This window comes from Vulpes lagopus, chromosome 14, assembly GCF_018345385.1.
Source record: "Vulpes lagopus strain Blue_001 chromosome 14, ASM1834538v1, whole genome shotgun sequence".
Taxonomy (NCBI): Eukaryota; Metazoa; Chordata; class Mammalia; order Carnivora; family Canidae; genus Vulpes; species Vulpes lagopus.
Window position 1 is genome coordinate 36037102 of NC_054837.1, and position 125801 is coordinate 36162902.

The following is a 125801-nucleotide window of genomic DNA, read 5'->3' on the forward strand; positions in this document are numbered from 1 at the left end:
ACCCTGCCAACCTGCTCCAGGCTACCCTACAAGAATGGGGGCGCCTTGGAAATCACAGATGGCGCCGCTATTTCTGCGCCTGGGAGACCCCAGGAGGGACAGCAGGAGGACATATCGGGAGCCCCCACTGGGAGGGAGGACTGGGTGGTTCGGCTTGCAGAGGCTCGGCCTCTGTCTGGGTGAGCAAGGCCAGCCTGGAGGCCCTGTCATCAGATGGCCCAGGCCTTCCACTCAGAATTATGGTGCAGCTGGTGTCAGGCTGCTGCTGGCATAGGGGTGCAGCCAGTATGGGGGTACTGGTAGTTTCAGGGAGCAGCTGGTGTCAGGTGCACCTGGTGTTGGGTATAGCTGGGCACCAGGTCTGATGGGGGACGGGGACAGGACTATCCAGCTTTGCCCCCAGGTAGATGCACCCCATCTGCCCTGTAACATTCAGTGCAATCATAAAACGCCGTCCTGCCCAGGGACAGCATTCTTGAGCCCCTGGGACGGCCCTGTGGGGCCTGTGCTGCTTCTCCACTCTGGCCCTGGAGCAAGAAAGCTGTGCCGGACAATATATGAACAGATGGGTGTGGCTGTGTGCCAATAAAACTTTATTTATAAAAACAGGCACAGGGCCGTGGGTCATCATTTGCTGACCCCTGCCTCAGAGCAATAAGGGGAAGTGCCTGGCCCTGGGTGAGATGCTACAACAGGGGCCCCGATCCCGGACGACCCAGCAGGTGGGACTCCTGTGGATGAGACAAGCCCTGTGCCCTCTGATCCACTCCGTGCCAGATGGAAGCAGCACAATCTCCTAGTCTCAGCGCTCCCGGGGCGCCGTGCGGACCGCTGCAGCTGCAGCTGCTGTGCTTCCCTCTCCCCAGCCTTGGAGAGGGCTTGGCTCTGCTCTCCCGGGTTTTGCCTTAGATGACCAGAAGACGGAAGAGGGCACAGTTCTGCCTGGAGGGGACGGGAGCTTGGCAGCCCTCTGAGATCTCGGGGGTTACTTTGACGAGGGGGAATGTACAGGGGCGTCAGCACATGCAGAGAGTGGGCCGTCCCAGTGGCCTGGACAGGAAATACCGGAGAAAAGGCACGTGATTTGGAGCTGGAGTTGGCTTCAGGGTCTGTGCTCCTGGTGGGGTGGCTGGTCCTGGGCATCTGCCTCCAAGTGCACGGGGAGGTCCCCGCTGTCCCAGAGACATGGCCTGTTGGCAGCTGAGCTGAGGTCCCGGCCAGGGGTGGCGCAGAGCACATCCAGGGCCCTTTGGGTCCCAGTGGCGCGGTAGGAGGGAAGGGGCCTGAGTCCTGGCACCCGGCCCAGCAGGTGGACCCGCTGCCTTCCCCAGGTCCTTAAGGTATACATCAGGGGAGGGGTGCAGGGTGGGGCTGGGGTCAGTGCCGCCCATGCTTGATCCAATTTCTAATGGTCCACTTCTGCCCTGAGCACCTCTGCACCACCAGCCGAAGCCCGAAGTTGGCGTCCTTGGACATCTCCACCTCCAGGCACCTGCCAGTGTCTCGGCTCACGATGGGGCCACTCTGTGGGGAGGGGAACCGGGTTGGCATGGACACCTTGGGGTCCCTGAGAGCATCTCGGGAGTGGGGGTGATGACACACCCCATGCAGGTCACAGCTTGGCCACCGGAGACTCAGGGAACTATCTGTCCCCCATCCCTTGTCCCTGCCTGGTCCTCTGTCCTCGGGCATCTTTACCCTACCAGCCACGTCACCAGCCTGCCTTGCTCCTGGAGTCTAAGGAGGGACTTAGCAAAATGGAGACAGGGCCCCGAGATGGAGGGCTCCCCCACGTGCCTCCTGCCTTTATCGTATCTGACTTGCCCATCGGTCACCCCTGCAGCTTCTCTGGTCCTCCAGACATCAAGGACTCTGGCCCAGCCTGAGGACCCCAGGTTTATACTATATCTCCTCCATTTTTTCCAAACAGGTGCTTCTTACCATCCCAACCCCAAACCTGGTGTCCTGGGGACCTCTGACCCTTACGGACTCTGCCTCAAAGCAGGACAGCTCACCCCTGCAGCCTCTCCTGTAACTGGAAGCCCTCAGACCCCAACGTCGAGGGCAGGGCCACCTGACAGTGTTCATTTGTCATGGGTCCACCCCATGGGAGTGATGGCAGAGGGCATGCAGGGCTGAGGTTGGGGGACAGAGACAGGGATGTCTCCTGGAAGACACCTGCAGCCCCTGCTGGGGAAGGGGATGGTCAGGGAAGGCTGGGAGTGGCTCCCCAGGGTACAAAGACCATGGTGGCAGGTTTCCCAGGACCCTCACAATGCAGTGCCATGGGTGGAGAGTTCTAGAGGAGCAGATCAGACACTCTGATCCTCGACCCCAGATCCTGGCAATGTGACGTCAGGGTCTGAGCACACATGACGGCTGACATGAGGTCACAGTGGAGCAGGTAGCACCCGTCCCATGCCAGTGTCCTCAACAGGGGAGAGATTTGGATACACAGAGGCCAGATGGCAGGTGGAAGAAGGAGGAGGGAGGGGGCCTGGAGAGGCTGGAGTGGCAGGAAGGACCCCCCAGGGCCCATGTGGGAGCACCGCCCTGTACATGCCTGGTTGGGGTTCCAGCTCCACGATGGGGGAGAGTGTGCCTGTCTGGTGATTCGCTGGCAGCCTCGGAACACAGCGGGGATGTAGGATGCAACTGGGTTTTAGGGAGAGGGGTAGGGTACTGCTCAGGCATGTAGGGTGCTTGGCAGGGCTGAGGGAGACAGGGGTTCCGGGTGAGGTCACGGGAGGACACATGGGAGTTCCTCACCGCGGAGGGTGAATGGAGGTGAAGGCGACCTCGGGGCTCCCAGAGAAGAGTGTGCGGCATTTGGATGGACGCAGAGCAGGGCGAGCTGAGGGTGGGCAGAGGGCAGGGGGCTGTGGACAGGGCCCCGCGGAGGAAGGCCCCCTGGATGGCAGTGGGGGCAGGAACCTGCTCACAGGAGGCCCAGGGCCACGGGGCTGGGAGAAGCTGGAAGGCCCTTCCCTGGGCGCCGGCGGCCCGCTGGGGATGCTGCGCGGTTCTCACCCGGTGCCATCCTAGCCAGTGGCTGCTCTTGGGCAGGGGCCTGTGTCGGAGTGGCCGATGGGGGCACGGAGGCCACCTGTGACTCACCTGCCCTAGTGTTTGTTCTCGGGGCGGGAACTTCTAACCCAGTGTCATCGTCCCAGCGGCCCCAGGGCCCGGGGGGTGATTCCCGCAGAGCCTGGCCAGCAGCGGCGGCGGGGCGTCTGGGTAGGGGCCCTGCCCTGTCTGTCCCTTCCATCTGACCGCGCCCCGGGGGGCCAGAGGACGCAGGGGTGTGAGGGCACTGCAGTGCTTGACCAGCCCAGTGGGCCCCGTCCCTGGGCAAGCAGCCTAACCTCTGAGAGGGGTCAGCCCCTCCTGCCCTCACAGCTCCCACCCCAGGGGCCAGCCCAGGGGCCCTGGGGGGCTCGGCCACCCGCTGACCTGGGTGAAGTCCCACAGCCGCTGCGCAGGCCGGGCCACATCCTCGCACTTCTTCAGGGCGGGCGTGCGGCTCCTGCCCTCATCCACCAGGCACTTGGAGTCCGGCAGGAAAGCAGTGGAGCCCAGCGGCCCCAGCTGCAGCAGGCCCTCTGTGCTGTACCGCACCAGCTGCCGCGGGGGCGGGAACAGGTGTCAGGGAGGGCGGAGGGCGAGGCAGCGCCACCCCCAGCAGCCCACTCCCCGCGACTAGCCCTGGGGCGGCGGGGAGGGCCTGGTGTGCCCGGAGAGCGCACCTGGGGGGCCCTTCAGATAGCCCGTTCCGGCCCTGCTCCCGCCCTAAGATCCCCCAGCAGGACTGCCTCGCTGCCTCCCAGAACTTTGCTCTGAGGAGGAGACTGTCACACATGCCCTCAGGGCCCCCATCTGCCCTCAAACAACCCTGAGCTGAACATTTCCACGGGGAAGGCGACCCCGAGTTCATGCATGCCTCGATCCTACTTCACATGTGCTCCTGGCAGAAGCCAGTCCTAGAGATCCTTGCCATTCCCAGCTGTGGCCTTGGGCAAGTCATGCCACTTCCTCGGCCTGGGGTCCCTTGTGCAGGAGTTTCTGACAGCGCCTGCCCAGCAGGGCTGCTGTGAAAGTCCATGGACGCAGTACGGAAGCAGGCAGCAGCGGCTCCACTAACCAGCAGGTGTCCCTGTACCTCAGCCCTCTCCCTGCAGGCGCGGGTTTGCACACACCTGGATGCACTGCTGCTGTGTTTTCCAGCACGATCCATGGAACATAGGCAGCTCCCACCCTACATGCTCCGTGGCAGTGACTCTGAGCTCTCCTATTAAGGGTGGGGATCTGTGACCTCCTCTGGGTCTTTCTGGGGAGCATGTGAACATCACGGTGTGCTGCTGCCCGACCTCTGAAGTGGGCGCCCCTGGCTGTCCTGGGGTGCTTGCCCTCAGAACCGGGCGGCCTGGGGAGAGGTCCCACGGGAGGGTCTGCGGCCCTCCTGAGCAGACAGCGCAGCTCGCCGGCCGGGTGAGCCCCAGCTTGGAAGCGGGTCCTCGGTCCTGCTGGGCGGCCTGGGCTGGCGTGGCACCAGCACGTGTGTGAGCCACATCAGGAGCAGTCTTTCGGGCTACGTGGTCTGTGGCATCTGTCTCGTGCCCAGGACGTGGAGACAACTCAGTCCCCCGATCACCTCCTGCAGTTCTTTGTTTGGTGCGTACACATCCTCCCCTTGGGCGCCAGCCAGAGAATCGACCCCGGTGTCTGATGAGCCCGGGAGACTGGATGTCCTCTCTGAGGCCACGTCAGACTCCTGGCGGGTGAATCTGTCTTTTGTCTCAATGTGGAAGCAGCTGGGAGAGGCCCAGTGGGGTCCTGGGACGAGGCTGTGTGGGGGCACAGTGAGGGGAAAACCACACTCTGCTCCAGCGTGACAGGCCCGGCCCTCATGCCTGCCACACTCCACCGCTTCTCCATGACCGGGGCTGGCGCAGGTCACTGCAGGTTTCCAGCGCACGGACATCCGAGTGCTACTCAGACGCAGAGAGCTCGTGGAGGGGAGCCGATGTCATTTGGGGAAATCACTCTGGGGCTCAATTTAAATAAAGCTGACGTCATTCTGGAGCATCACCTTTATCAGCAGAAGATTTACCGGGACCAGAGTCATCAGGCTCCACGCCGGGGCCTGCACTTCAGCATCACCCTGAGCTCTGAACACACACCTGCCCCTACGTCATCTGGTTCTGTGGGCCTGGAGCCTGGACGTCAGTGGAGACATTTCCAAAGCCACCTCCCGCGCCCAGCAATGATTGAAGATCACTGGGGGGAGCTTGTAAGAACGAGCGGGAACCATCATCCCTCCAGGTTCTGTCCACACTATGGCAAACGCTCTCCCACACAATCCACTCTGGTCCACACGAGAGCCCTGAGAGGGACCATCACAGCCCCATCGGATGGATGCAGACCGAGGCAAGCCATTTGCCCAAGTGCTTGGCACTGCAAGCCCTGCCCTGAGTCTACCTGGGGCAGGGGGGATCTCCCGAGGGTCCCCACGCTGCCCCTGAGAGCTTGGACTTAGCCTGCCGCGCCCTACCTGGGAGGACATCCCGTGGCACGGATAGAGGATTGCGCGGTCATCGTCTTCTGCTCCCTGGTCCAGGCAGTAGCCGCTGGCTTTGCTGTTTCTCACCTATGACCAGAAACCGAAGGAGAAACCTCACAGTGAGGGTGGGGGCTCCCGGAGACCAGGGCAAGGCCACCCCGTCCCCACTCAGGGCAGAGGGGCCTGCTGGGTGGCCAGCACCTTGGGAGCATGAGCTGCAGGAACGGACAGGCCAGTCAGGACTGTCGCCCTGGACACTCCTTCTCCCAGCCTCACAGCGGGCGCTAGCCAGGCCGGAGTGCACATGTTCCTTCCACATGGGGTCCTGGGCTCCCCAGAAACAGCTGGAGCCCCGAGGGGAGGGGGCGCCTTCCCCAGCAGCACCGACCAGGGTGATGGGCCGGGGGAGGGGAGGGTACATAGCGCCCTTCTCACTGGCTTGGGAGAGACCCGAGGGTGTGGTTGTGCCCGCAGTGGCTGGTGCAGACACGGGCATGTCATGCGGTCAACGAGTCTGAGCCCACATACGTGTCGTTTGCACTTGGACAATGCACTGTGGTCCTGTGAGTGTGTCACTGTGTCCGTGCCAGTGGTTTTGGAGCCCCTGCTCACCTGACAGTTTGTCTTCAGGACGGGACCCATGAGTCTGTGTGCACATGAGCAAAACTGCGTGCAAATGTGTACTTCCGCGTCTGTGTGCACCTGCACATACACGAGGGCAGGCTCTAACGTATTCACGGGGGCCCACGTTCATGCGGATGAATAGATGTGCACATGCGCGCGTGGCCGTGTTTGTGCACGTACGTGTGTCACTGTGTGCTTCCGGATGCGGGCACTTGGCTGTGAGCCTGGGCATGTCTTCTGCTCCGCACCCTGTATGTGTGCATGTGGCTGTCTGTGCCCGTGAGCACTCGTGTGCCTGTGGGTGAGGGTGTGGCCTGGGGGGCCCTCCCAGTGGAGGCGGTACCTCTCCGTACGTGAGGGTGTCGTTGTAGGTCCTCATCTCCGGGTACACGTTCTCCAGGTACCACTTAAAGCTGCGGCATTTCAGGCGCTGCCGTAGGGCCAGCCGTTCAGACACGTCCCCAAAGTCCACCCCTGGGTTCTGCAAGGTGGGAAGTGAGGCAGGAAGGGAGCTGGCATTGCTGAGTCCCCAGGGCCAGGTCTCTACCTGTGATGGGGGACCCCCAAGACCTGGGGGCAGCCCCACCCCTTCTCTTCCCCCAGAACCCCTGGAGGTCTGGGCGGCAGCTCCCGATGGGAGGGGCCTGCTTCTCCAACCTGGACAGAGGGCCCCTGGCTGTGGGCTGGCTGGGAGGTCACCTCTGAGCCCTGGGAATACACTGCCTGACTAGAGTGCTGTTTAGCCGGCATCTCTGCAGACAGTCTACACTGCGGGGTGATGTACGGGAGCTTTGGGCCATGGTAGGGTATCAGCTTGGTCACTGCTCCCACAGCCCAATGGGAGGCTGGCCATGTGTGTGTGGACGAGCCCTAGAAAAAACTGAGGCTTGCTGGACGGCCCTGGTCAGCAACATTCTGTGCACCGCACCCCAGGGCATCGCTGTGAGAGGGCTGTCTGTCCAGCTCCTGGGAGTCTGTACTTCTTACTGCAAGAACCATCACCCTGAGCACAACAGCTTCCCTGAGTTCTGGGTCCTTCTAGCCAAACGCTGAACCGCAGGGTAGCCTTGGGGTCCTGGCTGCGGCAACGGGCACTAAGCTTTTGCGGGTGTGAGCAGGTTTGAGCCGGTGCCCTCCTCTGGCTCCACTCTGGGCTGCAGACAGCTGGCCAAGCCCGTGGCTGGGGCTGCCCTCGGGGTGCCCCTGCTCCCTCATCCATGTCGTGGGCACAGCTGCAGAGATAGCCCAGGGCCTTCACATCAGGATCCGGTGAGTCGTGGGAGTGGAGGCCCCCGAGGCCCCGAGAATTAGATATGGGAGGGCATCTGCTGGCTCTGGCTCGGAACAGATGGCCCCTCATGCCCGCGGCCTGCAGGCCCCATGGGAACAGCACCTGGGTTCCCTTCTGACAAGTAATGGGGACGTTCCCTGCATCTGTTCCCTCGGTGGGAAATGAGGCTCTCAAGAGGCACTGAGCCCTCCGTCCATCTCTGATAAGCGTGTTTCCGTCGGGTTCCTCCTCTTGCTGGAAACTGCCATGTGGGGAACTGGAGGGGAAGTGGGTCGGCCCGCAGTGGTCCCTCCTCCCTCCCAGGGGTCGTGTGAGCCGGCGGCCCCGCCTAGCACCGGGGCAGCATTACCCAAGGGCCAGGCACGGCCCGCTGCTGGGTGGCGTGCTGGCTCGGGCGGGTGCGGAGAGAAACTCACGTAACAGACACAGTGTGTTTCTGTGACTTGTGTCACGTGTTTGAAGCTCTGTGTGTGGACAGGGACGTGTGTCCGGGGTCACATGTGTGTGCAGGGTCGTGACACAAGATGTGGCTCTTACTGTGGGCTGATGGGTGTGGGGGACCTTGGGCCTCACACGCTCCCATGGCCGGGGAAGCAGCACGAGTGCAGGGGTGCCCAGCAGCCTGGATGTCACCCCACGTAAGGGGTGGCCTCTCTCAGCACCTGCCCTCAATCACTGTCACAGAGGCAGGGGAACAGGTCTCCTAAGCGTCTAAGAAAAGCCAGAATATGGGCTATTTATGGGAAATTAGCTGATTACAAAGTAAAAAATCACAAACAGTGGCCCCTAACTAGACATGTGTCAAAAGCACCTGGACCGGAAGCAGGCGTCCGTGGGGGGGGGGGTGGCCTCCCACACCCTGGATGTGGAGATTTGGCCCCAGGGAGGAGGAAGCCCCGGCGCCCATGTCACCGCCGATGGACCTGGAGAACACAGAGCTCGGCGGAAGAGCCAGACACAGTGGGGGAGACGCTGTAGGGTGCATTTGTAGGAAGTGCCCAGGATGGGCACATTGGAAGACACGGATCAGGCCGGGGGCCGTGGGCGCGGGCACACGGGGGCTAGCAGCTCCCGGGCAGAGCGATTCTGACTGGGGGGGGATGTTTTTGGAACGAGGTCACTGCCTAGTCCACGGTTGCAGGACTCTGGGTGTGCTCAGCGCCCCGAACTGCGTGCTCGAGAGAGGCTGAAGTGCTAGATTGGGTATCACGTGTGTTCAGCCACAGCAAAACAGAAACAGGAGCCACGTAGCTGTGCTGGCTGGCAGGCGGGGAGCTGGAGTGGCCCGCAGCCCCGGAACCGACGTGGGGCCGGTTTGTGGGTGTTTCTAGGTGGGTGGGTGGACCCCTGGGTGGGTGAGCCCCGGGTGCCGGAGATCGGGGAGGAGCCGACGCTCACATGCAGCCGCCAGCAGCTCCCTTTACCATGGAAATCATCCCCCACAAAGCGTGGGGCCCCTCAGCGGGACCGGCATCCGGGGAGCCTCTCCCAGGTGGGCCCCTTGGGGTGGGTGCGCCTGCACCCCGGCCCGGCTCGCCCACCCCCGCGCCTCCACGCAGCTTACGGTCATGGGGATGTTCCAGGCCATGTACACGTGGGACTTGAAGCTGTCCATCCACACCTCGGCCGCCCGCAGGGCGTTGCGCTTGGCGTAGTAGTCGATGTCATTGTTGTAGGGCTTCTTGGAACGCTCGATGTGAGCCACGCGCGAGCAGGGCAGCACCTCCATGCTGCCGCCGCACTGCCACACCTTTGGGGACACCGGACAGCCACTGGGTCCCCCAGCCCTTCCCGGCGTAGCCCACACCCCTGCTTGCAGGCCCCAGGACACGCCTTCCAGAGGGCGCCACACCGTGGGCTTTCCCCAGGAGGAGCATCGGTGGCCTTGGGCCAAGTGCTCTGGGGCCTGGGCACACGGTGCCTTCCTTCTGGGTTTCCTGCCAGATTTCATCCCCCTGCCCCCCACTGCCCGAGTGCCTGCTCTGGGTGGGGCGCGGGGGGCGCCTGGCCCAGGGCTCACATACCAGCAGCCGCCCCCCAGCCCCGGGAACAGACCCACAAACTAATTTGAAAAGAGGACGCCAACCCGTCCACACACCTGCGATCTAGCACTTACTTCGCAAATGCAGCTCCGAGCACCCCAAACACACACTCCTGGCTAAAGGGAACGTCTTATAGCTGCTTCCTTGAAAATAGCATCCCCCGAAGTAGCTGACCATCCCCACAGACCCCACCCACGGGAGAAAAGTGGTTTGCACCACGACGCCCTGATGCGTGCTGGGTCTGTCTCGTCTCCACGCAGCCCGACCATCCTGACATCCCTGCTCCTCCCTTGCCCGACTCTGCCCCCAGAAAGCAGAGAGGAGGGCAGATCTCACAGCTGACGACTGACACCACCCCTGGCTGGAGGTCACATCTGGGCAAGTTGGACCTGCTGCGCGTGGGGGAGGCAGTGGGTTCCTTATGATCTGAGCTCTTGGCCACCAGTCTCCTGCTGCCTGGTGCCCTGCCCACCCCGGACCACCCCTCTGCATCCCCCGCACAGGGCCCAGGGGGCAGCTCCTTTGAGACGATGGCACAGATCCTGCCCCGGGACCAGGGGTCCCACTGAAGTTTGCTTCTCTGTGCTGAGCGGTGAGCAGCCGACACTCTGCGTGGCTCCTGGGGGAGGGGTCGCCGGGTGCCAGGAGGACGCGGGGCTCCTGTGCAGCGAGCCTGGGGACTTCCGCCACTTCCACTCACAGGCCTCCCACCAAACCCAGCCACCGGCCCAGCTGCTGGAACTGGGAACGCAGGTGGAAACGTGTGAACCAGGAATCTTCCCGAAGGCAAACATGGACGTGCAATAGTGGGAGCCCTGCAGGCCTGCAGAGACATTGCCTTGCTGCTCCTCACGCCTCCTGCGGCCACCACACCACCACACTGTGTCTCCGGAGGGCCCAGCAGGCCTCTGCTGCCGTCACTGTGCTCCCAGGGCTCCCCACCCTCTCCCTCTGCCCCCCCATGCCCCCAGGGCCTGGGCACCTGCTCTTCCCTCTGGGGGAGCACCCCCTGCCTCTGTGCCAGGCCGCCCACAAGCCTCTGCTCAGATGCCACTCGTCCCCACCGTCCCCTCTGAAGCTGCAGCCCCTCAGCCCCTCGGCCTCCTGGCTCCCCTGGTCCGTTCCTCCCGACATGTGAGCTCCAGGACGACTGCCCTCCCCTCCCTTCGCCCCCACTGCGGCACTCAGAGCAGCCTGTGTGCAGTCCCCGTGCCTGGTAAGCAGTTGTTCGGTGAATGAATGGATTCCCTGTGACGAATGTGTTAGCCACTAGCCCTGCTGCCCCGCGGGACTTTGCACAGGGATGGGCATGTTCTGGATCTGGGTGGCCAGTATGGTAGCCACAGCCACGCACGGCCACTGCACCCTTGAAGTGTGGCTGGCCAGGCGAAGGAGCCAGCATCTTCATTTTATTAGATGTCAATTAATTTGGAATTGATTTATGCAGCCACGTGTGGCTAGCACAGCCCTGAGACAGGATGGCTGGAAAGGCCTTGCGGGATCTGGCTCAGGGGCGTCAAGCTTTAGTCGTGTGGGGACGGCTGGACACAGACCCTCGTGTGGGGCCTTGTGGTGAGTTCAGGGCCCCTTCAGGCCCCCATCCCTTTCTTGGGTAAAACTGTCCTCAGAGGGAAGGCAGGGTCCCATGGCAGGGGTGTCGTGTGGCAGGTGGAAGCCAACTGTCCTGAAGTAGCGCCCCTGCCCCTGAGCTAGGACAGAGTGAGCTGGGCCCGGGGCTTGTGGGCATCACCGCACAGGCAACTTCTGTGCTCAACAGGGGCACAAGGGACGAGGGGCTCAACGGGGGCATTGCCACATGGAGGTGATGACGCCATGGCTCCAGACCCTGACTCAAGTCACATCACAGACCCCATGTGCCCCCACACTGTACCCCGTGCTAGAGGTGGCCTGAAGATCATCCTGGCCAATGAGATGAAAGCAGAAGTCTCAGGGTGAGGCTTCGGGGAAAGCTAGGGTTTAAGGACATAGGGTCCAGAAGCATGGCAGTCATCCTGCGGCCGTAAGGCCACACACCCAAGGCTTCAGGTCTATACACTAAGGATGGTGGATAGAAGGGTAGAGCCTGTCAGCCCTGTGCTTTGCTAGAGGCCCAGATCCCCATCTGTCCCAGCCTGCCTTGGGGGTTCTCTGTTGCTACATTCCTAACCGAGGAAGCCAGACTAGGAGGTGGTACTGGGAGGTGCACTGGGGGTGAACTTGACTCTTACTACTGAGGCACCAAGAGGTCACGAGACAGGTCCATGGTCACACAGTGGCTTCATGGGGTGGGAGCCGGCACTACGCATGACCCCCGAAGCTGCCTCTCCACCCAGAGCCGAGGGGGTGCCACGGAGCAGAGTCACGGGGGCTGAGCACGACTGTCACACCCACCCCAGGCTCAACCACTAATGACCTCAGTCAGCGTGGTTAACTGGCCCTCAGACAGAAACAGCCAATTCGGAGGGAGGACCAGGTGTCGGGTCTGCAGGCAGCTCTGCAGAGGGAAGGAGCTCAGGGGGCCCCGCAGATCGGAGCCCCTCGGACGTTGGAGCTGGTGTCTAAGCTGGGGTTCCAGCGGGGGTTCCTGAGGGTCCTCTGCCCTTGTGGGCGGGCCCTGCTTCTGCAGAAACCGGAATTTGTGACTGGTCTGCACAGGAGCCAGCAAGCGGCTCATCCACCGCACGGAGGTCAGGCTGTCCTCGTCGCCGCTGTGCACTGTGAGCCCACGGGGAGCCCTGCGGGAGTGTGGCTATCACGGCTGGCTGCGCCCGGCGCTCCCATGACACCCGACCGAAGCAAGGTGCCCTGTCTCCCACTAGCTTCTCCATCTCTCCACGCATCGCCATAACCCAAGTGACACTTTCCTGCAGCGCCGCACTATTTAAAGGCCAGAGTTTCCCGCGTCTGAATGTGAGAGGGCAGATGACCCCAGCTGCCTGGCTTTGCCCTCCTCTGCATAGTGCTGGGAGGAGAACGTGCCCTCCATCATTTTTATGGAGATGCTTTCCGGACTCTGACTTCATTTAATTCGTAGCTCAGCATGACACCCGCCCCTCGTGGCCCTGAGCTTCTCAGCGAGCCCTGTTGGTCCTCACTTGCCCTGAGCTGATGGGTGAAGGGATACCTGAGCCCAAGTGCACACAGTGGGGCTTCTGGAGAGCTCCTGGTGGAGAGGCTGGCACAGGAGCCCACAAACTTTACTCTTCATCAGAATCTTTGGGAGTAGTTTAGAATCCTGCGGTCCAGGCCTCATGCTCATCCGACTACATCATGCACACACACACCCAGGTGCACTTACACACACTTCACCCCGCCCCGGCCCTCCTGTGTCTGTGACAGCCCTGACTGGGGTCGCGGTTCCGTGGAGCAGCTGTCCTGCCCCATGATGCGGACACTCAGGAGGCCACCAGGGCCCCTACACTCTGCAGGCAGCACGAAGCCCAGGCCCCCAGCGCACGGGCCTCCTAGAGTAGAGCTGGCCCTGATGCATCAGCACAGGGCCAGGCCCAAGTTAGGAGGCCAGGGCCTCCAGCAGAGACCCCCGACTCTCAAGGCCTCTGGAGTTGGCTCCACGAAGCATCACTGTGGCCTTAGGGAACAGGGGAAGAGTAGGAGTCCAGATCCTGCTGCCCTTATTCACAGTGGACTCTGCAGACCTCACCACTGCTCTGGGGAGACCTGGTTGGACATGGTGGCCGCAGGTCAGCTTTGCCCTAACTGAACTCCTGAGCATGCTGCAGAAGGGGGCCCGCAGGAGGACCAGTCAGGTCAAAGCTGCAGAGGGGCACACAGATGGGGTCCTGGCCCTCCTCCATCAGAATCTGCTTTGTAGCAATGTTTGAGAAGCACCTGGTGGAGAGCAATGGGGAGAGGATGCTGCCAGGCCTGGCTCCCACTTATTCCCAGCCCCGATGGCTTGGGCTTCCATCAGATGCCTGCCCCCAAACCAGGCTGGCCCAGCAGCCCTTGAGTGCAAGTGGGGAGAAGCCAGTGCCTGTGATTCCACTGCCTGCAGAGGGTCAGGGCTGGGCCTGGGTATTAACCTCGTCTTCTAATTTTCTATATTTGATGCTGTGACGTCTGGGGCCTCGTTGACCCTGAAGGGACTGTCCCTCCCCGGACTGGGCAATTCCCAGGGGCAGTAAGAAACCCGCTGAGGGGCTCTTTCTGCGTGCAAACCACCCAACCCCAGAAAGCCTCTGGCCTGGCCTCGTCCACCTGCAGCCTTCTGACCCTCCTGCTGCCTCCCCAAGTGCCCTGTGTGGCCTGGTGAGAAATACGCTTTTCTCAGTGGCAGCCGAGTCCTGACCTGCTGAGCAACAACACGGCTGGCAGCTGCCTGGGGACTCAGAATCCCTCAGTGGCTGCCTCCCAGAGCAGGGCGCACGCACAGCCTCACGGCTGCCTCAGAGAGGCCTGATCCTGCTAGTATCCTATGTTGGCTGTGGTGGACAGAGCTTCTGGCTTCTGGGCAAAATCAGAGTGTGCTCCTTGAGAGTGAGGAAGTCGACAGCCAGGAGCTTCTAGTGGTGTGAATGAGATGGTCTGTGGCATCCCTGCCCTCTGGTCCAGCCCACAGAAAGCTCACTTGGGAGGAAGTGCTGCACAGAGGTCCTGGGGTTTGCAGACCCGATGCGGCGTGGGCCTGGTGCCTTCCCAGCCATTGTGGCAGAATAGAAGTAATTAGGTTTTGTCCTTGACCAGCCCAGGATCTTCAACTCCTTCTCACAGGATTTGCAGATGACACAGCAGGGGCTTTCAGGGACAAAAATAATTCCTTGCTCTAGACTGCATCATGATTGGCATCGAAATTAAGGCTGGTGTAGTGCGTTTCCATGTGCTCAGGTGTGAGTTCAGGGAGGAAGGGTTTTCTGAGCATGGCCCTTCAGCTCCTGGTGACGCTGTTTCTTCAGTAGCTGCCCTGGCTGACAGTGTGCCATTAAGTCCTCCTAAGGAGACATCCTTCCCCACATCCTTCCCCCACCTGTCCATCCATCATCCATTCATTCACTCACCCACCCATCCATCTATGCACTCATCCATCCACCCATTCATCCACCCATCCATCCACTCATCCATTCATTTACCACCCTCCCACCCACCCATCCATCTGCCCGTCCACCCTTCTACCCATCCACCCACTTACCATCCTCCTATCCATCCATCCATCCATCCATCCATCCACCTACATTAATCCAAACAACCAGCCCCAACTATCCAGGGGCCGTGCAGAGCTGTACTATTGAGATGAGGCTATGACATGGAGAGGTGAACAAGCTCAGCCTCCTAGCCCAGGCCTCCAGACCAAAGGCCAGAAGCCCGGAGGTCCAGATCAAGGCTGGCAGGGCCCAGGCATCCAGCCACACAGGACATCTAACCTGGTGCAAACCCACCAGGGGCCCAGCCACCATCTTCCTTTTGGTCGTGCAGAATTTCCACCTTCAACAAACAACCAGGGCTTCATGTTCACTCAGGAGAAACTGTGTGTATGACTTTTGGAGATTTTGCCTCTGAATCTAATTTAAAAGACTTTCAGGAATGCCTGAGTGGATCCGTGGTTGAGCGTCTGCCTTTGGCTCAGGTCACGATCCCTGGGTCTTGGGATTGAGTCCCACATTGGGGTCCCCAGAGAGAGTCTGCTTCTCCCTCTGCCTATGTCTCTGTCTCTCTCTCTCTGCATCTCTCATGAATAAATAAAATCTTAAAAAAAATCTCCAATCTGCTCAATGCCCCCTGTCCCCCCCGCTCCCCCCCCCGCCAATGCGGCCACGGGCTGATGTCCCCCTGTTGTCACACAGACCCCTTGTTCTGCAGGAGCGACACTGCACTAGGCGCAGAATTAACTGGGTTTAGCTTTGGGAAGGCAAGTCCATCTCCCAGGGCTCAGCTGGGCTCAATTCATACATTTTTGACAAGAAAACGTCTCTCCCTGGGACAATATGTGTATACACACATTTGCTCTAAAACAGCTACTTCCATGTTCCACTCCCGCTACCAGACCCACAGAAACTTCCAAGCTGGACTTTTATTCCAAGTTCCTGCCACTTGTTTCCCAGCATGCGCTGAACACCCAAGCAAACAAAAAGAAAAAAATGGTTTCCTTCATTTTGAAACTGAGTGGATCTGAAAGTGTGATCCCTGGACCAGCAGCAGCAGCCTTACCTGGGAGCACTTTAGAGATGCATGTGGTTGGCCCCTCCAGACCTGCTGAACAGACACCCGGGTGGGCCCGGGCCCAGCAGTCTGTATCTTAACAAGCCCTCCAGGGGATTCTGATGCTCGTGAGTTTGGAGGCAGCTGCGCTAAGTGCTTCTCTCCCCTTTGTCCACCCTCCAAGCACCCTGGGCACTGGGCATAGTCCTCAATCCCAGTAGCTCTGTCCTTTGGACACTACTGGAGGGTGGGGCTGCGTGTTCTTGCACTTTCTGTCCTCAAGCAGAGGTGAGGCTGTACCTCCTGGGTCATGCCCCCCGCATCTCCTGATCCAGGCCCACAGCAGCTGGACAAAGCGACAGAGGAGGTATCTAGTTAATGCCACAGGTGTGGACATCTTCTCCATCTTCCCCGAACACACAGTGGTAGGTACGTTATTTAAAAGTTTCAAGTATATTTGGAAAAGAAGAGGAAGCTCCCCACCACGCAGAAGGAGCAGACAGCTGCTGTGGGACTGGGGCTGGAGCTCTGAGGTGCAGGCACCTGACCTCACGGACAGCCAGGGACCGCGTCTGTGGCTGGGCGCTGGCTGGGTGCCCCAACCATGAGCAGAAGAGCTGCTCCCTGGGCTGCAGCTAGACAGCGGGACAGGAAGAAGAGATGCAAAGCCCATGGAACACTGGGCCCGGCGGGTCTCGGGGTGAAATCTAAGCTGCTTAGTTCCGAGCTGGGGCCTGGGGGGCCAGCATCCATGGACCAGTAAGCATGAAGATACAATTCCCATGAAAGATGGGATCTCAAACGGATGCACAGAGCACATGAGGAGAACCCAGTTCCAGAAGAATCACCCACCAACCCAAGATGGGATTTAGGAAAGAGGCCAAGGAGCACGTTCGCAGGTCCTGAGGGCTTTCGGAGATGAAGGAAGGAGGGGAAACCACTCATCAAGAAAGAGGAGAGCTTGAATCAAAGCAAGCAGTTCTAAGAACAGCCACATAATGAAGAATACCAGCGGAACATGTTGTAAATATGAAATACTCTCCTTAAGATTAAAAACCAAAGTTGAGGAAGTGGCTTGGGTAGCCGTCTGGACACAGCTGAGGAGAGAACTCACTGGGGTGTGGGGCCGAGGAGATGGCCCAGAACACGCAGCAGATCAGGGCAGAGATGGGAAGTAGGGAGGCCGGGGGGCACCTCCCACTAGGTATGCAGCTGGACGCCCAGGTGGCGGGGCCACTGCCAGGAGCCCTGGTGCTCTCCGTGTTTGTGAAAGGACATCAGCCTCTGTTGACAGCATCTACTGGGACCCGGGGGGAAGGCAGGGCAAAGAATGCGCCAGATGCGAAGGGTCGGGGGCTCAGACGGTCTCCGGGTCTCTCCTGGTGGTGTGTTGGCTGTCAGCCAGCTCAAGTGATGCACCGATGGAGCAGAAGTTGCTGAAATGTTTCCAAGGTTCGGTTGAAAGAGGGGACACAAGACAGCGGCCAAGAAAACTCTACAGCGACGATGTGGAAAGATGCAACTGCCGGCCCCACACGTCCTGCGCGGAGTGAGCCGGACAGGTGCGCGCCCCCGCCAGCGTCAGCGGAGAGGGACGGCGCTCGGCGAGGGCAGCGAGAGCCCGGGCCTCATCTCTTCAGGCCATACGAGGGAAGATCACAAGCTTCCCTGCATAGAAAGTGCGTTCCAAGGGGACTGAAGCCTTAGTGTGGGGACCGCGGGTGGTGGGAGCTATGGTCACGCAGCTTCCCAGATCCAGACCTGCCCCTCTGAGCATGCAGTGAAGACCTCGGGGAGGGAACACGCGTGCTCACATGTCCGCGGGCGAGGCCACCACGTCTGCAAAATGGCTCTGAAAGGACAAGCATCTGGGCACTGACAGAGAATTAGTGTGACTTTCATGTTGCTCCGGTTTGCTTACCTCAGTGTCTTTCTAATAAGAGGCATTTTTATGAAGGAAAGGAGAATGGTGCCCAGAAATGCCTGCGCCATACTGATGAGTAGTCACTGAGTGTTTGTCGTGTTTCAGGCCAAGAACTTCCATTTCATCCTTGCCAGCCCTGGAGTTCAGTCCTACCACCCCTCTCCGTGATAGATGGAGAAACTGAGGCTCAGAGGGGCCCAGCTGGCTAACTGGCAGAGCCCAGCTCCAAGCACAGGTCTCAAGCTGGGGGGCTCTGATGACCCTGTGCAAGAAACAGGGCCCCTCCACAAAGATGTTCACGGGAACAGAGGCTCTGCCCCCCGCCTGGAGGCCTGCTTCCTCTGGTTGGAGGCACCTGGGGGCAGGTGAGTAGACCTTGCCCCGTGGGCTGCCGGGGAGCAGGGATGCATCCTTACCTTGTCACTTGAGCTGGCTTACCACGTGCATCTAGAACAAGCCTTTCCTGAAGGCAGCAAGAACAGGACCTTACTATGGGCTCCCAGCCCTCTCCTGCACCTGCTGCTCAGAGGAAGGTTTGGGACCAGCCTGAGGTGCACCGCATACTCCTCTGACATCTAGAAGCCATGTGGGCCGTGGAGCAGCATGGGCACCCCTCCCTAGCACCCTCCCTCGGTGACTCTGCCGCTCCCCTGCTCTGGGAGGGTGAGGGAAAGCCCCCCATCCTGGGCCCGAGATGCTTGACGCCAACATCCCCCAAGGGCGTCTGAAGGCGCAGTGATGGGCCCCAGCACTAAAAGGGCTTTCCTGTAACTCTGTAAAGCGGCGGGTCTGAAAGTCTCAGAATAGAGAAGCAAACGATTTCCAGCTCGTGTTCCGCAGACGGCTCTCCCAGCCGAGATCCAAGCCGCTTGATTCTGTCTTGGCCTCTATTAACTGAACGGCGGCGATGGATTCATTTGCCCCTAATTGGCTCTCGGACTCTCCTCATTAGGGGATGAGCAGCTGGCATTTCTACAATCACAGAAATGGAACTTGGCCCCAGACCACAGAGTTACTCCTCCCAGTGGGCCTGGCTGCCTGCGCTAAGGACAGAGCAGAGACAGCTATGGCTACAAGGCTTGTCTGCACAGGAAGGCGGGAGAAAGACCGTGGGGCCGCTTGTGGTCTCTGCCATGAGGGCCACACTCCTGCCAGGCATGCTTCTGCCTCAGGGCCTTTGCATGTGCTGTCCCTCAGCTGGGAATGCCTTTCCCTCCCACAGTGCACAGCTTGCTTCCTCTGCTCCTTCACACTGGCTCAGGTATTGGCATTCCTTCCGGGTTGCCCATCCAGTGACACCTCTCCACCCCTTCCCTGTCTGTGTCTTTCTACTGGTGCTGCAGAGGGCACGCCACACACCATAGGCATTTATTGGAGGTGAGCAGAGACCTGTGTCTGCTGTGTCCCCTGCTGCACCCCCAGCACCTAGGATGTGCCCCACCCTGGGCTCCAGCATCTAGCGGGTCACAGAGTGCCTCTGCCTTCCAGATGATTCTTATACTCCTACAAATGCTTGGAACACTGACTACTCAGGGTCAGCTTCAGCAGCAAACAAGCATCGAGCGAGGCAGGTGTAGCCTTCACAGACGGCAGGGAGGGGGAAGCACCAGCAAGGGGCCACAGGGGCCCGGCCGCGGCTACACCGTGGGAGGAAGAGGCTGTGGGGCTGAGAGCCGAGCTGGAAGGGGCAGCCACAGAGGGGCCAGTGTGGCTTGGCCGTGGAAGAAGAGTTGGAGCCTTCCTGAGTGTGCAGGTGGGTGGGGAATGGGGCACGGGGTGGTGGTGCTGCGGGTCCTGTGGATCACAGGAGCGAGTCCGGGCTTAGTTCTCAGAGTGAGGAGTCTGGGGCTCTCTGGGCTTCCACATGGGACGAGGCCAGGAGGGAGGAGGGCTGCAGAGGAGCCGCCACAGGACCCCTTCACCCTGTCCATCCCCCCAGCTGTCAGCATCTCCGGGGGATAGTGACAGATGTCTGCTCTGGGGACACAAATGGAGCCTGCCTGGTCACCCTGCTGTCGCCCCTCTGTGCCTATCTCTAGCCCACGGCAGGTGGGTTTGTGGGGAGACCCTGCTCTAAACTCAGGAACTGGGCCGGGGCCCTAGGCCAGTGGCAGGTGCAAGTGAGCCGCTGCCCTGACAGCACCACCAGCATCCCCACGGCAGAGGCACCAGGGCCGGTGTGACCATGGCCTCCAGCAGTTGGCCTGCCTGCACCGCGTGCCGGGAGCGGGGGCGTGGGCCGCGTTGCTGGTCCCGTGTTCGCCCGAGTCCTCTCCTCCCTGTCCCTGCCTGCATCTTCCTCTCTCCCTTCTCATATTTATAGTTTATGTCCTCTTCCTGGAATGTTCCTGTTTCCTGGCAAGCTACCTGAAACCCAGCAGCAACAAGAGTAAAAAGGAACATGCATAATCATGCAGGGCCACGCGGGTTATGTACGTGAAGCGCACAGGACACACGTGAAGTGATACTGTATGAGCATGTCCATCCCTAGTGTCCATGCTGGCGTCTGTTCAGACATCTGAGCCGTATTTGTAACCATATCCATCCCACGTCTATGCCCAGGTCGCCTCCCTTAGCAAAGTGGCCCCCGACCCCTCCCCCAGCAGCACCAGAGCCCTCGCCCCACAGGCAGGACCTTGTGCAGCAGCCCCGAGCCCAGACCCCACTGTACACCATGGAGACCAAGGCTGGGGACACCGGGGTCCCGCCCGTGATCACCACGCAGGGGTGCTGAGCACAGTCGGGCTCCGGGGTCTCCTTTTGCTACATGTCCCTGTTCAAATGCCCCAGAGAATGCCTGTCTATGCTACCCCTGGCCTCCGACGTCCTGCTGGCCACCAGGTGAGACCCGTCCCTGTCCTTCCTCCCTCTCTGATCGCCAACACCGGCACAGGCTGCTGGCTGCTCACAGGGCACACCTCCTCTGCTGGACTGGGGTGTTCCCAGGTGCTGCCACCCCTCCATCACCTTGTGTCCTGGTGTTTCCCAGGCTCTGACCCCACGTCTGGATGCCAGAGAATTAAATAGAATTGCAAACAATTCTGAAACGCTTCAGAGAACTTGAGATGTGGTGTAAGTTTAACATAGTGGATAAACTAGAACGTTCTCAGCATTTGGGGGAATTTCTGCTGTGATGCCAGACGCTCAAAGTGCTTCAACAGGAGCATAAACACACTATATTTGTGTTGTTATAAAACGTTCAAGGGGATTTTAATCAACTCAGGGCAGAAATGGAACTGATCGTTGTTGAATAGTATTTAATCTGTTCAATCCGAGTTAATCAACATTAATCAAAGAAAAGGGAGAGGTGAGCGTTCTTACTGGATGAGATTTATACCCATAACCCCAAGAGTCCCTGGGTTTAACCAAAAAGCCTAAAGCAAATGGGTTTAGAAATGTGTGATTTCGACAAACTGTAGAAATTTTTCAGGACCAGCCTAAGCGATCCCTGTGAACAAAGGCTCCAGAGGGAAAAGCAACAACCAACCCAGGACCCCAACCGACCAGAGCACTACTTGGCTTGACTGCCGGGCCTCCAACGCCAGCCAGGACCCCAGCTCTGCCCCTGGGTGCGCTCGGGGTGCTCGGCCGCCTGGGGCTGGCTCCAGCGTGGGCCTCCGGGCAGCAGCATTCACAGCCCCGAGAACGTGCTGGAGACGCCGGCACCCAGGCTGAGCCCTGAGTGTGACTCCCTGGGGTGGAGCCCAGTGGTCTGTGTTTTAAGAAAACCTCTAGAGGATGGAGGTGCAGTGGGAGCCTGAGGACTGCGGCCTGGGAAGCCACGTCTGCCTGATCCACCCGCGGGACGTGCGTGGCCCAGACCTCTGATGGCAGAGCCTCTGTGGCAGTGTCGCAGGCCCTCCAGACTCAGTGTCGTGGCCACTTGGGAGTCTTGGCTCAAACCTTGTTTTAAAATCGGGAATCCAATACTCATGTTGGCTTCCTCTTGTTCTAATTCCAGAAACAGCTCCAGGGGGCTGCTTGGGGCCCCTCCCCTGACGAGTTCCCAAGGGACACCATCCATTTACGGCCGTCGCGCCACCCCGAGGCACTGAGGCCCAGCCCCCTGAGGGCCTCCTGTCTCTGCTGGGCCCAGAGCAAAGTTCACAGAATCAAGGCCATCAAGCTGGGGCTTCAGGGCGTCAAATGCAGTGAACCCCGAGGCTGGATGCCACGGCCTGAGAGAGAGGACCCCATTCCCAAGCCACATGAGCTGCACCATGTCAGGGCTTGGACCTGCTAGTTAGGCCAGAACCGCTGGGGGAGGCATCCACGGGCTCGGGCAGGGAGCTTCAGTCCCTGCACACGCGTGGCCCACGGGACAGTGGGAATGCGGAGGAAACACCAAGTGCTGTGTGGGCAGGGATCAGGCCGGGTCACGAGGTCACGATCCATGTACCTAAGGGCCCAGCTGACTCCCTGGAAGCAGAGCTGGTTTTTGGAAGTGACCTTGGCGCTGAGGGTCACAGGGCCCTGGAAAGGCCACCACCCGGTCCCGCCGCGAACAACAGCCTTCGAATGCGCCGTCCACTCCGAATTAAACCCAATTTTCTTTCTTTTCAGACTAAAATGAGGCTCTGAACCAAACTCTTAGAAGTGAAGCCACTTCTGCAGAGAAGAGTCACAGTTTGGGTCCGATCCCAGCAGTGAGGCGGGACTCTGGGGCTCTGGGTGATGCCGGGACTTTCCAGGCCACCTCCTCTCTACTGCAACGGGGACCTGTGCACCTTCCCAGCTGCTCAGGCCAAACTCTAGTGAGGAACTTTGATCACCCCTGAGCCCCCATCCCCGCCCCCAGCAAAGCCTATGGGTACTTCCTCAAGAACACACCCAGTCCACGCAGGAGCTCACCATCTCCTCCCCAGTCCAAGCACGTCACCTCCCAGTATCATCCCAGAAGTCCTGGCCTCTCTGCTTCTGCCCTCACTCCCTCCACCATGGAATCCCGGGAGCCAGAGGGATCCCTGAAACGTGGAAGCCAAGCCTCTGCTCAGAGCCTCCGAGGCCCCCAGCTCCCTCAGAGCAGAAGCTGGACCCTCACCTCCTCCGCCTCCCCCTCCCCACTCAGCAGGCTGCACATGTGTCTGTGCTTCTGGAGCACATCAAGCATGATCCTGCCCCAGAGCCTTTGCACCTGTCATTCCCGCTGCCTGGAGCATCGTCCCCTTCCCTTGATCACCCCCAGCTCCTGCACAGCACCTGGAGGTCTTCCTTTAAAACTGCCCCTTCCTCTGCACTCTGGCCCCCACTGCTTCCTTTCTCCCCTTGGGGTCCTCACTAAGTGACACACTTTCTCTTTCACCTCCTCCCTGGAAGCTGAGCTGCAGGAAGTCAGGATCTGTTCCATCTGTTTGGTTCCCTCCAGAGCTGGGGGCCCGGCGCTCACAGTGCACAGTGAGCGAGGCCTGGCTCCTGTGGGAAACACGGGCTCCAGGGAGGGGCTGAGAGAGTCTCACCCAGTGCTGGTGGGGGGCTTGCTCACTGAGCCTCTAAGATCTCCAAAGCCACCTGCTCAGGTGTGTCGTGCTCTGGTTTTGAGGGCTATCCAGGGTGTGTCCCTAGCCACCTAGGAGCAGTGAAGCACCTCCCCGGGTGGCCACTCGGACGTCCGCTTCAGGCGTCCAGGAGAGAAGGAGCTCGGCCACCCCAGATTTGCTACCAGGATTCTTCCAGAACTTTCCATTAGTTCTCCAAGCAGCGGGTGAGGAAGTTTGAGGCAGGAGGGGCCCCTGGGTGCAGGGGGGGATGGCGGCTGAGGCACAGCTTGGGGCCTCCCTTGGGGGTGTCCCTGACTGTCCAGCCTATGCTCTCCCCAGTGGGGCCCCCGTGACCCGTCCTGTCTGGGGGGGCCTCTGCACGAGCCCGCTGGGAGCAACCTGGGGCCTCAGGTACCCACAAGCCCATCTGCACTGCGACAAACACAGAACCATGTGCCCAGTATGCAGGACAGCTGCAGGGGTGTCCCACTGCGGACGCTTGGTTCCCCGTGCACTGGACCAGCTCCAACACCCTCCAGCGCTGGCGGGGCCACAGAGCACCCACGCACCACCGTGCTGTGCGATTTCCCACGCGGACCCCTTGCACAGCCTCACTCCAGCTGGCCCTTACCCAGCAGTGCTCAGGCTGCTGCCTCGCAGCCCCATGCAGCGCCACTTACCCTCATGCCCAGCTCAATGTTCTCACCACCGTACACCTCCATGCCTGGGTCTAGCAGCCCGATGTCCCCGAAGTACTCGCGGTCCACAACGAATGAACAGCCGATCATGGCGGGGGTCCTGGTGGGGGCAGAGACAGCCCTGAGCAGGTCACAGGTACGGTACCCTGAGCCCCGACCTGCTGGGGGTGCCGGTGGCTGGGAGAGCCCAGGACTTGGGACGCCTCAGGACTCAGGGGCCCCTCTCAGGGTCACCTTCATATCCTTCAGAGCCTGTAAAGCACTCAGCACAGGACAGGTCCAAATGCTAATTGAAGAACATCAGACCTCAAAACCAGCACTGAACTCAGGCAAATTAGTGGAGGGGATTTTAAAGAAGTCAGTTTACCTAATGAGTTATTTGGTTGCCCTGAACATCATTTCCCAAGCTTGAGTCTTTTGCCTATCTCCTTCATCATTTTGTCCCATCTGCATGCCAGGACTCAGGGCTGCACTGGGCCATTGCATAGGTTGTGCACTGCTCAACTCTATGCCCCACCCCCCGACATCAGATTCTTTCTGAACGACACACTTTGAAGCTGTAGAGTGAGCAGACTGCAGTCTGTCCTATTATTTCTATAATCATTTACACCGACACATTTAAAAGATGTCAGTGAATCTTGCCTCATCTCCAGAAATTCTGTGAAATCAAGCATCTATGTTCTAGTTACATCTTTTCTACTCTTCACTAAAGATCTATCAGTTACGGGTCCCTGGGAAGTGGTCTCGCGGAGCACCAATAATAAATTGAGGCACAATGAGACAAAGTATTGGAGAGCAAGAGAACAGCCTCACCGTGGATGGTATTGTGCATTCATTCATCCATTCATTCATTCAACAATGAATTTCACATATAGTGAGTGTCTTCCAGGCAGGAAGGATAGAAAGAGAAAGTATATCTCTAGCAAGAAGTAGGCACAGTCCAGATGCTGTAAGAAAGCAGGACTCTTAGCTTTGATGAAAGATTTTGCCCCAAATCAAAGACAGAGCGGGTCTGCTTGTCGGCTGAGGGACTGGTGTCTCCCAAGCCCTGAGACGAGCCAGCAGAGGCTGCCCAGGCCCCAAGGCCCTGGGGCCGCCCCAGCACCCAGGTGGAGGCAGAAGCCGCTCCCTCTGCTGCTGCGGCTGCTGCGGCTGCTCCTGCGACTCCTGCACAGGCGACAACCCTCTTCACTAACACGACAGCAAAGACTGGTCTCAATCACAGTTTGAGAGAAGCACTTCTGCTCAGTGAGTGGGAAGTCAAAGTAAATGCCCATCAGTTGTCCAAGAATAACAGAGGCATTAAGAAACGATTATCCTTTTATTCGTCCAAAGATTCAATTTGTTCTGTCATTACATTTTGGCCACGAATCTAACAGTAACAAAATTTTAATGCCGCCTTTGACTTTCAATAGCAAGTGTCTGACGGGTTAGGTAATAATTCACCGGCGCACAGCAGGCACTTCTCTCATTTTCTTCACAGCAACGAGAAATCTAAGGGTGATCTCTGGTGAATCAAAGTGCCAAATTTCCTGCCAAGTCTATTATAGCTGGTAATGATTTTTTTTAATTATTGCTCCAAGTTCCAAAATAAACTTAAAATAAACTCACGAGGTGGTGGAAGGAGAATCAGCTGCCACTGAGCTTATTTGCATGAGAAATTCTGCTGTGATTACACAACACAGCAAGCTGGGGATGCTTTGGCTGAGGGGTTCTCGGGTTCCGGGGAGACATCATCATGGGGCATCCTTATTCCCGGGCTATTGTGTGACATGCATGGTGCACAGCCAGGGCCCCCCACCTAGGCTCCTGCCTAGACACACAGGCACACCTGATGCACACACACACACACACACACACGATACACACTCCCAAGCCATGTAACCCTGGAGCCCCACACAAAGGGAGGGCTGGTAAAATGAGGACCCCAGATGCACCGCTCGGCCTTCAGGAGACTGACAAACACCAAGGTGAGCCAGTGTGCTTCCGGCGCCTGGAAAACCACATGCTCATGGCGTGGCCAGGCACACGCTCTGCCTGTGAGCATGGGAAGGCCCCTGGAGAACACGCAGCGCATGGTGCCCTGGGAGCACAAGGAGCCGTGGTGCACATAGTCCATGCTAAATGCAGAGACATAGTGATGGTGAGTCTCTGGAGAAACCGGTGTGGACTAGATCAGCCCTCTTGGAAAGGTGTGAAGCAACGACTGGAAGGCCAGAAGTGCGCTGTGTGCTCCAAGGGGTGGTTCAGAGCCGTGAGGAGCAGCACAGCCGTGAGGGCCGGCCCAGCTCTGAGCCCACTAGCTGTGGTCCTCCCTGCACTCCGCCTCTCCGCTGGCACCCCAGGGGCCAGACGGTGCCCCCCTCCAGTGGCTGCCATGTGGACAATAGGTGTCAGTGAACACGAACGACAGCAAGTGTCGGGAGCCTGGGAGTGTGCATTAGTATCCCGCCGACCCCGCCTGGCATTTGTCTCGGGCGTTAAGCCAGCTGCTGCACGAAGCTGTGTCACAGCACAAAGGAGGTCAGTTTGGAGGCCATCAGTGTGGAGGCTGGAGTGAACACGGATGATGGACAGGACCCCCCCATGGCTGCGGGTACCACCCAGCACCACCGGAAGCACCTCTTAGAAGGCAAGCAAAAAAGTCAGAGAGGAAGGGATCGGTGTTCTTCCACTGTGACCAGGAAGCAATTCTCTGTGTGTGCAAGTGCATCTGTGTCTGTGCACGACGTGTCTGCACACTTATGTGTGTGGGTGTGAATGCGTGCACACATGTCTATGCGTGCCCATGTCGACATGTGGTTTTGTGTGTACAGGTGTGTGCACAGCTGGATGTGTTTGTGTGTGCGGGTATGTGTGCAGGATTGCGTGGGGGGGTATACATGTGTGAATGTGTGTGTACGTGTGGCCGTGTGTACGCAGCTATGAGTGTGCATCTGTGTGCATGTGCATATGTGGGTATGTGTGTGTGCCAGTGTGTGTGTAAGTGTGTGCAGGTGTGTGTGTTCTTGGGGGGGGTATATGTGTAGGTGTGAGTGTGCATCTGTGCGGGTGTGTCTTGTGCAGGTGTGTGTATCTGCGTGTGTGTGTGTGTGTGTGTGTATGTGATCAGGCCCTCAACCCTCACTCCCCCGTGGGAGAGGCCCCTCAGCCCGACCCGAAGGTCTCCCTTCCTGGAGGCTTGTCCTGGGCCCTCGTGCTTACTGGAAGACACCCATGCCCACAAGGCCCCCACCACCCCCGGATGCACAGTGGGGCCCTGGGGACAGGAGCTCCAGCCGTGTGCACGGGCTCATGGCCATGGGATGCATGAGGTTCCGGTGCTGTGGCCTGTGCACACGCAGCCCTGCACGCTGCGCCCCGGTGCAGGAGGGGCCGCCAGCTGACATACTTTCTCCCCAGCGTCCAGGCCACATCATCCCTTCCATTCTTCCCTCTTTCTTCAGCTTCCAGGATAACGAACGGCACGGACGTTCCCTAATGTCAGTCTCCAACCATCAGCCTCTCCCAGCGTGGCTTGCGATGTGGATGCGCAGGCGAGTCCTTCCAAAGGGCAGCAGCTCTTCCCACCAGGGATGTGGGGGTAAGAGCTCTCAGAGCACGTTCCAGGAACACCCGCGTGGACCTGCAGGGACCCAGCTCTGGGTACAGGGAGCAATCTGTCCAGTCAGGGTCACTTGTATGACCACCAAGGGCACCTTCTGCAGGGAGCTGGGCACAGTGTTTCATCTGAAGGGTCTGCTAAGCAGGCTGTGGTGAGAAGGCCTGTCCAGGCAGTGCCCTGGGGGCATCCTTGTAGTAAGGACAGAGATGAGGGGCAACGGGTCAAGGGTGCCCACCGGCTGGGCTCAGCCCTTCTTCCACCCCTGGGACCTGGCCAGAGCTTCCGTGTCCCCGGGTGTGCTCCCCTTCTTTGAGTCTACACTCCGGACTGTGACTCCAGCCATTTGAGACCCCGGGGAGTAACCCCAGGGACTTGCTGAGCAAAGCCCCTGTCCCCCGGAGCGGCGAGGGCCACTGTGACACCGGGTCTCCAAGATTAGTGACAGCTCAAAGTCAGTGTCCAGCACCCCCGAGAGCCGGTCATTTCCTCTAACCACGCCCCTCTGGGCAGTTCCAAGCACTGTGGCACACAGTGGGAGCGCGTCCCTGCCAGCCGCACTGGCCCAGCCCCACAGCCCTTAGTTTCACCTGTGTCGTTCCACGGATGATGGTTCGTCCCTTCTCTCTGGGACCTTGGTCTACCTGTCCACACCTGTAGGTCCTCTGGGGCGTTTCCATCACTGTTCCCAGTGCTGCTGCTGTGGGCATCCTCATGAGTCTGCATGGATGCAGGTGTGTACATCTTCCAGGCCGATGGCAGATGGGACAGCTCGCCACGTTCGATGTGGTTTACCTTGAGGAGAAACCGCCAAAGGTCTTGGGAAGTGGTTTTGCCAGTTCGTTCTGTGCCAGGCTCCTTGGGAGCTCCGACCACCCTGTGTTCTCAGCAGCGCCCGGTGCGGCCCTCCCAGTGGCCCAGGCACCTCCGGCGGTTGCGTTCCCTCCTGGCGGAGGCTGGCATTCCCGTGACACACTAGCCGTATCCGTCTCCTCTGGCCTCCGGTCTGTGTGGAGGCCTCACCTGTGTTTTACTTGCAGTTTTGCATCAAGGTTTTCAAAAGCTCTCAGGGGGTGCTTGGAATGAGCAAAGTTTGAGACAAGACACGGCCTGGCCAGAAAATCCTGCTTCCCAGGCAGCCCAGGATGTCCAGAGGTCGCCAAAAATTTCAGGTGCTTCCCCTCAGGGTTTCTGACCTCACTGACTCCTAAAATGGAAATGCTGGGCCTGGGTTCCTCCTAAGCGGGGCCAGCAGGCACATCTTGAATGAAGGAAAATAGCTTCAAGCTGCCACTCCTTGCTTGGACTGAGCCTGGGGACCTGCAGGTCAGCTTCTGGACATGGGTGGCTCTGTGCCCCGCTTCGACTGCCAAGGACCCCAGAGCTCCTACATCTCTCAGGAGCATTGGGGCCATCTCCAAGGAAGTGGCTGCTGGGACAGCACCGGGCCTCCCGGGGGCTGCTGCGCCGGCTCCTGGGGGTCCTTGGTCTCACTGCTCAGGGCGGCCCTCTCTGCTGGCAGTGTTATTTTCCTCAAAATCAGTGAAGTGAAGGCTCTGGCCGTGCTATTCAGCCCTAGTGTCCACTAGCTTCACTGCTGGATATCCAGGCTGCTCTCTGCCAGCAGGGGTGGGTGCCTGGATGCCCCACCAGACCCTCCTGGGGGGAGAGAGCTTTCAAAGGCACAAGGACACATGGCGTCGGTCACTCCCAAGCACAGGACCTGTTTCAGCAGGACGTCGGCAGGAACATACCAGTTTGGACAGGGAGGGGGGCACTCCCAGCCCCTGAAATCTCAGGCCCCTGTGAGAGGCCCCCAGGATCAGCAGCTTTGCCTTGGGAGACGCCCCTGCGGCTGCGCACCCCTAGGGCCCAGTTACGAAGCCCAGGTTCCTAGGGCTCAGCGGACAAGGACGTGGCTGCTGAGTGTAGCTGGAGTCGGTGATGGACATGGATCAGGTGGCGGAGGATCCGGGGGTGCTGGAGACCCACACCGGTTTAGACGTGGCCCCTTCTCAGCTCCACCTTGTGAGAGTTGGGCCTTCCCATCTCCCAAAATGTGTGGGATTTGTGTATTTTTTAAAAGATTTTATTTATTCATGGGAGACATAGGCAGAGGGAGATGTCGGCTCCGCGCAGGAAGCCCGATGGGGGACTTGATCCGAGGACTCCAGGATCACACCTGAGCTGAAGGCAGACACTCAACCACTGAGCCACCCAGGAGTCCTGGGTTTGTGTATTTTTAACTTGAAAAATATCTCTGTTTTCATGTTTAGGGGCCATTTTAAATAAATACCCGCATTTGAGGACAGCTCTGAGGTCTCTGTCTGCAGCCCTGTTGGCCTCACGGTCCCGCCACACATGCCTGTGGCTCCTGTGGGGCAGCTGCCCCGTCTGGGCTCTGGGTCCCTGTCCTGCTATCTCCCTCCTGCTCTTCTCTCTCTCTCTCTCTGGTCTCCCATCCTCTGTCCACAGCTGCTTCTCTATCACTGGCTCTTCCTTTCTGCTCCTTGGCCTGCATCTCCGCCTCCCGTCCCCCCTTCACCTGTTCTCCAGTCAGGTCACACGCGTAGGCCAGACCCGCAATCCCATGCATCCCCCGCGGCCAGCGCAGTCCCTGCACCTGCCAAGCCGCCTTCCCTCCCCGCCTGGCGCCTGCCCCTGCCCCCCAGCCCGCCCCACCTCATATCCCCTGCCCCCACCGCCTCCTGCCCAGGGCTGGCTCACCTGATGGGCGCTGCCTCGTCTCCACGGTCCAGCCAGTCCTGGGGCGGAATGATGTACATGCACCACAGGCCCCAGTTGTAGCCGTGGGCCGCGCTGGCGTACTGCTGCACTTCGAACGTGTCGTACTTGATGTTGTCGATGGCCGGCAGGACGATGCGCCGGCGGTCCTCCCGGATCCGCATGAGCGCGGGCTCAGCCCTGCAGAGGGCACGGGGCCTGTGAGGAGGGGCCTGGGTGCGGGACCTCCAGCCTGTGCCCCACGGAGGGGCCTGCCCCCCACAGGCAGGGTGACACCGGGGGGCCCTGCCGGCCGGCTGCAGTGCAAGGGTGTGGGCCCTGAAGCCCTGGGCCTGCAGGGCCGCAGCTGCCCTCCTCTTCCTGGGGCACCCCCTGCGGGCCTGCTGAGCCTGCCACGGGCCTGCTTCACAGCTCGGCCACTCCCTCCTCCAAGTCCCACTCCCTACCCCTCCCGCCCTGCTCCCGTGGAAGGTACACTCACTCACAAGCACTAATTTGAGGACCCGTTATGCGCCACACCCTGGTCTTACCAACTGGAACTTAAAAAAAAAAAAAAAATCCAAGCCTCACAGAGCTTATGGCCTGTTGGAAGGATAAGACCCACACAACAGTATGCAGTGGCCCTGACAGGGAGGGGAGCAGACGTTAACATATGAGGGAAAGGATGTTAGAAGGTATCAGGTGCCCTGTAGGAAAGAGAGCAAGGTAGGGGTGAGTTGGGGTTGCAGTTTTAAATAGGGTGTTGATGGAGATTGCCCTGGGCAATGACCAGAGGAGGTGGGGCTGCTGGTGTCAGGGGGTGGGCGAGCATGTGGTCAGTGCTGCAGCCCTGGATGTGTGGCGAGAGTGGAGAAATGGGGGAGCGTATACGTGCTGAAGCCAGGGAGCAGGGGACCCAAGGACTGGCTCTTGGGCAACCTCTCTGGGCAGCAGCCTGAGTTGCAGAGTCTCTGTGGGGCGCAGAGGGGTCCTCAGGGAAGCAGGTGCAGCTTCGCCCTGGAGGTGTCCTGTCTCTGCAAGGACCTGCTACCCCCAGAAGCCGACCTGTGAGCTGGACTTCTGAGGTCATGGGCCACCCACTGCCCGGATGACCCGGGGCTAGAGCTGCAGTGATGACTGGCGGGGGTGGGGATGTCAGGTGTGGGATCAGGCAGGGCAGCCTGTGGGGGCGGGTCCTCTGGTCCCACCTGGCAACACCTGCCACGCGGCCTGTCCCTCTTCCCATCCTGCCGAGCCTCAGCCTGGTGTTTACCTGCCTTCCAGCTTCTCAAGGAGGATTAATTAATTACTGTCAGCGCAGTCCCTGTGGTGAGGAGCCCTCTCCCAACGCCTCATCTGCTAACGAGCCAGGATCCTTGTGGAGGTGGCTCTGGGAAGGGACAGCTATTTGCAGACAGATAACTGGGTTTTCAGTTGTTAAATTGAAGTTACACTGGTTTGAAATTGCATTTGAAGTGACAGACTCGTGGCTCTCCCAGACGGCTCCACATGCCCCAGGGAGCTTACGATCTGCAGAGGGAGGCAAGCTACCAAGTGTGGTTGTGCAGTGGGCAACCCACACAACACCATGGAGAGACCCTGGCAGGGACAGGTGGGGACCTCTAGGGAATGATAGAAAGTGACCCACATAGTGGGACGAGGACGGCTGCCTCTCGAGGGCAGCAGAGCGGAGAGAAATGGGGGCTGGGACAGGAAGTCAAGCAGGAGAAACTCGCTGCCCTGTCAAACACACAGGGGGACGGCACCAACCCTTGTGACACATGTGTGGTCCTGGGGTGGCTGAGAGGCTCCCAGAGAAGGGAAGGGAAGGCCCCACCTGCCTAGGAGATGCCGAGGCTCTGCTGCAGCGGGTGGAGGACATCAGAGCCTCCCGGAGCAGCAGGGAACCCGGGAACCACGCACGGCGGGGTCCAGCCCACCAGCCCTCGGTCGGCATGACCACCGCCAACCCTCCTTCCCATGGGCAGTATCCCAGGGAATGTCTCATGCTGGGCATCGCAGGGAAGGAAAAATATGCATTGGGAGACGTGATACAAACACCGTGAGTTTTAGTTTCTATTGAAATGGGGCAAGCCTGCCCCCGGAGCCCACTCTTCCCTGAGGCTCGGCGACGGTGCCATGGCCACCCCTGTTCACGGGAGACCCGCCCGCTGCACGTTTAACTCCGAGTCCTGGTCCGAGTCCAGGGGCAGAGCATCCTGGACTACGTGGGTGGCCCTAAATCCCATGAAAAGGACCTTCCTAAGGTCCTAAGGAGAGTGAGACACATGGTAGGGGGACAGGGGGCCGTGTGAGGACAGAGCGCTGTGGCCACAGCCCAGGGCTGCCATGGGATCCACAGGCTGCAGGCAACAAGGAAGGACCCTCCCCAGGTGCCTCCAGGAGCTGTGGCTTGGCAGACACTTGTGTCCCCTTCATGGACTTCGGGCCCCAGAACAGAGAGCGTAGCATCTGTTGCTCAGAGCTGTCTGGGTTGTGGCCATCGGTTCAGCAATCCGGGGACGCTGGTGTGCAGTTTCACCCCCCCCTGCCCGCAGGCCACTCTCCATGTGTAGGCTCATTTGTCCAGAGCGTCCCCTCACCAGCCAGGCCACCTCAAACCAGGCTGTCCCCTGTGGCCCCGGTTTGCAATCCCGGGAAGTATGGGTGTGACCCCAAGGACCTGGAGCCAGGTGCCCTCAGGGGCTTCCCGGACGCCACACACATGCAGTCCTGGCAACAATCCCCCATCCCGGGCTCACTTCCAACATCCCATCTGAATACCAGGAGACAGCATGCCTCGCCCTCCCCTGCCTGCACCACGTGGGCAAGCCGGACGTCCTGCCGGGCCTCGTTCTCTAACCTAGCACGTTCCCGCAGGATTGTCGCCCCTGCCCTTCCCCTGGCCACGATATTTTTCTCTCTCATTTGCACGGGGCCTTGTGCACACAGGCTAGGGCACCCCCACACATGCAGCCATAGGAAGAGTTAAGGGTACAGCCAGCACCTTCCGGGAAGCCCTGAAGCACATCCTGCTATTCAGTCAAGATGTCCTTGGGCTCCTGCTGTGAGGACATCAGTGCACCACCTGCTTAGGGACAGCGGGGCCTGGACCACCCCTGGTCCAACACCTCCTGGGGACCCAGCCCCCCTGTTGATGGTGGACAACTTGCCAGACAATTGACACCATTTTTACAGAAGGCACCCAGCCCTCCTGCTGGGGTGTGGGGTGCCTCTAGGTCATCCCACACACCTGCTCCTGAGTCACCTGCATACTTCCCGGCCCTGTTCCCCTGAAGGCGTCTCATTAGAGACCCACTTCGCCCCTGCACAGTGGACGAGAGGGCTCCACAAGACAGGAAATTGTTTCCAACAGGCGCCCAGTGGCTTGGGCTGCGAGCAGCTGACCAGGACCTGGGGGCGACACGGGCACACAGCAAGTGCAGCAAAACTATGTGTTCCCTGATCTGAGGCCACAAGGCCACACTTATTCTGTGCTATGACCTGTGGAACCGCTGGCCCATCTGATTCCCTTTGGGAGCAGGATGGGGGCACAGACCAGTCCTCACATGTAATGCCCCGAGGTCGGCGCCTTGCTAGCGGCCTTGGCCTGGTGAGCTAGGTGCCGGGAAGCCCCAGGCTCGTCTGCTGGCTGATGCAGGGAGTCCCCAGAGCCAGCCCCCCACCAGCTCTGCCCCTGGTGCCCCACTCTCACCAGCCCGTGCCGAACTCCACGTGGGCATCGAAGAATCCGACCACCGGGGCCGTGGCCACCTTCCAGCCCTGCAGCCGCGCCCGGATCAAGCCTTCCCGCCTGTTGTTGCGGACGATCTTCACCAGGCCTGGGTACCTCCTGTTAACATACTGGTCCAGGCTGGCCTTGAGCTCCACTGCAGGGGACACAGACATGCGTCAGCACAGCCATGCCCTGGGAGGGCCCCAAGGTTGCCCCAAGTTGGTGCGAGCAGGCTGGAGCACCACGTGCCCTGGGCCTGTTGAGGACGACCTGCCGTGGCCAGATGTGCTTCCAGGGGCCCGGGAGACCACGGAGTGACAAGATCTCACCCCATGAGGCTGGGTCTCCAGTGTTGGGGCAACAAACTAACCCCTACCCCACAGGACTGCGTGGACAGAGGCATGAGTCACAGACACGAGAACTCGGGACTGAGTTACTCCCGGTAAAGAGGAATGACGTCCACGGCGGATGAATGGGCACACACACGTGGTCCGTCCACACTGTGGGATACTCAGCCATGACCCCTGCTACACACCCATGAACCCTGAGGACACACACCCTCTGAACCCACTTCTCTGAGGCCCCATTAGGTGCCACATTCGCAGAGATGGAGGGTGGGATGGGGCTGTGGATGGGGCTCAGTGCTTCGTGGGGACAGACCTGCAGTTTGGGAAGATGGACAGTCCCAGAGACAGAGGGTGGGGACAGCTGCACACCAGCGTAAGTGTGCATCATGCCCCTGAGTCACACACTTATGTTTTAAATGGTCGATTTTAGGAGAATTTCAGGTCAGTAAATTATTACAAACTCGATGAAGGCACAGGTACAAACCCAGGACCTGCTTGAGGAGGCGCCCACAGGCCAAATGTGCACCCAAACAGGCAGCCACAGCAGATCAAGGCCGAGGGGGAAGAAGGTGGTTGTCTCTCCAGGCAGCTGGGCAGGGACTCCCCTCACCCTGCACTCAGGCCCAGTGGCCGCCGCCCCTGGAAGCCACCTTTCCCTGGGACCCAGGAAGGGCAGCTGGCCCTTCCCAAGAACTGCCTCCTGCCCTCATCCTGCCTTTCTAGGAAGGTGGCCACCCAGTCCTCACTCCTTTCAGGGGTTCGGTTCAGGGCTCCACAGTATACACATCCACACCGGCCCTGGGTTGGACATGGCACCTCCTGAGGGCTTTGGACAATGCCCCAGATTCCCCTCCTCCGGGGTGCAGAGGAGACGCCACAGGGACCTCAGTCTGGGGGCCGTCCCTGGCAAGTTCAGGCTCTTGGCTCTGCTCGTGCCAGGCAGGCATGGGACGTGTGCCAGGGGGGCCCACTGGGGCCCAGCTCCTCTCCAGCAGACCCTCTCCTCTGTCACTAGCAAGGAGTGAATGGTGTGAGCAGCATGTAGGGGAGCTCAGCCTGCCGGGGCTTTTCTGGATGACATCTATAAGGGATGAACAGAGCCCCCAAATGCAAATCTACCCAGTACCACAGAACAGGACCTTATTTGGAACTACAGCCTCTATGGATATAGCCGGTCAAGGATCCTGAGACGAAATCCTGCTGGATTTAGGGTGGCCCTAATCCAACAACAGGTGTGCCATACGGGGGGGCGGGCAACATGAAGACAAGGCAGAGATGGGAATGATGCACTACCGGCCAAGGCCCAAGGGTACCAGCCGTCCCCAGAGCCAGGAGAGGTGGGGAGGACTCTGGCTGGAGCCCACTGGAAGTGCGGCCAGCCCGACCCACCTCCAGGTCTCTGGCTCCCAGCTGCAGCACAGCTGTGCTCTCGAGGTGCCACACTGGCCCCTACTCACCACTGTCACTGTTGTCGTCCACCAGGATGACCTCCTTGAGCAGCCACGAGGGTGTGCGGTTGACCACACTGTGCACAGAGCGCAGGATGACGGACAGGGCCTCATTGACAAAGATGAACACCACAGAGATCTGGGGCAGGTCGGTGGCATGGGTCATCTGTCTGCACCTGTGGGAGACACAGTTGGCAGTCAGCAGGCAGCATGGGCGTCAGGCATGAGACATGCCGCTCAGCCGGCTCTGCTCTTATAAACAGAAGAGCAACAGCAGGGCCAAGGAGGATGCCCAGACTCCAAGATTCCGTCCGTCCGAAGCCGTGGGCTTGCATGCTCTGGGCCTCAGCCTACCGAGTCCGTGCTGGTTCAGGGAATGGCTGTCCAATCAGGTTGTAGCCTAGTGTGGCAACATCTATGGTGAACTGTGCACCCTGGGTGTTGCCCGAAACTGAAACCTGGGTGGCAGGTGATGGGCTATGGGGGGGCAGTGTGACAGTCAGCTGAGGGCTGCTGCCATGGATGTGAAGTCTGCAGGGACCGACTCATTGGGCTGAAGGGACCAGCGTTGGCCAAATCTAAGGACTGAGGAGTACAAGAAGGGAATGTGCAGGTTTCCTGGGAGTCTTGTTGTGGGGGCTGTGTGAAGGGGCCAGGTGAGGGGGCCGGGTGAGGGGGCCCAGGCAAGGAAGGTCTGGTTCCTAGAAGTAATTAAATGTTGCACTTTTGCTAACTAGCCTGTAGAAGGTACCGGGCTGTGGGCTGCTGATATAATAAAAATGGAGGGAATGAATTCACCAGGGGGCAAAGGGAATGAACAGGAACTTAGCAAATGTCAAAAATAAGGTGATGGAAAAGAGAGAAAACAGGAGTAATGGAAAAACAGAAATATACGTGGAAGGAGCCCAGTCAAGTACATTTGCTGCCACAATAAATATAAACACACCAAATCTCTCCTTAAGATGGCAGAGACCACTCACTCGGCCACACAGTCATTTTCACACGCTCTGCACACACTCTCGCCCACATTTTCACTCACACACTCACGTCCATGCCTCATGCTCTCACATGTTCACACTTACAACCCTGCTCTGAAGGACCATCTTCCCTCCTATGAAGTGAATGCAGTTGGGGTTTTGAACCTGAGCCATTGGTAGCTCCCCCCCAACTGCCCCAGGGCCAGGTGCTGCCCTAGAGCAGGTGGGAGATCACCAGTGAGCCTTCTTAGCTCACAGCTGGAGGGACACAGTTGTTCATCAACACCATGTGGACGTGGCCACAGGTGCACAGCCAGGGTGACTTCATCACTCAGAAAAATGCCATCTGACAAGAAGGCTACACTCCATTTTTCCTTGGAGGAGTAAGGTTGAAATGTGCCATTTTTATGAACTCTCACAATGTACAGAACAGAAAAAACAGTTGAGGACATAAACACATCTTGAGGACGACAGCAGGTGGTGGGAAGCATCGGGAATGGAAGGATTGCGTAGGCTGATGGGCTGAACTCCCTGCACCTGCTCCCACCTGTTCACTGTCCTCCCTTGTGGTCTCCCTCTTATCTGCAATTTGGAGTCTCCCTGGAATGCAAGTGCCTGAGAGCAGGCTCCTTCACTACCATAGCCCAAGGGCACAGAGCTGGGCCTGCACACATAGCTGCCTAGCACACATCTGTTAACAAAGGATGGACACTCACAGGCCCTAACACATGGGACATCCCCACTGTCTCAGCTTGCCTCATCCCAGGCATAGGGGATGCTGGGGCTGCTTTCTCTGCCTCCCCAAGGGACCTCTGAGGTAGCCACTGGGCCACATGTGGCTGTCCTAAGGACTGGCTCTGTCTCCTGAGGTGGAGGAGGTATGTGCTGGGGGCGGGAAGCCCGAGGCCCACAGGGCAGAGGAGTGTCTGCCCCCATTGTGGTGCACAGACAAGAAGCAGTGGACACGGGCAGGGTGATTTCACAGAGGAAGGGGTGGAGACAGTGGGGCCATGGGTGGGGACCCTGGGGCCATCTTTAGACCAGGCAGCCAAGGAGGAGCCGTGACCAACCCGGCAGTGAGTCCAGTCCTGCCTTGTTCAGCTCAGCTGAGTAACAAACATCACAGAGAGCTCGGCCGAGACCACAGACATGTGCTCCTCCCAGTCTGGAGGCCGGGAGGCCAGATCCAGGTGCAGGGGGCCGGCTCCTCCCGGGGCCTCCCCTAGGTATGCAGACACTCTCTTCCCACTTTCCCACTGTGTCCTCAGTGCTGGTGCCTTGTGTGTGTCTGCACCCTGCTCTACTCTCCCGAGGGATTTGGTCATATGGGACAGATCTGGGTGACCCCACTTTGCCTGTCACCTCCAAGTCACATCCTGAGGTGTTGGGGGTTTGGGCTCCTACGTATGAACTAAGGGGACACAGTTCAGCCTGGAACAGACCCAAAGGATAGGGAGGAGCCAGCCACGTGGAGAACCAGGGGACAAGGAGCCTGCAGATGGGGTGCACTGGGCATAATGAGAAACAGACTGTACTGGTGTGACAGGCTGTGCTGGCGGGACAGGATGTGGAGGGCACCATGACCCTGCCTCGGTGGACGCCCAGCACCCTCTCCAGTCTCCGCAATGTAGACATGTGTTGCCTGCTGCCTCCCCTGCAGCTCTGGCCATGAGTCTCAGGGATTCATTACGGTATGGCCCTGAATGAGGCAGCAGCTGGACACTAGAGCCCCGCTCCTCGGGCTTCTTGGCCTTTCCTAGCTGGCAGTTGGGGCAGAGGACCCTACTGGGCCCTGCGAGGTGCCTGATCTCAAGACTTTCCACGTGATGTAGAGGTTCCTGCCAGGCCACCTGTTCTCCACCCTAGGTGTCCATGGCAGCCACTCACCTTGGAGACCTGCCACCTTTATTGGATGGAAAATGCTTTCTGCAAGCTCACGCCCCTGCTGGTCCCTGACAGACACAGAGCTCCCGGGCTGCCAGGTACTCCGGGGAGAGCACAGGGCTCCCAGGCAAGCTGGGGGGTAGAACCTTCCAGACAAACTGCCCACTGTCCGCCCTGCAGGTCCATCAGACAATGTGAGCAATGAGGGGGACTGGCAGGCTTGCCTCTGTGAGCAGCGCAGGGGTGCTGTGACTTCCGGCCATTGGGCAGGACCCAGGGCCTCTTCTCTCCCTGCCCCTTCCTGGGCTGAGAAATGTTCCAGGACAGGTAGGGGAAGCACCCTCGTGTCTCCTCGGTGCTGATTGTGGGGTGCTCTGATTGGCTTACCCTTGGATCACGTCATTTCCTGAGTCCAGGAGTCAGGAAGGGTTTCAGCAGGAGCACAGCCGAGGTGGGGAAGGTGCTCAGAGGGAGGATGGGGAGGTGGACACGATGGTGCTCCCCGACACCCTGGCCCACACTGCGTGGTTCCTAAGGAGAAAGGCGGAGGGAAGATCTGCACGAGGTCTCTGCAGACACCATCCCCTCCCCAGGCCGACTCGCTGTGGTCCTGACTAAGGCTCTAGGCTCTTCAGGCAGCTATCCCTCAGGCAGACACCGGAACACCAGGTCCAGGGTCTTCTTTGGGCTGGGAGTCCATCCTGTTGGTCTCTGATGGAGGCAACCAAGAACGAGGTGCGCTGGGGGGTCATGGTCAATGTGTGAGGAGCAGGTGCACAGGGCCAGAGTCAGATGGGGTCTCTGCCCAAACGTGGGAGGGGGGAACCAACGAGAGAGCAGGAGCAGTCCCAGAGGCCGGGGCCGATGCTGTGACTGACCTGTGCCCCAGGGGCTCTGGAATGAAGCCATCTGTATGGAACACGCAGGACAGGCAGGACCCAGGTGGGAGTCCACGGGAAGCCCATGTCGATGCCACCACTCCCTGGGCCCGGAAGATGCGCCCCTAAGTTTCCAACCAACAAAGCAGGCAGGTCTCTCCAGGTGAGCTCTCACAGCCTGGACACACATGTTGCTGGGTGAGGTCAGTTCCCCGAATCACTTAAGCCCCATCTATTTAATGAGCGTAGTTCCGAGTCCCGGGTTACATGGAGGACCCTCTGTGCCGTGGCACTCACAGGATGACCTCTCCCTCTTCCCATCTCTGCCTTAGAAACCACCATCTGGAAGAGATTCTTCCCACGAAGCAGTATTGCTTCTTGAGATTCTTCTCACTCAGTTCTTCCAACAAGAGTGAGTCCCATTCGGGGACTAGAAAATTGACAGGTCACATCTATGAAAGGATCTGGTGCCATCCAGACAGTCTTCGTAAAAATGGTGCATCTCGTGTGCTCACGATGATTGTAAAACACAGGATAGATTCGTATAGAGCTTGACAAGTACTGACACTTGTGACTTTGGACGTGATGGAAACTAAGCTCCAGCTCCAGTGCCTGGGCTGGCCCCTTCCTGAGCCCAGTAATACCCATGTGTATCTGGGCACAGCCTGTAGGGACAGCCTGGTAGAGGGACACAGCAGGGGGAACCGCCTGGGGAGCGCAGGAGTGATGCACACAAAGCAGATGCCGATTTCTGCGTGAAATTTTGGAGATGTGGTTTGGGGCAGCTGGAGGCTGGGGTGTTAGCAGCCAGGCCCTGCCGCCTCATCGCTGTGCCAAGCATGGGGTCATCATCCACAAGCCGATCTGAGCCAGCAGCTCTGGTTCCATCACAGGAGGCAGGGAAGGAGGGAAAGGTCATGCCCTCCCCACCAGGCACAGGTTCCCCCTGTCCACATATGTCCCACTGGCCAGATCGTGACCTCTTGGCCACAGCCACGACCCCCTGTGAGGGATGCAGGAAATGCAGCCTTCATATGGGCTTGGGCTCACCTGAATTTGGGGTTCTATTAAGGAGGAAGAAAGGGAGAAAAGATGGGAGGGCAAGCCTAGGGACTGATGGGGTGGCACCACTGCCCAGGACCTGTCACCCATGGGAACGGTGGGCTCCATGCTTAAGGTTTCCTGAGGAGATAAGCCTCCCGCACAGCACGGGAAGACCAGGCTGGCTCGGGGCCTCCTTCACATCTTCATACGGGCATGTTCTTGCTTTAGCAGGGCCAGGCATGCCCTGCTCCCCAAGGGGGCCCCGCTCATGGTAAAGAATCGGGGACATCAATGCCACTGACAAGACCCTGTCTGCCCTCACCTGCCCCCCCAGTGCTTCCAGGGTGGCGTGCAGCTATGTTCGCCCATTGCGGCACCCCCTCAAGGCGTGGAAGCTGGACCCTTGTCACAGAGGGAGACACTGGCCCCACAAGGACCACAGGCAGGATGCTGTGGGCCTGATCACCGTCCAGGGTCTTGCGTGGGCAGCGGCAAGGGGGCGTGCAGACAGTCCTGGGCTTAGGCACCCCCGTCCACAGCCACACGGTTCCACGGGCCAATCCTGCAGGCCCCATAGGGCCGAGTGCGGCTGCCCACCTGCTGCGAGACATTTAAATTCGTGCTTCTGAGAGGACGGGGCCTTTTCCAGGCACACGTCCCAGTCAGGGTGATGCCGCCTGGCTCCCTACCCTGGGAACACGGGCAGCTCGCAAGCCGTGTTGGAACCAGCACAGCGGGTGTGCATAGCTCATCTGGCCTAACCCACATCTGCATCAAAATGACTTCTCTCCTCAGAACACGCTCCCCTCCCCCACTAGAGCACGTGTGTTAAGGCCAGGCCAGGCGGAGAGGGTCGTTGTCAGGTGAGGCTGGGCACTAACAGAGAGAGAAAAACCTGGCCCCGCTGGAGAGCAGGAACGTCACCCCCAGCTGGGCCTCTTGGCCCGCTTGTGTCGCCTCCTTCCCCCCTCCTCCGCGGACAGGCCAGGCCCCGAGAGTGGGGTTGGCAGGGCCGCACGTCACCCGAGGCAGGCGGCCCTCACACCCAGCCCTTCCACCGGAGCGCTGAGCTCCCCGTGCCGCTGAGCTTGGCTGCTTCCAGGACTGCTCGGCCCCTGCCGCGGCTGGGGGACCACGCCCCACCCGGCCCTCTGGCTCCCCACACCCCTGGCCCATCTCTTGTTCCAGCTTAAGCCAGTTTGATGGATGTTCTGCCTCTTGGGGTTGGAGGGGTCCTGATCCGGAGTGGGCGCTGGACGGAGCATGGTGCAGGGGCGCGCTCTCCTGGGCTCAGGGTGCAGCGGGAGGACCCCATCTGGCCAGGCGCTGAGCTGCTCCCTCAGCAGACGGGTCACAGAGGAGCCAGAAGGCTCAGGGAGTCTCTGCCCTCAGGAGCTTGGGGCCTCTTGGCACAGGGTTTCGTCCTAACCCTGCCCTCCGCCAGGATGCTGAGGATCCCAGCTCGGGGCCTCAGCTCCATGGGGCAGGGAGAGGAACACCCGCCAACCCATCAGCTGAATCCTCAGCCAGTCCCAGGATCTGAGGCAGGTGTCCCCACAACCCTGAGAGGCCAGAGACCGAGCAAATCAAATACCACAAGTGCCTGAGAGGAGCAGATGAGCATCCTCGCCTCTCACAGCTTACAGGCGGCAGAAGGGCAGATGGCCCAGGACACACGAGGAGGTTTCTGCGGGGCTTCCTGGGAAAGCGTCCTCTGTTCTTGAGGTGAGAGGAGATGCAGGACCATATTTGTTCTAGCCCTTCAGGACGGTGTGAGGATGTGAGGAAGCTTCAGCAGCCACGTTGTGACCATGAGGATAGACATGGCGGAGCAGAGACCTGGGGAGAGCTGGGCTCCCTGACGCCGTCAGCTGCTGCCAGTTGAAGGACTCTGGACGCTGAGGGTGGACTTCTGGTTCTGTGAGGTCGGGAATCCCATCCTCGCACAGCCACTCACAGCTGGGTGGTTGGGTTTTTCATTTGACGTGCTGTCCCTCTGTTTAGGGGGACCCCACTCATCTCTGGAGTGTCATCAGCCCATGTACCCCAAACACTGTCACACGTGGCCTGAAATAGGTGCCCTGGCCACCAGGCTTCCTGAAGAGGTCACAGCAGGTCACACCCCTGTGCTCCTCTGCCCGGACCCCCCCCCCCCCCCGCCCACAGCACCTCCCAGCCACGGAGCATGGCGAGGTGCGGCCAGGTGTGTCTGAGCAGTCATGAAGAGCAGGAAGCCTTGGTGTTTGTGTGCTGGGCCTTTGTTTTTGGAGCCCTGAGGTACCAGAGAGGCAACCCGACTGCCACATGTAGGTCCCCCCAGGTGGACAGCCGGCGGTCGGCATCCACGCGCAACAACCCACAGAGGGTGCCAGCCATGCCCCTGCCCCCGCCACTAAGCCTCCAGCTGAGTCCACAAGGTCCTGCTCAGAGAGGCCACCCCTGGCACCGCATCCGAGTTCCTGCCTCCATCCGATAACAACTGGTGTCACTGTAGCTGGCAGTGCGGGAATTTGCTAAGCAGACAGGCACTGGGCGCACAGTGGGTGCTTCCTGCGGATGCACTGGGTGCCTGCGTGTGTCCCGTCAGACGGCTGCGCTTTGTGCGACGGGGGCTCTGGCTTAGACTTCACGTCCCCGCCCAGCGCCAGAGAAGCAGGAAATCCTCAACCACAGGGATGCCTCTAAGAGGATTTATAAACCCGCAGAGGAGCAGGGGTGGTTTGAGGCTCTGGAAAGCCTATTCCAAGGTCTTGGTTAGGACGTGTGGCAGGCACGTCACGACTGGCCTCACAGGAAATGGGGCCAGGGCAGACACTAATGAAAATTTATGGGGATGCCCTCTGTGCATCAGGGGCAGGATGCAGGGGAGGAAGCGGCAGCACAACCCTCAGGGGAGCGGCGAGTTTCACCTCCTGACCACGGGACGCACATCCATCTCCTGCCAGCGCCCGGGGCCAGGGAGGCTGCCCTTCGGAAGCCACGATCGATGTCTCTGGAAACAGCTGCCTGTGGGTTCTTGGAAGTGTGTCACCCAGGGAGCGTGTCTGCTCCGTGTGACTGCTGTCTGGGGGCGGCACCTGCCTGCTATGTGTCACACACTCCCACACTCATGGGAACACAGACACGGGTACACAGACTGGGGACACAAAGGAAACACGGAACTAGACTCCCCAAGCTGAGGCCAGCCATCCGTCCAGGCAACTGGCGGCAAGATCTCCCAGAAACATGTGTATGTCCACACACGTGCACGCACACGTGCCCAGCACACACATAAGCCACACACCACACATGTGCACACGCATACACGTGCATGCACCCACAACAAACACGCATGCACATCACACAACACAGGTGCATGTGTGCACACACAATACACACGTGCACACACTAATGCCTGCATGCACATTCACTTGCACGTGCACGGGTGCACAGCTCAGACACACGAACACACAACTACACACACACACACAACACAGATGTTGTAGTTTCATTAATGTGCCCACACAGCGTAACATGTGCACACACACAGCATCTCACATAGAGACCCAGGAACACGCCTGGGGACACAGAGACAGACGGATGGCCCAGGAAGGACATGAATGGCTCATATTTATTCGAGGTGACGGCCTGAAGATCGAAGGGAGCACACATACCCCGGATTCACTGTTGCACAGACCTGCATGGGTGAAGCAGCTGCAGCTGACTTGCACTCCTGCTCCAGCCATCCCTGCCTGTCTTCACAGAGACAAGGCCACAGGCCGAGACGCAGCCCCTGTCCCTAGCCATGTATGCAGTCCACCCTCAGACCTCAGAGCAAAGGCTTGCAGAGCCGCACACAAACACCTGCATGTCAGGAACAGGGCACTGGGGTGTGCGGAGGTCCCCCTACGCCCCACCTCATTCAGACCACATGAGACAGTCACAGGGGTTGCAGGGTCACTGCTCCACACGCTGACAAGCCCGGCCGCCACCTGGCAGGCTAGAGGAGTGAGCAGGCTACAGGAGTGGCCAAGGCCTCCAGGAATCCCTGGACCATCAAGAGTGTCACTACTCTGGTGGCCTGTGACCTCCAGCCCCTCCAGTCTCTCTCTCAGATATCACTGACCCACCGGGGTCCTAACCTGCCAGGGTCCAGCTCAGTGTGGAGGTCTTCTGTTGGCTGTCTCCCTGCAGCCCTGTGGGGCCTCTGAGGGTGGACACTGGCAGGCAAAGGGGCATTGAGGCCCCAGGAGGTTTTACAGCCAGCCCTTGCCCCTGACAGGCTCCAGAGCCCCCATCCCAACAAACCCCCAGCTGCGAGGGGGCCGAGGGGCAGGCAGCCTCCGCTCTCCCCATTTGGCTGCAGCAAGGTCAAGCTACCCCTACCCAGGCTCACGGGGGTCCCCTGCCCTCCTCACAGATGCCTCCTTTCTGGGCTCAGCCTGAGGGCTCCAGGGCAGGCAAAGGGAAGGGTGTCACCTGCTAGAACTGACCACCCAGGCAGGATATCGCTTGGACTGTGGTTCTGTGATCCCTGGTGAGTAAAGAAACCAGGAGTCTTTCCCTGCAAATAAGCCCCATATCACACTGCGCGCTTTCACGATGCCACCCTGGTTCTCCCATCTCTTGTCTGAGACACTTGCCTCTTCCGACAGACCCTACACATAGCAGGCCATCAGAGGAGCCAGGCCCAGCGTGGGGTGATGGACTCCAGCTCCTCTCGCGTACCATCCACTCAGTCTGAGCTATTGGAGCCGATGGCCAAGATGTTCATGGCACAGACGGTTAATATGCACGAAGGCTCTGCAAACACGTAGCAGAGAAGACATCACTGCACACCATGGAGGCCCGGCCACCCGTTTTTATGATCCTGTTTAGCTTCGATTTGCCAGTCTCCCTCTTATCATCCCATGGGCCAGGCTTAATAATCAAGATGTTATGCGCTTTGTGGCATAATCAAAGCTGCTGCTTAATTAGAAAAGCTTCCTACCTCCAGACAAAGGGAGATCAATAATGTATCTAATGGGAGGAGGCAAGCGGGGACCTTGGTTTGGAGCAGACTGAATGGTCGGTTGGGGCAGGCGCACCTGCGCACACATGCAAACACGGACGCGTACGCACAGGTCCACATGCACACCTGAGCTTCTAGGGGCCGCCCCTGTCGGAACCCAACACAAGGCCACTTCTCATTGGATGGGGCGGCTCCACGGCCGTTTAGAGAATCAATCTAAAAGCTTAAGATGGGCTTAGACTGAACGTACATTTACGTACTCAGTTAGTCACCCGTTGATATTTGCTTAGGGCCTACTAAGCGCCAGTGCGGCTGTGAATGTGTGGCCGCAGGGAAGGCTCCACAAACACCACTAGCATCACAAGCACAAGTCAACATTCCATAGTAGCCCATCCCGGCCTTCCTCCTGCGGGCTCCACAGCCACGTGACTACCTCCAGCGAGGTCCCTATCATGGCAGCTGTGACCTGATTTCCCATCACGGCTCCTGGAAGGCCTCAGTGGATGGTTCTGGGCCTGGGACTGTGTGTGGGCCGTCGTCACCGGGGCTCCAGCAGCTGGCCCCTGGCCGGCATGTCTCTCTCCACATGCTCTCAGGCCTGTCCGTGGGGTGCTCTGACCCGGCACTTGTGGGCTTCCTCCCACCATCCCACCATGGCAGCTTCAGAACAGGCCAATTGCTTACACGACAGCTAATGGGCCAGTGCCAGCTCTGGGCCGGGCAGGGTGGATGCCCTGGGAGCTCCTTTGCTTCACTTCTCCCCTCCTCTACTGGACGACCAGCCACAAAAGCCCATGCAGCCCCGAGGGGAGGGACGGAGAGTCTACCCCTTGAGGCAGATCCGGGCCTGGTCTGCAGGCTGCACTGGGCACACACCCATCTCAAGTATGCCCCAGGGCAACGGCCAGGCACCCGCCTGCAGATCGGCACTAGGGCGTGGGTCTCCCTAGGACTCGGGGTGCATGTTCAAAGTCAAGTTGACACGAGGGCTGTCACCACATGGCTAAGCCCCAGGATGCCATGCGCCGGGGGCAGCAAGTCCAGAGAGGCCCAGGGGCCTGCAGGACAGCTATGGCTCGGAAGGGCTTCTTGCTGGTTCTCGTCTGTTATCCGAAGGCATGTGGGGTGCGGGGTCTGGGTGCGGCATAGCCTTCAGGCCTCCCAGTTTCTTCGGGGAAAGAAATGGATATAAATAATCATGTCAGAGGACGGAACCCATGTTCTCCGTCTGGGGAGGCAAAAGCCCCCCAAAGCTGTGCCTCTTCTAGTCGGTGTCTGTAGGTCAGATTTCTCTCAATCACACCAACGTGATGTCTTCTCCTGTAGCCTGAGGCTGACGGGAACTGATGGCTCCTGCCAGGGTTTACTCTGGCCCAGGAGCCTTCCTCAGGAGGGAGCCTCTGCCCTGCCAGGGAGGGGGGTGGGTCGCAGTCCTCAGAGGGAGAGCCAGAGGAGGCCGGGCCCCAGGCGAACCCCAGCACTTGGAGATGCCGGAGGGGGTGCTCCGAGGACTCGGTGTGCAGTGAGGACCGGACCGAGCTGGGAGAGCCCTTCAGGAAGAAGGAGACACAACCCAAACTGCTTAAGCAGATTTAAAAATATGCACCTGCGTGCGTGCGTGTGTGTGTGTGTGTGTGTGTGTGTGTGTGTACACACCGACTGATGACGGAACCTAGAGGACTTTCCATTCATCTACTTTACTGCATATATAGCAGCTGGATCCAGGTGCTCCTACTAGGGCACTGGAACCGGATTCCTCTCCCCCCCCCCCCCACCCCCCCCCACCCCGGCTCTGCCACACCCTGCCCTGGATTTGTCCTTGGGTTCTACAGCTGGGCTGTGGGAACTCCAAGCTTTCCCCTCATACAGGTAACATGGTGTAGCTCCCCAGGTTCCCATCACCGCAGTTTTACTTTGGCTTAACAGCCTGATCCCCGCCCCCGGACCTTGCGTACCTCTAAGACGCACTGATTGGACAGGCCCAGACCAAGTGACAGCCCTGAGCCAGTGGCTGTGGCGGGTGGACATGATGCCCTAATTGCCTTAATCCTGAGTCATGTGACCTGCCCTGCTCAGGACTGGGAAGCTTCCACGGGTTCCCATGGGGGAAGGGGGGCTGGCACCCAAAGAAAGAGAACCAGATTCCAGGAGGGAGACAACAGGCTCTACCACGCATTTTCATGTCTGTTCTACAAACGCGCGCTCTGCCGCTGGAAGTGCATACGCAGCAGGACGGCCGGGAGAGCCCTGCCCTCAGCCCAGGGCTGGCATGGTTGGCCAGTGAGAGGACCAGTGCCCTTAGCCCATGGGCTGGAGGTCATCACCTCCCCTATAACCACTGCTGTCAGATGAGGATGGAGATGCCAACAGGGACAGGCTTCCAGTGCATCGCTGGTGGCTGGAAGTCCCCCTGGGCTCACAGTGACACAGTGTGGGAGGTGGGCACCTCTGTGCACAGGAAGGGGTTAACAAAGCACGTCTGGCTGGTCCAGGGGCAGCTGGAAATTCCCACCTACTCTCCCTCTTGCCCCCTCAACCCTGCCTTATGCTGTCTCCTCCATGGTGTTATTCTGTCCTTTAACAAACCACACTGGGAGTAACACAGTGTGCCCAGTGCTGTGAGTCCCTTCAGTGGGTTACTAAGCCTGGAGGAGGTCTAGGGGGTCTCTGCAAGGCACCACGGGGCCCAGAAGCCCAGAGCCAAGAAAGGCACCACAGATCCAGCAGCCGAGTGGACCTCATTTAGGTCAATCTCCAAAGGTCAGGTACACCGGGGAGCGCTCGGAAACTGCCACGCACACTCATGCACGTGCACACACATGCACATGCGTTCACACTCGCCCATGCTCATACACACACACGCACCCTTAGCACACAAACTGGGCACATCCCAAACCTGAGCCTCTCAAGCCTGCATCCGTGACTTTGTCATACCCACACATCACCTGCATTATTCACTTAGCGTGTTTCTTCAAATTGGCCTGTATCATACCTAACCGTATTTCTCACTCAAAAAAAAAAGAATCTTTATTCCATACGACAAAAGGAAAGCCAGCATCATTTGTGCTGAATTGATGGTACCCATGAAAATAAAGCAGAGTTCTCACATGTGGCATGTGCTGAGGCCACAAGAGTGTGCGCTCCAGGTCTGCATGCAGAGAGGGGGATTGCTCTGGAAGGAATAGGAGACCAGTGTCCTCTCACCTGCAGCTCCGTGGTACCCGGGAGACAGGCCACACCCACTGCCTGTTCCCAAAGCACCAGGTGAAGGGAACCCCCAAGGCAGCCGGCGGGCTCACCCAGGAGACCACCCCAGGGCACCCCACCCCTCAGCACAGGGAGTCAGCAGTGAGTCCTACTGCCTGGCCTGGAGGGGCATCCCTGGAGGAGCTGTGCCACCACCTGCACTTGTGCCCCCCCTCCCCCGTGCCCGCACCCATGGTGCACCTGCTCAGGCTGTCTTCTCCCCCGCTGCACTCCCACACTGCTCGGGCTCCCAGGACCAGTCCCCACAGTCTCTAAAACAACTCTACTCTCCACATAGCCCTGTCCTTGTGGTTTGCTCTAGGACCGCCCTCCCCCGTGCCCTCACCCCGCTTCCAGCCAGTACTGCCCTCCACCACTGAAAGCACCTGTGGTGGCAGGATGCAGGGTCCTCGCTGCCTGCTGCTTGTGCAGATGGAGCCACTGGGAGGAGTGCAGCCAGATCCTGGCCCAGCAAACTTGCCTTTCCTTTCCAGGGCCCAGGTGCCGGCAGGAGGGACTTTATTCGAGTAATCATGTCCGCTTAACATGGCATTTTGTTCAGATTTCATCCCCACCGAGGTACCTAATGAGCTTCCAAACAGGATGCAGTGCTCACAGAGCAGGACTCGGTCCTAAGAGGCCACAGGGCAAGGCCACAGCCAGCGGTAGATTGGGGATGGGAGGCGCGGGGGTTTGTTTCCAGGCAGACAGCTTTAGATGGGGGCGTGGGGGCGTGGGAGGAGGCAAGCCCCAGGGTCCCAGCGTGCTTCCCTGGGCTCCTCACGTTGAGTGGCGGCTAGGCACAGCCCAGTCTCCTGGAGCGGCTCTTGCCGGCGTGGACAGGATTCCCGTGACCCACCGCAAGCATGGACACCAGAGGGCAGGGTGGTCTCAGGTGTGGCAGACACCTGTCTGTGTACCTGCCTGCGCTCCAGGAGCCCACAGCACATGGGCCATGGTAGTGCCTTCGGGGCCGGCGCATACTCACTTTTTTGGCCTGTAGTCCGGGATGGTCCTGTCCAGGGAGATGCGACCGCTGAGCTGTGCATTGTACCCGTATTCCTCGTACTTGCTCTCTGTCTCCAGGCTGTCCCCGCGCAGGGTGGCCGCCATGCCGCCCTGGCCCAGGCCCCCTGGTCCCTCCACCAGGCCGATGGGCTTGGCGAGGCCTGGAGGGGAAACGGGAAAGGAGGACGGTCAGGCAGGCCTACCCAGCCTGCCCCCGCCTCTGTGGGCAGCCACTTTCTTTCAGGCCCAACTCTGGGAATTCAAGGAAAGTCTATTAATTAAAATTTGTTTTCAGTAAGTTAATCTTAAAAATGCAACATAGTTGCCCACGTGCTCACCGACCCTTGATGTTGTGGGAATTTCTGATGTCATGGCACACACAGTGGGACACTACCTGAGGTGGGGCCCCAGAGCCCCGACACAGAGGACATAGTGGTGCTGCAGGGTCCTGCGCCCAAGGGCAGAGAGGGACGGAGGTCACCTGGAGACCAGGCAGGAGAGGTGGCCTCTGGGGGGCGGGCAATGGGGCCACCAGGGATGTGGGCACATGGGCTGCCAGGGAGGGCCGGGCCTGGGGCTTTTTCTTCTGGAACATTCTTCCAAGTAGTCATTTGTGACAGAGAAGAATGCAGCTCGGACAGAGGGAGTGGGCACCTGGGCAGGGTCACCGTGGGGACGGTACCCTGACTCTCTCTGAGACAGGTGACCCTGGGGCATGTTGGCTCTGGGCGGGGCACCCCAGGGCACTGTAGGTCAAGCCACAGAAAGGCGGGATGGGGCCCAGGAGGGGACCCGGAGGGCTGCCCGTAGTAGTGGGTGAGCAAGCCTCAGCCTAAGTGCCTGCCACCGGAGTCACAGCACAGGGCATGCAGGCAGGGCTCTTCTCTGTGCCACCCGCCCCCTCAGGGAATAAAAGCAGGAGGCCATGCACTGAGGGGTGCAAACCATGACCCTGCAGCAGCTGCCACCCTCCCACCCACACGTCCCCCCCCCCCCCCCAGGACATCATCCCCAGAAGCCCCCTGGGCCCTCCAGCCTCGCAGAGCTGTGTCTTGCCCCAGGTTCTGCAGGCACCTTCCCACTGCCTGCACTGCTGCCCGGCTTACAGCCCTGCGGGAGGGGAGCCCCGGGTGCCTGGACCTCAGAGCTTTCTGGAAGGTTCCATCTTGAACCGGCAGACCTATGTTGGTGTTTATGTCAGATCAGAGGATACGCATTGTATGTAAAATTGAAAAGCTACATGATACATAAATCACTTCTGCTTCTTACTTTAATATAGCAAAAATACATCTAATCATGTTATTTTTAAATGTCTGTGCTATGCTGCATTTTCCACTTTGAAAAACCTGTAAATAGCTGTCTTTCAAAGGCAGATGTGTCCCCAAACCTGAGGGGACAGCAAGGTTGCTAATGATGGCCGGGGGGGGCTCCCCAGGGGGCTCTGCTGCCCAGGGTAGGGGTGGGGGGGTGTGCCCAGAGGGGGTTGGGGCCCTGGGGGTGGAGGACCCAGGGGGCAGGGGGTTGTCCTGGGACCAGACAGGTGGGTTCTGGAGGGGGTGGGGCCTGAGAGTGGGGGAGGCGGGGGGCTGAGGGCCTGGTGGGGGGACCCCGCAGGGGGGTGGGTCAGGAAGGGGGGAGACTCCTGGGCAGCAGGAGAGGGAGGGTCCCAGGCTATGTGGGGTCAGGCCCTGAGACCCACTGGGCTGCTCCACATCAATTTTTCGCTTGTCAAAGTGAGACACACTCATGTCAGAAATTCCAAACCCTGCAGAAACCTCTGACAAGGAAGCGTTGGCGTGTCCTGTGCAAGCCCCGCTCTGCCAGGGCATCCCCCTCTGGTTGGAGCCAGTTCGCAGTGTCCCTGCACCCACTGTCATTTCGGGGTCTGCCTCTGGCTCTGTGATGAGGGCGCTCCCCTGGCGAGTCCTGGGGGCCTGAGGCTTCCCTGGCCGCCCGCCCCGCCCGCTCCCTCCGCTCTTCCCAGTGTGCGTCTATTCCCAGGTTTCCTTTGTGACCTCAGAGGGACACTGGCTCTATTTCTGGAAGTGTCACTTTAAACAGCCTCCGTGCACTCCCTAGCGGATTAAAGGAAAAGTCGGGATTCTACCGGGACTTTTGTTCGACAGCACGCGTGCCATTTAGAGCCTCTATTTTGTCATACAGCCGTGGGAACGTACACGCAGGCTAGAGGTCTGCTGCACAATGTTGTGCCTAGTTAGCAACACTTAAAATTTCGTCACGAAGGGAGGTGGCACGGTGTTCTTACAACAAAAAATTCAAAAATAACATATTGAACTGCCCCCCAAAGGACAGAAATAGCTATGTCACTGCCTCTACATTGTCAAAGTCACTTAGAACAGCCCATTTTGCCCTACAGTCGCAACCCAGCTTCCCACAGCTGGTCTGGGGGTTGGCTCGAAAATGAGCAGCGAGCCCACCTTCACCAACCCCTGCACCTGGACACGTCGCTGGCTGTGGGGTGACCACTGGGGAGCCACGGAAGCCCCGCGGCCCAGCCTGACCGCACTCACACCCCTCCATGGAATGTCAAGGCAGCCTCACCTGCTCTTCCAGACACTATTAACTTCCCCAAATTACATGCACTTTGGTTGGCTCTAGGCTTGGATCTTTTTTTTTTTTAAACCATTTTTTTTAATTTTATTTATTTATGATAGTCACACAGAGAGAGAGAGAGGCAGAGACATAGGCAGAGGGAGAAACAGGCTCCATGCACCAAGAGCCCGACGTGGGATTCGATCCCAGGGTCTCCAGGATCGCGCCCTGGGCCAAAGGCAGGCGCCAAACCGCTGCGCCACCCAGGGATCTCTCTAGGCTTGGATCTTGACCTGCTGTACCCTCCGGGGTAAAGAGGTAAGGATGATACGTAACAATATTCCTGGAGCTCAGCCTTTAGACACAGGACCACAGCCAGCAGTCCCCATTTCCCCGGGCCCCGGATAAGAGCCGTTTGCTTGGAGGAGCCAGCCCATTCCAAGGGGAAGGATGGCAGGAAGCCTGTGACACAGGACAGTGCACGACGCCAGCATTCCCCCAAATCCGTGAAATTTGCCCAAGGGTGTTTCCTCGTTTTGGGTGCTTTTACAGAAAGTGAAAGACAGATGTCCTCGCCAGGAGGGAGCCCCCTAAATACGGCTGTGGAGTGAGGCACCGGAGGACAAGACCCTGGGAGACCCAAGTGTTCCCAGGGCTCCACTGGCGTTGGTGGACCCTGGGAGCCGGAGGCTGAGGACTGGGCTGACACCTGGTCCCGATGGAGCCTTGCAGCTGGTCCTGAGTGTCCGGGGGCCAGGCCTTAACCCCAGACTGCGGGTTTCTGGGAGATGGAGTCACAGGGCCCCTCATCAGCTCTTAGAGACGTTCCATAGATTCTCCTTGGTGGTAATCGTGTTATAAAGTCCCCGAGTGTAGGATCAGGGAACACATGGGGTTGGGTTCCCGTGAGGTCCCAGTCCCACATTTTCACCAACTGCCCAGTATGTAACCTGGTTAACACCGCCTCGCTGAACACATTCTGCTGACTTGTTAGCCCACAGCATGTAGCTCAGGAGCCACGGAAACTCTCGTGGCACCAGCGGTTCTCCCCATGCCCCAACCCTGAGTCCTTCCACTGCAGGCCCTGGGCGGTCAACACAGCGAAATCACCCACAAAAGCACGACCACGTGAAAAAGAGGTGTGGACAGACCTGGAACGGAACACTTGCTCACAGTGGGAATGCTGAGGCCCGGCCGCACCTCGTCCACCCCAGGCCAGTCTCCGACTTCCTGCTGCACCGCCTGCACCCTTCAACCACCCCAAAGACCAGCAAGTGCTGATTTGGGTACAAAGAAACCCAGTAAGCAGGCAGATGGGCCAATGCAGAATCCCTGACCTGAATGAAGGATAGCAACCGTGGAACGTGGGCAGCGTCTGGGCTCAGCAGCCGCACCCTGGGACCCCACACCTGGGCCTTGGAGACAGGGCTCCATAGAGGAACAGCATCCCACAGATGGCAGTTCTCAAATTCGGGCCAGCATCCTGAGGCCTGGTTGGAACAGGCTTTAGGGGCCCACATGGAACATCAGGTTCACAGGTACCGGGTAGATGGAATGCTGGCGTCCCCAGGAAGTTTCCAGGGGTGCTGATGCTGCCTGGGGGACCCCACCTTGGCATGGAGCAGGGGCTCTGGGCTTTCTGTGGGCGCCAGCCCTGTGCAGCCCGTCCCCGCAGGGCCTTTGTTTGGAACCCACCTCTGGTCCCAGGTAAGGTTCTGGGCTGGCCACTTCTGGGCCTTGCCCTGTGCCCTCTGACCCTGCCCACTTGGTGTTCCCTGACCTCTGAGCGGCTGCAGCGGCCCTGAGAGACTGGCCCTGGCGGGAACGGCAGGGGGAGTGGTCAGAGCCATCAGCTCTATTACAGCTCCACCAATTAAAAACCCATGGACCTGATTTAGTTTTTACGGGGTCGTGCACATTAGTGGGGTCATTTCGGGGTCTTCTAGGACTCATCGTCCCTCTTCCCACTGTTGGTTCATGTTCTCTCACATAGGGTTCCTTCTAAAGAGGCAGGATTGCTTGATCCCTGGGTAATGAGGGCAAATGGAACCGGAAGAAACTTAGAGAGATTGAAGGTGGCCTGGCCGTTCCTGGGCGTCCAAGGCCTGAGCTCCAGGGAACCCATGCCAAGGCCCCTGGGGTCGACGCTGACACCCACAGAACTGGCTTCTTGCCCTCATATGTCCTGAAGTCCTGGCTTCTCCAGCGGGGCCTGGTGCCAGGGTGCAGGTGTGGGTTGGTGTCTCTGTTCCTGCCGCTGCCCTCAGGGGCTCATCCCATCAGTCAGGCCACCAAACAGGAGATAGGCCGGCTCTGTGGCCTTGTGCATGGAACCGTGGTTAGCTCTGTTCTTGGCCCTGGGGACCTGTGGGGGTGGCCTTATTTGGAAATGGGGTCTCTGCAGAGGTAACTTCGTAAAGACATCCTGAATTGGGGTGAGTCCTAACCCCATGATTGGGGTCCTTTTAGGAAGAGACAGATGCACACAAGAGAAGATGGCCGTGTGACAGCCCAGAGACTTGGCCACAGGCCTGGGAACAGGCAGGGATGGAGGCACCGGAAGCTGGATGAGGCCAGAAGCAGCCCCCCACACCGCCCCTCGCCTCGGCCTCTAGAGGGAAGAGGTCGTGCCGCACTGGGTGTCAGGCCTCCAGACTGTGAAAGAACGAATGTCTGTGGTTTGGGCATTGAAGCATGAGCTTTGTCAGGGCAGCCCTGAGACGCCAGGAGGCAGGCCCACTGCCACACGCCACTCAGACCTGCAGCCAGCAGATTCCGACCACTGGACACACAGATGGGAGATGCCCCTCGGAGAAGGCGCTCACCCCCCTGCAGGCTGCACAGGTGGGTGCGCATCACAAAGGTCCCCGCCTCCAGAGTGTGAGGGAGAGGCGGCTTCTCCTGTTTGAAACTTTGCACTTCCTCCTCCACGAGAATCAGAGCGCCAGGCTCTTGCTTCCACCCTTGAATGAGAAATGATTTTGAGAACAATGGGAAGTTTGCGTGCATTGGCTCTACCTTTGAAATGTCCGGAAGACTTCTCCGGTGATTAAACAGAAGCCACACCTCCTGCTTGCTACCCCGGGACTTCCGGGGACCACAGGCTGGTTGTGGCAGCTGACGTCATTACAGGTCATTACAGGTCATTACACCGGCACTGGCCCGTGGCCGGTGGGGCCTGCTCTGCTCCTCGTTTCAGAGGGACCCCTGAGGCTCACAGAGGGTGAGGCTGTATGGCCTCCTACCGACACATCCAAAGAATTTTAGAGGGAACCAGTAAAGGTCACCAATATTACATCTTGAGGGGCACCTGGGTGGCTCAGTCAGTTGAGCGGCTGCCTTTGGCTCAGGTCATGATCCCGGGGTCCTGGGATCGAGTCCCTCATCAGGCTCCCTGCTCGGCGGGGAGTCTGCTTCTCCCTCAGCCCCTCCCCCTGCTTGTGCATTTATGCACTTGTGCTCTCTCCCTGTGTCAAATAAATAAAAATTTTTTTTAGAAAATTTACACTTTGGGGGATCCCTGGGTGGCTCAGCGGTTTGGCGCCGCCTTCAGCCCAGGGCATGATCCTGGAGATCCGGGATCGAGTCCCACGTCGGGCTCCCTACATGGAGCCTGCTTCTCCCTCTGCCTGTGTCTCTGCCTCTCTCTCTGTTGTCTCTCATGAATAAATAAATAAAATCTTTAAAAAAAGAAAAAAAAAAGAAAATTTACACTCTGACATCAAGGACATTAATTACAACTACTTATTACTATTAGTACCATTTTATGCTGCACTACAGCAAAGGTAGGAAGGGGATGGACAGGGGCTGGGCAAGGTGTTTTACTGGAAGCACCTGGCTTACGAGCACTAGGCTCCGTGTTCGTCATGCACCTCAGTAGCAGGTCCAGGTGCTCTTGGGGTGTGGAGGCCGAGAAGATTAGGCCGCTCCACTTTAAGTCCAGCGTTAGCACACGTCCAGCCATCCCAGGCCCCTGGGAATAAGAGCTGCACTTTACCTTACTTCAGTTACAGGAAGAAAACAGCTTCCAGCTCAAGGCCTAGAAAGCCCCTATTAGCATGAGAACAGAGCCCAGGCCAGTGGCAGGAAGGCCCATATCAGAATGAGAACAGGACTTGAGGAATTGCTCCAGCCCTTCTGGAGGTCCCGAGACCAGCCCTTAAAACTAAGCCGAAACCCACCTCGGGGTCCAAGTCCCTGCTCCGCTGTGTCGGGTGCACTTGGACCCAAGCCCGAGCTTGTAAATCAACCCTCGTGTGTCTGCATCGGTGTCGGCTCCTTGGTGGTTTCTCAGATTCGTGATCTTGGGCACAACAGGGGAAGCCCTGGGACAATGCTTCAGGTGACCACAGGAGGCTCTTTTGGACACTTGCTCATGGACTGATGCACCTCGTGGGCACTGCCCCTCCGGCAGGTAGAGGGGCTCCCCGTTTATGGGGCCGCCTCTCCCCACCCCTTGGACTCCTCAGTCAGGCTGGAGACGGGGGCGGTGCTGCAAATACAGCCAGCGTGGCACAGGAGAGGCCAGCTGGCCGTGGAGAATGAGTTTGGCCACATCACGGCACCCAGACTGGCTGGGGGCATCCGGAGAACCCCTGTTTACATCCCAGAGGGGAGCCTCATGTCTCTCAAAAACTGAGATTCCAGCAAGCATTCTGGAACCTTCTTCAGCGGAACAGGCATCCCATGAACCTGTCTGCATCCTCCAGTGCCACAGCCCCCAGGTCTGCATCACCCTGGACGTGGTGTTGCCCTGGGAGGCGGTCAGGAGGGTGTGCCCACCCATACTTGGTCCTCCAGCTGGAGAAGTCTGTGTTTTGCTTTTAGTTTCCACTTGAAATTATTGTTCGAAATATCTCCCATGTTATTATACATAAGACTGAATTATAATTAATAATTATCTTTAAAGCACCATGTAATATCTTACGGAATAGATATATAAATATTTCCTCAGCAGATCTTGTGTGTGTTTATTCTTATTTGCTGGCTCCTTTGGCTCTGGCTCTCCCAGGGGCCAGCCCCTCCCGCACTCAGTGAGCTTGTCACCGGGCAGCACGGTGTCCCCACACGGGGTTCCAGCGGATATTTCATCCCGCCAGATACAGTGGTGGTCAACAGTGGGCATGTGCCCATGTGGGTTAAATCACCAGCAGAGAGCACCCTCCTCTGGTACCGGGAGCTCCCAGAACAAGGGGCTTGAGGGCCAGCTTTGTGGCCTTCTCTGCCTCTCCCCCCCGCTTAGCTGTGCTCCATCCTGGTGCAGGCGGACTGAGCCTGGCTGGCTCAAGTAGTGCAGCCCCCGGAGGAGGCTGGGCACATGGTGGCACTGCCAGGAGTCCAGAGGGCCCCAGGTCTGGGTAGAGGCGGTGGGCCTCCAGCTACAGAAAGCCAGTGGTCAAGGTCAGGGCACCTACGGCTTCTAGAACATTCTCTGGTCTGGAGCTCTTGCTTAGTGAGGTGGGTTTGGTTTCAGAGGCAGGGACCTGACTTCTGGAGGAGAAGCAGCTTTCCTCTGAACACACGCCTGCGGTTGTTGGAGAGGAGCGTATCCTTCTGCAAAACGCTTCCTGAAGCCCACAGCCATTCGTTTCTACGGATAATCATTTGAAGCTCCTTTCAATAACCCAAGGGAACACACTTTCTAATTATGAGAGATAATTTGGATGCCACCGCAGTGAGGAGGTGACTGAGTCTGAGACCCTGAGAGCTCCTGCTCACCCGTGGGAATCATGGGGGGCCCAGCGGTAGAGGCGGCCTGCCAGGGAGGACTCGGGTGTTGGTGCCATTGCCCAGACACCGTCTCTTGATTTATGGACGACAGAGGCACCTCTGTTGTGGGGCTAGAGGCGGGGGCTGCCACACTCCAGACCTAACCCCCCTAAGATACCAGATCTTGTAGACCTCTAGACTTGTCTTCTAGAAGAGACGGCAGCGAGACAGATTCACCTCTGAGTATCGGCAACTCATTTCATGTTTTCAAAAGAAAAATAGCATTAAGTTAACAGAGGGTCTGCATCTCAGCATGGGTGTGATGGGCTCCAGAGGCCACACGATGGTTCCCAAAGATGCCCCCGTAAACCGGCTTTGCCGATGGGATCACTGTCAGGACCCTGAGATGCGGACAGTGTCCTGGGTCGTCCAAGAGCGACTTCTACGCACTGTCAGATGCCCTTAAAGCAGAGAGGCTGTGGGGGGCCTGACGCACATGGTAGAGGGGACCATGAGTTCTGAAGGCAGAGCCCAGACGCAGAGGGACGCCTGCATTCCCTGGGGGCGGGAAGGGGCAGGAAGGAGCCTCCAGAGAGCCTCCAGAGAGCCCAGTCCTGCCCATGCCTTGCTGTTAGCCCAGGGACCTCCAGAACTGTGAGAGGATAAATCTGGGTTGTTTTAAGCCCATCCACATGCGATGACTTGTCCTGGCAGCCTTAGCACAGGGAGGGGACCCAGGCAGAGTGCACACAGGCAGTGCTGTATCCCCCGGGGATGCCAAGGCCTGGTGCTGCCTTTTGGAGCTGTGTGTGTGATCGCTGCACCACACTGCCTGGCCCTGAGGCTCCTCACAGCTCCCCTACCGGCTTCTCCAAACCCGGGTGCCAGCACAAGGCAGGGAGGCAGCAGGCCCCCGTGCACCCGCGGCAGAGGAACTCTGGGCAGGCACACAACGGCCACATTTGAGGCTGACAGGGTAGGTCTGCAGCATCCCTGGACCCGCCGAGGGGTGGCCTGCGACCACGGTTTCTACAAACCACCTGGACATCTCAGGGAAGAGCAGCCGGCATGGAGGGACCGGGGGACTTGGGGCTTAGAGCATGTTTCAGGGCACCCCTCCGAGAGCTCCCAGCTCCTTTGGAAGGATCCAGCCGCCCGACTGCATGCGTGTGCTTCAGCACAGGGCCTGCCTCCTACGCAGGCCTGGGGCGTTGGACGCCTGCCCTAAGCTGATTTTGCATGGTCCCCTGGAGGTTGAGAGGTTGTGCCCCTGGTTTAGATGGATGGGGAGGGTGGGGATTTGAATAGTAGCCCCAAAAGCTGGAACCTACGAGCACGGCCTTATGGGAAATAGGGTCTTTGCAGGAAGGACTTTGAGATGAGAACATCTGGGATTAGAGTGGGTCCTAAATCCAATGACAAGTGTCCCGGACCACCTGAGGGGCTCAGCAGGTGAGTGTCAGCCCTCGGCTCAGGTCATGATGCCAGAGTCCTGGGGTGGAGTCCCACATCACTTCTCCCTCTGCCTCTGCCCTCCTCCCCCTGCTCGTGCTCTCTCTCATTCTCTCTCTCAAATAAATAATAAAATCTTTTAAAAAGTGACAAGTGTCCTGGTAATTTAGAGGGGCTCAGAGAGACCCACAGAGAGGAGAAGCCACATGATGACAGAGACAGAGATGCAGGCAGGTGTGCACGAGCCAAGGAATGCCAAGGACTGCCAGGAGCCACTAGAAGCTGGAGAGACGCCTGGAACAGATACGGCCCCAGAGCCTCCAGGAGGAATCAACCTGCCAACGCTGGTCTCGGGCTTCTGGCCTCCAGACAGTTAGAGGATAGATTCCTGTTGCCTAAGGCCATCCGGTTTGTGGTCACTTGTTATAGCAGCCGCAGGACACTCCTCCAAGGGGAGGGGATAAAGAGGAAGGGGGAAGAGGAGGGTGTGGGAAGGGGAAAGGTGGGAAGGGGAGGGGAAGAGGGGAGGTTCCAGGGAGAGGGACTGGGCAGACACTCTGGTCACTGGGCCAGCCTCTATTCTCTCCATCTGTTTTATTACTAGAACCACAGTCTGTTTGGGGTAGAAATGAGTTCGGTTAACGTGCTCTCCTCCCTGGGCTGACCTTGCAGCCAGGGGTGGCATGTGACCAAAATCTGCTCAGTAAGATTTAAGTGGAATTTCTGGGAAGTGTCTAAAAGGCACAGACTCAGCTGGTATATGTGGGTTTTTTGCCTTTTTCCTGCGGTTCTTCCCCCTTTCTCCTGCCTGAAATGAGGACTCAATGCCCAGGGCTGGAGCATCCACTGTGTGACTATGAGGCTGAAGGCCACCCAGTAGGCAGGGAGGGGCTAGAACCAAATGGGGTTGGGCCCTTGAGGATGGCCTTGGGCCCTGTGGGTCCTGCTTCCCTGCAGTCAGGCAGTGGGCATCAGGGCTGCTTGGGACCCTGAATCTTCTCTTCCAGAGACGCTGGGCAGTGGGCAATGCCACAGAGGAGCCAGCTGCCTCCCCGCAAGGAGGCCTGGGCTGGTCATCCCGAGGCCCCTTCCAGCCCCCCTCCCCAGAAGATTCACTTCACACCTGCCAATCCACACCTTCCAGACAGGGTACCTGGCACATGTGGTGGGTGCCTGCAAGAGTTTTCAGCTCGAGCGGAAGTGTGGCTTTCAAGCTCTCAGCTTCTTTGAGTCACAGATTCCATCTGTCACAGTGACTTCAGCCAACGTTCCAGGAGGAGTCAGCCCCAATGCAGCGGCTGCTGGGTCACAGGCTAATCTGAGAGGAAGACGCAGAGCGAGGGCCTCCAGAGGAGGAGGCAGGGAGGCTGGCCCCACCAGCAAGGCTGGGCCCAAATGCCCTCCGCATCTGGGTCCTCCAGCCGACAGACCAGCCACCCTGGAATCCACTAAGAATCTTAGATTTGAAACAACACCACCAATTGCTAAAAAAGCAGTAAATATCTAAGAAGATGGGAAGAAATTACAAGGACAGACGTGAAGAAAAATGGGAATCAGTGAGATGAGCTTTTGCAGAGCAGGGAAGGGATGTTGTCTTGAATATCATGAACTTCACGTTTTGGGTGGGGGAAGAAGTCAGAGGGACAGATGGCCCCCTCTGGGGGAGCATGCAGCCTTGGGCAGAGTGAGAGGGGGCAGCTCACAGCCCCAGGAGCCTGGAAGGTAGGCGCAGAAATCCTGTCCGCTGAGGCACCAACAAGGCCGAGGACTGTGTTCCCTGATGGCAACCACAGGTGCCACACATGCCAGGGCCCTGGCACAGGCGCGGAGAGGACGGGCTACCCCTTTCCCCCCTGCTTCCCTCATGGTCAGTCCCACTCTGAGTCGCCCAGGAGGTGGGACTCCGAGGTTTGCAGAGGACAGACCGCCTGTCACCTGCCAGCCAGGGCTCCCACCTTGCCCCCCTGCACCCTCAACCTTGGAAGCCCCCTTCCCCAGGGAGGGCAGGGTGCAAAAAGCAGCGAGCAGAGCATCAACCAGCTCCCAGCCCCTCTCTTTCTTCGCCCTATAAAAATGTAGGCCAATCTAACACACCTGCTATTAATTTTGATGATTACCAGGTGGAAGTAAAAGCGGCAGGCCCCGCTTAGCTCTGTGGGAGATGGTCCCTCCGTGCCCCTGCCTCAGGTCCTGCGTCCCCACTCTCCCCACATGCAGTGGCAAACTCCACTTCAGACAGGTCTGTTAAGGATCTCTGGGGGCCCGGACTAGTGTCATGTTGTCAGTCGCCAAAGACAACCGCCCTTCTGGAACTGTGAAGTTATGAATATTTTGCAGGACATGGCAATACCTGTAAGATATATTCTCACTGCGACCAGTCAAGTGTTTGATAAATCTTCATACATAATGTGAATATTTATGGGGACAAAGCATGCAAAATAAGGAGTGACTGGAAATATCTGGCAAAATGGATTTCCTGGCTCTCGCTCTCACCTTGTAAGCGTGTGAGGGTGTGGAGTGTCCTGTGGCCTGCTCCATCCTGACCTCCCCAGACCTGAGCTCAGGGGGCAGCAACACATCCTTCATGGTTCCAAGGCAAACACTTGGGTCCCTTCGGCTTGGGTGCCAGAGCCAAGCTGCCACAACTCAAACCCCACTTTCACCCATGTACTGACTGTGGGCAAAATACTCAAGCTTCGTGTGCCTCAGTTTCCCCATCTGAGTTAAGGTGACAGTGCTCCCTTAGGGGACCCACACTCCCCCCCAGGGGCTCCCCTGTATTCCTCAGGGTCCCCTCCAGCCACAGGGCCTTCACTGGTTGGCAACATCCTGGGCCAGGGGGGACAGTCCAGGGCCTGTCTGGGGGTGGGGGCAGAGTAAAGAATACCCGATCCAAGCTGGCCCTCACTGAGTGCCAGGCAGGTCCCTACCTCCTGGGTCCTTCTGACCCCAAAGGCCCCAGGTCAGGGATAGAGAGGCCGGGGTTGGGGGCCTGCCCTTCCAATGCCTGGCAGGACTCTCGGGAGAGAGGAGATGGGGAAGGTCGAGAATCTGGCCACACGATTCCTGCAAGGCTAGAACACCTAACACCTATGCTGTCTTTTCTCCTCATCTGTGTTCTACAGCCCTGGGAGGGAGAACACGCCCCACACCCCTGTTCTCAGGGGGCAGCTAGGGCTTCTTGCACCTGGTAGCAGTGCCTATGGCTCCATGTCTCTGCCCCCAGCAGGGACTCCTTTCTGTTAGGGCCTCACTGGACACGAGGCTATCAGACCTACACTTGGCTGCACATAGGTGCATTTAGACCCAACTTGCCTTCCTGCCCTTCTGTCCTCCTTTAGCCATTCAGGATATTTGCTTCCCTTTCTCAATGTTTGGCTTTTCTCACTATGCAGGATCTCCTCCCATAGCCATCCATACATCCACCCACCCCCTCATCCATCCAACCACCCACCCATCCATCCATCATCCATCCCCTCACTCATCCATCCATCCATCCACCCACCCACCCACCCACTCATCCAAGCATCTAGCCACCCAACCACTCATCCATCTATTCATCCACACACTCACTCATCCACCCACTCACTCATCCATCCATTCATCCATTCATCCACCCATCTACCTGTCCATCCATCCATCCATCCATCCCTCCATTTAGCTACCTGTATTCATCCATCCATCCATCCATCCATCCACCCACTGATCTACTCATCCATCACCCACCCACCCACTCATCCAAGTATCTAACCACCCAACCATCATCCCTCCGTCAACCACTCACCCGTCTACCTTCCCACTCATCTACTCATCCATCCATCATCTATCCACCCATCCACCCATCCATCTACCCATCCATCCACCCACACACTCATCCATCCACTCAAACATCCTTCCACCTATCCAGTGAACAAATACTTATTAAGAATGTGTTATGTGCCAGGCATCATGCTACCCATCTGTTCAAATACTGCCCAATTTCAACTATTTTTCTTCCTTTGCTCATATTTCTGAGGACCAGCTATGTGTCAGGCACTTGGCTAAGCACTTTGTATGCATTATCTTTTTTTTTTTTAAGATTTTATTTATTTATTTGAGAGACAGGGAGCATGAGCAGGGGTGAGGGGCAAGGGGGAGGGAGAAGCAGACTCCTGCTGAACAGGGAACCTGACTTGGGGCTCAATTGCAGGACCCTGAGATCATGACCTGAGTAGAAGGCAGACACTTACCCACCTGAGCCACCCAGGTGCCCCATTCGCATGCATCATCTTATGTAATCTCCTCAAAATTCAGAAGGATAATCATTCTTCCTATTTCACTGACATGGAAACCAAGGCTCAGAGAGAGGAAGTGACTTGCTCAAGGCCACCCAGTTGGAGGTTGGACCCAGATCCATGTAACTCCTTATGTAGCTCCAACGCCTCCCCTTCCATGAAGTCCCCCTGGCCATCCCCATCAACATGGTCCCCCCTCTTGTGCTCCTCTGAATTTCTGCATCTCTAGTACTTGGCTGTAGACTCTTGGAGGAAGGCACCATGCTCTGAGCACCCTATTATGCTCCACAACAGACAGCTTTCTGTGAAAGAAGTGTGAATGGATTAAGCCACTCCCTGATGCCCTTCCCCGACTTCCTGAGGAAGCCTGGGCACCTTGCATTTCTCAGCAGGGTGGGCTGCGTCAGGAAAGGAACTATGGGCTTGGTCAGGTGGGGTCGGCTGGAAGATAGATGCACTGGGGTGAATAGGCTGAGCCATGTCAGCCACTCATCCTACTGAGTGGAGACCACAGGCTGGGCAGTGCTCCAAGGCCTTTGCACGTTCCCCTTGCTCAATTCTGGCAGCAACACCATGAGACAAATGTGACCGGAACCCACCTCACAGGCGAAGAAGCTCCAAGCAAGAAGAAACCTGACCTTGCCGTAAGGGGTGGGGTGGTGCCCACCGTCCACTGGCAGCCCACGTTCTAACCACAGCACTCTCCTCCTGCCAATTAAGATAAGCTCGTTTGCTTCCCTGTCCACTGCTAAGTGCTCAAGCACCCAGAATATTAACAGGCATTTTCCACAATCTGCTCGAAATGCTGTGAAAATAGTCCCTGCATACGGCAGCCTGTTTCTCAGAAATAAAATCAAAGCTTGCTGGTTTCAGACAGGGGCTACACACAGAGCTGATCTGACCAAACTATTCTGCTAAAAATAAAAATAGTCCCTTTTCTTGCTGGAAGAGGCAGGAGCTATCATACCTGCCGCTGATCTAAGCTAATGTTCTCACCGGTCTCCAGGGAGGTGCACAGGGCAGGGACCCCAGAGCCAGACATGCCTGGATTCCAATCCCACCTCTGGCAATGCCTGACCTGCCTTGGCCCAGTGATGGGAGGACCATCGCCTTCCCAGGTTGCCACAGGGGTGTCGTGGCAGGGCCCCGGGCACTCAAGTGGCACCTCCATCCAGTGCTGTCACCACCAGGTGTGCGGGAAAACACCTAGGACAGCTGTGCCCCCGACAGCCCAGGGTGGGCCATGAGCAAGCCCGTTCCTGGGGTCTCACTCGGAGACATGGCAGTTGGGAGGAGGCCAGCGTGGGGAGGGAGCAGCCTTCCTCCTGAGAAGGTTCCCTAGGAGATGCACCCCAAGAGCCTGCTGTATGTTTCCCCAGCCTCCCACCTGTCCCCCCCAGCAAACACCAGGATGGAACCACCTGGGGGGTTGAGGAGGGAGCCAAGCTATGGGGCTGGGGCCAAGGTGGATCCAACTGCACCCCGCTCCCTGCAGACCTTCTCCCAGGCCTGCTCCCACCGCAAGCCCCCCGCACCTGGCCCCTACAAAGTGAACACTGACCACCTACGTCCATCACGCAGAAGGGGGCTGTCCTCCCGGTGCCTGGGGTCCCCCTCGCCTGACACGCACTTTCCCAGGCCCCCTGTCGGAGCCAAAGCCAGAACACAACCTAACACATGCTTCCTTCTTAAACCTCCATCTCGGGCTATAGCCGGGCTTTAGAAGGGGGGTGCTGTGAGCCTCCATTCTCAGCTGGTGGCCTCGCTTCCGGCCTTCCTCAGAAAATGGAAGAATCGGGAAACAACCTCAGAGTTCCCACCCATCTGCTGCCACAAACCCGGCCTCTCAGGCACTCCTCCCCCCACGCACCCGCGCCCTGGTGCCCCCTCCAGGCGGAAGTACCCTCCCTGCTCTGTCTGCTGCACCGACCTGTACCTGCCAGTTCTCGGTGAGGGGATGACCCTGGGGACATTGGATGCTGTGGTTGTCACAAGCAGGGAAAGTGGGTGCCACTGGCATCGGGCGGGTGCAGGCCAGGGGTGCCGCCTGCCACCCAGCCCCACGTCTCCTGGGTCACCGCAGAGCAGCTCGCTGGGTCTGATTTCTCTCTGCCCACCCCGTCCACCAAACTGCCTTTATTGGGTCACCAGCGCCCTGCCAGCTGGTAGCAGGACAGTGTGAGGACTGACCTCGCAGAGGGAGACAGAATGTGTGCACACGAAGAAAAGGCCATCTGCAAGCTGGAGGAGTGTTCCCACCAAAACCCCGAGCTGCCAGCACCTTGACCCTGGGCTTCCGGCCTCCCGAACCCTGAGACAACAAGCATCTGTTGTGTAAGTCGCCTGGTCTGTGGCAGACGCTAAGGGCAGCCTGAGTGGACTCCCACGGCTCCCAGCTTTGTCTCCAGCACAATCCCCACAGCCGGCTCCCTAGCCCTCCCGCCCATGCACTGGGCACGTGCTGCCCCAGGACTTCGGCACCTGCCGGGCTGGGAGCAATTCCCGCCACCCCTGAGCGACCTACCCTCACTTCGGTCTCCACTGACACGTCATTCTCTCCCTGAGGCCTTCTCCGGGCATCCAGCAAAGACGCCGGTGCCTCCCCGACACTGTCCTTCTCTACCTTACTTTGCTCCTAGCGTTTGTCAGTATTCAAGTGTCCATATAGTTTGCCTGCTGTGGTCAGCAGGATAACGGGCTCCCAAGACGTCCGTGTTCCAGGTCCAGAGCCCGAGGATGTGTCCAGGTACACGGTGAGGAGGGTAAGGCTGTGGATCAGCTGACTGGGAGCTGGCGCCGGCAGGCGCATCACAGGGACCTTCACATGGAAGACGGAGGCCAAGGGGGCGGGACGGGGTGCGGAGGCCGGGGCTGCTGGGCTGCAGATGGAGGGTGGGCCTGGCCCGGGAAGCAGAGGCCTCCACGCAGGGAATCCTGCCCCTGGTGCCTCCACCGGGAGCGGCCCTGAGGACGCCCAACTGCAGCACCGAGAGAACAGCGGACTCTGACCTCCTGGGCCCACGGAACTCCGGGTGCTGTGCTGTGCGGCTCAGTTAAGTGCTAACTTAAGCAAGAGGAGATTAAATGAGCTTCTCTTTCAGCCTCCCACGCCTCCTCAGCGGACGCAGGATCCTCAAGGGTGGGGTCCACGCATGGCTTTGCTGCTGTGTCCATGGGGCCTCTGGCTCTGCCTGAACATGCAGGTGCTCAGTGTTTGCTGAGGGGTTGAACACGGATGGTGGTCAGCGGGGGCTTCAGCCCCAGACGCAGTGAAGGGCCTCAGCTAGACTCGGGCCATAGGCAGAGCCACCCTGCAGGTCACTGACTCCCACAGGCTGCACACTGCGGACGTGTGGCACCCAACAAGCTGACCACCGAGTGCTGAGGGGCCTGCTACGTATCAGCAGCACTCCCAAGCGTTCAGAGTGGGCCGGGTCGGCACCATCCTCCTGTGCATCATTCTGGGGGCCGACACCAGGTGGGGGACCTCAGACCAACGTCCACTGCAGCCCCTGACGCCCTTGCTCAGTAGTGGAGAACCTGGCCTACCTCCGTCCACGGCGTGGAAGAGGCCCTAATGGCCTGAAAGAAGGTGTCTATAGGCGACTCCAAATGCACCCCACCACCCAGCCCACCATCCTAGAGAACCAACGTTTCTGCACATGCCCTGTCTTTTTGTGAGCTCAGGAGGTGCTGCACCAGGTGGAAAGTGTTACAAACATCTAAGATGCGCTGCAGTTTCAGTGAGCTCGCCTTGAGATTTCTTCCCTCTTGCTCTCTTAATACACCTGGCAGCTCACAAATGTGGCCCCGGCCCCTCCACGCCTCCCAGGCAACTGGTCCAGGCAAGACAGCCCACCCACAGCTAGGACCCCACAGCCAGGGCTTCACCCCGGCACTCATCCCCCATGCTCCACATCTCCCACGTCCCCCACCTCCCACCACGCCCCCTACCGTGTCCCCTGTACCCCCTCGCCCCTGCCCAGCTGGGCCCTCCAGCCCAGCCCCGCTTCTAACCAGGGCCCCACGGGGGCTGCTCCACAAGGACCTGCTGCAGGCCTGACACCTCGTCGCACTGTTTCCCTGGTGCGCTGCCAGGCCCTGGGATGGGCATTTTAAGGAACAATCGTTCTTGGCTTATTTACTAAAGAATGAAAAGCCAACCACTGAGGCTCCTGAGCCCTCTGGGAAGGCCCACGTGGCAGGTGCACATCAGACCTGACCTGACCGGGTGGCCAGGCAGGTGAGCCTAGGAGGTGGGGCTCCTGAGGGCCCACTGGCCCCTCCACCCCAGTCTTTCAGGTCCAACCCCAATACAAGGACCTTGGGCTCCTGGGGATACACAGTTGACATGGAACTGGTGCAAGAAAACATGTTCGAGTCCATACTACGCAGGAGCTCTTGCAAGGACAACCAGGTTTGGCTGACCCCTGGGCGCCACCTAGATCTCTCGGGCAGGTCCCAGATGGGCGCTGTCACCATCTCCCAGGAGGTGACCTAGCCCACACTTGGCCGGGGCAGTCGTGGTGATGACTTGCCTGCTGCTGATCAGGAGTGGGGCCCTCTGCCTGCTTCGTCACTGCATCCCTGAAGCTCTGGCCCGAGCAAGCATGAGGTCCACAGGGGCAGGTGCATCTCTGAGGGGCGTCCCGGCAGGACATCACTCACATCTGCCAGCCGGCACGCCCACATCTACAGGTGGTGCCTGCAGGTGATACGCTTTCTATGGAGAGGGAGAGAGGACACTGAACCCGCCCAGTGGACCAGCGAGGCTACCAGGAGAAGACATTTATCAACTCCGAGCCCCGTCTACTTCCTTGATTCCTTCTGGGAACGCATCTCCCCCCCTTTCTCAGTGTCCTGTGGTTTAGACGCGATCGACCCAGGTTCCAGGGGTGAAGTAAAGCTGATGCTCCTAACGGGGGAGACAGACAGGGCCAGGCTGCTGGTTCAAGCCTCACCTAATGCCCAACAGCCTGTAGCCCAAGGGCCAATGAGCACAGTGTTATGTCTCTCAGGACTGAGTCTTCTGTCACTTGAAAATCAAAGGTCTCAACTGAAGCCAGAATCAATAAGCCTCCCTTTAGGCTGGAGGAGACAGAGGCTCCCATGGTGCTGCCCCCAAGTCCACACAGCTGACCAATGCTGGGGCCCCAAGGGCGAGCCTAGGCTCTCGCACTGCAGTTACACTGGTGGCTGCTTTACGACTTGCGCATCATCAGACCGAGAGCCTCCCGCCGTCCCTTACAGCCAAGGTGCGCGGCCCAGAGGAGGCCACTGTCCCAGCCCCCAGTCAGCTGCTCAGGGCCCCAGGTCTGGTCTTCCCTCCACCCCCGTGTGGGATCCGTGTCCCTGCAGACCTCTCAATCACCTCACTCAACAGTGTCCTTCATGTCGATGCACATTTTAAATTAAATACATTTGCTTCTTAAATAGGTGATTTATCACCACACGAAGTAGGAAGCCTGTATCATTCATCCAAAACATCAGTCAGCCGAGAAGAGAAGTCACAGGTGGCTACAGAGCCCCGCTGGATGAGCTGCCTATACAAGTCCTGAGCCAAGAGGGGCCATGGTGGTGCCTGCCCTGCGGCCAGCAGGTCCTATACCCAGACAGCGTGGCCTTAACCACCGTGCCAAGAGCAGGGGTGACCCTTTTGCTCAGGCTGGTTCCTCTTGCCTGCAAGACCCCCTGGAGTCTGGAGCTCCCACCAACCCCACTTCTCAGTGAGGATGCCAAGCCTGGAGCTGGTGAGCCTGGAGAGGGAGAGACTGGACCCCAGCCAGCTGGCCGCCACGGCCTCAGGGGAAAACAGGGTCTCCACAGGGGCGGTCTTGCTCTCGGGGACATGAGGCCACATCTGGCCATTTCCTGAGCACAGCAGGTGTGCCAACCAGCACCCAAGGGTGGAAGTGGGGCCGCTGCTCAGCATCTACCGACTTCCAAAAGTGCACAGGCGGGAATGGTCCACACAGATGTCAACAGCATTGGGGGGAGAAGCCCTGATGGGGGCCACACATGGAGCCACAGGCATGGGGGCTAACAGACCTGCACTGTCCAGCCCCTGTGGTCCCTGGGGAGACCTTGGTCTTCTTTTGGCAGAGTTGCCCCCCACGCAGCTCTCGTCTGAATTGCAAGGACCCAAGTGAAACCATGGATGTGCCAACCAGCTGGACAGAATGACATGATTTCTAGAACTTCAGGCAAAGCCTGAGGGGACGTCTCACCATGTCCCCAGCTCCTGGTGTGGCCTGATCCTCTGCCCATGGATGTACCCCCCATCCCCACCTCCACCACTACGTGGACTCTGTCTTCTGCATCCATGCCTCCCCTCCTCGTCCTACAACTCCCCTCCTCGTCCTACAACTCCCTACAACTCCCTGCATGACCTCACCCGAATGGAGCATGTCTTTGAAGACCCTGTCTCCACATATGGGGCCATCCTGAGGGCCTGAGTAGACATGAATTTTGGGCATGATTCCACCCAGTGCACTGTCTCGAGCACCGCACCTTCCCCCTCCCCATCCCTCTGCTTTCTCATGGCACCCAACCATAGTTGCCAGCCTCCCTCCTAGGATGTGAGCCCCACAGCAGGGGGGGGGGCACCTGCATCACAACTGCTTATGGATCCAGACTTGGCATCAGGAGGAGAGCAGGTGCTTACTAAACACGTGGATAAGTGGATAAATGAGACATTACCTTCCTTCAAAGAGGAGAAGGTAAGGCCAGGGCAGGAGGGGCAGAGGGGCAGGGGCGCCCTCCCGCCTCTATTCCAGATCACACCACCCTCCTCCACACGTGTCCTGTGGTCCCCAGCATGCATGTCACACGTCATGGGATGATCCAGCAGGGGTTGGTCCACAGTGTCCTGTGGGTGTGAGAGCCACCCTGCTGGCCTGCGCCACCACCTCCCAGCAGATCGGCACGAGGACGGGAGTCTGCTTTGCTGCAGTCACACATGTGATGTGGGGCCACAGGGAGATCATGCAGCTCTTAAATACCTTTCAGACAACCTGGGAAACAAATTTCTCCTTCCTGTGAATGGCAACCAGACATGCCGACGACAGCGGGTCACCGTGCCAAGCAGTGGAGAGACCATCTCAACTTTGGCCATCCTCACCCCTGCGGACCCTTGTCACCTCTGTCTGTCAGCACCTGGCTGCCTCCCCTCCGAGGGTATCTGGACTCTGTGGAAGCAGAACGCTGGCCCTACGATGTGGATCCCACATGTGGATCCCACCTCCATGGGACACCGGATATGGAAACATGCGGAGACTTGTTTCTGTCGAGTTTCCAGCCAAGGAAGGATACACTGTCCTTTCAGAAACTAGGGGCTTTGAAACATGCGGATTGCGGAGCTGAATTGTAGATGCAATCACTTAGCCCACTTAGCCCGCCCCTTCAGGTGGGACCGCCGCCTGCATGAATTATCCTCAGAAGTGCGGCTGCAGATCTGCAGACATCTCCTCTCTGAGCCAGGCCCCGTGAGGTCCACTTCCCACCCCAGAGCCAGAGGCATTTACCCTGGGCTGGAGCGTCCTTGTGCCTCCTCCCAAACACAGGGCTAGGTCGGCGGAGAGCGGCCCTGCGTCCAGGAGGGGCCCCCTGACTGGATGGGGCCGGCAGATGGGGAAGCACAGGCAAGAGGGTGGGGACGTGGGGACGGCAACACCCAATGCTCTCCACGTTGTCGTGGTCGGGGTGCGCGAGGCTACAACCAGCACTTTCATGCGCCGCCGGAGGGTGGGGAAGACAGTTGCGGCCGCGGCCCTGGCCTGCATCGCAGGAGGCCCCGCTCCAGTGGGACATTCATTTCTCACTCTCAGTGGTGAATCAACAGCCGCAGAGCAGGAGTCATGCGGGCACAGGGCGAAAGGCCGGCCGAGGACGCACGGCTGCCCTTGGGAAGCCAGACCTGCCAGGCCTCGGCGACGTGGACAGCCCACACCTTCTCTGCAGCTGCGGCCAGTTGAGATGGGCAATGCGGGATGGCGTGGCTCATAGCGCGGATTCTGGAGGATGTGGACCGGGGAATTCCGCCTGGACAGGCCCCGACCCGCCGAGGAACAGGAGAGTTTTCCGCTGGAACACGTTCCCCGGCAAGTGCATTTCCACCACAGACCTGCTTCTGTGTACAGAAAAGCCCAGAACCTCTCTGGGGACAGCAGCACCTTCTCCGCATGCCGGCTCCCGGGGACGGGCACGTTGGGCAGGCACACTGTGGGGGCGAGGGGCATGTGGCAGAGACAGCCAGACCCTGGCGGCCCCCGGATTCTTTGGGCACTCTTCTCCGACCCAGGCATCCTCTTCTGCAGGCTCTCACCAGCTGACTCACTCATCCTTTTAAGATGCAAACAGTATGCACCAGACAGGATTTTTGGCGAAAGAAGGACATGGTGTTGGACTACATCGACTCCCACCATGAGACATATCCCCTTTTAAAGTCTCTGGACTTCCCAATCCGCTCAAGGAGAGTGGGTTTCCTGCTACTCAATCCCGATGTGTGTCTATCACTCTGGAGTCTCCCTTTTCATTCACGGAGAGCCGGGCGGGGGGGTGGGGGTTGGTGGTGGTGGTGGCGCTTGGGCTCAGAGCCCCGGAGCGACAGCACCACCCAGCAGAACTTAAACCTAACATCTTGTCTTCATCCCCCTGGTCACCTCCTGCTTGTGGGTGTGGTGCTGATTTGCAGCTGTCTTTTTAAATACATTCATTTTAAGCAAAAGTAATGAATTGTTTAGGGAAAGATCCACTCATTCAGCAAATATTTATGGAGCGCTAACGTCATGCATGGTACGGCCTCAGACTCTGGTGTTAGAGCCATGAACGAAACGGAAAAATAATGGGGCAGGCATCGTGCACAAATACGGTAAAAGTGGCACCAGTCGTACGTGGGTTTGTGAAGCTCCGGAGGGAGCAGAGTCGAAATCCTCTCTCTCCCAGATGAGGGCACGTGGCCTGCTGGGCCGGCAGGGGCTGCTCGAAACCCGGGATGCTGCAGGACCCCCTGGACCCTCTGCCACTTTAGCTGAGCCACTGGACGACCGCAGAAATGCAGGCCATTTCTAAGGTAAGTGCTGTCTTTAACGTAGACCGTCACTCACTTGCTCATCAGCCTCCTCACGCCGTGCTGTCCCGTGGGTTCTGGGCTTTGCTGTCTGCATAGCAGACCACGCTTTGACGTCCGACTGCACAGGTTTGTGCAGGGGTGGGTCGAGTTAATGCGCGTACACTCTGAAATTCAGAAAGTACCTCCCTCTGCCGCAGCCAGCCAACCACAGCCAAAACCTCACCATACGTGGCCCAGTGCCGTTCGGAACCGTGCTCCCTAATGGTCAGAGGGACGTGTCCAAAGGCCCGGAAGGAGCAGGGCAACCAGGTGGCAGCCAGCTTCTCCTCTGCAGTGGGGGAGGCTGGGCCCTGACCGGGCCTGAGGCCCAAAAGCAGGGACTGCCTGTACCCATGTAGTGCCCGTGACCAACGGGGACAGAGCCTTGCAGCAGCTTGGTTCATTCTGAGAAAGAAGTGAACCTGGAAGCCACGGAGCAGGGGAGAGTCCTTGCTGCCCGTCCGGTCCCGGTCCCCAGCACTGGCTGTGTCCCTGAGGGCAGAGGGCTTTCAGACCAGGCGGCCGAGTGGGGACGCTGCCCTCCCTGTGCTTCTCGTCAAGCCAGAGGCTCTCAAACACGTGTCCAGGAGACCCAGCTGCGCACACACAACCACAGATGCTGTACTTTATGTGCCACTGAACATATTCAGAAGGATGATTTCTGGCTGTCAACATTTTTTTATTGTTTTGAGCACTGAATTTAGAAGCAAACTCATGTACATGCAGGATGTGACTATATCGCACTTCCTTAAATATTTTCTCCCTCGTCCTGTGAATTTGGATCTACACGCACCGTTCACTAGATCTTTGCCGAAGCCGATCAGACATTCCAAACAAAGGGCACTGGCTGAAGGAGGGGAGCGGGAAACTCGTCCTATTCCTGGGCCCCGCTCTGCTGGACACCCTTTCCTCCCCCCAACTCCTATGAGCAAGGAGAGACGTTTCCAGGAAGAACCCAAGGCCGAGGAAATGTAAATGATACTTCATGTGGGTGTCTTCCCTCCCTTCTGTGTTCGGGGGAGACTCCCAGGGATCATTTCTAAGCTGGACAGCCAGTCTTGGGGACTGCTCCTGCCCTGTGCACCCTGCCACATGGGGAGCCTGTACCCACTGTTTTCAAATGGCTTCTTGTGAACAAATGTCAACTCACTCCTGTGCTGTCCCTCCTTAGGGACCAACCCCGGACAAGGGGGAGATCAGCTCTCATCACTTCCAGGAACAAATACTGAGTGACTCCTGGGTGGGGCACCATGCTGGGTACACAGCCTAGAAATGGACAGCAAGACCCTCATCAGAGCGGAGTGGGGAGGAGGAGGGAGGGAGGGAGACAGACAGAGACAGACACACAGGGAGAGACACAGACAGAGAGACAGAGACAGAGAGATACACAGAGACAGAGTCAGAAACAGAGAGACTAGAGAGGGACAAGGCAGAGAGGGAGGCAGAGAGATAGACAGGGATGCACGTGTGGGTAAGGGAGGAGAGAGGGGAACGGTTGGGTGGGCAAGGGGCTGACATTGGCTTTCCTGGAACGTTCCATTATGTCCTATTAGGGTCAGGGACGTCTGCCAGAACTCCTGGCCTCCCCTTCCACCAAGAATCCTGGTTCCCTCTCACCTTGAAGGGTGAGATGAGGAGCGGCCCTCAGCGCTGAGCTGGCCGTCATGATGTTACACAACCGGATGTGCTGCCAATGATTTTATATAATCCTCCGGTTCTCCCCATAAACCAGGCCATAACACCTTGACAAATACACTTCAATAAAACTATGTGCTATTACCGGGGCACACAGCTTCTAGGAGATGAATCACACCACCACACCGGCCAAGTGGCCGTTGGACTAAACTTTTCTCCCCTCGTGGCCTTGGCTGAATAGGAGAGGTCAGAAAAGCCACAGAGCTCACTCATGAAAGCCACCCCAGGAGGAGAACTGGGAGTTCTGGGCGCTGGGGAGACAGCAGGTGAGGCTGGGACGGTGCCCTCATCCAGGGTGTCCCTAAGCCTCTGCTGCTCAAGCTGCCGCTACCCCCCAGAAGGAGCCCCAAGAAGACCCCCTTACGCAGAGATGGAGCGTGCAGTCCAACTCCCAGATGCCTCCACCCAGAGCCAGTTACCCACGCTTCCTGAGGAAGTTTGCTGGGGCTGCCAATGCAGAAACCAGAATAGCACAGAACAGAAGGAAAAACCTACTAATGAGGTAAACACACAAACTTTTCTCCCTCCTTGTACCTCAGCACAGGGAGAACCCAGGGTGCAGCGGGCACTTCCTTCCATCTGCCGCATCCCAGTGGAAAAATACCCGTTCCTCCCAGCAGCCACCACTGGCCCCAACCCTCAGCAACACCGATGCCGACCCTTACAGGGAGCCTACACCTCCAGGGAAGAAGCCGGGAGCCCCCCACCAGAAACTGGGCTTGCTTCCCAGGACTGTGGGCTCCCAAGGGCCACAGCCCAGGGTCCATCTGTGGGGTTACACCTGCCAAGCTCCTCGCGGACACCCAACTCAATCTGCCCAGGAGTCACCAGCTCCTGGCTTCACACTCATCCCACAGCAATACTTTCTGGAGGGAGCCCTGAGTATCCCTAGGACAGGAGGCTGGGTAGGCTGAGAGGTCACAGGGAGGCCCCTTTCCCTACCGGCATTAAAGAGCACAGCATAGGCCACCTCTGAAGGGCAGCACTGCCCTCCCCCCAGTTTCCACGTCCTCCGGGAGAGACAGGACTCCACGCCAAGACCCGCACCCCCAGAGACCCCCTCACGCTCCGGCCTGGGCGCTGCCAGCTCTTAAAGCAAGTCCTACAACCTCTTGAGAAGTTCTTTCAAGTTCTCCCAGGGAATAAGTTGGAGACATTTCCCGAGTGGTGATGGGGGGAGGGGTCCAAGTGTCCACTGGGGAGTGGATGAATGAGCCGTCCTCCAGCCCAGCAGTCTGCTAAGGGGAACCCTTCTCTTTCCTACCTGCCTCCTGCCCGGTCTCCACCTGGAGTGACGGGCAGCTCAACCCCAGCCCCTGTTGGCCGCCGGGCCCTGGGGTCAGCAAGGGTTCCGGGGGCTGGAGCGCAGGGCGCTGTGCCCGGCACCTGGGACAGCCTCCCGCAGCCCCTCGCCCCGGGGAGCGCCCCTGGCTCACCGTTCAGCTGGTTGTAGACCACCTCCTCCAGGTGGTCCAGGCGCTGCAGGATGGCTTCGCGGTCCAGCGGCGCGCCCACCCCGGTGTGCCGGGGGCGCATCCGGCCGGCGCTGCGCACGGTCTGCACCAGCCCCTCGGAGCGGTCCTGCAGGCGGCAGTACACGGAGAAGAGGATGATGCCCACGAACACCAGGATGTTGACCGTCAGCAAAGTTTTGATCCTCCGGGCCACCGCCATGAACGCGGCTGGAAGCTGGGGGCCGCCTCACCCGCGGGGCATCCCCGTGGGCCCAGCGGCCACAGGAGCCTCCGCCCGGCCCGCCGCTGCGGGGACCATGAGCCAGCGCCGCCGCCCGGGGAGGGCGCAGGCGGGGCGGGGCGGGGCGGGGGCGCGGGGCCCGAGGGCTGCAGGGGGGCGGGGGCTGCAGGGGGCTGGGGCTGCGGGGGTCCGAGGGCTGCGGGGGGCTGGGGCTGCAGGGGGGGGGCTGGGGCTGCAGGGGGGGGGCTGGGGCTGCAGGAGGGGGCTGGGGCTGCAGAGGGGGCCTGGGGCTGCGGGGGGCGGGGGCTGCGGGGGGCTGCGGGCGGGGGTCCGAGGGCTGCGGGGGGGCTGCGGGCGGGGCGGGGGTCCGAGGGCTGCGGGGTCCGAGGGCTGCGGGGGGGCTGCGGGTCCGAGGGCTGCGGGGTCCGAGGGCTGCGGGGGGGGCTGCGGGGTCCGAGGGCTGCGGGGGGGGGTCCGAGGGCTGCGGGGGGTGGGGCTGCGGGGGGGCTGCGGGGGCCTGGGGCTGCGGGGTCCGAGGGCTGCGGGGGGGCTGCGGGCCCAGGCGCCGCCCCGCCCGGTGCGCCGGGAGCTGTCCTTCAGCACCGGCCCTGCGCGCCCGCCGCCGCCCGGGGGGGGTCCCGGCGCAGGGGCTGCCCGGGCATCCTCCGCAGAGGGCGCGGCCGGTCCCGGGGGCGGCGGCCGGTCCCGGGGGCGGCGGCGCGGGCGCTCGGCTGCCGGGAGGCTCCTGCCGGCCCAGCGGCCACGGCGCCGGTGCGGAGTGACGCGGCCGCCCGGCTCCTCCGCTGCGCCCGGGGCCTCCGCGCCCGCCCCTCCCCCGCGGGGCGCAGGGTCTGGGCGAGCTCCCGGGGCCGCAGCGGGGCGCGGGGCGGGAGGGGGCGGCGGGCGCGCGGATGCGCTTCCCCAGGACGCTGCCTCGGCCTGGATTGAAGCCCAAGCTGGCCCCGGGGGTGGGGCCTTGGGGCGGGCCTGGCCGGGCCGCGCGGTTGGCACGATGGGGCCCGAGGAGGGGCGGGGGTGAGGCGCCTGCGGGAGGGCGGGCAGCAGGTCGGGGCCATCTCGGCGGCCGCCCCATTGACTCAGGCCAAACGGAAGGAGCCCCGGGCCTCCCCCCCCCCCCACCTCCCGCACCCCCCCACCCTCCCCGGTGGAGCTGAGTTCACGGACCGGCGGACGCATCCCGGGATTCAGCGGGACCGGGGTCTCCATCAGGCTGAAACGCGCAACCAACTGGACAGAAAGGCTCAGACCCCTGGGCCTCGGGTTCTCCAGATCCGGTGCTGGACCTCAGGGGAGAGCAGACCTGGTGACCCACCCCCGCCCCCTTCCGCGGCCCCACGGGGGCCTTTACAGACAGGCCGCTGGGTCTGGGTCCGGAGACGGCACCTGCCCCAGCCCCCGACAGCGGGGTGAGCACCGGGCTAGGGCGTCCTGGTACTTGAAACCGTATCTGACACTTAGCTGGTGCTTGGTGAGTGTTTGTTGAATGAATAAGTGATAGAACATTTATTGAGCTACCTTTGTGCTGGGTCCCCAACACAGAGATGAATATGACAAGGATGTTGGGCTTCAGGGAGTTCTGGCTACGTGTGTGTGCATGTGCGTGTGCCTGTGTGTCTGTGCATCCCCATGTGTGTATCCATGGGTGTCTGTGTCTTTGCTTGTGGGTACCTGTGGGTACCTGTGTGTGTCTGTGTGTACTTATTTGTGTGAGTCTGTGTCTGTGTGTGTGTGTCTCATACCTGTGCATCAGGGCACATTAGGGTCTTCTGGCTCTTGGTCCAGCACTCTCTTCTCTAACGCACATTTCGTGACCTCCAGCAGGCCAGACTACCCAGCTTGGACATTTTGTGCCTCCTGGTGGATTCTGGGGAGAGCTAAAACACCCATTTCTCATCCTCATCAAAACTTTCTCTTCTTTCTTGGGACATTTGTCTCAAGAAAGTCAGAGGACCCCCACCAGGAAGGAGACAGCCACTGGGCCTTATGACCTGTTTGCCATGTAAATCACTTGTTTTGAGAGGAGCCTGGGAATTCTGTTTTTTTTTTTTAATTTTTTATTTATTTATGATAGTCACAGAGAGAGAGAGAGGCAGAGACACAGGCAGAGGGAGAAGCAGGCTCCATGCACCAGGAGCCGATGTGGGATTCGATCCCGGGTCTCCAGGATCGCGCCCTGGGCCAAAGGCAGGCGCCAAACCGCTGCGCCACCCAGGGATCCCGGGAATTCTGTTTTTAATCATCAGGAGAGTCTTACAATGCAGCAGGTTTGATGAACACTGGTCTGTTTTTGATAAACAGCCAATCCCATGTCCCTTCTTAGGAAATACTGCATTTTTCTGTTTACAAAATGCCAAGTTGTAGGATGCTTCCCAATTTTTTTTTAATTTTTTTTTTTAATTTACTTATGATAGTCACAGAGAGAGAGAGAGAGGCAGAGACACAGGTGGAGGGAGAAGCAGGCTCCATGCACCAGGAGCCTGATATGGGATTCGATCCTGGGTCTCCAGGATCGCGCCCTGGGCCAAAGGCAGGCGCCAAACCGCTGCGCCACCCAGGGGTCCCGATGCTTCCCAATTTTACAAGGATAGCTTTTAGAATAAAAATACAAAGAGCTAACACACACGGTGGTAAGATTTAGCCAGATACCAGTGTGGGTCCTCTATGGCTGTTAACAGAGTGAGACTGGCAGTAGCCACATTTGCCATGAAAGCTGGTATCATCTAATTTTATAAAAGTGGAAACTGAGTCACCAAGAGGGCCAGTGCCATGCCCAAGTTCATACTGATGGCAAAGCATGGATCTGAGATTCAAGCTCAGACAATTTGGCTCCAGAATCAGATTTAATAACTACTGTCACTCAAGAAAAAATCAAGCACTTTTCATTATATGTTTATTGAAATTGATGTTAAAGTGGTTTTGCAGGAGAAAACATTATTTTGTTCATGTAAGTACATTGTACTGCATCCTGGAGTTTAGCGGGAAACAATACATCCAAATATGCATCAATGTTTGGCTAAATATTTCATTCAAGATATGAGCACTTTGAAAATGTAGGGTACTCTGCAGGGAGGGAATACATCTGATAGTTCAGCAAATTGGTATTTGTTTGATTTTCAACTACACTGATATTCACTGTGAGGCATGCCACAATACTTGTGGGCAGGAGGCAGGGCTCAGGGATGGAGAAGCAACCCCACTGTGGGCATCGGTGCTTGGGAACACACAGAGCACATACACACCCCTTCTACCACCACAAAGCCCCAGCCCCCGGGGGGCCCTCTGATAGATAGCCGGCTCTTTGGAAGCCCTGAGCAGGTGTGAGGTCCTGAGTGCTGTTTTGTTGGTGTAGGACCAGCCTGGTGTTGCAAGTATCACGTGGGAAGGCATCCTGGGGGAGTCAAGTGGTTAAAATCTTGAGGGGGAGGCACTGTGCTGGCACAGATGATGGGGCAGTGCACTGTAAAGAGATGCCAGTTAGCGGAAATGCCAGGCTCTTTCATGTTAAAGTCATGCTCTGCTGGGAGTCTGGCCTTGAGACGACACTCTGAGTTGGACCACGAGTCGGGCCCCAAACTGGACCAAAAGCTGAAATTTGGCAGAACCTACAGTGATTCCCTCCTATAGCATGGAAAGAAAAGCATTTCTTTTTCACAATTCATCCTGTGCATGTGGCAGGCCATGTCTACCATGTAGCACATCAGTTAGGATAGGCCAGATTATGCTGCAGGAACAAGCAGCCTGCAAGTCCCAAACACTTAAACAATGTAAGGCCACAGATCCCTGACCAGTCACTCTGGGACCAGCCTTCAGAGAGCAGTGGGAATGTCCCCATGGCGGTGCCAGAGGGTGGGGGGAGCCATGAAGTACCCAATTTATTATTATTTTTTAAGATTTTATTTATTTATTCATAGAGACACAGAGAGAGAATGAGAGGCAGAGACACAGGCAGAGGGAGAAGCAGGCTCCATGCAGGGAGCCCGAAGTGGGACCCGATCCAGGGTCTCCAGGATCACGCCCTGGGCTGCAGGTGGCGCTAAACTGCTGCGCCACCGGGGCTGCCCGAAGTACCCAATTTAGACGTGATACCTGCTGTTTCCACTTAGAACTTATTGGCCAGAAAATGTCACAGGAACTGCCCCCAGCAAGAACAGCAGAGATAGGAAATGAAATTCTACCACGTGCTTTGGTGAAAAGCACTCATGATGCCGCAGTATCCCTCCAGGTGACCAGGATCTTACTGCTAATTCACCCCAACTCCTAGATACCAGGCTACCCGGGGTAGCAGGCCACTGCCACCACGAAGTCAGATGGTAAGGTAACCACTGCGTAGCACAGAATCCTAAAGCAGCCACTGTGGTGAATCTCATTTCAGACTCCGTCATTGTTGAGGCTGCGTCTCATGGCCTCTGCTCCACTTTCCTGAGCCAGGAGTGAAAGTCGAGCTCCTACCTGGCAACAATTTCTCCTCCTGGAGGTTCCCAGCTAGAGGCTGTGCTGGCCAAGTTCTTGCTCAGCAATGGAACTTCAAAAACCCACTGGCAGCACAGATTTGTGCTGAAGACAAAATGGGGTACAAATGATTCCCAGAACCCTGACTCTGATCCTGTCCCCCGACTCTGACTTAGGCCACCCGTCTGACCTTCCTTGGTTCCACAGAGTCAGCGGAGATGTCTGTGGAGTCTATTCATTAACCACAGACCCCCCTCACTGATGCCCCCATGTGACAGCTGGTAGGCCCACAGCCCATTGCCTCTGTCGATGGGCACATCAGTCCTCAGGCAGGTGATGCAGGGTCACTGTGTGCCAAAGATCAGGGAGGGGCAAGCAGAGTCCAAGTCTGCAGGCCAAGCCATTACCTGCCTTCTCCAGTGGGTCAAGAGAAAGAGAGGTGGTGCCAGGATGAGAATATGCTTGTGGGAGGGGGCAGGGAGTGAGTGTGCATGCATGTGTGCGTGTGTGAGAGGATGTGTGTGTGCACCTATGTATGGATATGTTCATGTGTGTGAGATGGTCCGCCTGTGTGTGAGGAGGGTGTGCATGTGCACACACGTGTATGAGAGGGCTGTGCATGTGTACTCGTATGTGTGTGCATGTGTGCATGGGGGGGCATGCGCCTCAGAGACATAAGTGATAAGCCAGGCACACGATGGGTAGGCTGCGTGGCCAGGGTTGAGTGCAGGCGGTAACCGGTAACGCCCCAGATCCAAGTTCCTGCATCCAGGTTCTGCTGGTTGGAAGTGCGTCAGGGACACAGGATCACCGTCAGCGGCAGAGATCTCTGACTTCTTCTGTCTCTGCTAGAGGGAGAATTAGCTTAAAGCTCATAGAGAATATTTCGGCTGGAAAGGCCACGACTGGACGCTCTTCCTTCTGTCCGAGGAAAAAATAGTCATTAAAATGGTTTTCATTTCCACTGACGCTCAGGCCTGCCCTCCCTCATCTGCGTCCCTTGAAAGGTTTCTAATGACCCAGCGTGCCTTGAAAATGCAGCCCTCATGCTACCGGAGACCATCGTCCCTGTGCGGGCACCACTCAGTCTTTGGGAGGTGCTGTCCAAGCCGGTCGAGACCCCTTGCCTTTGAGGCGGTGAAACCAGCAGGCAGGGCAGCCCGGCTCCTGTCTGAGCACCAGCAGTTGGGCCACCAGGCACCTGGGGCCCCAGGACAGAACAGGCCCAGGTGAGTGAGCGGACGGTGGCCCTGCACCACCGACCACCCAGCCTGCATGTCCTCCAGCAGACGGGTGGCCCCTAAGCACCGGGAAGGTTCCTTCTCCCATGGTGAGCCCCAAAGCTCTGGCCCAACATCAGGGACGTGGCCACAGCCAAGGGGGCAGCCACAGAACAACTGCACAGTAAGATGCAGGTTTTTCAGCTTTACTGGGCATGATCAACAAATAAAAATTGTAGATACTTATGATGCACGTGACTGTTTGACACGTCGTGAACCCATCTCACGCCCGTACCTCACAGCCGTCACCATTTCGTGTGTGACCCTCCCAGCAGACTCCAAGTTCACATTGCAGGACTGGCCACTTTGCAACCCCCATGCCAACCCGCCTCAGAGCAGGAAGCCTGTGCCCCCAGGCCCTGGCCATCACCCGTCTTTCTGCGCCTGGCTGATTCCGCTGAGCGTAGCATCCGCCCAGTGTACCTGTGCTGTGGCAGACGGCAGCATTTCCTTCTTTGTTAGTGTTGAATAATATTCTGCTGTGTACACCTATACCCGAGACACGTCTTCTGTAATACGGTTTTGTATTTTTAACTATATACGAGCACACAAAAACTCATGTGAAAGGACACGTGTCTGGTTGCTCAACAGGGACCACATGGGAGTGGGGCTGGGGGCAACTGCTGTCTGTTTGGGGGAACCACCCCTTCGCTTGGCCTCACTCCAGGTTCCAGGCTCCGGCTGGCTGGTCCCGGGTAGGCCCTTCAGGTCTGCATTACCCTGATGGCTGTGAGTAGCTTATAGACAACCCTGACCAAGCTACAGGGTCTGGGCAGAGCTGACCCAGAGGGACGAGACAGAGGGACTTCGGAGCTGAGCTGTGACTGCGGAGCTGCTGCTGTGAGATGTTACTAAATCAACAGTGTAGATTAAAAACATGTCTTGAAACAGAAACACACATTAAATGAAATTACGTATCCATTAAATTGATGAAAATTGATGTGCCCAGACGCTAATAGGAATCTAATCCTGTTTTCCCCTAGGAGCAATGACTTAGTATCCACTGTGTAAGTATTTGCGGTGACTTTATAAAGCGTGGCTACTGGGAGTAAAGATCCTACTTACCCCTCTACCCCCCCACACACACACAACAGAGGCAGATTGTGAGGACATCATTCAGCCCCTGGATCCAGCTATGCCTGAAGCTCTGGACCCATCACACACTCCCTACCACATAAATCAATATGTGTCCCCTTTGGGTTAAGCTCGTGTGCTGGGCCTCTGCCACTTGCTAACAGCATCTTCCATAATAGCACAAAATCCAACTGGCTGTTGTACCAGGAAGTGGCTCCTTTGTTCTAAGACGTGGTCTCCTCTGGAATCACAGAAGGACTTTCACTTCCCAAGGACTTTTTTCAAGCTGGCAGTGGACCAGCTTAGTGTGGGGAAGGCTGGGGATCTGAGAGCGGCAGGCGGAGGGCTCCAGAAGCAGGCCACCCCCACCTACAATGGATGCTTGTCTCCAACTCCGGTTTCTCATTGAACTCCCCGAAGATAAGCCACAAAGCAAAGCTGTCAGGCAGAAAGATTTAGGGCAGTCATTGATATCCACAGTGTGCTTGCAGACGAGCACCCCCACCACTGCCTTTTCATTTTATTTAGTAGGAAGAAGCAAGCTGTTTGCAAACCTCATTTACATATTCCTCGTAAATCAGACGTAGTGGGGCCCTTCTGGACGGTGGGCGGCTCCAGGCAGGTGCCGTGCTCCAGGCCCTGCTCTCCTGCTGGAGCCCTCAATCACAGAAACCGGGGTGGGGAGACCTTGTCCGAGTGCGGGTGGGGGTGGACTCAGCTCTGTGGTGTGTCCCAGCACCGCCGTGGGCCCCATGAGCTGTGCACAGAGGGCGCGTGCCGGAGCAAAGGCAGGTGCAGCTCTGGGCTCCTCTGGGGCTAGGACCCCACCTGCTCATCCCTGCCTGACACAGAAAGCGTTGGATGTGAGTGTCTGGAAGAAAACCCCGGGGGGTGCCTTCACCTTGGCTGCCAGGGTGTCTCTGATCCAAGGGACCACTGCCCAGTTCTTACACAAGTCGCCCCTCACTGCGTATGTCCCAGCTCAGATGTCGTGACCCCCAAGGGCACACACACCCCACCTGAGTCCCCCCACCCCCTGCCATGACAGCGCCTCGGGGCTCCTGTGTTTTGGCTTCAGTGCCCTGCCTCCAGTTCAGAAATGCTTCCGACAGCTGGGAAGGCACCCACACTTGGGGAAAGTGGAAAAAATACTTGTCTCCTATTTCTGGGGCTCGGAGGTGAGGGGAGCTGTGCACTGGTCCACGGGGAAGCCAGTGGGCGGCAATGCACACCACAGGATGCACACCCACAGGCCGTGCGGCAGAGACCAGACCCCAGTAAGGTCCCGTAGCAGCTGGGCACTGAGTTCTGAAGGTGGAGGCTTACCTCTCGGGAGTTGCTCATTCCCAGCCAGAGTCCTGGGGTGTCCGCACACACAAACCCAGAAAGGAGGGCTTGGCGCTGGCTGGGTGTGCCCCTGAAAGACAAGGTGAGCCCCAGTTGGCTTTAATAAGACCTCACTTGGGCAGCCCGGGTGGCTCAGCAGTTTAGCACTGCCTTTGGCCCGTGGCGTGGTCCAGGAGACCTGGGATCGAGTCCACACTGGGCTCCCTGCCTACTTCTCTCTCTGTGCCTCTCTTTCTCTGTGCATGTGTCTCTCATGAATAAATAAATAAAAATCTTAAAAAAGAAGAAGAAGAAGGGGATCCCTGGGTGGCGCAGCGGTTTGGCGCCTGCCTTTGGCCCAGGGCGCGATCCTGGAGACCCGGGATCGAATCCCACATCGGGCTCCCGGTGCATGGAGCCTGCTTCTCCCTCTGCCTGTGTCTCTGCCTCTCTCTCTCTCTCTCTTTGACTATCATAAATAAATAAATAAATAATTAATTAAAAAAAGAAGAAGAAGAAGAAGAAGAAGAAGAAGAAGAAGAAGACCTCACTTTTGGGCTGAGTTAGCAAAGAAGTCGACAGAGAGGGCAGCTGCCATGCTCCAAGCTAGGGGGACACCTGGCCTCCTCCACTGTCCCAACTTCTCGAATTCATTTTTAGGGAAAACCAATGCTCTTTTGTGCTGCAAAGAAGGCATTTCTGCACCTCTTCCCTCCCCCACCCAATGGGATTTGTTTTGGCCAAAGTGATGCTGCCAAGACCTCACCTGCTCCCTGCACCCTCTACCCCACACCCCTGCAACACACTCATGCCTGCTCACAGGGCGCCGGGATGCTTTGGGCGAGTCTCTGGACCTGACAACGTGGGTCCTGTGTCCCAGGCTCCACTGAAGGGGACTGGGGCCACAGCGTGCCTCTGACAGAGCCGGGCCCCTCCAGGCCAACTGCATAGTTTCCTACCTGTAAATAAAGACGATAACCATCTGTCTTCCCACCTGCCCTGAGCCACTCTGGGTCGCCAGGCTCGTCTGCAGCAAGGGTGTCCTGAGGAGGTGCGGAGACAGAAGGACAGGTCAGTGGGCCCTTGGCTGCTTGCACTCACCAGGAGCCTCCCTGATCACGACCCCCATGACAGTGGTGAGGCTCTCAGGCGTAGGGGCACTCCCTGCACGCCATTTTAAACAAACCATCTAGAATAACCCGTAACAACCTCATTCTCAAAAATAAATCTGTACTGGCATCAAGGCTTCTGGGGCCAGGAGCATGGGCTATTCAAATCCTGTGAGCTCTGGCCTGGGCCTTTGCCAACCCTCATGACTACATAATTTAATCTAATTGATCAATTAAATCCAGATAATTTTTAAACAAGCTGCAATAACAGTCATATAATTTCAGCACTACATATAATTTTCTTAACAACTTTACCAAAGGAAATTGCTCACTGGGATTTGCTGTGCCCCTTGTGGAAACTGCCGTGGCCCACGGCCCATGGGGCTGTGGGAACCGCCAATCTTCAGTGCCCGCTGACTGGGCAGAGTTCACGACCCACCCCCCCGCCCGGGGGAGGCAGCTCCTGGTAGGTCTGATTCAGTGGCTCCCCTGAAGAGAGGAGGGTCCAGTGTTCGGATGGTTCGTCTTGCGGTTCTTCCCCCCTGCTTTGCGGAAGGACATATCCGCCGTCTGTGGCCCTGGCTCTGCTGAACCGCAGAGGCCGCGGGAAACATTTCTATTGCTCGCTGGTGGCTGGCGGGTTCTTCTGGACTTGGCAGAGCTCCCAGCGCATCTGCGGTCAGCTGTGGTCAGTTGTCGGCTTTTCCCCTCGGCAGGCGCCGTGTTCTGATGGTGCTCACAGACGGCGAAGGGAACCAGTGTGCCAGGCCAAGGGGCCTGAGTGCAGAGGCCAGAGTGCAGGGGCCAGCCACCTGCCCAGAGTTCTCTGGTTGCAAGCAGCAGGCTCTGATCCAGGGGAACGTGGGCAGGGATGGTGTTTATGGGGAAGACATGAGCCAGGTAGAATGGGGCATAAGGAACCAAGCGTGGACAAGAGCCAGAAGCATCTTCAGTGTGAGCTGGGGAGGCAGCTGGGATGGAGGGCCAGTGGCTCAGGGTGTCTCCCACAGCTGAAGGAGCATCACCTTTTTCAGGCTCCAAGTTCTCTGCACATGAGCCAGATCCTGAGAATAAAGAGGCTGGTTGGCTTCTCTTTGGAGGGCAGTAAAATCTGACCTGTCCCTCCAAGACCTCACACACTGGGAAGCAATAACCCCAGCGGAGAAGGGGGTATAACAGTGTGTGTCAGCTATACTTCCCGAAGAGAGAGACAGAGACAGAAGGACAGACAGAGAGACAGAGGGGGCAGGTGCAGTCCCCAGAAGCAGGAGGAGTGGGTGTCACTCCACAAATGACAAAGCCCTGTGTGGAGCTGTGAGCACTAGCTGCCCAGACCCCTCACCATCTGTGTCTCGTGTGCAAGTCTCTAGCTGAGCACACCATTGGGGTGACTCCAGCATGTGCAGGAGGTGGCCATGTGCATGGAGGAAAGCGAAGCCCCGTGGCCCCAGCTGTGCCTGGAGGTGCCTGCCTGGGAGGGCCCCAGAGCCCCATCCTGGGGGACAGCTGGAGCCCCCGCTGCAGGTATCTGCCGCACTACCCTGGCAAGCACTGGGCACCAGGCCGTCTGGCGCACAGACAGGAGTGCCCTCCCTATCCTGGAGGCTGGAATTCTCAGGTCCAGGTGTCCTGGACTGGCTTCCCCAGAGGCTGGGAGGAGAATCCGTCCCCGCCTCCCCTCCAGCTGCTGCTGGCTGGCAACCCTCAGTGTTTGTTGGCTTGTAGATGCAGAGGAGATGCCACCCCAATTCCTGTCCTTTTTTTTTAAGATTGATTGATTGATTGATTGATTGATGATAGACAGAGAGAGAGAGAGAGAGGCAGAGACACAGGAGGAGAGAGAAGCAGGCTCCATGTAGGGAGCCCGACGTGGGACTCGATCCCGGGACTCCAGGATCGCGCCCTGGGCCAAAGGCAGGCTCTAAACCGCTGAGCCACCCAGAGATCCCCTCCCGTCCTATCTTTATGCAGCCTTCTCCCATATATGTCTGTGATCAAATTTCCCATTTTTCTAAGAATGCAGTCATCTGAATTTGGGCCCACTCCCATTCTCACTCCACTAGTTACACCAGCAAGGACTCTGAGAGATCACAGTCTGAGGTAGTAGGGGATTTGGACATGAACATATGAATTTGGAGGACATGACGTGACCTGTAATAACCAACTAAGAGCTTGTGACGTTGAGCAGGTTGCATAAGCTCTCCTGAGTCCCTTTCTCATCTGAATGGCATGTGCCGTTCCCGCTAAGGCTATTAGGGGATTTCAGGAATATATGCCTGTAAGGGGAGTGATAGGGCCTGGCCCCGTGAAGGAGCTCAGTACCTCCTGGCCATCACTGTCATCAGTGGGATCAAGGGCAAGTCTTGCAGCTACCTGCTTGCTGCTGGCACCGCCAGATGAAGCCCAGCACCTCCCATCACCTGGCAGCCAAGGCTGAGGGAAGTGACATCGCCGCTGGCCAGGCCCGCAGGGGAAGAGCACCTTTCTGGGGCTCTGTCTCCCCATTATCCTCTCAAGGGCCTGGGGGTTCTCCCTCGTGGTGAGGTTCCCAAGATCTCCCCTTAAACACAGCCACAACGTCTTCCATTAATTCTCCGTAAGTATAAATGTTCCACTTGCTGCAACTACAGGCTTCTGGAGAGCTGGGATTTCTCAGATAAGCTCCATCTTAATTCAAATATCAAACACTTTGCACTGCAGGCCACTGTGTTCCCCACCCAGCCAGGGAGAGCTGGGGTGCCCTGCGACCCTGGGGCCCGGGAAGCCCAGGGCTTGGAGATGGAGGGAGGTAGAGGATCTGGAGGCTGGAGCTCTGGCACAGATTCTGACCCAGGATGGGACCGGAGCAGTGGAGGCTGGGTCTTGCTCCCAGGCCTCTCGGATTTTGTTCTGTCCATCCTGCCTTGCAGTTTCACTTCAAAGAAGCTCTCAAGTATTTCCAGTAGATCTGTTTTCTTTAGCCCACCAAAACTTTCTTCAAAATTTGAGTTATTTGCCAACTTTGCAAATCTGACTATTTCTTAGGTAGGCTCCACACCCAGCACAGAGCTCCACTTGGGGCTCAAACTCACGATCCTGAGATCAAGACCTGAGCTGAGATCAAGAGCTGGATGCTCAACCCACTGAGCCACCCAGGTGCCCCTGACTAGTTCACATTTAAAGGATTTGTGATGTCTCTAGAGGTATGGAGAAATATGACCAAAGACTGCTCCTGTCTCCTCATGGAAGTGGAGGGTCCTGGGCAAACACTGCTCCTTTTGGAAGGACATTTGTGACCTAGTCTGCCATAGTTCCTGTTTGGCCCACCTCAGGCATTTATTTTACCTCCCTGGCCTCCACACTTTTAAGTTTAAATCACTTTTTTAGATCCCTGACTCTTCTTCAAGTATTCCGTGCCACAAACAAAGTGCAGCCACCATCATCACCATCACCACCATCACTGTCAACTCCATCACCACCATCATCACCATCACCACCATCACCATCACCATCATCACCATCACCACCATCACCATCACCATCACCACCATCACTGTCAACTCCATCACCACCATCACCACCATCACCATCATCACCATCACCATCACCATCATCACCATCACCACCATCACCATCACCATCATCACCATCACTGTCAACTCCATCACCACCATCACCACCATCACCATCATCACCATCACCATCACCATCATCACCATCACCACCATCACCATCACCATCATCACCATCATCACCACCATCACCATCACCACCACCATCACCAGCACCACCATCATCACCATCACCACCATCACCATCACCACCATTGCCATCATCACCATCACCACCATCACCACCATCACCATCATCACCATCATTACCATCACCACCATCACCCTCATCAACATCACCACCATCACCATCATCACTATCCCCACCATCATCACCATCACCACCATCATCATCATCACCATAACTACCATCACTATCACCACCATCATCACCACCACACTGTCACCACCATCATCATCTCCATCGTTGCACATACACATATGCACATGCACACACAGAGATTCTCTCTCTCTTTCTTCAGATTAATTTCTTTAACTCTGACCCCCATGGGAACTCACTCACTGCATCCAAGTATTGTTGGCCTATACAAGTACAAGTGAGTCCAAGTGGCTCAGAGATGGTGAAAGTGACAGTGAATAGAGGTGCGGTGGGAGCCACCTATTCTAAATCGATTGATAGGAGTAGCCCCCAGTCCAACACTCAGAATGGTCCATGACTCATCTGGCCATATTCCATGCCTCTGGTCCAGGGATTGGTTTGGAGTTGGACACATGGCCTGAGTCAGGATAACAGAACCCAATTTTTGTTTTTTTTTTGTATGTGTGGGAGACTGGCAAATGGTGCTTGCTCTTTTGCCATGAGATTTACACACCTGGTGACATATAATTGAGGAGCTGATGGGAATCATGGCCCATGGGCCCATCCCGGCCTCCCTGCCCCAGGGATTCATGCAAAGACCCAAGGCTCCTGCACCACAGTCATGGGTGAGCGAGTCCTCCAGACTTGCAGACTCCTGAGAGTACAGGTGTGGCAAGACATCTGTGCCCCCATTCCACCTCCTGGCCCTCTGCCAGGGAGCTCTCCCCAGCTCTTGTGACCAAGATACCCTCTTCAGGTGGCTTTGGTCTCCCATGCATTGCTTTTCCTGTTGCTTCAGAAGTGCTTGTCCAGGTCCATCACTCAGTAGCGTGATCTTGGGCACGTGTCAGATTCCCTCATCTGCAAAATGGACATGAAAATCTGAAGGTGAAAATATGAGAGAGAATTTGGGCCTGCTTCCCACAGCCTACACAAACTGGCTGTGACAAGCACTCTCACACACACATGTGGAAACAGGGACGTCCACTCAGATCTCCTTCCATGTCTAGATCACCCCAGTGGATGAACAAGGCAGAGACTGCAGTGATTTCATAGGTAAAATTGACTCCCAAAGACTAGCCAACCTCCAGACACTGCAAATAATTAGGAACCAGAGGAAGAGGAACCCAAATGCTCTATCTCCCTCTGTGCACTGCTCCTCTCAACACAGAGGGGGGGTCTGAACCCCCCAAACCCCTCACTGCCTGCCATGCTGGAGCCCCAAGCTAAGAACCGAGGACTCCCATCCTCCCCTGATCCCACAAGGACCCCTGCTCCCTCTTCTTCCTCCCTTGTCCGCGCTTCTCCCCAAGGCTCCAGCATTCTGCTCTCTTCTCCCAGCATGAAAGATGCTGCAGGGGATCAGGGGCATTGATTGAACAGCACCACGTGTTCCTTCCCAAACCGTCTGTCAAGTGGGTGAATGTAAATCTCTCTTCCTGCCAGTATTCCCATGTGTCGCATCCCCCTTTACCCCCTGCCCCACAGCAGAGGGCAGAGAGGAGGTGAGGAAGAAGAGAAAAAAACAAATCAATGTGAGAAGAACGTGAGTCTAAAGTAGGTTTGGGGCTTCAGAGCCCTGTGTTACCCTGACTGTTACCCCTCCTACCCCTGGAGGAGGCAGGATTGCTGCAAACAGCAGTAAATCTGGCTTCCCTGGAGTGAGTCAGTCTTCCTCTGGGTCTGTGGCCCTGCTTGACAAGCAGTGGTTAGGTGGTCATCATGCCTGGGCATCAGGAAGCAGCCCAGGCTCTGAAATTTCTTTTTGCTAAGCTCTCCCCTCTGCAGGCAGCCACCAACGTCCCGGGTGGTGCACAGGGGCTGCTCCACCACCGCACTTAGAAATATTTGACCTGTTAGCTCAGCAGTGGGATGGCTTCCCTTTGCCATGCCTCGAATGTCTCTTCAACAGGGTGACCAGAGGTTCTCAGAACCCGCCACTTGCTTTGATCAACCCAATAAGCCTCCCAGGTGTGGAATGCTGCATGATAAGGGGTAAAGTGAGGAGCTTGGAGCCCGGGTAGTTCACATCTAGGGTGGAGAAGGGGTTGTAGTCCAGCTCTGAGCATCAGCCCAGCACCCGGGTAGAAGCAAACCCACAAGTTCAGGGCAGCTGCAGAGCTAGGCAGCTGCAGAGCTAGGCAGAGCGGGCCTTCCCGCTTCCACCTGGACACACGCCTGGACTACATTTCCCAGACTCCCCAGCTGACAGGTATAGCCATATGACCGAGTTCTGACCAACGGCGTGGGAGCAGGAAGGGTGGGCTTCCCTTCCAGGCCCAGACCAGATGCCTTCTCAGTTCCCGCTCTGTCCGCAGCCTCCACTAACTGGAGAGTACCTCAGGGCTTAGAGAAGGGACAGGCTGCAGGACTCAGAGGGACCTGAGTTGAGCCTGCACCTGCCAACCAGCCCCTGGTGACCTACCTCAAATAGTGGCATGAGATTTTAATGCTGAAAGTAAACATTTTCTGTATTAAGCCTCTGAGATTTCATAGTTGTGTCTATCCCCACAGCAGTCATATCCTGCATTTGCTGATATAATGCCCTAAGTCAATATTTGGTGGTTGGTCAGGACTTTATCTGTGGCAAATAACAGAAAATCCAACATAAGGAGGCTTGAGCAGAATAAATGGAATTTATCGGCTCCTGTAACTAGGAAATGAGGGGCAGGCGGGATCCAGGCACAGCTTGATCAGGGATCCAGGGCAGCCCAGGGAGCAAGTGTCGTCTTAGTGTAGCCCTCTAGGCAGACTGTGAGTCAACCAAGCTCCCTCTGGGGGGCTGAGGAGGTACCTGGCCACGCCCGGAGGTGGGGGAGGGACTGTCACCAGAGCTCTCCTTGTCTCTGGAGGGGTTGCATGTGCAGAGGGACATGAGCTCCAGTGTCAGAGCTGAGGCACACTGACCATTCAGGTCAGAGTCACAGAGTCACAGATTGGAGGAGGTGCAGAGCAGCAGCGGAAGGGCACTGTCACTGGAGAATCAGGGGGCACCGTTGCTGGTTCCGGGGATCAGGGGACACAGGTGCAGCAGGAGAGACCATGCAAGAACAGGATGTGGGGTTCTTACCTTCCTCCTTGGGGGCCCTACTTTTCTGGGGAACACTGGTGGCCTCCACTTCCACAATCGTCCACACCAGCTGACCCAGCGTGGCCTGCGTCCGCTTTGAGATTTTTGTTTTGTATGGGGAATGGGGGTGGGGGCAAGACTCTTCAGCTACGGGCCCTGGGAGCTTGTGCCGCAGGAGGGTCCCTCGCAGGAGGCAGAGCCACATGCTGGGACACCAGGCTCTAGGGGGAGGCCCCCGCTCAGCCTCATCCCTGTGTCCCTGAGCCGCTCCTGTCAGAACTGTGCAGAGGCCACCAGCACCTCCCTCCTCTACCTGCGGGTTCGTGGATCACTTGTGACCAAAGGAACATGAAGAACACAGACTGGTCCCACAGACACCGTTTCCTTCTCTGCAGTGATAAAACTTCAGATTCACCTCGTTAAGTTACTTTGTGACCATAAGTAATACATCCATATGCTGGGGAACAGACCCCCGAGGGTGGTTTGGGGCCAGGCCCATCCTAAAGGAGTCCCTGAGGTTTGGCGTTCGAGCTGCTGCTAAGGGCCCCTCCCTTCTTCCCCTGTACACCCTGAACCCACCCCCAGTTAGAAACAGCATGGGTGGCACTCCCCCAGGTAGACAGCTGCCACCGTCAGTCTCCCATAAATGTGCTCTGCCTTGTGTAACAGAGAAACGTAGCTTTCACACTGAGGCTAGTTTCAGGGGTCTCTAATGTCCCATTACGATGTGAAAATAGAGTCACTCGTGTGGTCTGGTCTCCCACATCTAAGGGCAGGTGGAGCCCCCTGCCCTACCTTCTGAGCTCCCAGCGCTATCTCTGCCCAAGGCTCAGGGCCCCAGGTGGGCCCTGTAGCTGCACCGTCTTCAAGCAGGGGTGAGGGGCCCTGGCCTGAACACCTGCCTGCACCCCTACTTCACACTCACAAACCAGCAGAAATGCTGGTGCATGAGTCTCTGGCCTGTGTCAGCGTCTCAGGAAAACGTTTGGAGCAGAGGCAGGAGAGGAGCAGAAACCACCCAGCCACCCTGGAGGGTGACTCACAGCTTCTGTTTGGCAGGGTACGTTCCAGCTTCCGAGGGAGCCGCTTCCACCGGCGCAGCCCCGCCATCTGGAACGTTCCAACTCTGCTCCATCGGTGTTTACTTTCTGAAACTTTGCATTCCTGGGGCCTGAGATTAAGAGCAACTGTGTGTGGAAAATATGTGCTTCCTTTCACATGCTGCCGTGACACATGACAGCTTGCCTTCAGGCTCTTAAAAAACACAAATCAAAAAAAGAAGGACAGAAGAGCTTTTGCCAAGGGCTTTCCTCATGGAGAAGAGATCCTGGTGATTGGGGAAGAACAGAAGTTGTGAAAGGCGGAGACCACTGCCGCAGGTGAGCCCCAAAGTGCCTGGTTGGTGTAGAGGAAGGTGACAGGTAAGCGCCGTGTAAAGGCGATCCCCCCCAAAATGAGGCAATCCTTCATGTTTGTGTGCCATCAGCCCCAGGCCTGCAAGAAGCCACTCAAATCCGCCCAGGCTGCACTGAGACATGGGGGCCAGGGAGTCATGAGTGGGGAGAGTGGGGTCTCAGCGCCACGCTGACCCTCTGGCCCCACTTTTGGGGGTAGGTGGTGGTAACCCAACTAGAAACCGCTTCTTAGAAGCCACGTGTGTAAACTCACGAAATCTGACTTTGGGGAATGGCGGGTGAGCCTCAGGATGGAAACTAGAGCTGTGGGTCCTGCCAAGCCCCTCTCTCCAGCTCACACCTTGACCTCCTCTCTCCCTGGCTTCCTCATGCCAAGTCACCAGACCTGCACTCCAGAAGGTTTGGCCTCCATGGCTCTGCCTCCTCCAAACTACCCCCTGGGTCCCCCTGGCCACAGAACCCAAAGGCTCACGGCTGCCAGGTGAGTTCTACATTCTCCACCCTGCCTTGGAGCAGGTGTGGCCATGGGATACATCCTGGCCAATCAGCTGTGACAAGGGTGATGCCCACATGGCCCAGTCAGATGTCCTGCTTTCCCGGGGCCACAGGTGGCCTGAGGAGTAGCCCATCCGGACACATAAGCCAGAGAATGGCCACCTTCACCTCCATCACCCCTAGGTCTGCGTCTTTTACCAAAGTTCATAGAAACATAACCCTGTGACTACTTGATGGGGGCCTTTCCTTCACGCTGGGCTGGAAGGCTCCTGGAAACTCACAGGCACACCCCACCCACCTCCGTATCTCCAGACATAGGTGCCTGTTGAATGAATGAGGGAGGGGGACACAGACAGCCCACTCTGACCCTGGTGGCACAGGCCGGCTCTCTGTGGTTCCCGCTTAGGGGAGTGGTCCCAGAGCAAGACATTCACCCAAGTCAGAGCCATCATCAGGGTTGAGCCAAGCTTCTGACACTGTACCGGATTCACAGAGATTTTTAATTCAACCCAAATTACCCGTATGGGGGGGCCTGGAAGTGCAGCTTCAAGGAAGGCTGCATCAGACAGGACGTCTGCATCACCTTGGACAAACTGGTTTAATTGTTTCCCTCATCTGTGAGCTCTTATTATCCTGGTCATAGATCTTCTCTTTTAATGAAGCCCATAATTAAGCGCCCAGGATCCTTGCCTGGCCTTTAGGGATACACTCTCAGGCCGGGCTCAGCCAGGAAGCCCCAGCAGCCAGGTGGAGAGTCAGTCTCCTGGCGGCTCCTCGCCGCTCTGGTCCTGGGCTGGCAGACAGATGATGGCAAGGCAGCCCCCAGGGCTTCCTCGGGTCCATGGTCATCAGGAGGCCCCAGGAAGGAGCAGAACTGGTCGGCAGAGATGTCAGGGCAGGTGGAGGCTGGCAGCAGCTTCCAGACGCAGTCCAGACGAGGTAGTCTCTCAGCTCAGAACTCATGTCCACCTTGTTTCGGGCTTCTCCTCCCTTGTGGGTTTGGCCTAGTCCCTGTGTAGACATTTGTTCCTCTTGCCTGATGGGAACCCAGTGAGTGTCCCTTCTGCCGTGACAGCAGCCAGCTTTCTTCTGGAGCATGGGCCCAGCTCTCACTGCCCCCTTCTTTGCTCCCAGAGTGGGGCCGATGACCATTCCACATCCCAGCCCAGCGACGTCCAGGCAGGGGACGTGACCCAGCCAGGCAGGGGCGGCTGACCCTCGGGCCTCTGCAGTCACTATGGACAGAGAGGCTTTCGGGGGCCTCCTGGTGGAGAGAGCCTGCCTGAGGGGGGAGGCAACCCAGAGAGGACAGGGCTGGAGCTGGAGATAAGACTCTGGACAACATGGCCTAAGCGCCTGGATAAAGCTGAGCCTGAAGCTCTGGCTGTCTGAATCTGCCCCGCCCCTCAAAGCCACAGGATGGAGAGGTCCACTCAAGGGAGCAGCCTCAGTTCCAGAAGCTGAACAGGCAGAGAGAGGGCTTCGCTGCTGCCACAGGGCGATGCTACAGGCACAGGCCCTCACGGTCCTGTGGAGCTTGCAGGCTACGGTCCAAATCCACGGGGAGCTCTCACAGGGGCCCTTCACCGACACACGTGCCCGATGGCCCCAAACTGTGGTGCTGGCGTGGAAGCAGACTGAGAAGCTCCTCTCCAGCCTCCCAGAGCCCTGTCCCCACGGACCCCAGCTCTACCCACACCCCCAACCCGAGTCCCCGTGGGACCTGGTGCCATGTACTCTGGGCAACATCAGCCCTCCACACCCGCACAACAAACCACTTAACGGCTTAGAACAGCAACAGCCATTTATTTTGTTCACAAATCTGCATTCAGGCAACTGGCAGGAAGGGGTCATTGCTGCTCCAAGGCATCAGCTGGGGCAGCTTGAATGGGGGCAGGCGCCGATACACAGCCCGGCCAGTTGGCACCGGCTCCCTCGGGGCCTCACTCTGCCACTATGTGGCCTCCTCGTGGGAGATGGAATTGGGTACTGGAGCCAAGGGCCTTGGAGGGAAGCACTACCTACATGACTTAGCCCCAACGTCACACAACATCATTCCAGTGTCATCAGGAATCCATGCAAACTCCAAGGAAGACCACGTGACTTCCATCCACCAGCAGGAGGCTGTCACGGTCACATCTCAGAACAGGGAACGTGGCAGTGTGATGGGCTGCACTGTGCCCCCCCAAAAACATAAGATGAGGTCCTACCCCCAGGACCTCATATGTGAACTTTTTGAAGATGATCAAGTTAAATGAGGTCATCAGGGTGGACCCTAATCCAACATGACCTTATGCAAAAAGATTAGGACACAGGGACCCACGGAGGGGTGACCATGTGAGGGCACGGAGAAGACATGCCATCTCGGCGTCAAGGAGAGCAGCCTCAGGAGAAACCAAGCTGCCCACACCTGCTCTTGGACTTCCAGCGTCCAGGACTGGAGCACTATACATGCCCATGGGACCTTGTCATGGCAGCTGCAGGAACCAACACCAGGAAATTTGATCACCAGCATATCCGGAAAACACTTGCTGCCACAAGGTGTCCAATAACCTCGGATCTCAGACCAGAAGAAGGGCGGCAGAAGCAGGAGAAACCAGTAAATGCAAAATATCTGGTTCTGCCCTGGAGGTTGGGGTCTGGGGACAGGGCCGAGGCAGGGTGCCTGCCCTCTGGCTGGTGGGGACGCCACCAGCTGTGTCCTGACCCTGCTTGCGGAGCAGGATGCCTCTCCCTCCCTGTTGTCTTCACTTCTTCTCTATGCAAACTGCTGTTTCCATGTCTGAAAAATGAGCCCGGAGGTGACTTCTCCCAGAACAGCTCTTACCCGTCTGCACCCAGGCCTCTGTCCGAGAGGTCTTAGGTTCTACACACCTGCGGCCAAGTCCTCCTGACAAGGCACCTTGAGCAAACACCGCCTGAAGGCCACCCTGTCCTACTGCCCCTAGGCCTGAGGAGCCCGTGAGTTTACTCCTTCCACAACCAGAGGCCTAGAGCAATTCCTTCTGTGCACCATGGCCTGCCCCAAGGTGGCCCATTCCGTCCACCCGCACAGAGAAGAGCTGGAAGTTTCTCTTTGTGCAAGTGGGACTGTCCCCTCATCCTGCTGGACAATGTGTGGGTGAAGGCAGCTACAGTAGCTGGGAGGAGCACCCCAGGGCAGCTCCAGCAGGGCCAAGTCCAGATCTGGGACGTCCCCTGAGAGTGCCTGTGGCATGCGGCTGGGAAGCGTGGCCCACCCCTCTGTGAGCCTGTGCAGCAACGTGAGATGCTTTTGCAAATTGCAAGGCAAATACATTATTACGCCCCTTCTCGCATGATGGGTAATTACACCTGGACTAGGCATAATGGTTACAGGAAAAGCCCTGTTGATGCAACTGTCAGGTACGAGTCTTCCTCAGCAAGCCCTGCCCTGCCCCAGGGGATGGATAGGCAGGTTGGAGCCACGGAAGGAACAACACTAGTGCACCCGAAATCCTCCTTTCCTGGCCTCTGCAGGAGACACAACGGGCCGGACCCCAATCTGTCGCTCTATTGGAAAGTTGCCTTCCTGACCGGTGCCTAGGGACGGGCACCTGCGGGCAGCTCCGTGGGGGCAGAGCGGGGCCCCCAGGCTGGCGGGCCCCCAACAGCCGGTCGTGCCACTTGGCCTCACCCACCGTGAGCCCCCGCCGGTCCGTCCTCCAGACAGCACGTGGCGGCTGCCCTCCCGTCAGTGGCCTGCCCCCAGGCTGACTCTGCTCCCAGGGAGCATCCCGGGAGTAATGTGGTTTGTACTTCCACGTCCCAGTTTCCTCCTGTGTACAAGGGGCTCGGTCACACCCCCTCCTGCGTGGGGCTTTATGAGGGTCAAATCAGCAGGTGGTGAGCACTGGGACGGGACATGTGGAGTGGCGGAGCTCTCCGGTGTGAGGCTGAAATGCTGGAGACACTCCTCTGTCCAAATCCTCAGGGGTAGCGCAGGTCAGAGCCTCGTGGGTAGTGAAGTTGTGCTAATACTGGTCTTCCAGCTGTAACGGGGGTGCCCCACTTACGGAAGGTGTCAAAGGTAGGAGGAACTGGGGGGCAGGTGGGGACTCTGCCTTCCATTCTGTCTTCTGTAATCCTACAACTGCTCCAAAAACCCCCCAAACCTATTTAATTTTTAAAATAAACCCCAAGGGATCCCTGGGTGGCGCAGTGGTTTGGCGCCTGCCTTTGGCCCAGGGCGCGATCCTGGAGACCCGGGATCGAATCCCACGTCGGGCTCCCGGTGCATGGAGCCTGCTTCTCCCTCTGCCTGTGTCTCTGCCTCTCTCTCTCTCTCTCTCTGTGACTATCATAAATAAAAAAAAAAAAATTAAAAAAATAAAAAATAAAAAAAAAATAAAATAAACCCCAAAATCAAATTTCACTAACTCACTGGAGCTCCTCCCACGATGGTCTCCCCATGTTATATCTCATGGCCCCTCCCCACCAAGCCCCTTTATTTCTTTTTTTTCTTTTTAAGATTTTATTTGTTTATTCATGAGAGACACAGGCAGAGGGAGAAGCAGGCTCCATGGCGGGAGCCCGATGCCAGACTCGATCCTGGATCCTGGGATCACGCCCTGAGCCAAAGGCGGACGCTCAACTGCTGAGCTACCCAGGCGTCCCTGGCCCCTTTCAGTGAATAGCTTGGTCCCATGCTCTGCCCCATCCTGGTTTCTCCCCAGTGAGTGTGGGCCAGTGAACAAAAGGGGATTTCGGGGAAAGCATTTTTTTCTGACTTAAGTGTTGCCTCTTCTTCCTGTTTTGAATGTGGACATAATGCTTGGGGGTACAGCAGCCATTTTGTACCCATGAGGCCAAAAAGACATACACCAAGGATGATGGAGCAGGAAGTGAGTCTGAGGTCTCCCTGACACCCCCAGCAGTTGTTTGAACCTTATACTGTCGATTTGTCCTCCTTTGCTTACCTTGCTGTAGTCAGGTTTTCCTTAGATGTAGTTGAACATAATCCCGAATGATGTGGGCTGCCTTTGGGACTAACCCCTCAGGCCTACACACCACGGTACACAGGTTGATGACCTTGTGCCACACCTTAGTGTCCCAGCCCAGATGAGCAGCCAGGTCAAGGCCAGGGAAGCCCCATGACTTCGCTTTCAACCAACTAATGGGTAAGTAATCAAGACTCAACTGAAGAAAAAGGCAGATGTTCTAAAGCGAGAGTTCCCCAGTTTGCTGGGGCATGAGGGAGTAGGAGCATGTCCTCAGGACGGTCAGTCCCTATGGAAAGGGAGGGAGCTACTTATCCCAGCTTCGCCTGGAAAGTCCCCCACTCAGCTCGGAGATGCTTGGCCACCACCTCTGGGTCATCCAAGAAGTCCCAAGGCAGAGCAGGTAAGTGGGCCTGTGTCAGAGAGAAATGCAGACGCTGGTGGCCCAGGCACATCCTTGTCCGGGGAAGCAGAGAGGAGAGAGCCTTTGTGGGCACCAAGTCTGTGTGGATGTGCGAGCAGATGGCCATGCAGCCCCACTTCTTAATTTGCTTAATTTAAACAAAAAGGAACTTTTTCATTTTCTGGGAACATTTGTGCATCTCAGCGCCCCTGCTGGGCCCAGAAGCCCGGTAACATCACAGGCACAGCCTCCTCTTTCTTTCTCAGAAATTTCTTCTTTCAGAGCAGCTCATGGGAGAGTCTGACCTTGAGGCTTTGAGGCCAGTTCCCCAGAAATGACTTGGAGACGCGTCTTTGAAAGCGGCTGGGAAGGTGCCTCCTGCAGGCAGGGAGGAGGGGCCTGCCCAGGTCATTAGTGAGTGGCAGCTAAATGCCTCTGACCATGGAGAGGCAGCAGTCCACCCCCCAGGGCGCTTGGTGTGGGGGTAAGCACCAGCCTCCACGGGCCAGCAGGGCACAGGGCAGGGGGCAGGGAGCCAGGATTCTGCCTCCAGTTCCACCATTAGCTCACTGGGAGCCCCAGGGCAGCACTAGAGGGTAGCGGTCAGGGCTTGTTCAGTCCCTGGGAGTGGCAGACATTCCAAGGGAAATTTTTGAAAGGCACATACTGGCAAAGTTAGAGAAAACAGTTGGGGTAGCATGAACTTCAGGTACACCTTGATCCAGGTGCTCCACCAATGTCATTGAGACCAAGTCTCTCCTGGCTCTTTTTCCAGGCCAGCTCTTCCCTCCTGACAGGATGTCACCAGCAGGGTGTCCAAGCACTTAGCACACAGGGAGCCTCTCTCCTGTCACCTGGTCAGAGCTCCGGTTCCAGGGGTTCCAGCTGGCTGGCTGGGCTCGGGTCACATGGCCTTCCCCAGCCAATCAGATGGCTACAATCAGTGACATGCTCACCTATGGATCCCCTCAGTTGGGGGACTAGAAGAGGGACAGAAATTGGGGCACTGTTTCCTGGAGGGGCACTGCAGGGCTTTGGTCTCATCACTCCGGCCCCTTGCAACTTGATTGGCCAGGGAGCCCCCCAGTCCTGAAGAGTCCAGCCCTAGGAGCTCTGAGCACTGTGGATCCAGAGGGCCTCAGGCCACCATCTGTGCTTCCCGGAGTGCGCTGGCACAGCAGGAGGGCCAGGTGCAGAGTGCACCTGCACAGCAGCAGGTGCAGGTGTGGGGCCAGCAGGAGGGCCAGAAACAGGTGTGGGGCAGAGTGGGAGGGCCAGGTGTGGGTGTGGGGTGCAGCAGCAGGTGCAGAGTGTGCCTGCACAGCAGCAGGTGCCCAGCCAGCAGGTGGGCCAGGTCGGGGGTGCAGCCCCTGGGGGATGGCAGCTCCTGCAGCCAAACCCCCAAACCCAAGAAAATCATAAATGCCCTGTGGAGACAGAAAAAAGGAAAACACGTCCAGGGATCCAGGTTCCACCAGTTGTACCTGGTCCAATTTCATTTCCAGACAAACAAAATAAGAGCTGGCCCAGCCCTTTCCAATTCCAGCCCAAACACCAGCTGGCTGAGCAGAGCCTGGCCATCCTCCGGTGGGAGGGGCCGGAGCATCTGCAGCCCCAGACCCAAGCCCAGGAGCAGTCCCGGCTGAAGAAGAATTTGCAAGTGATCGAGGGGCCTCCAGGCAAGCACCAGCACTGCCCTCCCCTCTGTGGGCAGCAAAGCCTTGCCTGTTAGCAAGGGCGTTCCCACCTTCTATGAGCCTTTCCTGGAAAAGGAGGAGGGAGATCCCCCAAGCCACCTGACCAGGCCAGTCTACCTCGATGATAATGTGGACAAAGTGATCAAAACCACACAGCTTTCTAGAGGATAAGCCTAACTCTGGATGAAATGCTCTCCAGAAACCCAACTGAAAAGCAGCTAAAATAACAAGGGATTAGTGCTCCCGTCTCTAGCTATGAAAGCAAGCTGGCTGCAGTGGACTGACGGTGGCTCGAGAGCGTTTCTTCAGGGACCCTCGGCTCCTCCCTAGGTGTCCCCATCAGAAAGCCTCAGGGAGCCACTCCTTTCCTTCTGTCCCTTCTGAAGAGTGCAGACGTCTCCCAGCAGCCCCTGGCAGCCTCTGCCTGAGCCCATCAGGCGGGCAGGGTGCCCCCGTCATCAGGACAGCCTGACTGCATGGCAGGATCAGCTGTGCCAGACCAAGAACCACCCGGGGCTGGGGCAGGCCTGCCTCCCTGAGCACATCTCTGCTCCCTGAAGTCTGAACAAAATTGGGGTTTGGATAGCCCCGGATAAGGCTGCCTGGCAACCAGCAGTGTTAGCCACCTTTCCACCAACTGCCATCCTCTGGGCTGGGCATCGCCAGGTGCAAGGGCAAGAGGGGAAGGCCCAGGGCAAGTCCAGGTGGCACAGTGGCTGCTCCTGAGAATGGCGCCTGGGTGCCCACGGCCGAAGCCTGTGTAGCTTGGCACTGTCACTAGTCCCTCTGTCTGTCCCAAACAGCAGACTGTGCACACGCAGATATGTCCAGGTGCAGTGAGAGAAGTTTCATTCAGTAAATACCTTCTGCCTGGTGCTCAGGCATGCGCACGCACACGCCAAACATGCACACTCATACCCATATGCACGTATATATGTGCGTACACACATGCACACGTACACCACACAGCACAAAAGTGCACACCCATACGCACACGCACGCGTGCACACAGGCATGGCACACATATATGCATGTGTGCGGCACACAGTACACATGCCACCCAATATTTAGATCCAGCCTCACAAAAGAAGAAGCTAATTTATGCTTCCAATTATAAATATAATTACATTTCTGAATCCATTAGCATGACTATTCTCAAACACATGACTCGCTGTGTGGCAAACAGAGATTCACGATTGCAGATGAGCCAGCACAGAGAATTTTAATTTTTATTTTACTTGGAATTCAACATCAAATAATGACAGTGCCACTTGGATGGAACACATTTCCACATTCAATTAAAAGAGAAGCAATCATTGCTGGTAAGACCCTGAGGCCGTGGGCCTAAAGGGTGCAAGGAGGAGGTCCTGAGGGAGAAATCTGCGAGGGCGGAAAGTGATGGTTGTCAGAAAGGGTGCGCGGGCCAGGGTCCCCAGGGGTCTGGCCGGTGGCAGGCCCACGTTTGACCAGTGGTCAGGACATGTTTCCGGGCTCGGCAGCAGCAAACCAGGGGGGTTTGGGAGGGGAGCTGGGTGGTGGAGCCTGGCCTTTCAACGCCCCACACTGACCACGGGAACAAAGAGGGCTTTGAAGACGTCTCTAGAGCACTATCCCCGGTAGGAAGGCAGGACCACGGTCTGTGGCTCACAGAGTAGTGGCCACTGGCTGCGAGGGCCCAGCCTCTGTGGGGTGGCGGGGAGAAGGAGGCTGGTTTGCACGCCTGTGTGCTTCTCCCCTGCTACCCACTCAGAGTGGGCCCTTGGTGCCCACTGTACCCTCTCACTGAGCAGCCTGATGCCCCTGTGGCTTTGTGGGGACACAGGAGCAGGAGGGCGGCCGGCCAACGTGAGTCACAACGAAACCCCCTCGGTGAGCGCAGATGAAGCAGTGCAGGGCTGTGGGGTTTCAGCAATGCCCCCACAAAGCGGCCAGCCACATCCTGGAAAAGACACCAGGACACACGCCTGTCCGGGGGGCTGGGACAGATGGCGCACATGGGCATCCTCTGCTGCCCCACAGACACAGCCCCCAGCAGCCCCCCTCCAGGACTCTGGCCTCCTCTGGCCTCTCTCTCTCTGTGGTTAATTTTGTGTGTCAGCCTGAGAAGGCCGTGGTTCCCAGTGTGGCATCAAAACCAGCGTAAATGTTGCTGCAAAGTTACTTTTTAGATGTGATTAACACTTTTTAAAATTGCGGTAAAATATTCATAATGTAAAATTTACCATCTCAACCATTTTTAAGTGTGCAGTTCAGGGGCATTAAGCACATCCACACCGCTGTCAGCCACCACCACCGTCCACCTCCGGGACTCTCACGTCTTCCCAGACGGATGCTCTGTCCCCACTGAACCCTGATCCTGCCCGGGCCCTGTCACCCACCATCTACCCCGTGTCTGTGAGTCTGCCCGTGGCTCTGGGGCCTCCAGGTCAGTAGAATCACGTGGTGTCTGCTGATGACCAACTCCCTCCCTCAGCATCATGTCCTCGGGGCTCATCTGGGTCGTGGCAGGTGTCAGAAGTTCCTTCCTGGGACGCCTGGGTGGCTCAGCGGTTGATTGCCTCCGGCTCAGGGCGTGGTCCCATAGTCCCGGGATTGAGTCCCCCATGGGACTCCCTGCATGGAGCCTGCTTCTCTTCCCACTGCCTATGTCCCTCTGCCTCTCCCTGTGTCTCTCATGAATAGAGAGAATATTAAAAAAAAAAAAAAAAAAAAAAAGAAGTTCCTTGCTTCTGAGGCTGAACAATAGTCTGTTGTGGGACACCCGGGTGGCTCAGCGGTTGAGCATCTGCCTGCCTTTGGCACAGGGCGTGATCCTGGAGTCCCGGGATCGAGTCCCACATCGGGCTCCCCGCATGGAGCCTGCCTCTCCCTCTGCCTGTGTCTCTGCCTCTCTCTGTGTGTCTCTCATGAATATAAAAATAAAATCTTAAAAAAAAACCAAACCATCGTCTGTTGTGTGGAGGCACCACATTGTGTTCACCCTTCATCTGTCCATGGGTGCTGGGTGGCCTCCACGTTTTGGCAACTGTGAATGATGCTTCCGTGACCGTGGGTGTGCAAATACCTCTTCAGGTCCCTGCTTTCAGCTCTTCCGGGGTTTGTCCGAAGGGAATTGCTGGGTCCTGTGGTAATTCAGTTGTTAATCTTTTGAAGAACTGCCATAGCTGCCACCCTGTTTAACGCGGCCGCTAACGGTGGGCAAGGGCTTATTTCTGACGTTTTGGCCAACATTTCCTGATTTAGAGAGCGGCTGTCTCGGGGCAGAGCTGGGGACTCCTGTGGGTGATATTTGCTCCCCCCGGTAACAAATGATGCTGAGCGTCTTCTCACGTCCTGGCTGCTCGTGCATCACCTCGGACGAAGGTCTTGTGTCAAGTCCAGAAGCCTGCTGTTGCCTGTGTATTTGGTGTCAGAGCAAAATCATATTTGCCAAATCCAACGTCATGAAGCTTTTCCCCTGTTTCATTCTCAGGGTTTTATAGTTTTAAGTCTTATTTTTTAAGTCTGTGATCTTAGGGATCCCTGGGTGGCTCGGCGGTTTAGCACCTGCCTTTGGCCCAGGGCGTGATCCCAGGGTCCCGGGATGGAGTCCCACATTGGGCTCCCTGCAAGGAGCCTGCTTCTCCCTCTGCCTGTGCCTCTCTCTCTCTCTCTCTCTCTCTCTCTCATGAATGAATAAATAAAATCTTTAAAAAAATAGGTTTGTGATCTATTTTAGGTTAATTTTTGTATATAATGTGAAACAAAGGCCCAACCTATACCTCTTACGTGTTGGATACCCAGCTGCCTGGGACCCTTGTCAGGAATGTTCTGACCACAATGGAAGCTTTTATTTCTGGGCTCTCTCTTCTCTTCCATTGGCTTATGTGTTTGTCTATAGGCCAAACTGTTTAGGTTACTGTAGCTTTGTAGTAAGCCCAGAAATCAGGAAGTATGGGGCCTCCAGCTTTGTTCTTCTTGTTCAAGAGGTTTTTTTGGCTATGCAGGATCCATTGAGGTTCTGTAGGAATTATAGGACAGAGTTTTCTATGTCTGGGGGGGAAGAGTGATTAACATTTAAGTCAGTAGACTTTGAGTAAAGCAGATTACCCTCCAGGGTGTGGGTGGGCCTCACCCGATCAGTTGAAGGCTGAAAGAGGAAAAAGACTGAGGTCCCCGTGGGGAGGGACTTGTTCCTGCAGACTCAAGATGCAGCATCACCTCTCCCCTGGATCTCCCTCCTGCCTCTGTCCCCACAGATTTGGGACTGGCACCACCTCTGCACCTGCACACACATGTCCTCTGGCCGTTTCTCTGGAGGACGCTGATGGATGCACCCATGGATGGAACCATGGGTGAGGCTGTGCAGTTTGTGCTGGGAGCACTAGGGGGCTGTTGGAGGGTTTGGTGTGGGAGGCTGAGGTCCCCAGGGCTTGCTCTGGCTGCTCCCTGGAGGAGAAGGGAGGGGAGAGAGAGTGTGGGGAGAGGAGGGAAAGGAAAGGGTAGGAAAGGGAGGGAGGAAGGCAGGAGGACGAGAAGGAAGGATGGGCGGCAGCCGAGCCTGCCACTTGCTTGGCAGGAGAAAATGTGCCAGCCCAGCGAGGAAATCTGAGGGTCGGTGAGGGAGTCGGGCAGCTGGACATCGGCAAGGCCTTCACAGCAGGCACCTCGCCTTGGGGCTGAAGAGCAGCACCTTGGGTGGGACAGGCAAGGCCCCCGCCCCTCCGTCAGTCTTCCATCTCACGCCCGGTGTCCTGGGTCATCGGAGCTCCTTCCTGAGCTCAACCCGCCCCTCCCCCAGCCCTGCCCTGGGGACTGACCCGGGGGCCAGCAGTGTGTGGTGGCCTCCCCCAGATCCTGCATCCTGTGGGGCTGCCTCCAAGGGGTGGGGGCGTGACAGCCCCCATGTGCAGGGTAAGGGATCTCTGTGTCCCCTGACAGCCCCAGAGGCACTGTCCTGGGAGTGGGTCCTGCCCAGCCAACTGCCACCCCCGCCATGCAGAGCCAGAGCCCCCACTAAGCTTGCCCTGAATTCCCAACCCAAAACTGTGGGAGAGAGAAATCGCCCAGTGCCCTGAAGGCTGCTGGTGGGGTGCCCTGTACCCTGGGGCTTTTCCTTCCCTTTGTGTGCCTCTGAGGAGCCAGAGGGGCCCCCTGTCTCATAGTTCAGGCCAGGAGTAGGACACTTGCTGCTTTTATCTGTGGATTGTCATGGGCTGACCTGTGTCCCCTCCGAGCTCACTGGTTGGAGTCCCAGCCCTAGCCCCTCTGAAGGTGACTGTATTTGGGAACAGGGTCCTTGCAGACATAGTTAGTTCCCATGAGGACATGCTGGGGAAGGTGGGCTCTGATCTGACTGTGCCCTCATTGAAAGGAATGTCAGGACGGAGACATAGGGACATGGCTATGTGACTATGAGGGGTGCCGTGATGGCCACCACCAGCAGGCACGGGTTGGGGCAGGAAGGACTGCCCCGGAGCACAGCCCTGGGGACCCTTGACTTCAGACTTGTAGCCTCCAGAGCCTCGGGGGAGTAGTGGCTGCAGGCAAATCCCCCTGCCCCTTGCGGGGCTGCATCAGGGCAGCCCCAGGACACCAGCAGGTGGGACAGTTACATGGCAGAAGATGCTCGTCACGGTGGTATTGCTAATGTGGTGGATGGTATCCCCGGGTGTTTGCTGGCCATCCACGCGAGGTCTTATGCTGGCAGGCACGGGCATGGCGCCCCCTGGGGCAAAGGTGTGCACGGAAGCTTCTGGAGCCCTGCAGAAGTGGAGCCCACTCCCATCCCTGTGGGGGTGCTGCCCCGGTGGCCAGCCCAGGACCTGCTGCTCAGCCTGTGTCCAGGAGGAAAAGGCGAGCCCACCGCCTGAGACCCGAGACCCCAGCCCCAGCTGGTTGTACCTGCTGTCGTTGGCAGCCATTGACCTGGGGGCAGCTCCCTGTGAGGACACCTGGCCTCCTGCCCTAGCAACTCACACACAGAAACCCTCCAGGACGGTGGAGTGTGCAACAGTAAGAGACTGGTAGCCGGGGGGGTTGGGTGTCCCAACAAGGGATAACTCACTGGTCATTAAAATCAGGCGGTAAGAAAGATCACAATCAGCACACGCTGCATTTTTAGGAGAATGTCGTAAACCACCGGGGGAGTATGCACCCAATTTTGTAAACTCAAGGAGCCCAGTGGCTCAGAAAGCCGAACAGATGTGACTTCCACTGGGCGATAGCCTGTAGGCAGCACTACACTTGCCTGTCTCACAGCGATTCTCCCATCAATGTAATTTCCTAACATGATCAGGAAAAATTATGCTCAACTTTTATGCACATCAAAACACAAAGAATAACGGCAGTGTCATAAGTGGCACAGCTTTACACACGCCTTCACTGAGCCCCTGCCCCTGCCCCTGTCCCCTGCCCCTGCCCCCTATCCCCTGCACCCTGCCCCCTGCCCCCTGCACCCTGTCCCTGTCCCCATCCCCTATCCTTGCACCCTGCCCCTGTGCCCTGACCGAAACAGCCCCTCATATGCCCGCTCCCAGTCCATCCTGGCAAAGGCTGCTGTTGGGACAGATGAAGCTCATCTTTCTTCCTAGGCAATTTATTTAAGAGCCTCCTAAAATCTACCAACTTCCAGGCTGCAAGTCATGAAAAATCAAACGAGGTTTCCCACCGATAAAAGTCAAGATCATCCCTCAGCCTGGGAGAGGATAGAACTGAGTGGCAATGCCCCTCCTGCGAGGAGCTGAGAGATGGAGGGACTGGAACCCACCCATCCTCCCCAAGGGGCAGGAAGCCAGTGGGTGAGCCCAGCACTTTGTCCAGAGCCCTTGGAAGATACGTCCAGAGACACATCCTGCAGGCCGGCGTGGTAGCCCCTGAGCACCTGAGTTCCCTCGGCAGAGCCCAGCCTCACCGTTCCCCATGCAACCGGGTACCCCGAGTCCATCCGCGTGGTGGGGGGAGTCTCCACAGCTCTCTGCAGAGTGCCCGGGCAAAGCACACAGACCACACGACACCTGCCGGATGCCTCCTGCCCCTGATCCTCTCCCGGTACCCACAGTGGCCTCCCTGCTCCAGCCCCTTTTCATACTCCCTGGGGCAGTCAGCCAGTTTTTGCCAACCACGCTTTGTAACAAGTTACCCCCAAACTCAGTGGCTGTCAACAAGTGTCCCTCAAAAAAAATTTAAAAAAATAAAATAAAGGGCAGCCCCGGTGGCGCAGCGGCTTAGCGCCGCCTGCAGCCCGGGGTGTGATCCTGGAGACCCTGGATCGAGTCCCGCATCGGGCTCCCTGCATGGAGCCTGCTTCTCCCTCTGCCTGTGTCCCTGCCTCTCTCTGTCTCTCTCTCTGCATCTCTATGAATAAATAAATAAAATCTTTAAAAAATAAATAAATAAATAAAATAAATAAATAAATAAAATAAAATAACATAACTATGGTATGTTAAGGGCTTTAATGGAAAAAACAGACAACATGCAAGATGGGTAATGTAAGCAGAGATGAAAACTCTAAAAAATAATTCAAAGGAAATGCTAGGAATAAACAGCACTATAAAACAAATTAAAAACAAACAAAGAAACAAAAAACAAGTGTCCCTCAGCTCACAGGCTGGCAACAGCGCCCGACCTTGACCGACAGGGTACACCAGCAGAGCTTGGGCCCGTGCCTCCCTCTGGTCAGAGCAACTAATCAGGCATCTGTCATTGGCTTCATCCTCCGCAGTGGCGTCTGGTGATAGCCCTGCCCCTTCTTTCCCCGTCCCTGGGCAGTCAGGCCATGCTCTGTGTGTCTTCAGCAGCCCCTTCCCCGGCCCCTCTCCCTCTAGCTCTGCTTGTGAATTTGTGCACAAACAGGAGTCCTGGGCCCATCTGAGAGCAGCTGCTGGATTTCCAGGACACTGTAGGCTCCCCGTGTGCCCAGGGGTGGGCACTGAGCAACGTGTATAAGTTATATCTGCTCTGAGAGACAAATTGACAGTAATTATTCACTATAATAGCTCTGGAGCAGCACCCTCCAAATGATTATTGCCATTTTGATACTAAAATAAATGATTTTACAGAGAAAGGCTGGTGAGTTAGCAAAGTCCTAAACATGCTCATAAGTATTTCATCTTGAGAGGAACAAACCCTGGGGACCCTTGTATTTCTTCCTCCTGCTGACTGAGGCCTCAGGGCAAGGCTGCAGGGTGGAAACACAGGAGGGTGGGTGCGGTGGGAAGGAAGGAGGCTCCAGGCACCCCCGAGAACCCCTGCAGTAGACGCAGAGCCTGGCAATCCTGGAGAAACAGGGCAGCCTGCTAGGCTGGCTGTAGGGTATCTGACTCGGGGTGCTCAGAGCACAGCCCCCAGGCCAGCAGCATGGACAACACCCATGCCATGACCTTGTAGACATGCAGCGGCCCCGGCCTGTCCCTGGGCCTGCTCCGCAGGAGTCCGCGGTTCAGCCCATCCCCAGGGAGTTTACACGTGCAGCAGGGAACCCTGAGAGTGTCCCTGGTGTCCTCCTCCTTCTGGCTACCAGACAGGCCCCAGCCCCAGCCAGCAAGCGAATCTCCGGAGGGAGGAAGAAGGAAAAGGCAGAGGGAAGAGTGGCAGCGATGCGTGGAAAGGAGCCTCCCCCTTCACCCCGCAGCCCAGAACCATGTCATGCGGCCACACCTAGTCACCAGGGCCGCTGTGAATAACGGCCGTTGCTTCCAGCGGGGCTCGTCGCTGCTCCGGACAGAACCCAGTTGTGTAGGGAGGGAGTGGGGCAAAGCAGAACTGCTCAGTGGGTGAGAAGCAGCATCTGAAATATGCCCCACGGGGTGTCCCCAGCACAGCTGCCTACAGAAGAGTGAGTCGCAGGGCGACACAGAGGGTGGGGCGCAAGTCTGTCCTAGGGGGGCAGGTTGGAGACAGCACGTCTGTCCTGGGGGCAGGGGGCAGCACGTCTGTCCTACAAACCAGGGGCAGGAGTAAAGAAGCCCTCATGTTACAGCAGGGACAAGCAGTGTCTGGACAGACACCCGGTCCGTCATGGCCAGGTCACCCCAATACATGCCCAGGGGGACAGTAGAGACAGGCAGAGGATGCGGGGGGCGAATTCTAAGACCGAAGAAGTTCTAGCAACCTTCTCACGGCGCAACAGTGATAACGTGATTCAACGACAAAAAGCACGTACACAAGGTGCTAAAACAGCAGCCACCGAGAAGGCAGACCTGGGGACACAGGCCGGCCCGAAAACTGCCCGGCGGAGCAGCGCGGGCCGCCGATGGGGTCTGCGGGACTTCGGAGCCCGCCTGCACGGGCGGCCCGGCCCGGCGCGGGCAACAGGCGGGTCCCGGAGAACATCAGGAAACAACCAAGCGGAGCAGCACGACGCGGCGTGAGGGCCGGAGCCGCGCTGGCTCCCGCTGGGATGTCCGAGGACGGAGGCTGCGGCGTGCGGCCCCGCGGGAAGGACACGGACCCATGGGCCCTTCCTGAGAGCGGACACTCGGCCAGCAACGGCTCCGGAACCGGACTGAAGCCGTGGCAGGGCCGTCTGCGTCCAAGCCCTCGGGAGCGGACCCCAGACCCGGACAGCAGCGCGTCAGGCGGGACCGCACAGAACCAGGGACGCAGCCGACCAGGGGCCGGAGGCCGGGGTGGAGGAGCCACACAGCCCCGGGCCGGACGGCCGCTTCCCCGCGCCCACCGCCGGGGAGCTCTCCCCACCCCGGGCCACCCCTGGGGGCGTCGCAGTGCGGGTGCCGGGGACTGACATTCACTCCGTCTGCAGCCCTGGGACCCCGAAGTCCGGTCCCCGGCGCCAGCCCCTCCTGAGGCCCCTCTCCAGAGCAGTGCGTGGGAACAGGCAGACACCAAACACATTTTATATCGTGTCCCAACCGATGTGCGCGTTTTACAGCCACATCTAAAACGAAGTCAGGCATCCTAAGGCCTGTTGCTGTTCTTCATAAGCTTCGTAACATCACATTCAGAGAGATCTTGCAGGAAAGGGCGGCGGAGACATCGGAGGTGCAGAAACGTCTCCAACCCTTTCTCCTCTGACATCAGGTGAATGAGGCAGAACATCTGCTGAACAGCTCCTGCGGCAGGGCCACACGCTGCTTCTGGGCACTAACCTGCACACCCACCTGCCTACCTGTGCACCCGCCTGCCTACCTGTGCACCCGCCTGCCTACCTGTGCACCCGCCTGCCTACCTGTGCACCTGCCTGCCTACCTGTGCACCCACCTGCCTGTGACACACCTGCCTACCTGTGCACCCGCCTGCCTACCTGTGCACCCACCTGCCTGTGACACACCTGCCTACCTGTGCACCCGCCTGCCTACCTGTGCACCCACCTGCCTGTGACACACCTGCCTACCTGTGCACCCGCCTGCCTACCTGTGCACCCACCTGCCTGTGACACACCTGCCTACCTGTGCACCTGCCTGCCTACCTGTGACACACTTGCACACTCACCTGCCTACCTGCATGGCCTCACCAAGTATGAATAGCAGATCGGACATGCTGGGGAAGCTGCCTGCAGTGGGTTCCTGCATTTCTTTGGGCCTTTCTGATTACATTCTTTGTGACGAGAATGTTTTCTTTTACAGACACAACAGAGTACTTTTCTCCAAAGGAAAACTGGAGGTGCTGGAAGTGATTATGCCAGGATTTCGCAGTTGTTAATGACAGGCTCTAAATGGTATAAATATGCTCTCCGTGTTTGGCATCCCTAACACCACCTGTCTGCCTCTGGACGGACTCACTCAATCCGGAATTGCCCTTCATATTAGGACATCAGAAGCTGCTGCCCTTTGGGGCCAGTGGCTCAAGAGAATCACTTCCTCCCAGCAGAGAAGACTTGCACAGCCTTAGCTGGGTGGGGTCATGCCCCCCCAGCAGGGAGGATCCCCACTATACCCTAGCAGGGAGGACCCTCGCCCCCGCCACCCCATGAGAGAAGATGGTGGTGCCCAGGCAGGCCAGCGGGACAGTTAAAAACAAACTCTCAGCAGGAGGCCTTCCTAAAATTGTGGGAGGAAGAGACGTGGGCACGGACTGCCTCTAAGTGTCCTTCCAGGAGCCGGAAGATGTGGCTGGAAAGGGCAGCCAGGAGCGCCCCCACCCCACCCCCAGGGTCCCCAGGCAGCAGGCCCCAGCTCGAGTTCGCTGGTTTGCATGAAACGTCGGTTTCAGGTTTGCACCTATTCACGGGGCCCCAGCTCTGCAGCCTCGGCACCATGGTTGGGCTTCCAGGGGCACCTGCCTTTGCCCCCAGGAGCCAGCTGCCACCCAAGCTAATTGCTTCAAAACGGGTGTACGAGAACAATTGGCAACCTGGGCAACGGCTCTCTGTCTACGAGTTGAGATTTGATTACTTTTTTATCACTAAATTAAATTCCTTCTCTTGCTTGTCTCCTTACATTGAATCTCTTTAAATCTTAATAGACTACAGCTTCTCCCCACAGCTCAGGCCACTGATAAGGCACGTGGGGCTCCAGGAGCCCAGGGCCAGGAGACAGGGAGTGGGGGCAGGTGAGGGAGGAAGGAGGAGATGCACTAGCTCTGGGAGGTTGAGGGGCAGTGAGGCTCCTCACACCCGGATGAATCTCACATCTCAGAGCACAAGCTAGGACCCCCCAGAAATGGCCAGGGGCCCCTAGCAGTGTTCTTGCCCGCCTGCCCCTGGCTTCCCATACATCTGGACTTGCCTGCACTCTCCTGCCCTCACCTGCCCTCACCTAGCCACGTCTGCCCTCATCTGGTGTCTCAGGCCATGCGTTCAGGCAGAACTTAGCTCCCCTCCCCTTCACTCAGGTGCCACCTTGCAGCAGGGTGCTCCGGGGTCATGTGGTGTACCTTCAGGTGTAGCAGGGTGTGGGGCAACAGGAGCTCACTGCAGGCATCAGAGATCATGTGCAAACCCATCTAAAGATTTGAAGTGTAAAAAAAAAAAAAAAGATTTGAAGTGTTTACTCTGACAAGCAGCAGAGGTCGGGGCTTGATCTCAGTTAGTTGTCAGATGAATCTTCTTGAAAACCAAGTTCAGGACTTGGACGCAGTGTCTGGGCGATCATGCTCACCCTGGTTCAACATGCACGTAGGTGCCTGTAAAACTGTGCATCGTGTTCCTGCACCAGGACTTGGAGCATCTGTGAGTGCATTGGCTTCAAAGCTGTAGCAGCTCAGGGAAGCTGGGTCACGGGGGTTGAAACGCTCCACAGGGGAGGAGGCCTCACATCTCAGCCTCTCCCAGCTCGGGCTGCAGGCACACTGAGACGTTGACTTCCCGCGGGGTTGGGGCGTTGAGTAGAATCTGCCTGAACACACGGGCATCAGAGTGGAGGTGACCCATGTCATCCACTCACGACACACGGGCTGCGTTGGCCACAGGGCCCCGCCCAACTCTGAGGCAGGAGGACCCCAGAGGTGGGATCCAGACTGGACTCAGAGAAGCTGTGAGGAAAACACTGGCCAAAAGTCAGAGGGCATCATTTGGTCCACAGGTTCACACATTGATCCCTAACTCCCAAGGTGATGGGGACAAGGTCATGAGGGTGGAGCCCCTTGAGGGGACCTGAAGAGCTCCCCCACCTGCAGAGGACACCAAAACAACACTGTCTATGAGCCAAGAGGCAGACCTCACCAAACACCAATCTGCTGGTTCCAAGCTCGGGCCTCCAGGACCAGGATAACCTGTTGTTATCCCAGTGGTGGGGCTTGCTGAGCGGACTTGCACAGATTTCCACCTGAAAGTCTGCAGTGACAGGTGGGGACCATCAGGACAGGGCTCACCACCCAGCAGGAGCAGATTAAAAGAATCCGTGTCTCAGAATCCACAGGCAGGACCAAGGAGGATGGGGCCCTGAGGCATCCTGTGCAGGACACTGCAGATATGCTAGCATGTCTGCATGGCTACGTGTCCACTGATCCCCCCGGGGGCCCAGGGTCTGTGACCAGAGCCTCGTGGGGGGCGGGACCTTGGCAGGGAATAACAAAGGGCCTGACAGCCACAAGCACAAGGTAGGGGGGTTGGATCATTGGTGGCGTCAGTGATGGGTCACAGAAATGCTGTCCTCTTGAGTGTATCTGCAAAGAAAGATAGGGCTCGGTGTATTCGACATCAAGTAAGTGAATAAATAAAGCACAGAAATATTTCATCAAGAGCTCTCAGGACCTGCCGGAAAGGCCTACACACCCCCCGGTACAACCACATTTGTTCGTGGGCCCCTTCCGGGTTAAACCACGTCCTTAAGGCAAGATGGTATCTTACTCATCTGCAGCTCTACATGATGGTTCTCTAACCAGGCTTCCTGGAGGAAGCATTCTCGGATGGCTCCAGGCATCCTGGGCTTATGGCCACGTCCCTCCTGTCTCTGCCTCTGTCTTCACACGGCTTCTCCCCCACACGTCTGTGTTTCTCGTAAGAACACCAGCTGTTAGATTCGGGGCCTGGATAACCCAGGATGGCCTCATCTCCAGATCCTGGGTTATAATCTGATCATATCTGCAAAGATATGATGTCCAAATAAGGCACGTCCACAGGTACTCAGGGCTACGGCTCATATCTTTTTTGGGGGGACACAATTCAACCCCCTACACTGACCCTCAGTTGGGCATGGCCGTCCTTGAGCTGTGTCGAAGATGCAGGGGGCCACAGGGCTGCCTATGTCTCAGGGAGGGGAACACAAAGACCTGGAGTAGATGGAGGAGATTCCTGCCCTGGCCCCACCCATGGGGACAATTTTGCCTGGTTGTCCAGGAAGACCAGTGAGGGTAGCAGTCCCCGCCCCCACCCTATGTCTCCAGGCTTTAATGAGAGGTGTTTGGGGAGGTGCCCTAATGCATGCAGGCACTCTACTCTGCAGGGTTACCTGCATGGCTTGTAGCCTCAGCATGCATCTTCTGGGAAAGTGGGGAAGTGTGGTGACCATCCGCTCAGCAGGATGCTAATGGTCCTCCAGGCAGAAACACCCACGGCAGCTGCCACCCGAAACCATCATCAGGTTCAAAAGACAGGAACGCTATATGCCTGCGAGGGTGCAAACCTCCACGGCACTCCACTTCCAGCCACACTGGGGTCCCTGGGACAGACATGACCAGTACCACCGACAACCAGAAAACAGGACAAAGTACGCAGGATGGCTGTGTTCAGACCTTGGGCTGCAGACATGAAACAGGCTCCCTGGAGACCTCACGCCAGGCACAGCTGTCTCCCTGAGCTGAGAAGCCCAAGAGCTGAGGTCGGGAGGCAGAATTTGCAAGGTGTCAGAGAGGAGTGTGTGGAGAAAGCGCTTTGGAAACCTTCCCAGGGTCTCCCTGGGTCTGGCTGAGGACAAGGATGTGAGTAGATAAGGGGACCCACAGGGCAAAGCCAGGGAGTTACAGCCGGCAAATCACCCCTTGGCCACAGAGCACCACCGTGTCCAGCATCTGACCACAAATTAGCAGACATGTAGAGAAGCAGGAGCAATGGATAGAAACTCATCCCCGGGCCCGTGACTGCTGCAGGTGCCGGTGGCCCCAGGGGTGAGGCTGTTTGCGTGGGGTCTGAGCAGATGCAGTGGGCTCCAGAGAGCAGCACAGCGGCGCTGACAGCGCAGACGCCCGGAGAGGCGGCGTACGGTCTCCCACCCATTCCGAACCAGCACCAGGGTAATTTTCCTGCCACAGCAGTGGCTCTGGCCTTGGGACCCTGATCACCGAGAATCCAGCTAAACTGCTGGAAAGCGATCAGGCCGCCTCTCAAAAATAAATGAAGGTAGGGACACCTGGCTGGTTCAGCGGTTTGGCGCCTGCCTTCGGCCCAGGGCATGATCCTGGAGTCCCAGGATCGAGTCCCACATCAGGCTCCCTGCGTGGAGCCTGCTTCTCCCTCTGCCTGTGTCTCTGCCTCTCTCATGAATAAAAAATAAAATCTAAATAAATAAATAAATAAATAAATGCCAACTTCTGACCTCAGATTTCCAGGCTTTCCCCTCCCTAGGGCCCCACGCCTGCTAGCATGCTTACACACTCGACGTCAGAGCAGGACAGATAGCCTGGGCGGCAGGCGCGAGGCATCTTGGCACAGCAGGCTGTACTGTGTGTCTCCGAGGACCCATCCCCACAGTAGGAAGCAGGCGAGACAAAGACAAGCTATAAGTTGTTTTGTCCTCCGCAGGTGAGCTGCTGAGACACCAGAATCCCACCTGTTTGCTCAGGTTTGAGGCAGTAACATGTGCTCATCACAGGTGGAGCCCTGCGTGGACGCTCCCATCAGGGGCATGTCCGTTTCCTGTACCACAGCCTGGACGGGGTTTATTCTTCCCAACCTGGAAGCCTGAGGCCCCAAGTCCAGGTGCCACAGGGCTGCTTCCTTCTGAGGCTACAAGAGGGACTGTGCGGCCCCTTGCAGCTCCTGGTGCAGCAGCTCCTGCCGCCCTATGTCCCCAGCGCTGCTGGGCTCACCTACGTGTCCCTCCCCTCTCTCATGCACCCTCCTCTTGGAGCATCTCTCCAGCCTCCCAGCCCCTTCTTCTAAAACACCAGCCATTGGGCCAGGGGCCGTCCCAATCCACTATGACCTCATCTTAAGTAATCACACCTGCTGAGATCTGTGTCCACGTGAGGTCACCTTCCCAGAGGATTAGGACCTGAACGCAGTTTTTGGTGGATTTAATCCTACCCAGTTGTCATGGCCTGAATGTCTGTGGCTCCCCCGAAACTCCTATGTTGAACCCTAACCACCTGTGATGTCAGGAGCTGGGGCTTCTGGGGATTGGTGTCCCCGTAACAGGGGGCTGTGGATACAGCATGTGGACACAGCAAGGAGGCCAGCTCCATCCTGGGGGAGGGCTCTCACCAACCCCCACTGTGCTGCCACCTGACCTGGGTTCCTGGCTTCAAGTTGTGAGAAAGAGGGGTGCCGTTTACCAGCCAGTCTGGGCCATTCTGCAGCAGTATCCGGAATACGCTCAGACCCAGCACAGGCAGCTTTTTTGGGTCCAGGGCGCTGGGAGCCCAGCTGTGCCTGCCCCATGTGCATGTCACTGGGTGGCTGTTGGGACACAGGCCCTTCAGAGGTGATTAAGGCGATGAGGTCATGGAGTGGACCATCACCCACTCTGATTGCTATCTTTGAATTTTTTTTTTCTCCTTCTCCCTTTTTTTTTTAAGATTTTATTTATTTATTCATGAGAGACCCAGAGAGAGAGGCAGAGACATAGGCAGAGGGAGAAGCAGGCCCCATGCAGGGAGCCCGATGTGGGACTCGATCCCGGGTCTCCAGGATCGTGACCTCAGCCAAAGGCAGATGCTCAACCACTGAGCCACCCAGGCGTCCCCTCCCTGGTGTTTTTGCTCAGTGAGCATAGTTTGGTCTCTCCTTCTAACAAAGTTGGTCAGGAACAAAGCAACTCTTGCAGAAGACCACAGAAGCCTCTAGCCGCAGACATCCTTGAGAGCTGGGGGCACACCCAGGCCCATGGGGTCAGCCCCTCGTGGGGACTGGAGAAGACCCCAGGGCTGGGTGCCCACAGCCGGTCAGGGCCCCACGCGGCGCCATGGGCAGGGATGCAGGGCATACAGCCCCCATCCAGAAGATGGGACAGCGGCTTGACAATTCACCACTCACGGCGTGAAGAGCTGAAATCTGCTGGCAGTGCAAGTCTAGGTGTAGGAGGGGGGCAAAGCTTCTAGGTGTTGATGTTTGCGCCGGGACTAGGAAGCTGGACAGGGTGGGGGGGAGTGAGGATGGAAGTTTCCAGAAGGCATGTGCCAGTCTGTGTGTGTGGTGGGAGGGAGCTGGGCAGAGGGTGGCAGAGCCTGGAGATTCCCTGCATTTAGAGTCAGGGAGGCAAGGACAAGCTCGTGAAGGACACAGCTCAGAAGTGGAGCCACAAAACTGAGTGTTAGCACACGGGAAGGAACCCGTCCCTAGTGGCCCAGGAAGACAGCAACAGGCAGTCATGTGGGCAGCAGAATGGGGACACGGCCACACTGGAATAGTGGGGGATTGGCAGGGATTGGCAGGCCCCTCCAAAGTGTGCACCACGAGGTGTCAGAGAAGTGGCCATCAACCACCCCAGGGAGGCCGAGGGAGGCCAGCTACAAATGGGACAGCCAAGAGACAGCTGTGTCCTCGGGACCCTGACCAAGCAGGAGGAAGGAAGGAAACGTAGCAGGGAGCCCCTGATGAGGCGATGGAGGGGGCTGCCCCAGTCCCTAAGCAGTGCTGCTGATGAGAGAGAACGTGCCATTTCCTATGGTGGTCCCTGCCGTCCTTTTTGCAAAGAGAACCCCCACTTTGTCCAGGACAGAATGAGAACACTGCCTGGTCATAGTCAGAGGCCATCAGAGGAACCTCAGGAGGACATCTGCCAGGGGACAAGACATGGAAGACGGACACAGCCTCCACCTGACCCTGACAGTGAGGTCAGTGCACAGCTAACCCATGGCTCAGTGATGTCAAGTGAAGAGCCAGCCCCTGGCGCAGTGAGGTCAGGTATGGAGCTAGCCTGGGATGGGGAGATGGGGAGATGGGGAGATGGGGTGCGGGGCTAACCCAGCACGTGGTGAGCTCAGGTGCGGGGCTAACCCGGCACGTGGTGAGCTCAGGTGCGGGGCTAACCCGGCACGTGGTGAGCTCAGGTGTGGGGCTAACCCAGCACGTGGTGAGCTCAGGTGCGGGGCTAACCCAGCACGTGGTGAGCTCAGGTGCGGGGCTAACCCAGCACGTGGTGAGCTCAGGTGCGGGGCTAACCCAGCACGTGGTGAGCTCAGGTGTGGGGCTAACCCAGCACGTGGTGAGCTCAGGTGCGGGGCTAACACTCTTGCACGGTGAGCTCCCAAGCCCACAGACCCAGGAACATCCTCCCATGTACAAGGGCAGCCTGCACACAAAACTAGGCCACTAGTAATGCACTTTTTCTCCAGAAGCCACTTGGATTTATCATGCATGTTGTATTGATTGTAAGAAATACTTCTCCCTCTTGCGGATTTGCTGGGGTACTTGGGCTGAGGAATTTGTGACATTTATGACATTCATTAAATTCTCTCTTTTCACTTTGATGGTCTCCTGGGACTTGGCTCTACTCAGACAGCTTTCTCGGGCTTTCTCTTCAGGAAACCCAGGCCCCATCCCATAACCCCAACCTTGCCCCAAACCTGGCACCTGTGCACCCTCGTGCACCCCCCCTCCCAGGCAGCACCAATCACAGCCAGTCTGCGAACAGGTGCAATTGGAAGTTTAGGACCATGCCGCCGTGGGCCTGCATTTCCTCACAGGACGGAGGGGCCAGTGTGATGCAGCTGACTTGGTGAATTCACCAAGCGAGGAGCTATTCCCACAGGATGCCGGCTACAGCTGGAGAGGACAGACCAGGCGTCACAGCCACCCAGACCAGCCGCCAGCTCTGACCACCACCTTCATCCCATACAAACCTCATCCCCTAACATGGGCACCTCATCCACCCTACAGCTGTGTCTGTGCTCATGAGTGAGGCGGGGCCCAGGGCCAGCGGAGAAATCAGTCTGGCTTGCTCTCATGGCACTCCCCCGTGGAGCTGAACTGCCACCCCAAACATCTCAGACACATCTGTAATGATCGAAGGGGCTGTGCTGCCTCTCCAAGGCACCATCTCCAGATGAACACTTTCCCTCCTGCTAAGCTGAATGCTTCTGGGGACCGGCCCCCAGCAAGTCCTGCATGTCCCCAGGACTCCAGCCTGCGCTCACCTGGAGCATCAGGAGGCGTGAGGCACAACCATCTGCAGGGAGGCACTTACCTCAGGCTGCTTGCCACCCAACAGCTGGTGCATCTCGGCCACTGCTGGCAGGTCCTCAGGGGCCGGCCCAGACAGGGGGTCCGAACACCTGGCCTGTGCTGACAAAGCCTCTAGAGGGGTTTAGATTTGTCCAGCTGTCATCCCTCCCAGATCAGGCCAGGCCATCTGTCCAAGTGAGGACCCAGTGATGGTTAATCCGCCAGGCCCAGCAGGATGCTGGCCTGGCTCCCAGGACACAGCAGGGACGGTGCCTCTATCCAAGGGCCTTGCTGTTGCAAACAGCTCCCAGGGCTTCTCGTCCACATGTTCAAACAGCCTGATGGTAAAGTGGGTCTGAATCCTTAGCATGTGTGACCATGAACAAGTGCAGGTGGGAAACTGAGGCAGAGTGAGGCCCTTGGTGGCCCCACACAGGAACCATCTTCCTGAGGCCAGCTCAAGAACTGGACCCAATGGCAAGGGAGCAAGATGTTGGTGGTGATCTCCTCTGCCCTGGCATGGGGGCCAGGGACGCCACGCCCCACTGGTGCCTTTCCCCGCTGGGGCTCATTCTTCCCCTTTCTTGGGCCATGCGGTCCCAACCCCAGGTTATCTCTGGGCCACGTGACTAGGGGGCTGGCATGCACCCCCGCAGGAAGCCAACTCTGCGGGCCTGGGCCCCAGCAGCTCATGCCCTGGGCCAGCCCAGGGGGGTTTTTCAGGAAATGCTGGACAGAGCGGTGCACCTGCAGCGGAGACTGGACAGCTCCTGTGAATGCCACGGCAGCCAGGCCGACTGGGGCTGGCCTCACACGTAGTTCACGTCGTGACTCTCTAACTGTTTGATGGAGCAGAAGTGACCCATGTGCAGAAGGAACGAAACCTGGAATTTTGGATTTGGATCTGGTCCCAGGCTCGCTGTCCTTGTCCCGTCCCCTCCCAGATGCCAGGCCTGGCCACAGGGTCAGCAGGCTAATAGCTGACACCCGAAAGCCGTTCTGCCACCGGCCCCGTGTGCGAGGAGTGACGGGAGCCAGTGGACTTGGTGATGAACCAGGCCGGGTCAGGTGCCTGCCCAGCTGCAGGCTAATGTCGGGGCACTGTTGAGGCATGTCCATGGCTGACCCGGGCTCCGAGGGCCGTAGGTCGGGGGTGTCGCTTCCAACTCACGGCAGGTTTATTGGGATGGGACCCCAGCGTGAGTCAAGGGGGGCCGCACGTCAGAAAGTTCTGGGGCACGGCTGGCAGACTGGCGATCAGTAGGCAGCGGGTGTGGAGAGCCGGCGGCCCCTCTGGCACCACGGCCCCGGGACAGCTCCCGGCCCGGGCGAGCCATCGCCCTGCAAGCCGCACGCCCAGGGCGCCCACAGAGGCTCGCCATCCTCCAGGCCGCAATACCCGCAGCCCACAGACGTGCGGGGACTTTGCCGCGGTCCGACGAGGGTCGAGGAAGGAGCAGAGGCAGGGCAGGATGGACGCGGGGCGGTCCACCAGCTGTGGCATCAGGCCGCCCAGCCCCCTCCTGCGGGTCCCGCAGCCTCCCCCAAACCAGGGGGAGCAGGCAGGGGGCCGCTGAAGGCCGCTGGCTTCTCCCGGAGGAGGCCAGTTCCCCTTGCTGAGGCAAAAATAACTGAGAACAACAGCCTAAAAAGCAGAGGGGTCCCAGGCCCCTGCTCAGCCCTGCCCCCCTGATCCTGGACAATGTCGCACACAGACGGACACCTGGAAGCCTCTGAGAACAAATGCAGACGCAGGGGGACCACGTGACAGACGGAGGGACCCTCAGAGCACAGCCAAAGGACCCCCGCCGCGGCTCGCAGCGCCGGTTCCGCCTCCGGGGACTCCTCCTCCTCAACCCGTTCCCTGTCTTTATTCCCCAGATTTAGACTTTCATTATTTCAGAGTGAAACGTTATCCAAGTCAGGCCCCTTTTTAATGAAAGAGAAAATAAAGTGGCATCGATTTCCATGTTAAGGACGTGAATTTAGGGTGAAGGAAACACCAGCTGGCTCCCCACGGGGTCAATGTCCCCGAGCTGCACGAGGCGCCCTCTGGCCCGTTCCACAATCCAGCAGGAGTGCAGGTGTCACCAGAGCCACGGCGTCCGCGTCCCCCTCGAGGGCAAGGGGCAGTGTTGCCAACACCTGCTGGCTCAGTGGTCCCGCGTGGGGGTTGGTCTGTCAGGGTCACCCCCACCTGAGCCGGGCTGCCGGTGACGCGACCCCGAGTCAGTGCAGAGGTCAAGGACCAGGGCTGCTGCATGGTGTCCTCTCCTAAGAGTGACCCAGGGGTCCTGGCTGCCAGGGTGGTGTCAGAGGTGGCAGACTCCCGAGGCCTTGCTGCCGCACCTACTGCGGCTGCAGGACGAGGACATGGCCCCACCTGGAGCCCCTGGGCTGGGTTGCATTGTCACCTGGCTGCACCAAGCTGCGAGATGGCTGGAGGCCTGTCCTCACCCTGGAGGCCACGTGCCCCACTGAAGCCGGGGGGCGGGGGGGACAGATACTGGGGACTTGGCACCACAGCCATGTCGGAAAACAGCACCATCAGAGTTCACGGCACAGAAACCAAGCTCAGACCAAATCCTGGTCCGTCCGGCGGCTCGTCGACTTTGGGTGGAAGGCTCATAAACAGACATAAACAGACATCAAATCCTCGCAGTCCAAGGCCAGGGGCCAACAGGGTCACAGTGGGGAAGGTCCCCTGTTGGGCTCCTGGCCGGGACCTCTCGCGAGGACAGAAGCCGCTGAGCACCAAGCAACCTCCAGGCCTCAAACATTCAGGCCACCTCAGGCCAGACTCGAGGAGGAGAGCTCTGCGTGCGAGTGGGGCTGCACATGGAGCACGAAAGTACCTGCAAACCCAGAAAGAGAACCCACAGGAGCGCAAGGCGTGTTCAGATCGCGGCAGGTCGGGTCCAGCCCCCAAGGCGTCAGATGCCACTTGGGCAACAATCCGTTCTGCATCCTCTCTCAGCCTTAGCTCCACCACTGAGAGAGCCCCCCTGCTCCCCAGGACAAGTTCTAGGTAAGTCAGCTAATTGCTATTGACTGAGTAGGAAACGTGAAATTCGGACCACAGAACATTTTGTCTTCCTGACACAGCTCTGGGTGCTGCGGGCCAGGCTCTATGGGGGCTGAATGCCAAGCCCCGGTGAGTCCAGGTGGCCACGGGGTTACTTGTGTCTGGCTCTGCACCCTGCCTGCCTAATGCCCCTCCCTTTTGCACCAGCTCCCTGTGTCCAAGCCAGTCCAACCTGGGGGCTCAAGAAGGCCCTCGATCCAGGCCACACCAAGCACAATCACGGTGTTGATCTGGGGACGGACAGGACGGTTGCTGGGGCCCCTCGGAGATGCCATGGAGCTCTCAGGGAGGGTATGGGAAGAAACAGCTCCTTCCGCGGAGCTGTAACCTGATGGGACGCACCTCTGGGGGGCTGGCAGCCAACTGCATCCCCATTTCAAAGTTTGCCGGAGAGAATTAGCCTAGGAAAAGAGCAGCAGATCCTGACGTCATCAGAGTGCTGGGAAGCAGCCGTGGGGAAGCTGTGGACCTCAGGGACCCCCGTGCAAATAAAGTGAGCTTTTGTTGCCTCTCTTTCAGGCTAATCTGAGTTATATTTCCATCCCTTGTGGATTATAGAAGAACCGTGACCTCAGGGCTTCAGATCTGTAGGACGAGAGTGGAAACCTTGCTGGCGCTGGGAGCACAGGCCAGCGGCCTGAGCGCCACTGCGGAGTGTGAGGTGTGCCGGCACAGACGGCCCCCCCGGCAGAGCCTGCCCCCTCCTGCCTCAGGGGAGAGGGCAGCAGCCCCACATCAGCAGCATCCAGGAGGTGCAGAGGGATGACCTGCAGCCGTCGGAACTGCAGCAAACCTGCCAACAACCTCAGCCCCGAACTGCAGCACCAGACCTCAGTGGCTCATCCCGCGGGGCTGTCCTCACTGCTGCTACAGGCTATGCGATGAATGGACCCAGGCAGTGTGGCCAGCAGCCGAAGGGAGGGCAAGCAGGACGGTGCCACAAGCCCTGTGCTGCTGCTCCTGGGCTCCACTTCCGGCTGGCCCTCCCACCTCCGGGAGCTGGCCGGCCGCCGCCCTACTCTCAGTTCCCATGTCTGCCTGCCTCCCATCCAGGAGAGCACATGACAACATGAGAGGTGCCACCCCCACTTCTGGGCCGCGGGGAGAGCTAGACAAGCCTCCCCCCACAAGCGCCTCACCCTGGGCCCTGCCCACCTGCCCCCACTCACATGGATTCCACCATCCAGGATGCCGACACATGCACGACTGGCATCCTCAAGGTTTGCATGAACACCTGCCACACCCACTGTCTCTCCCCTGGACTAGCCCACCAGCTCCTCGTCCCCAGACTGCAGAACTCAGGATAAGTGTCAAGGGGGAGGGGGTCGCGTGGTGATAGGGAGTTCCTGGAGGAAGGGTGGCGGGTCCCCTTGACGTGAGCAAGAGCAGTGGAGAGGAGGTGATGCAGCTCTTCAAGAGGCATGGGGCGCATCGGGTTCTCTCCCACCCCCAGATTCCAGAATTAGGTCATGACTCCTCCAAACAAACACGCACACACACACGTACCTGTGCACACATGCACACACGTGTGCATACATGTATATGCACCATGCACCCGCATATACACACATGACCGTGTGCACACACAAATGTGCACGTACACACACACAGCACAGCAAATCAAATGATTTTTTCTCAGGGGAAAAAATCTTATTAAGACAATCTGCTACCTTCATGAGGGAAGAGGATGGCGATTTTGAGAGAGCAGCTTCGATTACAAACTAAATGAAAGTGCCACCCACGGCCCTCTGCCCCCGGCCAGTACGGGGCACCCAGCTCTGTGGGAAGCTGGTGTGGATGAGGCTCTCAGCTCTGCTGGGAAGACCACCCGGCCAGGACCTGGGCTTTGTCAGCCTGAGGTCTGCGGTCATCTAGTGGGAGGGGATGTCGGGGTCATTGGGCCCAAAAGATAAGCTGGCACAAGTGCCAGGACCCCAGAATCTCCAACCCTGAGGCCACAGCCCCTGGCCTGGGTGCTGAATGCCAGTCCCTCTGCCTTCAGGGGGCTTTCAGTGGGAGCGTGGCTGCGGGAAGGCTGCCTATGGTGACTAGCACCAGGAGGGAGTAGCCAGGGCAGTCATCACCCGCTGGGCCTCGGTTCCTCATCCAGACAAGGAAGAGTTTGGTTGGAAAAGTGCTGAGGGCAACACCAGGCACACCCCAATGGGGTCTTGGTAGTGTCTGACCCACGACACAGGGGCAGTACCCTGATGGAGGGAGGGGAGGGTCTGTGTGTCTTGATTACTTGACACAGATGCGGACAGTGCAGGCTCCTCTGAGGCCATCAACAGCCCTGCTGGCAGAGCCCGCTCCACTCTGTGTCCAGGTGAGGGCCCTGCCACATGGAATGCTGGTCATTGGGCCCAAACAGAGGGACCGAGGGCTTGAAACCAGACTGTCTGACCCAGGTCTGGAAGAAGGGCAGGGAGATCAGAAGAGAGAGAGGCAGACAGGGGAGAGACAAGCAGAGACAGAGAAAGAGCAACAGGGAGACAGAGCATGGCAGGCAGGGCTGACCCCAAGAGCACAGGTGTCCTCCTCTTGCCCTCCGGGTGCCCTTCATAGCTGCGGACCCCTGTCAGGCCTGCGGGGGCTGACCCAGCCCACCTGACCTCCAGGCACCTGCAGGGCTGCAGGTGGTCCGGGCTGCGGGGCACGGCTGCCATCTGGT

At 58.0% G+C, this 125801-nt stretch overlaps 1 protein-coding gene across 1 annotated transcript; it reads right to left on the bottom strand.

Annotated features, from left to right (window-relative positions):
* Nucleotides 1–576: 576 nt before the first annotated feature.
* On the bottom strand, nucleotides 577–76194 carry GALNT9 (polypeptide N-acetylgalactosaminyltransferase 9). The gene is made up of 11 exons (XM_041728346.1): nucleotides 75881–76194; nucleotides 49633–49813; nucleotides 35635–35801; nucleotides 33810–33984; nucleotides 30098–30295; nucleotides 23752–23869; nucleotides 9040–9225; nucleotides 6528–6665; nucleotides 5552–5647; nucleotides 3454–3621; nucleotides 577–1524 (listed from the first exon to the last, which is right to left on the bottom strand). Exons 1-11 carry the CDS (start codon nucleotides 76116–76118, stop codon nucleotides 1378–1380), a joined length of 1812 nt encoding a protein of 603 aa, XP_041584280.1. The 5' UTR covers nucleotides 76119–76194; the 3' UTR covers nucleotides 577–1377.
* Nucleotides 76195–125801: the final 49607 nt, after the last annotated feature.

Excerpts from the sequence above, each read along its gene's own strand:
- GALNT9 (XM_041728346.1), bottom strand. The coding sequence starts at position 76,118 with ATGGCGGTGGCCCGGAGGATCAAAACTTTGCTGACGGTCAACATCCTG. Across the intron at positions 49,814-75,880 it reads GGTCTACAACCAGCTGAACG|GCCTCGCCAAGCCCATCGGC; the intron begins GTGAGCCAGGGG and ends TTTCCCCTCCAG. Across the intron at positions 30,296-33,809 it reads GTGGAGTTCGGCACGGGCTG|GGCTGAGCCCGCGCTCATGC; the intron begins GTGAGAGTGGGG and ends TGCCCTCTGCAG.